The sequence below is a fragment of the Xiphias gladius genome, chromosome 15 (genome assembly GCF_016859285.1).
Source record: "Xiphias gladius isolate SHS-SW01 ecotype Sanya breed wild chromosome 15, ASM1685928v1, whole genome shotgun sequence".
NCBI classification, from domain to species: domain Eukaryota; kingdom Metazoa; phylum Chordata; class Actinopteri; order Istiophoriformes; family Xiphiidae; genus Xiphias; species Xiphias gladius.
This window is the reverse complement of record NC_053414.1, coordinates 6773626-6877315: the sequence shown is the minus strand read 5'-3', so window position 1 is coordinate 6877315 and position 103690 is coordinate 6773626. Positions and strand designations below refer to the sequence as shown.

Here is a 103690-nt window from a genome sequence, read left to right as displayed (position 1 = left end):
TAACAGTGTGTGAGTATCTAAAAGTGGATACCAGTGTTTGATTTTTATTGACACTGAGAACAAAAAGAAAGGCCATGCAGTTGGTATTTTATTTCAGGAAGAAGGATCAGTCCCATATATGGCCATCAAGTTAGAGGTGGCTGCTAAGCTGCTGTTTGTGGAAACTACTGTGACCCTCCTCGGGGGTTTTTGTGTGGACACTGGTCATAGCCGGACAGATCATTGTGGATTGGAGAGGATGAGCGGTCTTTACCTCCGGTCTTCGGGAAGTGTTGCTCATGGTGAGCGAGGAAAGTGCCGCGGCTTCTTCCTGTGCGGTTTACCCAGCTCAGAGGTGCTTAACTGGTGACCGGCCTAAAGCAGCATCCTAGAGACGGCATAACGAGATTTTACAAAAATCGATCGATGTGTTTCTCTATGTCATCCAAAGTTTCAGAGCCCCACAGACCTACATATATTTACATATCAGCATTTTCTAACCTTGAAAGCCACGTAGTTTTGAACTTACATAGATGATTTGAAAAGGCTCCTTTAGCACAACCAGTAAAGAAACATGTCATCCCTAAAATGAATGTGGAAATCATTAAAACTGTTACTAACTAACCAACAATGTCAACAAGCTGCACTGTTTCTCAGTTTATTGCCTCTGTTAATTGTCGGGGGAGTGTTTTCTTAGCTCAGAGGCCTTTTGGGGTTTTTTGTGTGTTTTTTTTTTTTTACAGCTGCTTAATATCGATATGAGGATGAAGTTTAAAAGGGGCTATAAACTCTCTCTTATAAGAGGTTTCTGTGTACTGGGAACAATAGCAACACTCAAAATGCCCACTTATCCAGAGACATTTCAGTCGGCAGTAAACTCATTAATCATTTTCAGAGCTTGTTGTCAGGTCGGATATAAATTTAATATCCAGTGACAAAAAGAGTCGGGTTGTTGTGGAAGCAAAGCAGGACACAAAAAAGAAGCAAAATATACCGTAAACAAGAGTAGAGCAAATAAAAACATAAAAACACATCAAACTAACATTTTTTACATTACCACATGCAGGGGTTAAAATGGGATTCGGCAGGCGGGGGAATTACATAAACCGGTAAAAACTTCATGGAATTTTTGACGTTCCACTGGCCAACTTTATTATGAATGAAAATGCCAATCAGATTTATTTACTTATTGATCGAAGGTGCCGGAATGGATCATTCCAGCCCACTATAACCCCTAGAGCATATGTGAAGTTGCGTGTATGAATTAAATGGTTTGGGTAGGTGAGAAATTAAAGGAAACACGTGAAGAAACAAGAAAAGTGCAGGATCATCAATTAATTATACAGTATTCCCCAAATTAACTGCGTTTACGTTCTTAAATTTCCTTTGTGTGTTGAGCAACACGGGGAAGGGCGGCCTTGTTTCATTACTGTATTTGAGACTATTTGGCGCAGTCCCCGTGTGGACCTACGCCCAGCGTCTGTTGTACAAATGGGTTGCTGACCTGTGAAGACTATGGAACTCCAAAACAACTTTTTATTGCCTAAGAAAAGCTCTGTTTTTAGCTTTGTGGAATCAAAATCACCAAATTTACATAGATACATGGTTTTCACTGGACAGCGATGTTTCCAGTCTCTTGAACTTGGATTAGATCTTACATTTGAAAAAGTGGAACTAGCTATTTTGTCCCTTATAGAGTTAGCACCCTTACATTTAAAACAAAGGCTATTTCTTTTGTATAAGGTGAACATAGTTGTTGAGGGCCTGCCTCTCAGTAGAAGCTGCATTTAAAAGTCTGTTTTCTTTTTTCTGCCAGGTGTTGATTTCTCTGTTTCCTTCACTTTCTTTCACTCTTGTTCTAACCAGTGATTTAATTTTTTGAACATGTTTTGGAATTACAAGAGCCCCCCTGTAAGCAACTTGTGTAGGCAGAAATAAATTATATCAACTTTATTGCAGTTCCAATTGGTGTTCAGTAGAGGTCAATAACACATGCCATAAAGACTGTGTTACAGGCATGGGTTTAACAAAATTCCCACAGATTTATACACAGGACCTCGAATGTCAGATGTTAAAGTTTTGCTGTAATTTGTTGCCTTGTCTGGATTTGAGCCATTATGAACAGAAGGACGAGACAAAAAAGCTTAATGGCTTTATCTGCATGACAAAATGGATGGTCTGTTCTGCAGCAAGAGCTCAGATCAAGTCTTGGATGTGGTGTTTACTCTGTAAGAGCTGCACTTTGCCAAATGGCAAGATGACCTTGGTACAGTGTGGTCTGAACCAGCCTTGACTGTTAATGGGTACCACGAGGACTAATTTCCATCTCAATGGACAAAACAATGATAGCTTTCCTATCTCAACGAGCAACATCGAAAAGTTCCCAGATGAAAAAAAGTATATTCATATACACATAAATCGAAAATGAGTGCAAATTAAGCTCCTGATGTTTCCTTCTGCACCGCTCATCTATGTTTCTTCTTGTCTCCCCAGGTGATAAAGGAGACAAAGGTGATAAAGGTACACCTGGAAAACCGGGTCTGGAGGGCCCTCCCGGCTACCAAGGACCCTTGGGCCCTAAAGGCAGTAAAGGCCAGGCGGGTGCCCCCGGAGACGCCTGCAAAATCCCTCAGTCTTCCTTCTCAGTGGGACGTCGAAAGTCCCTGCACAGCATCGACTACTATCAGGCACTGGTCTTTGACACGGTGTTCGTCAACCTCCACGACCACTTCAACATGTTCAAGGGCAAGTTCTACTGCTACGTGCCGGGGATCTACTTCTTCAACGTCAACATCCATACCTGGAACTTCAAGGAGACCTACCTTCACCTGATGCACAATGACAAGGAGCAGGTGATCCTGTACGCTCAGCCCAGCGAAAGGTCCATCATGCAGAGTCAGAGTGTTATGCTGGATCTGGCGCTGAATGACGAGGTGTGGGTCCGACTCTACAAGAGGGAGAGGGAGAACGCCATTTACAGTGACGACGTGGATGTTTACATCACCTTCAATGGGTACCTGGTGGCACCTAGCATCCAGTGAAAATATGGAAGAAGGAATAATGAGGCGACTGGCAGAATCTTTGGGTCGGATTATTTAGTTGGGTTTTTTTTTTTTGCCATGGATACTGCTTTTTGCCAAGAAAGAAGAACTAAATACAGGACATTAGAATTTTGGTGCTTTTTAAATATTCCTTTCAGCCTGGAAAGGAACATACTGTGCTTTCTCAAACGTGCACTGCCCAAAAAATATTAGAATCAAAGGGAACAATAAAAAAGGAAAAAGGTATAACAGCACACAATTAGGAAAGAATGTTGAATTATTTCCTTTGCACTAGAAACACACTTTTGTGCAAAGCCAAACATTTTTTTCTGCTTCTGTGCTGTGCTAGTTTTCCTCTTGGATTACTCCTTTCAGGGACTTACTGTAAAAAGTTGTATCACTTATCAGGAGTCGTAAATCTGTGCAATTGTTTATCTATTGGTGCTAGGATTCTTCTAAACACAGCAGTGTTATCTGTCAGATTCGTGTTTGGACAGGCTGCTGTCTTACCTTTAAACCAATGTTTCCATGTGCCTTTAAGAAGAACACTTTAAAGGGTCAGTTCACCCTGCTCAAGAAAAAAAAACAAAAAACACATAAACACACACACACACACACACACACACACACACACACACACACACACACACACACACAAACACATTCCGTATCATTTTGGCACGGCACACCTCAACATCTTGCTCTTGTGCTCTCTTGACGGCACCGTCCTTGATCCTGGCTCTCATGTTTCAACAGTTCTGATCTTTGAATCTCTTCCTACAAAAGCTCTATGAAACTAAATGACTTAACTTAAAGAGGGGTGGAATTTTGTTTGTGGAGCTCAAAGCTTTAAAATGACATTTGAAAAGCTCAGCAGCGATGCCTCTTTCCAGGAAAAGTGCAGTGGTAAATCGGGAAAAGCTGTAAACACCTTCTAAAAACTTCTAAAAATCCCGTTAAATAAAACTGAACGTATCTGCAAAGCTAGGGTTAAGTGGAAAAACAATATACTTTTGCAGTGTTTTCTAATGTAGGTTCTTGAACTGACCCTTTAAACATGAACATATGCCCACATATCAAAAATAAAAACTAAAACAAAGTAAGGTGCTTTATTACCAAATGCAGGACTGCATCAGGATTTTAATGATTAAATATCATGTATTCTTACAGAGACTTCAAACTGCAGAGCAGTTTATGTAAATAGCTGTATAACAACTGTCTTTATAGCTCTTATCTGTGCTACTACTCATGCTGTTGGGGCTGGACTGTGTATGTTTATGTTTTCATTTGTAAACAATACTTCCTCCTCTACTAACCAAGTCTCTCTTTGTTTTGTATCACTGAACAGCAAAAAGACACTTGATTATAAGAAATTAAAAGTTTTGACAATTTCCCATGAAATCGGGAGCCGTACTTTTTACCACAAAACACATTCACATTGTCACATTTATGCAGGGAAATCATCCTCACTTATCTAATTCTTTACAAATGACACCATCCAGCTTAGGACTTGGCTCACATTTAAGACACTCAATCCTATGATGGAAGTGGTATTTGAGATTTAACCCCCAAAAACTGGCCAGCGCTCTAAAATAAACAAACAAACTAGCAGACAAAAACCCATCTCAGACCTTCAGAGAGAGCGGATGGGTCTCTCTGCAGTGCGCCAGCTCCATCTGTTTGGCCGTATCTCTCCCATTAGCTGTAATGCCATCCTCAGGGAGGCTTTGCTAGAGGAAAAGCAGACTGCAGCATTATAAATACTTTAAACGCGGAGCGGAGATCTGAAAAAGCTCTATTGGGAAACAAAGCAGGCCATCTGAACAGTTTCCTGGACCGTCAGCCCAGACTAGTGGAGGTTGCTCCAACATGCACGGTAGACAAGCTGTTAGTTAAAATGAGCACTGGTTGATTTAGTTCACTTTAGCATTTCATTTGGCCTCGTTTAGGTTTGACATTGAAAACAGAATATTATATTATATTGTATTATATTATGTTATAAGTGACAACAAAAGATCATTGGGCTTTAAGAACCAGAACTTGCAACAATGGAGTCCAAAATTATTAAGTAGAGGTCTGTGTCCAAACCCTGTAAACATATTTACGCTCACTTTGTTGCCCATTAAAAAAAAAAACTGCACACAGCGCTTCAACTAAATACCTTCACAGTTGCACCAATCGGTATTTAACTCAACTTTTACAAGGCTGTTGAAAACACCCAGCCAGTTGAGCCTGTTTCACTTAATCCTATTAAACAATAAACAATCAAGAGGTGTAAATTCACTTCTAATTATCCCTGCTGAGCGTAAAGCACCGGCTAACAAAGCCAACGGTGGGATGTAGTCACAGTTATGGTTTCTAACAAGCATTTCTGTGCTTGCAAATTGATATTTGTATGTTCTGTACGCGCTGTAAAATACTTTACAAGGACAGAGTCAGCCAAAAGGACTACTACAAGAACTGCAAATTGCATTATGTATCCAACATTAACAAGTATGAGGCACTTTCTAGAACAAGCATCATGTGCAACCAGAAATCTGTCAACGGGGCAGGGCTTGTGGTATTGATTTTTCTGGTTTTAGACCAGTTTGAGCAATTTTGTTCATCCCTCTTTGTCATAGGCTGCATATGCACACCGTTCAACCAGTGAATTAGCTTCCCTTTTAGGGTTATTGCATTCAGCTTATTATTGACTGATTTGAATTTCCAGCGATGTTTATTTTTTCACAAGAGAAGCAGTTTTAAGTTTGACTGCCTAATCATTAGAGCGTTTGTTGTGCAGATAAATAAGAAATATATGGCTGTAGTTCCACTGAAGTGCAGCTAAAATAGATACATCAAGGTCCTGAGGTTTTTTTTTGTTTTTTGTTTTTTTAAAATTTGAATCAGAGAAGAGACAATGGGACTTATCTGAGACACAAGTATAAAAAGACACAGATAATAGACTCCATCACATAACTTTCTGCAGGAGTGTGCAGGACAGATTAGATTAAGCGGTGGTGTATTAAGATAAAAACCCGAGAGCAGTGATATATGGAAATGTTCCAAAAAGAAGAAATGCTCCATGAGGCTTTATGGACTGTTAAATATAACAAAAATAATAGAGATGAGAGATGATGATAATAGAGAAGATAATAGAGATGCTTTGATTTACTCCTTGCACCTGAAATTTTTATAGCACTGTTTCCATTTTTTAAAAAGCATTTGATAAGACTTTGGCCATTGCGATTGGCATTCTAAGCATTAACCGAGCTGAAAAGATCCGCTTTTTGACTGACAAGCCACATGCAAAGACTTGGGAGTTGACTTAGACTTAATCAAAAAGATCTCTGGATGAGACCTATGCAGACAGTATGTCACAAGAAAAACAAAAAACAAAAAAGACCCAAACATTAGATAACATAAAAAAGTACGAGACAATTTGTGTAGCAGGAGTAATTTCCCAACACTCAAATGAATCTGAGAATACCCGGGGATCCTGACCCCCAAAAAGTGCAGAAGCACATACAGTAGGTGGGCTCTTCTTCCCACATTCACCTGCGAGCAATTCTGAAGATGGATCTTTGTGTTTTGACAGGTTGTAGGCAATACTGGAGGGTTCACCTGCATCCGTGCAGCAGTCTTACTGTCATTTAAACAGATAACAACTTGACATCGCTGCTCTGTATTACATTGTTTTGATGAGCTAACACAGTGTAGCTCCCATAGCTAACAATGGCTAAGCAGGTATCACTGATGGAAAAACAACATAAAATTACCATTGTTCCCAACAAAGAAACAGGCACAGATCAGCTGCAAGATTAAAAGCGGCAACCGGTGTACAAACAGCTGCTACGATATTTTTGTAGCTGCTGAAAAGAAGTGGGTATTCCATAGATGGGATAAATTTCTCATCCATTTTGAATTTGTTTGTAATACAAAATGTTCCATTAATTGATTTCTGCTTCTGACTAAACCTGGGTAGCAAGAGCAACCAGTAAACCAAAGTAGGCTCAGGTTGAAAACAGACCAGAAGAGGCTGAATATAGTAGTAAACGGAAAAAGGCAGCATAACATCAGATCTTCTCTAATGATCCAAAACTAACAGACTAATACCATTTCTCTGTAAAAATAACGGATGAGATCAAAAGATTTACAATTCGGCAGAAGCTGGCGGCATCAGTACTTGAAATATCAATACTATGTAAACACTGCAAGGCCTTCTGCAGTCCCACTTCTCAGTAGTTCTGCAGTTATGTAACCGAGTCAGAAGGGAAATTGGAGGGTGGAGCTGGAGTGGCGGGGGGAAGGTTACGATAGATGTTATGAGACTACGAGGAAAGGTTAAAGACTGTTTTATTTAAGTTGGGGAGTTTGAAGGCTGAGCCTCGAGGCTAGCAGCTGTTTTCAGGGCTGACTGAACTGAAGCCCGTTTTCTCGTAGATCCGAAACAGGAAGCAGGGCCAAGCTCCGTGGCAGCGCTCTCCTAATTACAACCACATGACCTCTGACCACACTCATCTTTCAGAGGGAGACAGGGCTGAGGAGTAGATGGAGAAAGAAAAAAAAAAAAAGAGGAGCAGGGAGAAGGGAAAGGGAAACAGGTAGGAGCAAATGAGGGGAGGTTTATGGAAAGAAAACATGAATGAAAGTAAAAGTTGCGTAAAAATATGTATGGCATATCAAAGGCCACAACACAGTTCCCCACAGTTTATTGAAATCACTAAATTACAGCTCTCGAAAAGAGAAAATCCCAAGATATAAATCTCTAAAATCTACAGTATCTAGATCTAGACTCTACAAATGCTGCATAAACAGAGCAGACAGGAAGGCATGTTGAGAGAGAGCCAAGTAACCTTTCGTACACCTTCCAAAGTAAGCAACATAATTCCTAAGGCTGGAGAGTTATACTCCTTTTAGATGGTGTGTACATTCCAGTGAGCTACAGTGTGTGTGTGTGTGTGTGTGTGTGTGTGTGTGTGTGTGTGTGTTAGCTAGTGGGGACACAGTGAGGTCATTTACGTTGGCACCAGTCTGCGGCTGTTTTTTTTCTGTCTTTCTTAGCTTCACGATTGACAGGGAACCGGGCTTCAGCTCACCATCTTGCCGGGGACTTGCTGCTTGTACAGTCGTCCCTTGCCGGTGACATCGCATCTTTTGGGCTCAGTAGCCTACATGTTGTGTTCCCTTGGCAGTTCCAGTGAGCTACATGTGGCTGCATTGTTGTTGGCTATTTCCCGGGGTTGAGCCCCGTTGTGCTGTTGCTGTTCTGATCCATTCTGTGATGAGCATTAATTAATGGCACTAATGGCTTCTGGAGGCTTGCAGGTGTTGTGCTGCTGGCTGCTCAGTGTGCTATCATGCCACCGAATCTATGTATATTCATTGTCGTGCTGTATGCTCAGTGTATGTGTGTTTATTTGCAATATGTAATCAGTTTCATATTTCATATTCATTTGCATTGGTATTATTCAAAAAATTAAGTTGATGGAGCAGGTGAGAATTTTTTTCGTGTTGTTGTCTGGCAGGTGCTGGTGTTGTTGCTGATACCCAAAGCCATTATCAGAATACTTCTGTATGGGCAGAAGTGGTCTTGGGCGTGTTTTCCTCTTATGGGTTAAAGTTGTTTTGGGGGGTTTTCTAATAGCTTGTGCACGCTATTTAGCTGATCGCTAGTGATTCTTACTCAAACCTGGGTTTATCGTTGTTTTTGTCACATTGGAATCCTTATCTGAATTTCTGCTATTCTGATTTGAGGAGGGGAATCCCGGCTTGCATAAAAACATGTTTCTGTAGATGCAATTTAGTTGTAAAATATTTTCCTTGTATCAAGGTACTGTTATTATCTTGGCGTATGTTCTCCTAAGAGTAATCAATATTTTTGAGTTACATGTCAGATGAGAAGGGTTTGCTGGAATTGAGGGGGAATCGCAACATGCTGTTTCCTCACATATTTTGGGTGAATGTAGTTTAGAATAATTCCCTTGAATTGGAACGGTGTTTGAATCCTGCCACATGTTTATCTGAGGGCAGCCAGGATGGTGTCTGAGCTACTTCTCAGGTGAAAAGGGCTTTGTTAGCGTTCGAGGGAAATTGCAACATGCTTGTCGCGCTTGTTGCATATTCACAATGGTGGATCACACACTGGCTTTTTGTACCATAAATCACATATACATAACATTACAGCCATGCTAGAAGCTCTGTGAGTCTGCGCTAGGGCCCACTGGTGCTTTGAGTTAAATGCTAGTTAACGTCAGCATGTAAACTTGCTCAGAGTAGCTGACATGCTAACATGCAAGGTTTAGCGGGCATAATGTTCACCTGTATCTCCACTTTACCTAAGCGTGTTAACAAGCTAACATTTGCCAATTAGCAAAAAGAAAGTACAGCTAAGGCTGATGGGAAATGTCACAAGAACTGCTGTAAGCCACCATAGTGCATTATGGCTTAGTCACCCAAGAAGTATGATTCAAAATATTTGACAATGACAAGAATAACAAATGCTAATATTTGCTCTTATTCACTGTAACACCAGGTTGTTATCCACCACCATAATGCTTCAAAGCAAGAGTGTATTAAAGTGTGGGGCCCTAACAGAGGACAGATACAGCATTCGTGGCATTTGTTGATACTAACAGCAGAGTACACATTCATAGCCTTAAAAGATCATAACACTCAAACTGGAAGCTCAAGGACCACAATGCCTCAACCACCTCACAACCTCTTATGTAAAATGAATAGAGCCATTTTACTATACGATTATCATCAAGCTTAGAGTTTCACAGTTTTATGGTAATGGTTGATGATCATACTTGATAATTATCATAACCTTCCCAATGCATTTTGAGGGCTTACAGAAATTCTCACTGTGCATTACATTTATTTTACTGCATGAATAATGCATTCAAAGTATCTATAATACATTGCAGATTCATGCAAAGTTATACCAAGTTTTTAAATTCACCTCTAAATAATAAGTATAGAATAATTCTGGCTCTCAGTCTAAATCACAATTATGACAGGAACATAACTGAAAATTCAAATTCAAATGCTGTCTCACTGTCTCCTTTTGATATTTTCCATTGCAGTCCCTCTCTATCTTTACCTCATCAGTTACTCTTCTTTGTTTCCCTTGTAAAAGTCTAACTACCTAATAGTTGGGTAATGGCTCTTAGGAGAGCACTGCCTGAGTGCCGCTGGGTGAGTCAGATCCGAGGGAGGGGAGGAGGTACATAGCACAGCCAGACATTGCTCCACGCTCTGTTGGCTTTATTTTATCTTGTGGTGAAGGTCATGAGTTGAGCAAAGACAAGCAGATTCAGGTCCTGTGCAAACGACGTAAAATCTTATCTTGAGCCAGCAGAGCGGGCCGGTCAATGGAGGACAGAGGCAGCAAGAGTTCTTAAGAGTATGATGTAAACTTTTAACGACCGATTCTGCAGTCCGCTCACATTCAGTTCAACTGTTCAAAAGTTGGACCTTTTTGGTCCATGTGTTAGACGTGTTAGATATATTTCTGAGGAGCAGAATCATGACATTTCTAAGGGTAAATGGGTTCAATCAGTCCGTCAAGGATTTTCTGTTTTTGTTGTTGGGGTTTCTGTAAGTTCCTTACCCTAATGCTTTATATTTGTAAGTTACCAAGTCAGTTCCCTTTGAGTGGTTCGTGCTAATAATAAGGAATGCAGAGACCTAAAAGATTCAATAAGACATTTTTTTTAAAGCTGAGCTTAGCAAATCTTGACATTTTGCCAACCGGTAACCGGCTATCATCACCCAACCGGATCTACCAGATCACACAGTATCAGCCCAAAAATGTCACCTTCCCATAGATGTGAGGTGTCAATAATATTAATTTACTGTTTTGTCCTGCTTACCTTTTTTTTTCAATCATGCAGGTTATGAAAGTCCACAATCTAACTAGGTCAGGGTCACAGTGGGACCCAACAAATCTGGCATGGTCATGTTGTGTAGTCTGATCACAGCACTACTGGGCTGTAACATTTCTAATGAAATTAATGTACTTGTTTATCCCTGTTGCGTCTACTGTTCAGCAACACTGCACAATACTGCACTGCCTGTATATCTGTAAAATTTTATTTTTTAAATTGCAGTGAAAACAAGGCCAAGGTTTTCTGGAGGACATGAATTTCTCCTCGGGCACATGTACAGCTAGAAAAAAAAAGCCTCTTTAGTCAGACTTATCTTTCTATCAGAGGCTAATTTAGTCGTTTGGTTTTCTGAGCCAGAGAAGGCAGCTGACAGGGCAATCCTCGAAGAGATGGATAAGGTTTCTTCTCTGATCTAGGCCCTGATCTGTCCCAATTGTCTCTCTAGGCTAAAGAACAAAATGCAGACTCCCTAACCCACGCCCCAGGTCAGCGCTCTTATCTGCTTCCTGCACAGTGTGTGGTGTTGAGCTGGGAAAGAGTAAGCTGATTCTCTGGTCGATACTTGAAGACGTCTTCTGTGTTGGAGTCTGCGCATGTATATGTTTTTCTGCCACAGTGCTACAGTATATGTGGGTGATATGAGGGCATTTATGCCTAAACAAATTATCTCATTTATTGAACACCAAAAGATTATTTTGTACAGGATGGTCTTACCTGGTTTCCTATCCTTTGCATCAATTCAAAAGGCAATTTGTGTTCTTAATCCTGTGTGAACCTGTATGTCTGTACTCTGTTAAGTGAAAGCCCCACTAGAAATTACCTAATTGAGGTCATCTGATAGTCGTGTGTGCATCTGCAGTCCAGTTATTCAGGGCATTTTGCTTTTGTGCAAAGATTTTTTTTTTCTTCTTAATCTTTTGATTTTTAAAGATAATGGAAGCTGCAGTGGAAGTACTTCATCCAAGTCGTTGGTGTGGAAACATGTTCAGAGAAGGAACATTAAATCGGTCCATTAATTTTCCGTCCTCTATCCAGGTGTGGGCAATGAAGGCAATAGGCTAAGCTAGGTAGCCTAAAAGTCTTCTTCCTGGGGCCCCCCAAGCTGGATTGAATGTTTAGTTCCTTCAGAACGTTCTTGGTCTGCCCCAGGTCTCCTTCCAACTGGATGTGGCCTGGATACCTCCACAGGGAAGAGTCCAGGAGTTATCCTATATTTACTGATGTGCCATTGTAGAGTTACTCCTAGTAACCATTTACACATTGTGTGTAAAATGTAAAGATAAATATGTTTATAGGTATATGCATTGTTGATAATTCATAATTTCCTGATAAATTGCTAAGTAATAAAACGTTTATTTATAATAGTTAAACAGTTAGACTTGGCCGAAAAGAATCCAAGCAGCGACAAGTACATACATGAACATTAAGTCTTAGTTAAAACAACAATATGATGAATATAGTGCATTAGGAACGGGTTGGGTGGATGTTGATGGAGTGTTGGCAGCAAACAGTTTTGGCACGAGTATCAGCAAATAAGGTAGTAAAAATGAAAAAAGAAGAGAAGAGTCAAGTTATACTGTGCATGCTTTATACCTATGATGACTATGATTTGATATTACTCGTCAGCTGACGACAAAACAGCTGATGAGTCAGCCAGTGATTGTAAACTATGAATCAGCTAATGCAAGCATGATTTCAGTGATCTGCCTGAACTAACGCTATGCTCCATATGTAGGGGGGGGGGGTTCATTCCTTCATCACATGAGATCCCCAGGTAATTCTAGTACATCGTAGAAAGATTGTGAGAAAGTACTTTCTATGGACTCGATAGGTCCACATACTGTACATGAAAAGCTGCAAATGAAGATTCACATAAATCTAAAGCAAGCGACTTCTCTCCGTCAGGCAGCCCAGTGAGCTTCAGCTGGTAAAAAGCCATCTAGGTCTCGAGGCTACAAAGTTTGCAACAAGTCTGTCAAGGCTAGGTAATTTACAACCACGGCAGACAGACTAGCAAACAGCCACCCTGTGTTGTTGTTTGCTTTAGAGGTGAAAGGTGCTGACGAATATGGGGACACACAGCTGGAAATGGATATTTTATTTAGAAAACTGGGGCAAACTAATAATCTCTCAGAGGGCCTAGAGTTCTTGTTCATGCCAAGCAGAATTTGTGGTTTGACGCCTAGATGAATTTCTGCCATCTAATCGTCGCAAAAATGCTCACCTTGACAGGAGGTGTATGGTTATTCCCACCCTCGTTCCCTTCTTTCTCAATTCAACACTTGTCACTCATCTTGATGAGCTGTCTCTTTTGGAAGAAGCAGTGGTGGAATCTGATGTAACAGTAAAGCAACACTGATGTCAGTTGTGTGACCAAACCTTAAACCCGTACCGATGAGTAGATTTAGTGCTCATTCCTCTGCATAAACTATATCTAGGCACTCAGTCCTTGCTGTTTGCGGTTTATTCTGTGGGCAGCAAATCAAACTAAACTGATCTGATTTTTTTTTTCTCCATACTGCGAACGGCATGAGTCTGCGAACAACAGGGCAGAGTGAAATGAGTTGGTCACCTCTCTGAGAATTTGGAGGTGTGCAGCCTGTCGACTGCAGCTCTTCAACGAACACCTCGCTGCGGCTGCTCCCTCTTGTACCGTGACTTCCTGCTATATCTCAAACTGACCCGCTGTCCAGAAACGCTGAAAATGAGCATTGTCTTGTTTTTTGTAAACGCAGTTTTGATGAGCGATAGCAGCAAGGGCCAAGCTCTCTGACAAACACATTGCATTTCCTGTGGCTACTTAATAATAAAAGCCAACTCATGTTTCACCAGTCAATTGCTTTTAATGTGAAGCTGCAGCAGTAGGAAATGTTACCAATTTCTATTGGCAGTAACTTAATACAGCATTTTTTTTCCAGGAACGTTACCACAGAAGCCCAGTTGGTAATACTGCAAACATATAAATATTGCAATGCTTTCATCGGTGGGCCACGGGCTCAGTCACCATTGTGTCACCTCGTAGTGACTTAACAGTCAATTATTTAAATGAAAATCTTGACATGGCCACTTTAGAGTCTGTGTCACACAGTTTGCTGGTCAGGTGTTCCATGTAGATTCTGAAAGTGGGTCTAGTGTGCAGCTAGATTCCCAAGTATTTATAACACTCAACAGTTTCAAAATGGGAACCCTGAAGAGCATGGATAGGGACAGTAAGCTGCTCACTCTTAGGTGTCCTTGAGAATAGGCTACTTTTTTTTTTGTCAGAATAGAAAACAAGCTTATGTTTGATAAGAGATATCTGAAATGTATCAAAAGCGGACTGTAGATTGGCCAGATTAAGAGAGGAGACTTTAGTATATCAAATAGTATCGTCAGCATAAAAATTAACATTACAAAGGAATGGGAGAGATAATATTGTTTATGTATACAGACAGTAAGAGGGGACCAAGAATTGACCCTTGTGGGAAACCTACACAAATTATAACAGCATTTAATTTGAAACCATTTTAACCACTGCATAAGTTCCGTCAGTGATGCCATAAAACAATTTGATATTTCATGTAACAAGGATAGTTTTTATAGTAAAATATCATTATCTGCTGAATCAAATGCTATAGAACGTTCTATAAAAAGTGCAGCATAGCGTTGATTTTCTAGGGCATTACCAAGATCATCTAGTACACATAATGAAGCTGTTGTTGTGCTGTGGCAATCCTCACTGCTGAGGCTGTAATGTTTTTTGTTTTTTGTTGTTGTTTTTTTTGTCTCTAGAGCCAATCGCATTTGTGAGTTTACAAGGGACTGAAGGCTTTTTGCAGAGTGCGACAATTTTGAAATTGAACAACAGTTATTCAAGTAATTGGTATCAACACATTTATGCAACAGAATAACCAGTGCAATTTTCCAGATTTTGGGGATTTGGGGATGACAGATTGCAGCAAGTAAGTGAGCACTGAGGTGCAGAAGGGAAGGATCTAAACTATCCTCATTTCTTTTGGTTTAAACTGTAAACCTCACTTTGGCTTACACTACTTAGAGAAAATTTATTATGAAAAATCGACAGATGGAGTGGTGGCCTCTTGTTTTCCAGACATATGTCCAGAGGAAATAAAAATAATGATTAAATACTTAACACATATTTGATTTATTCAGAATTTGATTAAAACAGATTCTAGGGGGGAGGGAGGCAGGAGAAGTACTTAAAGAGATTTAGTGACTTTCCAAAACTCCAATTCCCTCCTGGAAGCATTTACAAGGGAGGATAAGTAATAATCAGATTTGACTTTTCTAGTAGAACTGATGCAGGATGATTCTGCTGGTGCCTAAAATTCTGCAGTCAGCCTGATGATAGCTTGGCTTTCTTCCATCCAGCATCTCAGGCAATAAGAGCTTTTGAAATGTTTGGGCAGAAACCAAGAATAGAATGATTTTTTTTTTGCTTAATAACCAAGTTATAGAAAATTTTATAAAAATGATTAAAAGCCACATTGGGGTCAGAGATGGCATACATTTTCTCCAAATCAGTGTGATTCAAAGCATTTAAAAAATGATTTGAATCATAATATTTTATTGGCAATGCTATTGCTATTTGTGCACAGAGGAGCAGTAGATACCTATGGCTGTAAAATGGTTATTGCCCCCAGGACAGACATCCAAAACAATACACTGCACGCCCCTTGGCATTACAACAGCGGTGACTCGACAGGCACTTAAAGTGACTTTTACATAAATACACCACCTTTTTGATTTCCCGTCATTACGAAAATGATTATACCCTTGAGAAAGCCAAGTTTAAGTGAGGACAAGAATGTCAGGGCCACATTTGTTAATTAAAAACAAAGTCCGGTGTAGGTAGAAGACTTATAATATTTAAATGTAATATCCCTGGGCCATGTTGTGATTTAAAACTTGCAGAGAGGCCAATTCAATTGGAGTGACTGGGTAGGAACACTTGGAATCTCAGGAGGCTGAGTATTGATCTTTATAAGGTTTTTCACGGCAGAGTCATTTGGTCTAAAATCCAGGCGAGGTAGGTGTGCAGGTGGTTGATTAATAATGGTAATGGTATCCGTATTGGAGTACTGATAACAGGGATTAAAATAATTAAAATAACTCAAACCATTAAGATCTGTATTGGAAAAACTGTTACCGTTTGTTAGAAATTTACTGTGTTCCTTGGCTATGGTAACAGTACTGCATGATGCAGGTCGTCCCGTCCTGTGGAGGGTGTCAGAACTCACGGAGGCTCTGAGCAACTGGAACCCAAAATCGCATCACATAACAATCACAGGAGCAGAACAAACACTAGAGGAGGAATAAAAGATCAAAGCCTTTATGGTTTCAAGTGTGTGGTATTGTACATGCTGGCTCACTGTCATGGCTCAAAGGGACGCTTGAGGTAAAGGTATTGTTGCAAATGTTGCATAATTCTATTAAATTCCCAACTTGCTTGTTAGTACATTTTTGAATTTTTGCTGTGATAGTTTCAAACAGCTGTGACTAAGAGTCTACAGCCATGCTCGTGGCTCTGGGAGGCCAAACTTAAGTGCAGTGGTGCTTTGAGCTAAATCCCAGTGACATATTGATGTTAAGCAGGTATAAAGTTTACCATCTTAGTTTAGCGTGCCAACAGTTACTAATCAGCACAAAACACAAAGTGCAGCCGAGGCTGATGGAAATGTCATTAGTTTTGGAGGCATTGGGTCTTTGAAAAGAAATTTTAACCTGATGGTAGCACTGGACTAAAGGTCAGGGGATCCAAGTTTTTACAGTTGATCCTCTGGGGATCATGGATGTCTGTACAAAATTTCATGGCAATCCATCCAATAGTCATTGAGATATTTAAATAAAAAACAAATGTCAACCTGCTGGTGGTGCTAGAAGAAAAGACAGGGGATCACCAAAGTCAGTGAGATATATTTTCTGGGAATCATGGATGTCTATACAAAATTCCATGGAACTACATCGCATAGTTATGGAAATATTATCTGTCTGGACCAAAGCTGGGGACCTACCAACCAACAATACCATCCCTGCAGAGCCTTGCCGCCAGCATGGCTAAAAACAGTGGGCATCAACAAAGTTTCAATTTTTTTGCATAATTAGAACATTTTGAAGTTTTCAGTTGCTGCTACAGAGGTCAACATCTTGCAGAGAGTTACAGATTTCGGTTTGAAATTACTGTGTGTGGATGTTAAGTGTTTACTAATAAGGACTGGCAGAGTTGAGGCCATAGCGTCCTCAGATGTACTTTAGCTTTTTACATTGAAATTTCGTTTGAAACTCTTTAGCTTATCCAGCTCAGCTTTTTGCCTCGACGTCCATTAGTCTTGTTTGGGAGTAGCTCAGTCGGCTCTGTCTGTGCCACGGCGTAGTGTGCCACAGACAGAGCCCTTATGTCCTGTTGATGTTGTTACAAAGCTTAACTACCCACATCAACGGCTGTGTCCGCAATAAACAAAGACACACACACACACAGACATACAGTATATACACACACACATAAGCCTGAAGGCACTCATTTACTCAGGCACACACTTACATGCACATCCACACACAAAATGATGGGCTATCCGGCTCCGTCATTTATTTTTTTGTTTTGTTTTTTGTTGCAAATTGCAGAGCGGTTTGCCCTAGTTAGCCTAAACCCACCCCGTGCTTTTCTGAGAAGCAGCTTGACTCAAACACACAACGCAACACACACACGCGCACACACACACACACACACACACACACGCACAGAGCACCATGCAATACAGTAGCAATACCCATCCATCCAGCCTGAGGCCCCTTTATAATCTCTGCCATTCACCTCTGCAGCAGTTACCCAGAGTTTTCCATCTGCAGGTCTATTTGAGTTATTGTGATTAGCGCTGACACACAGGCCATTTTCTTTCATTTATGTGGCATTTCTGCTGAATTTGATGGTAAACTGTGGAGATTTGCGGGACAGGTACTGGAGGAGAGAGGATATCACCAACTAAATCACTTTATTAGCAACATGCTGTACGGGAAATGAGCGCTGTGTGGAATATTAGAATTTCTGCCATAAATTGTCCAAGGGATGCGTGTCAGTTCCTTCTCAAGGCATCGTGTGATAGCAGGCAATGTGGGATTGACCAGCAGTGCGAGAAATGAGAGAAGCTGAAAAAAAAAAAACTGAAGTGAAAAAATTGCAATAGTGAGCCTGGAAATTTTTCTCTATTTCGGCTGTGAATAAAAGTCTATAGACAAGATCATTAGCACTGCACTGAAGCGATTTTCTGCCTTTTGTATGACCCTTGCCTTCAGGATTACAGATGCATACAAAGCTGCATGCCGCCTGGCACAAAATCACATAAACTATAGGGGGGAAGAGTAAGTTGCTTATTTACACAATGCTTGCTATCAAGCCAGCTGCTTACTATGATTGCGGTTGTTGACGTGCCCCCGGCAACGAGCAAGAATCAGCAGAGAGCTGATTTCAGATGCGCAATTTGTTCATTTCCAGTGCGTTTTTAGCATGAAAATTATAAAAAAAACAATTAGTCATGCATCATAAACATTCTGTTTTTACTTTTTACTGTTTTTACCCGCATTAAACGTGATATTCTTAAGTACCTATAGTAGGTTGTGTTCTCAAGAGACAGATACAGTAAGAGAGTCAACACACTAGTTGGCCACGTCAGCTGTGAAAAAACACCTTCAAGCACAAGACAGTTTCATCCTGTTCTTTCCCGCTGTATCGTCCCCTCGTTATGACTGTCCCAACTGACGCTCATGATAGGTGTTGCGTTAATAATTTTGGGTGACACTTTTCTTTTTTTTTTTAAATCGGTCAGCTTTACTGACCCTCAACAGTAAGTCCCAGTAATCAGACGCCGCACTCCCCAAGTCTCATCCTCACAGAAAGACTGCACGGTTCACGCACCGACTCTGGGCAAAAACCGTAACCGTCGGATGGTCACGTCCGGTTCCTGGGATTAAAAAGTGCGATGTAACCACCAGATTTCAAATTGTAATCCCGTACGTTACTCAGATGGAAAAGAAGTAATCAAGTCGCTCTCTAAGGTGTAAGTAATGCATTACAGTACTACACTTTACATAGTGTATGTAGAGTATAGTTTAGCCTTAAATGAAAACAAATGTAAAGCGATAAAGACAGCAATAAGTTCGTGATGACTTTATTTTAATTCTGTTGTTATTAAGGTAAATGACTTAAGGCAAAATTTTGGAGTCATGAAACTTTGCATTGTTCCTTGTATAATTACTTTAAACACTACACATACTCATGGCATCACTGCAAATTATCACTGTCCTCTCAGATACTGAATTGATGTATTATACCAAACAACAGATTTACACTGTATATTCTAACAAGAAAGTTACATGCTGTTCCTCCTTCCTTCCTATAGGGAACGTCATGTTTCAGTTTCTTTGCCACTTTGGAGCTATTTCCTCCTTCATAATTCAATTTACCACTACAGTACCATCAATTTTTCCATCTCTGTTCCCCATACATCACTTGGTTACTGTAATTTTGGAGAGAAGCTTTTTGTCTGAATGCTCGTTAGCTGCTGAGACGGCGGGGCAAGTCGGCAGCAATTAGGAAAAAAACACAAAGAGGACGTCACAAGGAGATGAGATTAACTTTACTGATGTGATGCTGACTGGAAACCGAGTCTTGGGGCCAGCAGAAATGTGCAGAATAAGTAAAAAAAGAGGACAAAGGTGATATGAAGTTAATACGGATCTACCTAAAACAAGGGTTAATCATGTTAACCCGTAGTGTCCATTGTTTTCTCTCTGTCGGCCAATTTTAGATTTTTCAGTCTCACAGATTGGCAAATTCATAACCCGTTGCAAAAAGCACAAGGATGTGCAAATGTGCACCAGTAAATATATACATTATCATATAATTTGACAGGGAAAAAAGTGATGGACAGAATGTGAAAAATGTGCCCTGACTTCTAGTCCTGTCCCCGCGGCAGCTGTAACTATCTCTGTTCATCATGACTCTAAAATCAATTTTAATAATGCCCTGGTGTTGCCTTCTACTACTTTCCCAATGCTACCTGCGAAGGAACTTGCTGTCAGTTATCACAGTTATTCCCTGAAAGGAAATGCTAAATCTAATCACACAAAGCAGCCCTGCTGAATGCGGCATGATGGGTTACAGCTCTGGGCTGATGAGGATGTCTGTCAGCGGACCGTTTGACAGGGCTCGGCTGGAGCCTTACAAACTAAACAGACAGTGCCGATGAGGGGTGTGAGCTTGAACCCAAACGGTAAAAGTACAGGACCGCAAAAAAACCAAAACAATGAGCTGAAAGACACTAAAATCCTTGGGCTGGGTGTTCATTCCCTGTGGGCTCACGACTATGAGTGACCGCTTTCGCATTACAGTCATTTGATCCATTGTTGTTATAAAAAATTATTCTAGCAGCTTTGAGGAGCACAAGTTCACTGTTTTATATCTTCCTATAATAATCCTATGAAGATTTATAAAGTATCTGGTATGCTTTTGTGACTTTGCACTGAAGTGCAGATACAAATGTAAATTCCTTTTGACTAATCTCTAATGTCACGATAAAATTTAAAATTTTGTAATTCGCGATGTTTCTCCGTCACTCGATATTGTATTACCATACCATACATGTCTTTTAAGCCAACTTTGGGTTAATCAAATGATAACAAACTCACCGTCATACAGCAAACCTGGGACCCCGTGGTATTCTTGCAAAGAAACACTGGTTTATTTATGGAGCGCTGGGCAAAAATGTGTGCGAGTGAGCAGGTCAGTAGGGCACACAGTGGGTAAATTCAGCCCTATTCATGGGGTCATTAAAAATGAAAAGGCTGGTTCTTCTCAAGAATATAAATGTGCATGATTTTTCTTTGATATCTTTTGTGTAAATTCAGTATTTTGGCCTGAGGATGGTACACAAGGAAAAGCTCACTGTATTGTATTTGTCCAGTGTTTGATTTAATTTACTGGGCAACAGGTGTCACTGTCTGCATACTTTATTTCTATTTCTTTTGGTTTTCCTCATCCGTGTACAGGGCCTCCTTGGGGCTCATTGTGGAACTGAAAAAAGTCTTAAAAGTCCAAAAGGATCAAGGACTAGCATGCACTATTCGTTTCATGGCCGTTAGATGTGGAAATTTCTTGTCGACGAGCTCAAGTTTTTGGCCTGATGGGGGCACTAGGGGGAAGGTCGGGGTAGTGACCAAACACATTAGGATTCGAACTTTGGTAACCAGGACTATCCGCACACAAAGATCCATGGAAATCCAGCAATTAGTTGTTGTTTTTTTTAAATTTCTGTTAGTTAAGGAGAAATCTTGGCTTTGTGGTTGTCTAAGTGGTCACCAGAATTATTAAAAAGCAACATCTGGCAATTATGAAAAATTCACCACAAATTTTCTGATAACCTGCTGAGAACTTGCTGAGACATTAACACAGCCTTTCTTAGTCCTCGCCTCTGGGCATACATACAACCAGTCTATCCATTTAAATGGGATTTGTTACGGTTTTTCATGGTCGCCATGCAGAACTAATATTCACATCTGTTTCTGTCAGGGTGCATATTCATGCATCTCACTGCCTGCCTGCATCTATGTATATTTTATATCCGTACAGCGCATGCAGCTGTCTGCATTTACTCGATGTGCGAGTGTCTTCAGATATTTAAGGACCTTTTGTTCGTGGCTCATTGTCTCGACTTCAGACTCCGAAAAACAAAAGCAGTGCATTCCTGGGTCTGCGTGGCTGGGCTGGGAGCTGTTACACCCTGGTCCGCTGTGGCTGATCTGGCACTTAAACTGGACATTAACTGGATGTTCAGACATGGTTGCTCTCCCCTCCCAGCTGGTTGTGTCCTAGTGGTGTCATGGCCTCAAATATCACTCTCCTTCTTTTGGTTTTCCGAAGATGGACTGCTGTGGATATTTGAGGGTAGTAAGTGTGGGACCCCAAAAAAGCCTGGCTCTTTCCAAAAGTACCGACAAAAACCTCTAAAGCTCACTTATTAAGATGCCATGTCTCATTTGGTTAACAGTTTATATTTTGCTCACACGGTGCAAATTCCTACATAAAGTTTTGTTCCGTCAAAATGATCTCAAATTAACTGACACACTATGAGGCTAATTAGTTCATTCCAACAAAGGCACACTGGTTGGTTTGATGGGAACTTGGAGGTAACGGGGCACTTACACAAAGCATCCAATGGTGGGAGGGTGGTTCAGCAGGGGTCCAACGACACACTTTAACTCGGGAGTCCCCCCCCGATACGTTAATCTGGCCATGATCAGGATTTGTGTTTCAGTGCTACTCACCTGGTCAAAGTTGCTGAAAGTGACAGCGCAAGCTTAATTCTACAACACTGCAGGCCTTGTAATAAGAGCATGGCTGTTTATTTTGAGTCTGTATTGAAGAGATATGCTGGTGTTTTGTGTGTGAGCACAGCAGCCAGTGTAATAAAAAATAATTCTCTTTCCACAAGGAGTTTGGAACATTAAAAGCCCGTTGTTCAAATTAATCCAGAGCAGTTTGAAGTGTGCAGAGTGATGCGTCCTAATGAGCTTTAATGATGTGTGCTGCAGTGCTGCCCTCTAGTGAGATGAAGGATGGATGATGCAAATCACCGCAATCTAGTAACATTTACACACACACACACACACACACACACACACACACACACACACCCCTCAACCCAGGCCGTGACGAGAGAAACAAACAGACAGCACTGTTAAAATTTTAAAATTAATTTATTATATGTCTTTGTCATAGAACTCAATACTTTTTGTTCATGGTTAACATACAGCCATTCATATAGAGAACAGATGAGTTGGTTTTTTTTATTCATCATTTTCAATTACCTTAGAAATTTACACTCTTCTTTGTGACCCCGAAGAGGAGAAAAATATCCTTTTTTTTTCGAAAGTATCTTTTCTCGTTTGTGTTTTTTCTTTTTTTCTTTTTCGTTCTTCCCCTTGAGGGTTTCAAAAGGCCCTCTGCCGCCGCCGCCTCCTCCTCCTCCTCGTCATCTCCTGTTCTCTCTCTCTCTTTCATTTGGATGAACGAATGTAGAGGCAAGGGAACACCTGAACACACTGGCACAATGATGAACACAAGCAGAGGGCTGATGTGCACTGGGAGCTGGACATCGAGCCACTAAACTACACACCCACTCTCTATCTCTTCTGTCGCACACACATTCAGTAGGCTACAGTGCGTACGCACAATCTCGCACACAGATTACAGAGACCCTTCAAAAAACCATTTCAAAATGACAGCACAAAATAATAAACAACCCCGGAAAACAAAATGAAGCCCCAATGATATAAAAAATAAAACTATGCGACCATATACAATCATTATCAGTGCATGTGGACAGAGGGAGGCAGGGGATACAGGTTGTGTTAATGAACAATGTCACAATATGTAATGGGCTATGCTCACATGTAGCTGATGTGCCAATAATAGAAGGGAAAAAATGCCATTTCCTTCCATCCTCTGCCAGCAGCGTTTGCAAACATATTTCAAATGCTTCAAGAAGAGCATCTGGTTTGGAGTTTATTGCAGGCTACGTGTGAATGTGGCACATTGCTAATCAGGTACAGTTGTTCGTGTGTCTTGGCTCTTTGTACTGGTAGACCAAGATGGACCAGTTTCTTGTGATCTCTCGATTCTCATATAGGTCAACTAAAAAAGTGCTGCGACCCACTCGCTTTCAAAAGGACTTAATGCAATAAAAAACAGGCCCAAACCAAGTCATCTAACCTACTTTCATTGTCCCTCTCACATTGTGAAGCTTATTTTATTTATTTATCTATTTTTTTAAACACAACAAAGTCTGTGTAAAGAGGCGAGCGCTAAATCTGGCAGCCCGGTGGGAGGGTAGAGAGGATTAGATGGATATGGACCTGGCTACCGGCCCTGTTGCTTAATTGGCTGCAGACAGCACTCTGCCCCCGGGGGACATGACACTGGGTGGCAGCACCATGGCTAGTGCCAGTCATCTGCCAAGGCCATATTGTTGGTGTGTGTGCGTGTGTGTGTGTGTGTGTGCCTGAGCAACATGGTGTCTTGTGTCAGTTAGTCATTTGTCCTTTTTCAAGGACAAAATGGACGGAAGGCGGAGGAATTGTTTGTTATGTACGATATGTCAGAGGACAGGCGGGACTCCCCTAGTGGTCAGTGTGTGAGGACGGGCCGGCATGTGTGTGTGTGCGTGTGCGTGTGCGTGCGTGCACACAAGGCTTCACTAAGCAGCAGCTATTAGCCAGGCAGTCACAGAGCTTTTCAGGCTGGACCAATGGGGGGGAAACATGTTTCTGCTACTCGTTTGTAGAGAAACAGCTTAATGTGAAACTGACGGTTAAGGTTTAGTTTTTCTGCATCATCATCTCCCTCAAAGGGAGAATATTGAAGCCAAAACCACAAATGCCTTGGATTAACACAGTGTTAAGTTTTTTTAGGTAATGGATGTCATTTTTTGTTTAAAAAAACAAAAGACTAAATGCGGACATTTGCTTTGAGATCTGTGCTCATAAAAATGAGCTTTCTGTTCTAGTTTTATGGAGTGAAGAGTCACATTATTTTTCAGTGTCACGATCCATTTTTGGAAATCTGTTCGACATGTTGCATGCTCACCAGTCTCTGGCCTATTTCCCGAGCTTGCTTGATGAAGCCGTTCCACAACAAACACCACTGACTGAAACAATTGTGATGAAACCTCGCGTTAAAAAGCGTAAAAAATAAAATCCTAACCCCCGTTTAAGACACATGCATTGCCTGACTAGCTAACGGTTGCATCTTTTATCAAAATGAAACATAAACAAAAATATTATACATCCCCCATTATATTTATGTATGTATAAAACAAAAACCACATCCCTCCAATAAGGTGCAATTCATAGTTTTACAGGCAGAAGTACTATCTGCATTTCAGCATGCAACTCAAACAAAAAGCCTTCTTCCAAAAGAGAAGAATCATCTTTCTTTTTTGTGTGCTCTTTGATGTATTTGTCTGTTGGGAGGGAAAACAGGATGTCAGTGATCAAAGGGGAAAGGAATTGGACACAAAAAGCATTAAACCAACACCACTTTGCTGTGTGACAGACACAGAACATTAAACAAAAGATGAGGGCAAAGATGGCAGTTTCTTTTTTTCCTCCGTTCCTCTCGGGATGGGGCTCTGGCCCAAACCGGTTCTGAGTGGCTGAGGGATGACAGAAATGGTTTTTGGTCACACAATGGCGAGCCTTCATAGCGATCGCATAACAGCGAGGGCACAAACAGAGCGGCTACAGTAGTCTGACTGTTTGACTGGTAGAGGACACGGCCACAATCGCCACAGTAAAACAAAAAACAAAACAAAACAAAACAAACAGTGGCTGTACTGTGTCTGCATCCTGTGTCTTGGTGTGCACGTGAGTGTGTGAGTGTGTGTGTGTGTGTGTGTGTGTGAGTGTGTGTGAGTGTGTGTGCTGTGGTTATCTGGGTGCGTCTGCCATGTGTGAAGGTAGGGAAATGAGACAAGAATAAAAAGAAGAACATCAAAAAACTATTCGAACAAAAAAAAAAAAAAAAAAAGCAACCCATGAATCCAGAGGTTATGTGATGCCGTAAAAGTCACGGGGAAAAGATGATGTCATCAGAACAACGAAACGGTCAGAAGGCGCAACCAGGGTTGCCGCCACGGTATGAAGTCCCCTTTACGGCATCAAAGGACGTAAAAGATCTTTGAGGTGGAGTGGAAGTCTATACTAGCAGTAGGCCAAGACGGTGCTTACGAGCTTATACACACACAAACACACACACACATAAACACATAAACACACGCGCGCGCACACACACCGCCTTAGAAAGACATTAAATATCAAGCTGCCAAGTGGATAAAGTTAAAAAAAAAAAAAAAAAGTACAAAAACAAAGTTAAATAGAAAAACAGAGAGTCGGAGATACTCATCGCCCCTCCCTCTCTGTTTCTCTGACTTCCACAAAAACAATATTAAAACTTTCAAAACAAAACCCCAGAAGGAAGGACACATTGATTGACTTCACATAAAAGCGTAAGTGCAAAACAAAACAAAAAGAAGGGCTAGAGACTACGAATGTGGGGAGTCTGTGATTGTGAGGATCAGTCACTCCCTTTCCATCTCTGTCTCCGTTTCTGATAGCAGGGAATTCAAACCCCTCCGGAGGCTCGCTCTCCTCCTCTTTCCCTCACTCTTCCCTCCCCCTCATTTGCCTCTTTTCTAACCCTGTCACCCTCTCTTTCCCCGGCCTCTCTCGCTCAGTTCAGGTCGGGCCGCTTAGGGAGAGCTGAGAGTCGCAGGTGGGCTCGAGTTGCAAAGTCGCTCACGCGCACGAAAAAAGGAATCAAACACGCGCTACACGGCCAAGGGAATGTGGATGGCCGGACGTCTCATTCAAGAACCACGGGCATCGATCTGCTGCTGCAACAGCCTCCCTCTTTCTAGGAAGGCTTTTCACAAGATTTCTGAGCCTGGCTGCAGGGACTTGCTCGCATTCAGCCACAAGAGAAATGGTGAGGTAGGGAACCGATGTTGTGCAACGGGGGCATTGTCATGTTGAAACAAGAGAAGCCTTCCCTTCCCCTGTTGCGTCAAAGCTGGAAAAACATTGTTACCTAAAATATTACTGTACGCAGCAGTAGTAAACAACCCTGAAAACCCACTTTCTCAATCACTTTATTAGTATAAGTAAAAGGATCCCGCTGGAACACACTGTTTGTATGAACAGTTGAGGTTATTCCATATTTGAGATTTTGCATTTCTCTCCGAGCTCTTCTTACTGTTCTGACAGGGGCGTTACATCATGAGAAAAAGGTGGTGTCCCGTACTTGTGTGCACTAATAAAGACTTGGCAGTATCTGAGTCAGAATTTGTTGACTGTGGGTTTTTTTGGGCCACTGTAAATCAAATCTAATCAGACCACAACGACACGGTCCCGAGGCAGGAGATTAAGATCGTTTGAGCATTAAAGGAAGTGTTTAACATCTTGGGCGGTGTGATTCATCGCTTTCTTGCTGAGGGTTAGATGAGAGGATTCATACCACTCTCATCTGTATATACTGAGTATGAAGCTACTGCCAGCAGCCCGCTAACTTAGCTTAGCACAAAGACTGGCAACAGGGGGTATCGGGTATCGGGAATCTGTCCAAATGGAACCACCTCCACCTCCTCCTACCAGGAACTTCCTGGAGGATTTCCCAAAATGCTGAACTATTCCTTTATATTCTTTTGGCCTGGCCCAAACCATGATAAAACAGCCACATAGCTAGAGAGGCACGCATCAAGAGAGACACACACTCAATGCTCGTCCCTTCCTTCCAATTTCTGGCGGCATTTTATCTGCAGCCAGGTGTCGGCCTGCCTGCTTGCCCGACTTTCTGCACATGTGTGTCACTGTGTCCATCTGTCTCTGCAGTGCTACACCGACTTTCATCTTTTTGATCCGCGGTGTTGCAACATATGGATCTCCTGGACCGGACTCATGCCGAGACCAACCCCAAAGCCAACAATCTGTCCCGGAACACTTACAGACGTGTTACGACTCCCGACGTACGAACACACACTGTACACTCCAACACCTCTCTCATTTCACTGTTATAAATACCAGACATGCTCATCAGACAAAATGTGCGCCTCGTTTACGGAGTAGGAATTTCCCCGTTATTATTACACATTTCCAGTATTTCATATTCTTAACTGCTATTTAATTTGATGTGGTCATTGGCAGAATTGAAACTCAGTTCAGTGTGTGATAGGGCAAATTATTTTTCACGCAACTTCTATATAAGTTGACTGCCCCATTGATGTACTCATTACAAGACCCATAAACGAAAGGACGGTTTTAGTTCTCAGGGGAAGAATCCAACATTGTGAGCACTCCTGTTAACCTCCCAACACTTTTAAATGCTTTAAAAGGTCGGTTCACCCAAATTGCAAAACAAAAAAATGGTTCATTCTCGACCATGGAAACAACAATTGAGAAAACTACTAGGTCCATTTAGTAGCTGCTCTGAACTTTTGATCATGTCACATGATCCTCATCAGTACATGCGGTTAGCCCGCTTGTCACGCAATTGCAGGGGTTAAATTAAAAAAAAAAAAAAAATTCTGAGCTCTTTAAGGTCTTTCAGGTCTTCTCATTCATGTTGGCTTACAAGCTGTAAAAACGTTTCTCATTTACTTCTAGTGATATTTGTCCATGCAGATTTGGGTTTTTTTTTGGGGGGGGGGGTTTAAAATCAAGTTTTCCAACACAATGTACATAATGTGAATGGAATTTTGGTTGTGGTGCTCAAAGCAGGACTACCTATATGGCTAAATACTGTTGCAATCAAGCGAACTGGGAAAATGTTTTGTTTTTGGGGGGTTGGGATTTGGGTGAATTTAATACTATTGGAACGCATGAGAAACTGAACACAAAAAAAAAGGAGGTTAAAAGACCTGCACTTGTTCGGGCGATTCTTCTGGTTAGTAACAACAAGTACTTTCCAGTCAGGGGTGACACATCGCTGCAGCTGTCGGAATTAATGTGATCGCTCAGCTCGCAGAATGTGGAGGCTTTCCGTGGCTTAAATGAAGGGCATAACATGTTTACGGCCAAGACGACAACAACAGCGGCTTTCTATTGCTGACAGGAGGCTTGCGCCGATTCCCTCCTCGGAACTTAATTTCTTGATTTGATATGAAGCTTAAAACATGCACTGTTCCATCCATAGAGACTGTTGTTTACAGCTACAAACTTGAGAATATATGAGATGGCGGGTCAAGACTAAGGAAAAAAGTAGCAGCAGCACAGTTCACGTTTCCGCACTTTCCAGACCCATGCAGGAGCCATCAGAAAGAAGGAAAAAGAAAGAAATGACTTCAACAACAGAGTCAAAAAAGGACCCCAGTAAAATGACCCCCTTTTGTCCGCACCCCCACGCCCTCCTCTCCTTGATTTCCTGCCTGCCGCTAATGTTTCTTGGAAAAGATCAATCGGTGGAATCCACAGCGCTGGCGGAGGGGGGGGGCAGAGTTGTGAAGGCATGTAAACTGTGCAGACAGGCAACCAGCCGGCCGCTATGCGAGCGCAACAGATGGGGGGTGATGGTGGTGGCGGGGAAACACAGCCCTGTAGAAACACATCTGTGCAGGATACACACGCACGCCGAACGCGATAATGTGTGTGTGTGTGTTTGTTTGGGGGTTGGACTGGTAATGGGAGATTTGAAGGCGATCCTTTCAGTGATCATTTCAGACTGATGTTTGTGTTTTTTTTCTTTTTTCTTTTGGACTATCTTCAAAGCTGTCTGGTTTCGGGATAAGTTAAAAGGTCATTTATGATTTTACGGATAAAGACCAGTTTACTAGTCATGGTTAGTTGTACACGGCCTTTGAAAATCGTTGTATAATGTCCTATGAGACAAGATGCTGTTACACGGCAATGCGGAAGTCACTGCAGTGCCCCTTTAAGCCTTTAGCAACATAAATCATGTGCAGGAATAATGCTAAGCAACTCAATAAATTGATAATTTTTGCAAAAGTCAGGGAAGAACTGCCCTCTTGGCCGACATCCAACAGTTAACTGGACACTGAGAGCCGCCTGAGTATGGAAAAAACCTTAACGACACTTTCAACCTCCCAAAGTTTGTTTCCTATTGCCAATATCAACAACTGAAAGGAAAACAGATGATGCCCACGAGATGTTTCCTAGCAACGCAACTCCAAACCACTGTCTGCAGCAGCATCACTCCCTCTCATTTATTTTTTACACTTAATTTATTCACTGTGTTCCAATCACCTGAAGCATGCGGCAGTGTTTATTTCAGTTTTTTTGTTGGCGGAGTGCCTGAGAGAACCTGATCGAATAAGGTTGGGCTATATGGCGGTTAGAGGCTTCAGCTCTTTCCTTTCCCATATGTTATTGCTTTAGTGATTTTATGATTGATCATGCACCAGGCCAGTGCTGCAATTACAAACTGTCCCCTAACATAAATGTTGCAGGTTTGTTAAAAGTGCTATGACATCTGCTTGCCTATCTGGATATCAAACCCTTCAAAGTCCATTCCAAGCCCAGCGAGGTGGCGCAAAGACCGGTTCAATCGTTCAACATCGCAACCTCGTTTTCACTTAAACTGTCATTGGTTTATAGATTTTCCTTTTTACAGGGATGATGAGCTGCTCCCGTCATTTGAACAATTTTCATTTCATCCCCGCGATGACTTTCGCTCATCAAAGTGAAAAATCAAAGCCGTTTGGTCAAGCTTATTACCTCCCTCCTATCCCCTGTGTCATGACCACACTTCATCCAATAAGACTGTCAGAGGAAGAATGGCAGTGGAAGGATTATTTCTGAAATGTCTCTTTTTGGATTCGAGTTTCCATTCATCGAGCCTTGGCTTCGTTTAAAACGGGACGCTGTCGTTTATCTTGTTTTCCTGTCTTTTCTCAATCCAAAAAATGTTTCCTATTCATGTTTTATTCCTGGCTTATGTTAATAAGTGTTTTTCCTGCTTTTCTGCTCCTCATGCAAATTGCCTGCTTACTGTGATGAGTCATTCAAATCAATGAAAAACACACACTGTACAAAAAAAATGAAATTGAAAGTAACTGAGCAATGACAGGTTTTGCATTTTTTTTTTTTTTTTTTATCATAGGTCATGTTGTGCAAGTAGAATTGAGTGGAAAAAGTTTTCATTTCTCTAATCATCCTCCCTCTGCTCTCCGTCACCTCTTATCCCATTGGTCGGCTATCTTGGTTAATGACCTCAGGCTGTTAGGGATCTCAGGAATTCATCAAGAGGATCGTTGCCATGGCGATAACGGGGCAACAGGCCGAGTGAAGTAACCCTGACTCTTCTATCAGCAGGCCAGACACCCTTATCTAGTGTAAACCCCCCCCCTCTCTCTTTCACGCAGGCACACACACACACACACCAATGATTTTAAAAGTTCACAGCATACATACTGATATGCAAAGTCACACACAGATGCTGCTCTCCAGATGTGCAGCATGACGGCAGCAGGCTGAGAGTCGGGAGTGAACTCTGGTTAAATGTCTCTTGGCAGAGCTTAAACACAAACACACACCAACCCTTGATGGGATTGAACCGACACCCCTGCGGTCGCATTTCTGAGATGACGTTTAGCTATAAAGAACCAGCTTTTTTTTTGCATATAGTAGTGTGTAAATGAGAGGAGGAACTTATTTTGGACTGTTTTTTCAGAGAGTCTGTGCATGGTTGGAGTCAGAGGGAAGGCAAGTTTTTTTTTAAAGTTTTGTAAATCAAACTAGATACTTTGGTCAGTTTTGTGTTAACTGCTGAGATCAGAAAACGCATCAGTAGCATATTTGTTAGGAAAGGTCAAAAATCAGTTTGGACAGTTGACAAAAAATATCAGGTAAGTGGTTTAATGCTAAATGGTCCACAACCATCATTTTGGGATAACTGATTGAATTCATGATTCAACATCTCTAAAGTATTCAAGATCTACTCTTTAAGTTTTCACCCAGGACTCAAGTTGCCTACCCGCTATTTTTGTTCCATCAGTCATTTGCCTTTTCAAAAGGCGGAAAATCTCAAATAGGTACAAAAAGTGTAACATCCAGCTGTGTTGTCGTCTCCCCTGTCGTCTCACGCCAAATGCTATTTAAAGCTCATTTCTCCGCAACCCCTCTAGGTTTGGATGGGAGTTTGGCCCTCAACACCCACACCAAACCCCTTAACAGCTGCCACCGCAGACCAAGCTGCCGTCGAGGCAGCAGTACAGACCCGGCACAACTGTCAGCGGCCTGTTGGCTAATCTGATTTTCCCACCACCAACTTACAGCCATGGAGAGCCAGCACGGTGATGGACTGAAGGACACAAACACCAATGCCAGCTTTGCAAATTCTCTGTACCACTGCTGACTTAGTCATCGCCCAGAAACTTTCATTATACATTTTAGAGTTTTAGCTAAATCCTGCAAAGGGACTATAGGATATGTGAGGGTCAGCATCTTTCTCAAAGATACTTTAAGCAAGGTGAAAGGCATTCTTTATCAGTGCCTTGTTTCCTAGAGACATTAAAGCTACAACATCAAACTTCTGCCTTTAGGTTTTAAAATATTTATCAAGTTTCCTCCCCAAAAGTTGTTATTCCTCTCAAGGAGTTGTTCACGTTGAACACAGTGTCTTGCCTGAATCTGAGTTAAACAGTAGCAGAAGCAGATGGTGGATGCAGTCAATCTGCAATTAAAAGAAAAATCATTTGTGTTTACTGTTTTTGATCAGTACTTGTCTGCCACATGCTGAGCTTCCATAACTGTTCCCTAGCACTGTAAATATTGTTGTAGTACTATTTCCTTGCCCTTGACAAGAATGTATCCCAGTTCCCCACTGGCCTCAGCCCACATGACACACACCCACAGAGAAAAGTATGCTCGCCAAATTGTTGACAATACGGGGTGGGGATTTAGGCATCCAGCCACATCGACAACCATCTGTGACAGGGAGAAGACAAGAGGCATGAGTGCTCATGCCTAAATGTTCAGATGATAGTGATCTGTGGGCAGAGGGAGGGCATAGCTGTGGTAATGGCTGCCCCGTCCTGTAGAGACAGGGGGAGAGGAATGAGGCAGAGCGAAGATAAATACACACCTATTGTCGAAATGGGGAATTCTTGTGAGGATTAAGAGGAAAAAGATACACACCCAAAATGGAATGCGAGGGCCAGTGTAGATTTGTGTGTGTAGAGGTGTACGGGTGAAGGAGAGTTAGAGGAAGAGTCACTTCAAAAACAGAAAGGGGAATGTGCGAAAGAGAAAATAACTGAATCGAAGACAGGAAAAAAATATGCTTGTCAGCGAGGATTGAGAGGAAACACACACACCAAAGGAAAAAAAAAAAAAAAAAAAAAAGAAGCATAAAGGAGAAAGACAGCAAAAGCTTGGAGTCATTTTCAGAGAGTGGGCGATTGACAGCTAAGGAGAAAAAAGAATATTTAACCTGGGGGACCTACAGTCAGCGTTGACCTTGTCTGAACGCTGCAGCTCCCTGCCTGATGTGAACCCACCCACTCATTTTAACAATTACCGTCCCGTTTCCCTTTTTCACTTACTTCGGTTTCCAAGGAAACAAAGTAACCTCGGCTGCTGGATAGACAATGAGATGAAACCGAAGGGTGATCTCTCCCTAACTAGTCTCGACTCTTCTCATTGGACAAACTGACGGCGACTTTCATTCCTGTCTTTGACGGGGCATGATTTATTCGGAACTATCTGTAAGCTCTGAGGGACACGCACATTCTGCACACTCATCCCTGCAACATCCCTCTTGCATCAGCAGGCGCTGTGGGCAAGGGAACGTCAGGAGACTCCTTTTCATCACCGCTCTCTTTCTCCCTAATTATCCTCCTTTCTTTCCTGCCTCCTGCCTCGCTTGCGCTGTTTTTCCCATCTCCCCCATGTTTCTTTTTCGCTTTCTATTTCCTCCCACTGATCTGCCCCCCCCCGGCCCCCTTCACAGCCCAAAACCTCACAATATGATACAAAGACAGACCACACACACTTTTTTACAAACACACAGACAGCTTGAAAGGTGCATGTGGATGTGTGAGTACACGAATGAGCTGAAACATCTCCCTGGAGTCACTCCTTTTCATTTGGCGATGGGCACTCCAGCAGGATTTAAATGCGATTTAGAATCTTCTACCGAGACCCGAGAAAAACATAACATCTGAACGTGTGTTTGTTTCTGGAAGGAGATCACCAAATATGACAGGAAGACATTTGAAGGCGGCGAGTGAAGTGGAAACGTCAACCGGTCCGTAACCTTTAGTAAACACAGACAGAAACGAAAAACAGTCCTTCACTTCCTCTCAACAGGTTTCACACGCCTGCAAAATATCCCTTGATTTTCTTCTGAGTAACCCTTTTCTCTCAGACAGCAGGCCTGTCGAATCAGATTGGATGAAGAAATGGAGGTAAGGGTTTAGGGTGACAAAAAGAGAGAAAGATTATTTCCTCCCCCAAAAAGGGAGGAATGAGGAAATTTACGATTTTCTTTATCCAGTGGCTGTATCCTCTCAATGATCTCTCCATAGATCCATGATGGATGTGATTCAGTGTTCCCTTTTTTGACCCCAAAATAATGATTTTTAAGAGATTTTAAATCCCTGCAACATCAGTGCTGCTTAGTGGAGATACATTTAGTATCACTCCAATGAGAGATGTAATTCATCAGTATGATTCCGCCCTCCAACTCAGTGCTGAGGCCTCGCTCGGGCCCTACTATTTATTTCACGTATTTTTGCCCAGCTGAACCCCTAGCCCTCACTCAGTCTGGACACTTTGTTGTAAGGGTTCTCCAGGAGGTAGCGGTATCTGTCATAGTGCTCCAGCATGTACTTGGGGGCATACATGTGCTCTTTGGGGTCCACTGGAGGATATTCCTGCAGGGAGCCATCGAACCAACCCCCCGTCCGGATCAGATCACGGATGTAGTTCAGGTCTCGCTTGTCCTCGTAGTCGCCCCAACGCGGGAAGTCTCCGTTCTGCGCTGACACCAGCTTGAAGTAGATCCCCTCCGGCGTGAAGCACCAGGAGCAGTGCCAACCAGCGAAGTGGAAGGGGCTGCCTACCGACCACTGCACCAGGATGTGGCCTGTGTCATTCTCGTACTTGCGGAAACCTGGCATGGTGTAGTATTCACGACGGCGCAGTTTGATACCGTCACCGTCGTAGACGTCCCGGAGCATCCCTACTGTGCAACCTGATACCACCTCTAGAGAGCCGAACTGCTTCCAGAAAAATCCATACAGTGACTGGATATGGAGAGAGGAAAGAGGAAAATAGAATTATAAAAAGATAGCATGAAGCATGGTTCATATGTTCCTGCTTTCATTATCTTAATGGCGAGCGAGAAAGCGGCTACAAAAAGAGATCATTTTCATACATCACACACTCAATCACAGTCGCCCTAGTAGAAAACGTAAGTACTCTATTCTCATCCACACACAAGCTGAAATATTGCTCTTACCTTGCGCATGTGGATGGCGAAAGGTTCTGTCCAGCCATCAAATAGCTTGAGGAAAAGGAGGCCCTCGTGTGCTGGGATTTCATCGGCGTCATTGATGACGAAGACATCGTCTGACGTGACGCCCACCACCCTGGACATGCCGTTGCGTGTCAAGAAGGTACGCAAGTAGTCATCAGCGATCCAGCCGTCCTGCCGACCACCCTCTGGGAAGTGGTCGAGGAACACATACAGGATCTTGTGACGTATGTAGTCGTACGTACCGTTGAGGAGAAGCCGCAGGAAACTGGGGATATTACAGACATTACACTTGCAGTTTAGTGAATTATCTCATAAGTGTCATTAGTTCAAGCAATGTTCACAGGGCGATACCAGTGGTTTTGCTTGTTTTAGCCTGTAAAGTACATGTACTTTATACCATAGCTATTCATTGTGTAAACCATGCTTTTGTGTGTTAGATTTTTGGATGTATTTTGCTACTATTCCGGGTAGCCATTGGATTCCATATTTCTCCATATAGTCAGTCAACAATCAGTTGATAAACTCTTAAAACCTGACCGAGTTATGTCATCCATCAAAGTTAGCATTTTTTAAAAATCAACTTTACATTATTGTTGCGTGATAACACAGTGCATACTTTTCATATCGATCTACACTTAAAGGTACTTCGGAGCACTGTTTTGATGAGTGGGTTCAACTTTGGTTTGTATCTTAGTGCGGCATTGGCTTGCACATGAGGATGCACTGATGGCAGCAACGTGCCATAGACATGCTGATGCACTTGCAAATGGCTGGACAGAAGAACACTCCAAGCCCTTGGAAACGACGCAGGGTTTAAAACATCCACAAAAAAATTGTGAGGTGGACTTGTGAGGTAAAATATTTGTTCAACACATTTGTTGGGCCTCAGTGATACACACAAAGCATTTTTGGTGTGAAAACATTGAATGTAAACACAGCTGTGTTTGTTCAAAAGGAATCTCCAGAGTATCTGTAAAATGGATTACCATAAAACCATAATGTGACTCTTTTCAAAAAAGATGATGTTGATGTCTTGATGTTTATTGTTATGGATTACACAACTCTGAAGGTTTTCAAAAGTTAATTGATTTCCCTACTGTGCAGAATAGAATGAAAACCAATGACTGTCTCGAACTGTTGGGAAAAATATGTCCAAACTGTAGCAGTATGCATTTTATATATATGGGCAAGAAGTTGAAGTACGTGATTAGGAACAACAGGTAACAACGGTCCTTGTTTGACAAATTATGCCTTTCAGTACAGAAATGCACTGTCCATAAACAAAAGTGACAAGAAGAACACTTCAGTTGACATGTTGACATGTATAGCTACTGAATGTCACTACTTCCATGTAGTCTCAATCCTATTATTTAACACACCAATCTCTCCCTTCAAACTGGACACAGAGTCAATCATGTCGCACTTGTCTTAATCTGCTTTAAAATCGCTCCTGAGTCTTTTCATGTTGTTGCCAAAGGAAATTCACTATAATTCTTATTCAGCACACTGATACTCAAGAAGCGTGAAGGCTGGCTATAAACAAAGACTGTGAGCTGTAAACAGTAACTACTCAATGAATCAGGAAGTTTCACAATTTGGTAGGATTTTTCTTAACTTTTGAATTTGGTGCTGATAAATATTTATGAAAAGAGTGGACAGATAACACATCTCAAGTGTACACTAGAACTTCAAGCGAACTATTATCTGTCTTAAAACATTGGTATGATGTGACCATGGTTTTATAATATCTATATTACTCTAATGATTGCACTGCGCTACAAGTCCTATCACCGTGTCATTCCAGTTTACACTTTGCTGAGCATGCATGCCACTTTACAATGCTGTCCTGTTAGGCACAAAGAGAGTCATCTGTTGATAGCCACAGAACAGCTCAGTTGAGGATTAGACAACTTGCTTAAATAAACCTTAACCTTAAGGGCATGGCTTGTATAATTTTCCACACATACAGAAGTCCAGAAATGTGGATCTTACCTCAGAGGCCGTTTCTCTCCATAGGCAGTAAAGTTAGATTCACATACGAGGAACAGATCAACGGCTTGGGCGAGCTCGTGAAAGCGTACGTGCAGCAGGTCAAACTCGTGGTTAACATTGATAGCGTTGATCACCCTCCGCGGGGTCTCTCTGGGTGTTAGCCTCTCCTTGGTAGGAAGATTGGAGTGGTAGACCATGGTGGGAACCCCACAGTAAGGTCCGTGCCATCCGGGCCGACAAACACACTTGACCAGCCGCTTCCCATTGCCCCTGGCCCTTGCCTTGGCTTTTGGCACAATGGAGGGCTGCTGCTGGACTTGCAGAGGTTTCCGTTGCCCAGCAGCCCCGGCCCGAGCACCTTCCCCAGCTCCATTGGCCACAGCTCCCCCTGATTTCCCAGAGTACTCCTTTGGGGTAGCCACCTCCGTCCCCTGCCGGAAGCAAAGAGCTCCAGCTTTGGTTCTAACAAAGTAAGGTGTTTTATCATCTTGAAGCTGGTGAGTGCGGGTGTGGAGGTCTCCCATGGATTCTAAGGGCTCCGGCAATTGATCCTTGAGGAGCACCGACCGGTGTTCTTTCCTAATCAATGGGACCTCTGAGAGGTTAGGCCCAGCAGGTTGAGCTTGGTGGCTGGGGTTCCGTGGCTTCAAATGTTCTTCAGCTATCTCCTGGAAAGGAAGAAAGAAATGGGAAACTGATGAGGCAACTTCCACTTTGAATTAAAACCTACCATCTGTATATTTCATTTTTAATTGATTAACCAAATTGTACAACAGGAAGTCCCTTGATATTTAGGGCTACAAGCTGCACATACATGGGCCATAACGAAGGAGGGAGGTGGTGACAATTTTTAAATTTAATTGCACTTGAAATGATAGTTGCGCTCCATGGTAAAACAAAGAATAGTTTGTGTTTCTGACCACTGTAATGACATCTTGAGGTTCACATAAAAAAGTAATCATGTAACAAAAGTTTATATGAGGCTGTCTTGTTTTGCACCAGTTGCTATGAAACTGAAAAGTACTCTTGGCATCTTGAGAGCAATGTGAAAGATAAGTAGATGATAGTAAATAAAGAATAAACAACAGTATCGTGCCGTTGTAGATTAATGGACCAAAGCTGGGGATACACAAGCTTTATCAGTCTGATTTACAGACGTTTTGGCCTTTCTGATAACCGAAGGATATCCACATTCCTGGTTTGTCACGAGTGATGTCAGTACCTATAATATACCCTCCCAAGCATCAAAGTAAACTGACCAATCCAAGTCTCCCTGCTCAAAACATTTTAATGTGTGCAATGCAGCATGTGTACACAGTCTCAGTACACAGTCACAGTCTTTAATGTGTGAAGAACACAGATTTATTCAAATGCTAAAAATCAGCCAACAGCCAAAAGAGAACAGAATTTCAAGTAACTGCGTAATTAAAGTGTGGTTACGGGAAGGAGAAATATCCCATCAAAACTTTATATTCAGGATGTACTTGTACTTACGGTCCATGAAATTAGAAACTTAGTAAACCCACAGCCTACCATCTAAGCGCAAACCAAACTTATGTGTTGCTGTAGTTCCTTCCGCAAAAGAAATTAAGCCTAGGCCTTTATACTCCCTAATGTCTAGAAGTGTACATAAATGCACAGTGACCCTCAAAACTGGTAAGATTGACTGTTATACTGTACCTCTAAAAGTGCAGTGACTACATTTGTGTTTGCCTCATTGTCAGGCATAAGCAGTTTACTATGTAACCTTGTCAGTAGCATGAAACGAGATCAAATGTTGGCGACAGAAATGAGGGCGAACAGTCTGCAGTTGATGTTGAGAAATAAAAGGGAAGCTGCTGCAATCACAGCACAACAGTGACACTTTATCATTTACAACTTCAGTATGAAAGCCATTATTCCTTGACAAACACAGTTGTAGTGTTGACAGGAAACTTTACTGCGTCTTACATTAGATCGCTGCATGACCATGTGACCTCTGACAAGTGATTACAGAGCAGTTTTATTTGTCTCAAAGGCTCCATGAAAATGAACCCGGGAACTATCTCAATGTTGGAGATTATTTGCACTGTGATAAAACAAAAACGCAACAGAGTAACAAAAACACGTATAAAATACAATGATAGCTGGGAAAGTTAAAAGAAGATGTGCAATCAATAATGTGTGAGGTATTGGTACATTGGAACTATCTCAAGAGGGGTGTGAAAATATCTTTCCACAAAGAGAACACCATTTATTACTTTCTATTTCTTGTTTACATTTTCTCCTGTCATTTTAAAATGCATACTATATGAATCTACTATATTGTTGTTTTTTTTGCACTTAAAGTCATCGAATTAAAGTGTTCAAAGTGTTAAGTTTAAATTTTTCCAAACAATCAAAGATCCCTTCAATAAAATGACAGACATCCCAAAGTTTGTGACGTGACATACAAGGAGAATTTCCCTCTTGCGGGCGGCAGGTGAGCGACAGTAAACAAGCTCAACGCGATCACCCAGGACCTGAGTGGCTGGAGATTCCCTGTAATTCCTGGACACAATATTGTCTTGTCCCATGAAAAAAGGAAATTTGTGTGCACTGATATAAACACTTTTAACTACAACAACAATGTATGACACAAGAAAATTAAGTCTCATGTTTACCGTGACTTATTTGACCTAGTCTTTCAACGCTGTATGCAGTGTAACGGAAAGGAGAGGAACAACTTGGATGATTGGCACGAAACCTAAAACAGGGCCAGTGGTTTATTGGACGATAAATGCTCTCTGTATAAATATCAGACTGTTTCAGTGTAAACACTGATCCCCCAGGGGATTCAGGCAGAATTTACGTAGGGACTCTGGCTCCTTTTTTCTTTTACAAGCATCACATATTTTGCCTCCACTAAATCACAGTATGTTGACATGAGCACCGAGCAGCTTGAACCCACCATTCACTTGCGCTAAATGGAGATCGAAAAAAAAAAAAAAGAAAAAAACTATATATTATCATATAATTAAATTGAAACTATAGAATTTTTTTCCAAGCAAGTTTAAAAAAAGAATTTTAAATCTGTTTTTTTTTTTTTACTCTACCATGTTTTATTTAGTAACTGGAAAAGCTCCCGTTTATCCAGTCCTGCTATAAGCTTTTGGTTCGGTTTGGTTTTTTAAGGGCTTTTATATCACCCTATACCACTGTGGCATGGTTTTAAAGACAGATACAACTTCATTCTAGTTGAAAAATTTCAACTAGATGCTGTTAATTACAGTATGTATAGATTGCATATGCTAAGTGACAAATAGAGAGCCTGCACGTGTTGCTATCCAATACAAAACAACAGTCCTGTATTAAATACTAACTTTATGAAATGTATAACTTTTAGGTGATAATGGCGCTGCGCTATTTGATTTATTGTATGTTAGTATTTTGTCAATCTCAGGTTTATCATATTAAGTTTATCATCAGTTTATGCGCAATGAAAAATACTTGAAACGCTTTTCATAAATTGCAGTTCAATGCAACCAACCAGTGAGCAAAATGCACGTAAATCTTTCTTGATCTATTTTATTACATTACAAATATTGCAATGTTTTTGGTCGAAATTGGCTCTTCATCAGGCACAGAGGAATCCTCGTTCAACAGTAAGGGAGCGTTCCCCAGTATTGCGATTCCTCTGCACCTAATAAAAAGACCAATTTGGGCTTGGAACTTTGTAATCTTCCTTATGTTACAAAAGAAATGTTAGAGTGTACAGTGTTTAATGGTGTTTTGAGTCCTTGGGAGGCAAAAGTCCAAAACGACAACTTTACAATTTACAGTTTTAAAATTGCACCATTGAATTAAGTCAACATACTAAGAACTAAAGCAGTAAGTCTCAATAAAAACTGGAGGGAAGGTCACAGTAAAACGTTACCAATCTTACCTCATTCGGAGAGTCTCCGTGCTGGTTCTCCTCTGGTTTCTCCCAGGGGTGAAGGGCTACCGGATCCTCCCTCAGCCTCATCTCCAGCCCTGCATTGCCAACAATCCCAGCACCTCCAACCATGACCCCCCCAATCCCCAGAGCCATCTCTCCTCCTCCTCCTCCTCCGCCCATAGCACCCGCCGCACCTCTAGCTTTGTTGTCCGACTGACGGAGAACAGGTAGGGGAGGGGCCTCTTCGGGGGAGGCGGGGCTGAGCGGGGTGGCGGCCACGCCCTTCTCCCTCCAGAAGAAGCCGGTGACCATGATGAAGGACTTGATGTTGGGGTATGGGGCGGAGAGCTCGCGCAGCAGGGAGACATAGTGGAGGGCCTTGTAGTAGTGGAGGAAGGAGATGACGCACAGGCCCACCGTGCACAGTAAGAACACCCTGTGCCGCCGCATTTTCATCCTGGGAATAGAGAAAGGATGTGGCAGATGGGGACGGAGAGAAATGAAGAAAAATTAGTCTGACTAATAAGATCAAAAAACAATTTCCGTTTAGGAATAGTCTCTTAATTCCCATCTGCACTATTTACAGCTGTGGGCAAACCACAATTAACTTTAAGGAAACGGCCTGCGGGATTGTTTAATTAAAAAAAAAAAAAAAAAAAAGGACCAAAGTCAAACACCACCTGTTGGCTTTGGTAAGAGCAACAGTCCAAACAACAGGAGGAAGTTGCAGTCTCAAATAAATAGAGGCATGAACCTGCATTTGCTCTTCAGTGCAACAATGTCCACTGTCTTTCCGCTCCATCTGTTCTCTTCTCTTCCAATTACAAGAAATAATAGTTAAAATCAAAAACAAAACAAAAACAAAAAAAAAACCCAAAGAAATTAGGATTAAGAAAATTTTAATTGATATTTAAATACAAAAGACCTCAGGGATACAGCCTGTTTGTTCTTGGTACACAGATAATTAAATCAGCTTGATTTGATTATGTATTATTTGACATGAGCTTTGATTTCCAATTCACCAAATTTTGAGTAAAATTGAGATGGAGTCATTGCAAGGCAGCAAAACCAGTCCTTAAACGCACAATATGTCATTTTCTGCCGCTGGGGGTCTCTCAATCAAAACAATAACAAATCTATTGTGAATTATTGTGACCTCGTGAAGCAACGTGGGATCACGGGAGTTGCTGTCTTGTCAGCTTCTCCGGGTCGGGGTTCCTTCACTGTTAATTGTTCAGAAGGTTTTTACTAGGAGCAAAATTATCCGCAGAGGTTTCCTCTTCTCCAAAACAAAACGGATCCGGTGATTAGATCCGGTAAAAACACTGAATAAAGCAGTTTCACCTTAAAAATCAGTGTTCGTCGACACGCCTCGACAAGTGTTTCTCCAAGCAGCGGAGGGCAGTGAGCCAAGCTGCCTCTAACGTTTGCTCGGCTTGTTTATCTGATAACTTAAGATCCAGACGTCTGTTGAATAAAATCCTTCATCCGATTAAACTATATAGTTAAAAATGACCAACATCTAAAAAGTGCATCGTGAAAATGTGGCTTAAAACTGGATAGAAAGTCACTTTTGACCGCTTCTGGCAGACAGCTACAATGCTGACACATGCGCAAAGAGGATATGACGTCATTGACATTCGACAAAATGAAATGAAACGGACCGTTACCTTGATTAAAATTACAGATTTCTCTAGGTTTTGAAATTGCTGGAAACATTTGGGACAATTAAGTACACAACTCAACAAAATATATCACAGAAGTATAGCTGTTTTTATACATTTTAATGTGTAAAAGTCACATATTATACCTTTATAGCAGCTATTATCAATATTTTTACATTAATGATGATATGAAATGAAGTGAAATGGCTGTGTGTAACATGAAAGGGGTCGCTCTTAGTGACCAAGAGATCACTGGACTCTGCAATACCCTAAACTCTACAGAGCTGTTTAGCATCTTTCAGCTCATTGTTTTGGTTTTATAGTCCTCAACTTCACCATTTTGGTTCACTGGTTCACAATTACCTCATTATACATTCAAATTACCAGTGAGGCGATTTAGGGCAAGGGACACTTAGGCACACGGACCGGAGGAGCTGGGGATCGAAACCGCCAACCCTGTGATCAGTGGACTACCCGCTCCACCACAGCCGCCCCCAGTTCTCAGTGTTGTTTCCAAACTCTTCAGCCATTGTCAGTGAAAAAGGTATGATAAGCCTACTGTATACTACCTGCCCAGCACCAAACGGCACCACAGACAAAGTCATCGGCTAACTGGTTAACATGGAGCCTTTGGCAGCTAAAGACCCATTGGTTGGTTGAGACCAAAACAGAGCTGAAATGAGATTCAATATTAGACTTACATTCATCAGGTGGCTAGAAACACGACTCAGAGTAAAAGTTAATTTTGCTCCATTTTTCCTGGATGTGTTAATAAGCAACTGTTTGCTAACAGGTCCACCGTGCCAACTTTATAGGGTGATAATATGTCCATGTCAGGTTTACAGTTTGTTGCATCTCTCCCATTTGGCCAGAAATCTGTTAGTGGGGGTTTAAACGCAGACCAGGAAAAGTACAGGTTTATTCACAATGCCGTTCAATCTTAAACGCTGAAAAAAATTGCTCCTACAAGCATAATTAGCCACACTGACAATCAAGGGCCTGTTTGAGGCAGAGCTATGGCCTGGCTCTGCCCAGTGAGCTGTACATAATTTATGATGATGATCATGCTGACTCAATGATTTGATTTAATTTCCACCCTGGAGCTTTTTATTAAGGAAGATACGGGAAAGAAGACAAGACTGAGGCATATACGGGAAAGGGTGAACTGGAAGAAGACAAACATCTACATTGTAACTGCATCATTATTCATGCTGACTTTTAGCTTCTCATTGAGGACTTGCTAAATGTGCAATGAGTTGAGAAAAATGCCATAAAGTGTAGTAATTATTGAGGAAAATTCATAATGTTCAAAAATATAAAATGACACTTACTAAATACAGATAATCCTAATCTGGTCCCGTTTGTACACATCTGCCGGAATCCATTTCATCTTCATTTTCTCCCATTTACAATTAAAAATGGACTGAAATAAAGCATAAAAGTGGACTCAAAGCATCTGAATGTGTTGGCTTTGGAGTGGGATTTTTCCTTTTTAGCTCTATACAGGCAGTATACAGTAAAGTAATGGGGGCACTCGGTACTTACGTGGCAAGAGTTATTCCTGCCATTCAGTTCAGTCTTCAGAAATGTTGGGACATCTGCACACATGCAGCATTCAATGTGAAGGGGAATGAAAAAAACTAAAACACTAAGGCTGGCGGGGGGGGGGGTAACTTTGCCAGTGACCTCCCAGTAATGCATCACATTAATCTGAAGTTGCTTGTTCAGCAAAGCCCCCCGCCGCCACCCACCCCACAGGGTTTTGATTACTGGATATGAAATGAAAAGCCAAGAGGAGTGTGAAGAAGGGCAGCGGCGGAGAGGTCCAGCTGACGATGGGGACGAGGAAGAGGAGGAGAGGTTCGGAGGAGGTGCTCGGAAGAAATGTGGGCCAGTGGAAGGAACAGAGGAATGAATGAGGCGTAAGTGGGAGCTGAGGAGCAAATATGAAAGCAGAGATGATAAGAGAGGAGGGAGAGTGAGAGTCCTCTGAGGGTGTGAAACATTTTACACTCATGCGCAGCTTCAATAGGGTGTTGTGAAACATGAACACAGGGTCAAAAGGGTGCATGTTAACATAGATAAGAACCTAAACCTGGTACAACAAACCTACTGCTTTGCTAGTCACAAGTAAGTCAACACCAAATCAAGTCTTAAACTTTGAGTCATGGTTTGTCTGCACTGCCAATCCCTGTTATTTGCACAGCCTGATTAGCTAACCCCTAATCTCTACATCAGGTAAACTAAACCTGAGGCCACATAGTCAGCTAAACAAGGAACAGCCACATGGCGTGACTATTTCACTGCGCTGTGAAATCATGTAAGTACAAACATTTTTACTGACACAACCACATCTCCCAATATACCATAGAAGGCTTACAGCATGTGTGGGTTGTTACTTTAATAATGCCGAATGTTTGGAAATGTTTTATCTGGATCTGTATTCAGATCTGCATCAAAATACACAAAAAAACCCCCCAAAAAAACCAATGATGGCTCACAAGCAGCAGACGTTTATAGCTCGTAACTGCACAAGTTGAACAAAAATATTCCAAAATCTGCTGCAGGACCTTATTCTTCACCAAAAAGGATTCACTTGTTCCTTTGCCCAAGTGGCCTAAACTTTCATCAAATTTGAGTGACATGATAACATGTTGTAGAGGTAACCTGACAACTCACAGACGCACAGACAAACACGGCCATAAACAGAGAAGTAATAAGTCATATCTGTCAAATCTCATCAAGTGGAGCTGTATCAAAATTGTCATCAGAGGTGCCTGGACCTTGACATTAAAGGGTTGGGAAGCTTAGGTCGGAATCTATCACTGTAACACGTTACTCCATCAACCAGAGACCAAAGTTTTCTTCCATATTTACCCCCTTTTCCCCCCAAATCTCATTTCAGAAAAACAGAAGCAGATAATTGAAAGGATTGAAAAAACGAAGACAGAAGCAATCCAAAATGGGGCGTTGGTAGTCTTTTAAGGCGCCGTAACCCGTCCCACACTCTCCTTGTCTACAGTCAAGAGCCACCACCACTGCAGTTATGGCAGGAATAAATGACCATCTACGGATTGAGAGGTGTTATGTTGTGTTACGACTCCGTCTCCTTACTGAGATGCCCCGCTGCTTTTTCAAAATTTAATGAAGCATACACAATACCTCAGTTGACATGAAAACAATCATATTCGAAAGAGAAGATAGGAGAAATGAGCGAGAGGAGGTCAGAGGAAAAGAGGAGATGAGGTGGAAGCTGGTGGTGTATTGCTGAGGCACTGCGCCACCTCATCTCCCACTGTCACATCCTCTCTGCAACTCTCTCAATTCTCCACGATCATCTGTCATCTCTAATTCCCCTTCACGTTCACTCCTTCACTCCGCTCTTCGTCTCCCACACAGCTCGCCATAAAAGACAGAGAGGAGGAAGCGAGGGGTGAATAAAAGTCCCATTTCTCTTTCTACGCCAATACAGAGGGGAATGGAAAGAAATAGCGACAGAGAGGAGAAGCAAAAGGGGTTTACACTTTTCTTCATCCAAAAATCTTTAAATAAATTTCACCCAAGCGTGTTCAGGAGATACTTCATGTCAGATTTGGGATGCTACAGTCTTTGAACAACCACCTCCGGAAGGCTACCATTGTGACGCAAAGATTTAGGACAGTGGTTCTCAAATTCCTGGAAAAGCACATAGTAACCACAGGCATTGTTTGAGCCAGAAAATCCCAAGTGAAATTAAAGTTAAATCAGTCTTTTTTTGTAGGCGGGGGGGTAAACAATATTTTCATTGCCAGCAACTCTATCAAGTTGTTGAAATAACAAAATAAATTTTATTTTGAAACTTGAGAAAGGAAAACACAAAGTTGGGAGGAATAGTTTGGCATTTTAGAAAACAAGCTTGAAAATTTTTTAATTCAGTAGCAATTATGTTTCCTACAAAACATATGTGCTGCTGCAGTTTCGTTGTATATTGTTTAGGAGACAGGGTTGGTTTAAAAGTGGTTCGGGCATCATTGGTTGTGATAATGCCATCAGCTACTGCATGACTGAGAATCTCCACAGACATTTTGCTACGCATTGCGAGTTTTATAGTTTAAGAACCTGGAACTTTTAAAGAGGAAGAAGAATAGCAAAACAAAAAGTCACTGAGTAACTATTCATTTACTACCTTTAAACGTACATAAATACGTAAAAGGTTAGAAGTTTTGAAGGAAATTTTATTTACTACTGAAAATGTTATGAATATAAAAATGCAGAAATCACATAATGGCTAAAAGGTGGAAAATTTACCAGCAAATTTTACCAAACTGATTCAGCCCATCTCCAGTCCAGTCATCCCACCACTAATCCATATAAAAAAAGCAATTACGAACACAGTAACTGAAGGCATCCTTTGGGTGTTTTTCTGTGGATTCAGGGATGCTCAGGTACCTCCAAACCCAGAGACGGTTGTAAGAATTATTCCGTTACGCTCATGTCACCGGTCGTTGCCAGACTATGGTTGCAACCTTCCGCTCTTCCCTTCGATGCAGAAGGGGGAGTTTCAGAAGTCAAATAGCTAACCGTGTCCGCATACTTGTGACTAAAGATGACACAGGTGGAGGGAAGTATGATCTTCCTGTTCTGCAAAATTCGTGTGGCTTTTACATGGGTAAACATATGCAAAGAGAGGGTCTTGTTCAGTTTAAGATTACATTTGCTACACGCCAATGTCAACTAGATGCTCCTTTAAAAAGTACTGTCATTGTTTGGGATCTCACCCGCCTGGATCCAGGCCTCATGGGATGTTTGTTTTAAGAAAGGTGAAACCTTTTTTTTTTTTTTAAAAAAAACAGGCAACATAAAGAGAAAACAAGACAAGTCTGACAGACCTGGTTGGAATGTTGACTGGGCTGTTGATACACTCCAGGCAGAAAACCAGACAAAACCTGAATGAAAATGTTATGACTTCACTGACTGACAAAGAGCTCAAAGGTAATCCAGCAATTTAGTATTGTGCTTCCAAAAATTGGTAGATTTGCAAGTGACAAAAGAACGGTCTAAATTGATGCAGTAGAGGCCGAGATATTCTGACACCTAGTCCCCAGTATGGGTCAAGTTTTCAAACCATCCGATCCTACGTTTCCCATATTGAAACTCAATAGCATCTTTTGTTGGACTTTTCCTGTCTGGTAAACACTGACGTCTTCGAAACGTGTGGCCCAGTTTCTAACGGAGGCTGTCTGTTGTCCCAAGCCCGAGCTGAGACAACCCTATCACCGTGAAAGAATCAGGGTCACTTTGGCAGAGTTTCGAAAGCTCCTCCAGAGCCGCAGGAGACATTATACGACTGTTTTTACAGGCCGAGCAGTACTCCCCATGACAAGTCATTTATGTGGATTATTTGTTGAAACAAATAGCTACCTAATGAATATCTGATGGAGGCGCCGCATCAAACCCCATTAATGTCTAAATAAAAGGTTCTGCCTATAGTCAGTCTGATCTACCTATATAATCACTGTTGATCCATAAAATGTCAAAAAAAAAAAATGCCTGTCACGATTTCCCAAAGCCCAAGGTAACTTATTCGTATTGCTTGTTTTAATCAACCACCAGTCCAGAACCCACGGATATTCAGTTGTTTTATCACAGGAGGAAAACTAGGAAAACCAATAAATATTCACATCTGAGAAGCTGGAACCAGGGAAATTTTGCTTTAAAACTGCTTAAATGATTAATTCATTGTAAAGGTGGTTATTCAATTTTCTGCTGATCAGCTAATCGATTACTCGTCTAATGGTTTCAGCTTTATTCCTATGTACGCTCGCATATACTTCTATTCTCTAAATCTGTATAATTCTTAATTTTATGGTTTGCTGAGCACGGTTATGATTTACTTTACTGTAATACATCACAATGTGTTTTTGTTAAGAAGTTAATTTAATTGTGATTTTGACTGGTTCTACACTATGATTACTATTAGTGTAATTGGAGAAGCTAATTCTTAGTTGTAGTTTTCAACTACGAATACTGAAGGCATAAAAAAGTTACAGGCCAGCAGTGAACTGTCTACACACACCAGAGCCACAGCCACATATCTTAGCACCTTTGTACCCTTTTTCTTTCTATCTTAATATTCATCTAAATTTACATTCCTTTCTGCTGTTAAAAACAAAGCAAAAAAACAAACAAACAAAAAAACAAAAAAACGCTGGGATAAACCTGTCTAGCGAAAGCTCTTTAACAGGACGCCAACCAGTGGGGAGGGCAACAGCCGCCTCTACAGTGATAAGCCACACAATGTATTCAGGACTGGAATGCATTGAATTGAGGGAAGAGGAAATTTTCTGAAATCTACCTTTTGTGTGGTTAAATTCAGGCCGATTTCCGCTGTTTATACAACTGAAAGCTCTTTATTTATGGGAAGTCTGATATCGGAGGAGGTGGAAATCGAAAAAAATGGCTGCTCTCACCCACAACACAGTTTCTTTCTCTCATCAGACCGTTGTTACTTGTAGATTTCACTCCTCCAAAATAAAACTTGCCCTTCTCTCTCTCTCTCCCTCTCTCTCTCTCTCTTTCACTCTTCACCACCCAACTCTGTCTCTGGGGGATTTTTTTAAAATAAAAGTTTGGGGACTACACATGCACCTCTGGAAAGTTCAGAAAAGCCCCGGCCCTGGTTTTAAAATGCAGCCCAAACATTTGGTTTGGAGACACGGAGGCCGATCCAAGTGATAAACAACCACAGACAGAGACTACGTGCCAGGGGGAGGGGTTTTCCCAGTTAACTGCTCCTAATTTCATCAGTCTGGCTGTGTGTGTGTGTCTGTGTCTGTGATTCAACAGGTCAGCACTGGAAGCACACACAATTTTACACTGAACTTAGTCAGTCTTAGTATTTGGGGCTAATAGGCGGGGGGGGGTCTATCTGTTTTCATGGTTGCAGTGGGAGGACACGGCAGAGGGCCGTTGCTGAATGAGGGGCTAATAATGCACGTATCTTTTTCTTGTGTTTGTTTGTTTGTTTTTTGTTGATTATTAAAAGAAAAGACTAAAATCTTAAAAAGTACAAATACAAAACATATGTAGTACAAACACTTTGTACAGTTACTTTGTTGTGTTCTGTATTTTATTTCAAGTGCTTAGGAGGCACTGTGTTATATAATCAGCATATTATTTGCATCATCTACCCATTTTTTTCCATCCCTTTCAGTAACTAAAAGAATGTTTTGAGGTCGCAACGCCACAAGATGGCCTCCTTTAATGTAAGTAAATGTACCAGTCGCCCCTTGCAACAAGAAACCTTCGGCTGTACGGGCGCAAGACCTGGGTGAAAATCATCTAGGACCAAAGAGCTCCTTTAAAAACAAAACAAAAAAAAAAAACAGTGTGATATTTTTGGTCAAAATTGGTAAAACCAGATAACTGCGCCTAAATCTACAATCAACACAACGATTTGGCATCCTCCTGAGGTCACTTCCCATAAAGTGAGTACAGATTTACACACACACACACACAAAGTCTCAGCTTATTTCATTCAATTTGAAAAGGTATAAAACCTTTATCTAAATAGAATAACCGATACATTTACAAAATCATTCTATACATTTGTAAAATTTGGTGTTAGAGATGTAAGTTGATGTAACTGAGCTTAGCCAGACACCAATGACGTGAGCGCAATGGCTAGCTAGCTTGGTTTCCAAGTGCACTATTTCGTTTTATATGACCAATGTAAAGTATGTTACATCCACCCATCAAGCTATCTAGTAGCATTTCAATAAGTCACAATGCTCACTTGTTCACACACAGGACACATTAAGACGAATTCCCTACGGTTTTTTTTGTGGAGCACTGAACTCATCAACCTACCTTGGGCCTTTCATTCATGCACTGGCACTGCAACACATCTAACCAGCTGGTTTACCTGCGGAGGGGGCACCAGTGAGCCTCTATATACACACTTCTATATACTGTATGTGGCAGGTGGAATCACACACTATACAGACCCTGTTACACAGACTCAAATAGAGGTAAGGTTCAGGATTCAGCCCTGGAATAGGTTACCAAAAAAAAAAAAAAAAAGTGTGCAACCCTAACAAGTGCAAATATACAAACATTTACTGACACAAACATGGGCAGACACACCCAAGCACACACAATCTCACACTTCGCGGTTTGTGGCTTTAAAAATGTTGCCACATCAGCTAAACGGTTTCATAGGTGGAATGATAAATGATGCACAGCCTCTCCAAAGGGCTTGAAAGGCCTTTGTTTTATAAGAACTCAAAGCAGTGAAGCTCTGCACGTTGTGTGTTTGTGTGTGTGTGTGTGTGTGCGCACGACGATGCTCTATTAGAGGCAAGCCACCTCATCTAAATCCCCTTTTTTTCTCTTTCATCACAACAAAAACTCGCAAACATATTTCCACATGGGAGAGGCTTTGGTATCATCTCATTTGAACCACAAAGCCTCTCTGAGCTTTTCCAGCACCGCCCGCAGTCTCTGACCAGTCTGTTGATCTCACCTAACAAGCAACCAGAGGGGGCATCGGAAACAAAACAAAGCACCTTGGGCGCAGCAGTTAGTGAGACCGACTTCAGACCTAACGATCACAAGCTCAGCCCAAATCCCTGAGCTTTCAGCTGGAGAAGGGGTTTCTCTCACGGACAAAAGAAATAAACTCTTAATGGCAACGTCTGTAACAAGGCAACTGAAATATTCAAACTTAAAATCAGTCACAAACTCCAAAACCTTGTCCTCGAACTCCCCCAGTTTGTCTTTGCCAGGCCACCCTTCATTTGTGAGCAGAGAAAGACATGAACCTACTCTAAAATACAGAAAGTTAGGGGTATTCTTGGGGGATATTTGAAATACAAAAGAAAAAAAAAATCGATTGTATTAATGAGTTTTACTGTAAAAAACAAAAGAGGGTAGTATCGGCATCATATGGGAGGGTCAGGGATGATGCATGGGTCGACATGGGCACAAAAGGGGAGTATGCATTCAAATCCACAGCCCGTAATCTCATATCCCTTAACATGCTGAAGGTCAGACACAGAATAGCACGCTCTGTAATCGAAAACCAACACTATATAAGGTGTCGGGTTGGGGGGGGGGTTGAGGCCACAATTTAACACACTTTAATGTCCATCTCCTTCACCTGATCTCAGCACAACACAGATAAAGTTCAGAAAATGAAATATTGTGTTGTCAAGCAAAGCGCTGGCAAGTTTGGAAAGATCTAATCTTGTATTTATTCTACAATAATTACTTTTGTTCGTAATGAAAGGGTTATTTGATTATTGGTCAGTCAAAATAATCCATTTAGGGGCATTTGTCAGTATTTATCTTAAAGACAAAATGACTATTCAGTTAATGGACTAATCCATAATCAGAATGATCAGCAGCTGCAGCCACAGGCATTTCATTAAAAATAGGCTAGAACCTAAAATCCTATTAACATGTTGACTTTGTTTTCCTGATGGGTTTCGTTCCAAAATCAATTTGGAGAGTGCAACTCTGATAAACAAGCACTGGCATGAAATTGAAGCTTACTGAATATGAAAAAAAAAAAAAACCAAACAAACTTATATATTAAATCTTGAGCAGGAGGCTGCAACTTCCTCCCGAGATGGATGAGGTTCAAAATGAAACGCTTTAGCCATAAAGTTTTATTGGCCTGCCCGTTCCACTGGCAGAGCATAAGAGTACATCTCTTACCGAGCACCGCTGACCGCAGTTTCCCCTCGTTTCTCTGACTTGAGCTCATTAAAGCTGACTTGCTTATAGGTGTTTCCCCTTCATTAGCAGACACACGCTTTGAGAGCGGCGGCTCACCACTTACTCTGACTAAATTTACTACTTCCTCATTCACATCTCTCCCTTTTTTCCCCCAAATGTGCCAAACGCCAAATGAGTTATTTAGGAAACACACCTAAAGTTTGCAGTCATGCCTTGTGTGTCGTTTTAAGGTTACACTGACATCAATCAACCAAAAACACTGTCGAGCCTGCACAGTACACTTGCTGGCTTTTCTGCTTTTCATTTCATCCCTGATCATCATTTCTTTCTTTGGTCCCCTTCACACTTTTCCAACAGTTCTCTGTTACTGCCTCTACCAGAACCTTTCCCGTGTTTTCCACTCGAGAAAAGAAAAGAAAAGAAGAGAAAATAGCCCTTTGACACACTGCAAACAGGAAATGATTCAAGGCGTATGCGGGGACAAACTCTGGATAATTATAGGTAATTTCATAGTTGATAAATTAACAGACATCTAGCAAAACAAGATCCGGTTATTTACTTTTTAGAAGGTGGGACCGGCTCCAGTGGATGTATTTAACACTGGATAAGGTATCCAAACATGGCTGCCCATCCGTGCCAGCGAAAGCTGTTCAATCAGTGCGTCGGCTGGAAGACTTTGTTTGGCCTCCGTGGCCATAATATATGTGCATGACGGTTTTTCTGGATTCACTTGGCTGACTGCCACGCTTGATTGGTGGCTTTACCCACTATATCGGTTCAAATCGGGGTAAGCTGTTTTTGAATATAAGTGATGCCGTGAAATGCGGTTTTTGGATGGATGCCACATAGCCTTTCTAGGTCTGAGTGCGTCATATGACCCAGAGCTTACACTCAGGCCACCTCACAAACTAGAGGCTTTTTGGCTCCTTTTCGGTTGTGATTGATTTGTAGGATAAAAGCATTCATAAGTATCACACTCATAACTGGATATCAGTATGCATGTTGACGTTTTCCAGTGTATTTTATCATGAAGCTTTTTCTGTTGCTTGCTTCTTAAATGCCCCTGATGCCAGTGCACTTGTGTCTTTCTCTAGATATACTTGGCCCACTGCCATTCTTGACTGGCAGCCGTTAAATCATATTGCACCTGCTATATCAGTTCAAACTGTCATAAGTTCTTCCTGGATTAATGCCGCATAGCCTTGCTGGTCTACGGTTTCCACCGGGGATGAAGAAATGCAGCACTTCTCCTCTTGTCTCTTTTGTGGCAGAGTCAGGGAATTCAGCTCTTCTGCTCTGGGCTCATGGGTCACTGGTTTGGTGAGTCAGATGTCAGGAGAAAGCCGGCGCGCTAAGAGGGTTTCAATAATGCAGACACGGTGAGGGGCTTAAGGAAGTGTGCGTGTGTTTGCCAAGTGTGAAACTGTTTGTATGTTAGGATAGAACCAGGGTTTAGGTGTACACGAATGCTGGGAAGTGGAAAGCCGGAGCTGCAGTGAGAATGCGCACTGCCTCTGAGAGAATTGGTGCGTGCGAGGAATATTGTTTGGGTGTCGTAGGCGTGATTTAGTGTGTGTGAGTGAGAGAGAGAGAGAGCATGGATTGAGGTGGGAGGATGGGAAAAGCCGGTGGAGTGCCTCCATTCCACGGGCCTCATCTATAATTCAGGTCTGTAGCGGTCCGTGAGGTCTTTCTCTTCCCCCCCTCCCTTGTTAGCTCTCCGCACTGACGGTGGAGACGAGTGTTCCACTGTACATTTCATTGTCTCTCCCCATCCATCCATCCCCATCTACCGCTGCCTCTCCAGGGGCAGAGCAGCTGTGAGCAGCAGCTCGGTGAATTTCACTGAATGAGGATGTGAACATACAGAATGTGTTGAATTGGGTGATAAATGGTAAGACTTCTCCCAGCTTCAAAACCAGGTCAAAAGCATAGCTTCTCCGTTGCCTTTGACTTAAGCATTAATGTTGCTTCAATCCTGAGCTGCAGTGTATTTATTTCTGTTTATCTTTTTCATTCCTTTTGACATCGCGCCTATCATTTTAAATCTTTTGATGTCTTGTGTTGTATTTCTCATGTTAATGTGTTATGTAAAGCACTATGTGAATAAAAATCCGTTATATAATTAAGCTTGACGTGGCTTGCCATGAGGCCTAAGCTTTGATTCTTGCCCATTAGCTTTTCATCCATTTATTCCTCCGTCACAAAAACCAATGATTGGATTTTTTTATTTTATTTTTTTTTTTTATTGAAAGCAAATAATGCATATCCCCACTTTATACTAACCATTGGGAGTTTTATCATTACAGGCCAGAAGGTGAAACCTCCGCTCTTGCCTGGAGGGGACTATTGCCGCCTATTGACTTTTTCAGTGCTTAGTGTTTATTTGGATCCTCAGCAACACGGTAGTGGTCCCGGGGTCCATATTAAAAAAATACACCTAGTATAAGTAAAACATGCACTTACAGCACATGCAGTATATACAGCTTCTGCACGGCTGAGGAATTTGATAGAGACAGATTTAGGAGGAGGAGGTCAAAACTGAAACAGCAAATAGCCGAGATATCCTGATTTTGGTCCCTAATATTGTGGGCCGAGCTCCAACAACGCTGGATCCCACACTTCCCATAATGCAACTTGACGGCATCCTTGGCTAAGACTCTTGTCTCCTGACGAAGCCCCAAATCTTTGAAGCTCCTTGCCCGTAGTTTTTAATGCCCGTTCTCTGTTAAAAATGTAGCCTCCATTCCCAAGTCGAGATACCGTAAGCGTTGTCACTTGAGTAACGCTCTCAGACTTGACAAAGCTCCTCCACAAAATACTTTATACTCCTGTTTTTACAGGCTGAGTTCTCCTCTTGACTAGTACAATGACTTTAATGTAAAGTTGGTGGAGTACAGCCTTACCAGAAATAATCTCCATATATACAGACAATATTGCCAGCGCAGCAAACAATATAATCACCGCAAATCAAACATATTATCATTAAAAGTAAATATATTTATAAATGTGTCAGCAGCAAAAGCTGACTAGTAGCTTTAATAGTACTGGGACATGAATTTCACGTAGTATTTCAGCAGTAGCCCTAATGGTGTGTGTCTTGATTCTTTGTACTTGTATATTCTTGTAACTGTAAATACTGTACAGTCAGTGTACCTCAGGGACAATAAAGCCTCGCTCAGCTGAACTGTCCTTTCCTCTATCGAGGCTGATTCAGCTGTTCTCTTCATTCACATCCTTCCTTCTTTTCTTTCATTCCAACTTTCCCTTGCTGAAAGGTTCTGACACCGGCAGTTCACAGGGGCGGTGAAGACACGATCAAGATCCTGAGACAAGATCGTGATCTTGCTACTGTAAAAAAAAAAAAAAAAAACTTGAACTAAAAGCTGCATGGTACTATTTCCTCTGTTATTAGTTTAATTTTTGCTTCATTTCTTCAGTGTCTTCTTCTAGTAGAGAAGCTGGCTCTTACTGTAATGGCGCACACTGTCCTCCCCCTTTCCTCCTCTCATTCACTCTGCTCCCATTTAAATGTCACATGCTCCTGTAGACTGCAATGATTTGAACCCTGAATGTGCAGGTCAAAAATCTGTCAAGTTATTACATGATTTATTTTTAAGCCTGTTATTTTTAGCAGCGGTAACAGTAGTTGCCAACGTGGCAGAATTTCAGTCAGTGTGGATGTTTTGCTGTCCAGGTGATGACGCCGCTGCTTTCGGGAGGTGGGTCCGACCCGTGCATGGGCAGCGATTTGTGAGTATTTGTGTGATTTAGTCTTGTTGTTGCTGTCCTGCTGTAATCTTCTTGTTCTCCTGCTGTGAAACATATTATTCTAGTAGGGTCATTTCCAACAAAATAGCATGTATCCTTCAAAATTACAAAAGGTCGCCATGAATGCAAAGCTGAAGAAAAACGTGAGACGAGAACGTCTTCGTGAAACTTGTAGATCCAAAGAAAACAAAAACAAAAAAAACAAGCATTCTAGGAAATCAACCTTGAGTTATGATTATTTTGTCAAACTACTATTTCCAAAGTCAGTAAGTTTAATACTGAAACATTTCATTATGTTCAAACATGAATGACCTACGGAGGAAAATCAGGCGTCATTCCTGCGTTTTGAATTTGAAATATAGTGTAACACTGAACAAAGACTCGCCATAATTCACTCGTGCAGCCGTGTCGGCTAATGTTAGATGTCTTACATAAGATATATTACAGACTTGATGAAGCCGGCCGTGATTAAAATGCCAAACACTGAAATGTTATTTTTCAGGGGTAAAACATGTCAGCAAAAGAGCTCATGAAGAAAACAGCTAATGAAGCCTGCAAAAAATTCATTATTACTGTCCTACACACAGAGAACAAGTTGCACTATATAATGACATTAGTTTAGTTTGGCGTTCTCTCATCATCATCATCCTCCTCCTCCTCCTCTCGTCTTCTCCTCAGCTCTTTCCAACCCTGCGCGGTCTTCACTTCCTCTCCCTCAGTCTCCAGAATATTCTCCGTCCTGAAAAGCCAGTAAGAGTCCCTGCAGCGCCCTGATCTCGGTTCGGCTGCCACACTCTCCATCCATGTTGACTGAACACCAAATTAAAAAGATAAGCCAATTATACATCTGTGGCCTGCGGGAAAATGTCCCTCCACTACAAAGGCTTTAACGTTGATCTTCCCAATTTCCTACAATCCCCCGCACAGTCACAGTCCAGCTCAGCTAATGAACACAGCTCGCCTAAAAAAGCAAAACTTCACTGCAGTAATTCACTCCTTTAGTCATTTGCAGCATCCGTCTCGCTGTTTTTGCCACGCCCACTCACTTCTACTCTATTAGAAGCTAAAAGACCAATTGCCACATCTCTTCTACGGTTTGCTCGTTGCCGCTCCGCCTTGCGATTGTACGGTACGGTGGTTTCTAGCTGACTCATGCTGGCGTTTGTATAACATCAGTGGTAATGACATGGATCCGCAGATCATCTTGACAGTAAACAAAGATGCTCTCCTTTTGCAGTGCTTTCCTCAGGTGTGTCGTTATTTTCGAGGCAGGATGAAAACGCCAATTCTCAGTTTTTGGTTTTTTTTCCCACCTTCCCGTCCTCCCTCTCTTCCTCTCGGATGTCTGCTGAACTGACAATTGTTTGCCGCAAGGACTACCTCCTCTGTTTGTGCCCGACGTATCGAAGTCATTAGTTTTGTTTGTGCGTGAGAGAGCGTGAGAGCCAGTTAGAGGGGCTACAGCGGTCTCTGCAGTGGAACTGTGGGGGTAGGAGCTCTACCTAAGGAGCGTGCAGGCCTGACTGTGTCTATCCGTGTGAGAGAAAATGACATGGCAGCAGACAGTGGGTTTACTGCTGCTTCTCTGTGTCCATTTGTTTACCCATGTGAGCACGCGTTCCCAGCGCGAGCCAGCCTTTGTGACAAGCGCATCTGCTTGTACTCGCCGCATCCTTTCATCTATTTTTTGCTGCCCCCCCCCTCCCCCACCACAACCCACTGCATCATCTCAAGTTGAAAGCAGTCAGCGTTGCATTTCACAAAGTCGCCCAGCCCGCTAATGATCTGGTCAGTCGGCAAGGTCGGGCCACCAGTCTACTCCATGTCACAATTACAATAGGTTATTTGTAAACTGAGCTACGTACAAAATACAGGCATAGACACAGGCCCGGAATTGGCTAAAGTAGGCCAACACCCAAAAAAAACAGAAAGATTTGCTGACACACCCCTATTGTCTGTGTGGCTACCATTGTTATTACGTTAACAGGAAGATGGAAGCCATTAGAAAGGTTCCATTTTGGCTCTGGTTAAGCCTGATGGTTTTTGCATTAGTCTACGCTGCTAGCGGTAATAGCTGAATGCACAGAATCAGGCCTGATGGACCCAGAGAACGGTGCCATTGTTTCCAGTAGAGTTATGCATAACAGGACATTCAGTGCTGAGAAGTGGCCACGTTGGTTTAAAAACACATGCAGACCAACAGTCATGAAATTGACAACCATACCTTCAATTCTATCACTTGTTGCTCAGTTTAACTCCCCTCTGTCATGCGACAAGGCAAATATTAATGTGTTCTGCAGCAGCAACTCGGCTCCGCTCTGAGGAAGAGGAGGACAGCAGGAGTCAGGCATTACACCTGAATGCACCTGAAAACAGTTGCCCCAGTACATGGCCTCGGCATCTGTTTTTATTTACAGGTCGACGGAGGCACTCGAGGAGAAAGTGTGACCAGAGAGGGAGAAGAGAGTGGAAAGACAGTGATTAGAGAGAGGAATGTAGAGAAAAACAGGGGGAAGAAGGGCAAAAAGAGCAGTTTTAAAGGGGAAGCACAAGCGTGAGAAAAGACGAGGAGTGTTAGTACGAATGGTGGCGCGGCAGAAGGATGTGTGACTGTATATGTGAGTGAGACAAGGAAAGAGGGAGGAAGAGAAAGAAATAGAAATAGAGAAATGTGTGGGAGAGATGCAGTGGAAGCGCTGAATAAAACAAGAGCCGGAAGGTGCGTGCGTGCGTGCGTGCGTGCGTGCGTGCGTGTGTGTGTGTGTGTGTGTGTGTGGGTGATTAAGTCTGTAGATGAGATCACAGAGAGGAGGAGAGCTGGATGGGAGGGGATGTACGACAGCAAGTTCAACGGGAACGGGAGATGAGACATTCGGTACGTTTACATGCGAACAAACAACTTCACAACTGTGGAGACGCAGATTAAGGGTAATTGTTTGATTAAAGAGACAACGGGATTCACGGTAACCCGACGACCCCAGGAAGAGAAACTGACCGATACTGGATTTTTGAGACCGATACCAACATTCATATTTTAGAGTTTTTAGTTTTTAGGTACACCTGTATTATAACAGTCAAAACTGCCCATAACTGGTTAGTTGATTAACCAAAGAGAAAAGTAACTGGCGACTATTTTAATAATCAAATAATCACTAAGTTCAAGCAAAGATGTCAAACATTTGATGATTCCAGCTTCTCAAATGTCTTTGAGGATTTTGCTGCTTATATTCCTCTTTTGTGATGGGGCACTTTTGGGGGTATTTTGGGGTTGTGGCATGTTGGTCGTCCAAACACAGACATCTGAAGACATTTTTCTGACATTTTATTGACAAAACAATAAAGCAATAATGAAAATAATGGTTCCAGCCCCACCTGTCACCAAAGATGGTATTAATTCTTCCTTCTACGGGTACCTTTTTTTTTTTTTTTTTGTCTTTCTGCGATGCAAACTACAGGAAAGTTCCTCCAACCAATATTGATGTCAACAAATTGAAGTCCAATCAAAAAAAAAAAAAAAAAAAAAAAAAGCCCTTTATGAACCTCACTGGAATTTCTACTGGAATTTCGTGTTACGCATTAGCTGACGTATTGCATTGACAATGAGGTCCATGATTAACTAAAATGAGTTAATAATATGGACTCAATCCAATAACATTCAGTGTTTGGCAATCAGGTTACTGCCGGTTTCACGTGTGGGAAAGTACAAGGTACCGGAAGTAGGAATAAAACAGAATGGACAAACATTTTTGCTGCTTCTCTTGCAAGATGATCAAATAGCACCTTAGCACAAGCTGAGTTATTTACAGTGTTAAAAAATTAAAGCCGTTTTGCTGTCACCCCTAAAAAAAAAAACCGCTAGCTGCTAGCAATGACATTTTTTTTCCAGGGAAAGAAATCACTAAGCTGTATAGGTGCCAAGAGGAATCTGAGTAATCCAGCTGGGTTAATCGAGTTCTGCTTCTGCGATTACAACCTTAATGCGAGTAAGATAACTCTAAAGGGGTTTATCTGACAGTTGCAATATTACCCTGCTGGCTCTAATCAAATTATAAGAGTGCATGTAAACACAGAGAAGTGACAGAGAAAAAGATGGAGGGTGAGGGGAAGGATGGAGGCAGAGTGGCGCATTAGAGAAGTGAAGTTGGAGAGAGACGCAGAAACAGGCGCCCCCACAGAGCGAGATGAAAGGAGGAATCAGGTGATTCCTCTCAGCTGTGTGATCCTGCAAAAGCAGGGAGCCGGGGTAAAACTGCTATCAGCCCTGCTCTTTCTGGCTCTGCTGTCATCTGCTCTTCCCTTAGTTGGGAAGACAACCAGCGAAAGGGCCCGAAAGCACTCGGCACGCACTACTACTAAAGTTCAACAGATCTGTGCTTTCTTCAAAGGGGGACACAGGGAGTCTGAAAATGGTGAGATACATGGAATGTAGGGTGATAATCCGCAACGTCTTCAAACGTCTCCGAATAAATGTCTGATTCGCTCCTTTCGATCAGATAACTCCTAATAACAGTCCGATAATTCACCGTTTCTTCATTTTAGGGATTTAGTGGGCTTCCACTTTATGTTCCTGGGAAAAGATTTGATATGTTTGGAACAAACAGAAGCAGCGTGTGCGCCAACAGCAGCTATCACGGAATGAACATCTCAGCATTCATCAACTGGAAAGCCAAACACACTGAAGGCTTAGCGTCAAAGGTTAAAAATGTTAATGAAAATGTCACAGATTTCCAGAGTCAGTTTTAAGCTTTAAGCCTCAGTTTGGAAATGATGTCACAACAAATTACCTCTGGGTATATAGATACAAGACAGCAAAAATAGCCCCATATTTACAGAATGAGCCTCGGCAAACATGCACAGTTAACACTTCACCAACTGTATCTACTGTACCTAGACCCAATCACCATATTTTACTTTTCTGTCTTTCTTAAGGCCGATTTCCTTTGTGGTTCGTCAACAGCATATAAACACCGAAGCACATTTGATCCTTCGAGCTCTGCAAAGGGGAAGGTGTGTGAGACAAGCGCGGCTGTGGGTGAATCGAGGGAGAAAGCGATGGGAGGTTTCTGATGAAAGTAGAAGTGAGTTGGAGGTTGCCATTTCAGTGTTTCTCGACTTGACTGGCAGGTATTTGTTTACATGTGCGTACACGCTGAGTGTATTTTTTGGCTATTAGCTCCGTCCTTATTTATAACTTCCAAGAAAAACTGCGAGGGAGGAAAAAGCTTAAGCTTAAGCAACCGTGGAGGCCAAGGGTAATTGGACTGCACTTATATAGCACTTTTCTAGTCTTAATCGACCAGTCACAGCGCTTCCCACTACTGCCACATTCATACAGGGCTCTTTTCTATGCATACTGCGCTTTCCACACACACGCACACACTAGCAGTGTGATGATGCATCAGGGGCAGTTCGGGGTACAGTATCTTGCCCGAGGACACTTCGACATGCGGACCGGAGGAGCCGGGGATCCAACCACCGACCTTCAGGTTAGTGGACGACCCGCTCTACCTGCTCGGCCACAGCCGCCCACGGGGTGAGAGTTACGATAAGTGCAGAGTTTTAAAAAAGCTCCCCTCCAGCTCGACTTGTGGTCAAGTCTAAAATGTGAGTATAGAGATACTGGGCCTCCAGTTCATTGTGCGATAAAGGAAGAGGGAAACTGTACTGTGCGCTCGAAAACTTTGGATAACTGTGATAAAACCACTGGTGGCTCCAATTAAGGGCTGGAAGCCTGAACTCGTTAAAGTGTTTTGTTTTTAACGGGAGCATTATCAGGGCTTACAGGAACAACCATTCCTGGAACACTGCTTGATTGTTGACCATGCAGAGCAATAATCAGAGTTAATGTGGCCCTAAGATAGCTGCGAAAAACCAATACAGATCTATTAGTGTTGAACAGTTGGCGGCAGCTGAAGAATCTTCGGCTTTCCTCAGTAGATATGGGAAAAAAAAGGGTGAGATCCAGACTCTTTTTTTTTTTTTTTTTAAATAGTTTTGTTCAGGTTCAGGCTTTAGCTGTTTTTAATTTGAAAAGGAAGAAGCTTGTCATTTCAGCCAAGTTTTCTTCTGATTTTCATCTCATTTTCCCCTTCTGGCTCATCTATGAACCTGTAAATTTAGTCACAGATTTCTTTGAACTTTTCGGTTCCTGTGTGCAGCTTTGAAAATTCACATAAAAGTATTTATTAAAGAATCCTTTTCAGTAAGTTGACACATGCTGCTAATTAGGATTCATCTACATAATCTTTATAGTTTTACCGCAAAACAGCCTTTGTGATTGTGATTTAATTACTTTGAAGTCCAGTGCTTTTTTTTCTTGAAGTTATTATTGGTTGTCAACTAACGTATGAGATACGAGTACCTTTAAACTGAAATATGAGCAAACACATTCCACTGTGAATCTACAATCATACTGACTCCAAGACCTGTTTGTTGGCTCATACCACAACCCCGTACCTCAATTTACATAACCCCGAAAAACAAGTTCAGGCACGTGCAGACAAAAACCCTCGCACACACTTCCTCTTTTTCCTGACTCTCATGCAGCCCACAGCTCTTTTCCTGTCTGAGGGAGAGCTTTCAAGCCATGTGACAGATTGATCAGCAGTTGCTGTTTGCTCGTGTGACAGCGACGGTGTCCGATCGAGTTTGGCACATTTCTGCGGCCGCGGCTCTGTCCAGACTTGTAACGCGTCCGGTGCCAACTGCGATCACAAGGCCTGTCTCTGCACTCCACAGCTCACTTCTCTGTTACAGGCGCAGTTCAGGAGGCACCGTGTGTGCTGGGAATTCAGAGTTGTTGGCCCTGGCTGTGTGTATTTGTAAAGTAGAAAGTATGTGTGTGCATGAGAAAAAATGTCTTGTGTGCACCTTCTTGCTGCACGAATGAATACGTGTTTGTTAAAAGAGACAGTGGCTCTTTGTCCGTGTTTCTGTTATCACCATAATACCGTGAGCCTGCCCACCACACCCCTCTCTCACGTTCAGACTTGACATTTAGGAAGTCAATTTTAACAACAGAACAGGGAAGTGAAGAAGTAAAAACTTATATATATAAATCATTAAATAAGGCAGTGTGTGATGTGGGCACACCTGTATTATAACAGTCATAACTGCCCATAACTGGAACAGAAACAGTTAGTTGATTAACCAAAGAGAAGTAACTGGCGACATATATATATACACATATATATATACACATATTTATATATATATATATATATATTTACATATATATATACATATATATAATATATATATATATATATATATATATATATATATAGACATATATATATATATATATATATATATATATATATATATATATATATATATATATATATATATATATATATATATATATTTACATATAATATACTTATATATATATATATTTACATATAAATATATGTATATATAATATATATATATTATATAAATATATGTATATATAATATACACACACACTCCGTTTTAAAAATTGAAGTTTGATTCACTTCCCTGTTCTGTTGCTAAAATTATCTTCCTAAATGTCAAGTCTGAACGTGAGAGAGGGTGTGGTGGGCAGGCTCACGGTGTTATGGTGATAACAGAAACACAGACAAAGAGCCACTGTCTCATTCATTCATATATAGATAGATATATATCTAAATCTCTATATATCTATAGCTCGATCTATCTATATAGATATATAACCATATGTATACTAAACATGTGGAGCAGTTAACATCCATTAATACTAGTACTATTACTTGTACTAAACTGAATAATTTATATGTAACAAATGCAACTCAATTAAAAAAATTGGTCTTAGAAAAGTAAACAAATTACATAAATTCTGTAAATTATACATTGATGATGTGTTTAACAACAAAAACCTAGAATGCATGCCTCTGCCAACCAGTGAACTTTAAATTCATGTCTATCCAGACTCATATAATATGTGGTGAAGACTTTGAAGGACTTTAATAAGAGGCATTAAGTGTATTTTATCATAATTAGCGTATTAATTCTTGAGTTTTGGCCAAAAACGTGTTCCGTGAGGTCACAGTGACCTTTGACCTTTGACCATTACCTCCTTGAGTCCAACTGAACCTTTTGTGCGGAGGCATAAAAAGGGTGAAGAGGAGTTTGAAAAAGATCTTGCGCCATCATCCACTGCAGTGGTGTAATTCAAGTGCCACTTAAGATGATGGCTCGGAGCTGCTCCCTGCAGTGTTGCCATACAAGCCTCGCATTCAAAGCAGCCAGTGACGTACAGCGGTTTTTCTATTTTAGCAAAATTCGGGATCTGCAGCTGTCACTTGATTTCACCTGGTGGAGAACGGGCTGCCTTGGTGTAGAGAGCTTTGCAGCTCTAACTGACCTGAGCACAGTTCAGTATTTTACAGTTACTGCTGGATGGGACTACTGCTGGGTATAGACCTAGTTATTTGCAAAACTGTGCTGAAAAATAAATAAATAAATAATGCTGCTATCCTTGACCTCAGTGCTGTCTCTGAAGCAAAGGGCTGCAGGCAGAGGCGGTGTGACAGAGACAGGCAGATAATTACTGTAACTGAATGGTACATGTATAATTTCCAGAGTAAATTATCAGTAGTCAATGCATTTTCTTTAACTAAAAAGTACATTTCGTGCACCGGTTTGGTCCAGTAAAGGAGAAGATAAATGGGCAAGAGACACAAAAATCGGTGAGAGAGAGGACAAGACAGGAGGATAAAGAATGTAAAGAACATAAAAAATGCAAAAGAAATGTAGACTGACACAGATATAGAAAGATGTGGAGATGAAAAGATAAAACACAGCGTACTGCAGGCGGAGTACAAGACACCTTAAGACCAGAGAAACTATTACTCCCTTGGCCAATAGAGAGGTCACGGTGGCTGCAGTCCGTCTCGTCGCCACCAGTCACTGTCAGAACCAGAGTTTAACTCAGTCCGAGATAGTGGCATTACAGCGATAAGACCACTGAAGGAGAGCGGAAGAGACAGATTGATTAAAGCAGTTTTTAAGGTTTTCAGCTGCTAGATCAGAGACTGCCGTCTGGAAAGGATTCGCTTAAGAGTATCAGGGAGACTTCCTTCTTAACTGACCCTCGGCCATTTCTCGTGTCAGAAAGTTAGTTCTCTCAAATAACAAAAAAACAAAAACAAAAAACTTTTTTTTTTTTTCCCCATTTCCTTTTAGTTGTATCTAGCCATGCAAACACTGTAGTTTTGGTCTTATTTGCCCATGTTTTCAGACATGTGTCCCTGAGATTCCTGCTGCCACCGCAATACAACAGGCGGTGAACAGACTTTTCAGCTGCACAAAAAAAATGTGTTTTTCTTCTGTGGCCACTTTGGAGCAGTGGAATAACCTGTACACACAATATTACAACATTACCACCTTAAAAAGTTGTTGTGGCGTTACCTATGTATACATCCAGCAAACACATAGCAGCACTAGCATTTATTTCAAGTTGTGTTTCTGGCAAACTTAAGTCCCATATTCCTCCGTCTTTTAGCTCAAGATGCTAAAATGCTTCGTAGAACCGAGGGGAACTGCAGAGTCAGGCGATACTTCTGTCTCGGTTTGACCCCCTTTCACATACCACGTAGTCTTTGATCCATTGTTAATATACAAAACATCCACTGGTGCTGCCTCAAAAAAAAAAAAAAAAAAATATTGAAAAGCAACATGCCTTTCCAGAAACAAAACCCCCCCTAACTGGATAATCCACTAACCTTGCCGTAAGCAGTTCTCACTGGAACTAATTTCTGCCAAAGAAAAAAAAAAAAAAAAAAGAGGCACTATGAAAACTGTTCAAAGCCTGTGCTGGTATTATGTGAGTTCTACAAATGTATTTCATGTCACCAATTTTTTCCATCTCCATTGTTTCGGGCCGGAAGCAGGAATCTCACAGAGATATTGCAAAACCTGTGTGAATAAAACCAAAACTAACTGGACAGATAGATACCACTAAAGATAATGAAAATATCCTCTTGTTTTAGAGGTGGAGAGACCCTTTAAAAGTCAAACTGTATACAACATGAATGCGTGATGAAACCACCCACAAAGGCACAGCGAACATTCATTCAGTCACTGTAGCCCTTCTTCCAGCTTGTGTTTTCCTTGCCAGTGGAGTCAACCTTGACCGTTTGGCAGCCCGGCTAACCGAGTAGCATCTCGAGTGCTCTTATCTCCGCCCGACCCCCTTCTCCTCTTTCGACAGCACAAGTCCCACCTGCGCTCTGAGCGCTAACTGGAAAGGTCAAGAATGCAGAGGAAAAAGAAAACCGAAAAAAGAAAGGAAAGGGGAAAATGTCAGGCACCCTGAGCTACTTGTCAGCAGGACGTGTGTTAGAGAGAGGAGGCGGTATGCTAGCATGTCCAATCCCTCTGAGAGCTGCGTAAATAACCCTGGGCTGTTTGCTGTACTCCCTCTCCTGCTGGCACTCATGCTAATCTTCTCACAGACGTGCACACACAGATGCACACACACGCACACAAAACAGCCATTGTCACCGTTTTCAACCTTCCCCCAGATGACACCTCATTGTCATTCTCTTTTTCTCCTCCTGTCTCTCTTTTTTCCCCCAGTCTCCATATTCCTCTCTGCTCCGGGCCTCTAAGAAACAGAAAATAAGACCAATTTCTGCCTCCTTTGTCATCTTTGGCCTACAAAGACAGAGAGAGAGAGAGAGTTTGCTGACACTTTAAAGCTCCCAGTGCTGCATGGCTTCAGGTTGTACTCAGCGCTGAGCTACTTGCTTTTCTGCATAGGCAAATGCTCAGAGCTCCTCGCAAAAGGATGACAGCACATCAACATAATGCATTATTCATTATTATTATTATGAAAAATCACTGGAGGTGACAACATGGTGAGAAACTACAAATGGCCTCAGACAGTGAAGCGAAATAGGTATTCACTGAGGCAGGTTGGGGTAGCTCAAAGGCATGGCTAACAGTGGAGCACACGGTATTAATGTGATGAAGTAAAAAAAAAAAAAAAAGATCAAATGAGGGAAGAAAAGTCGATTCTTTGACTTCAGTAATGAATCTGACGCCAAACAAGATCATTTTGTCGGGTCAAATGAGCATGTAGCTACAGAGTCATAAATTAGCCCCTGCAGAAGTCCATTTGTTACATTTCAGTCCAATTTTACAAGACCTCTAAATGAGAGGACCAACTCAACAGAGACTGGTGACGAGCGGCAGACGTACACTCTGGTCAAGTGGCAATGTGAAATGCGGCGGTGTAAAAAGTGGTAAAACGTTTCTGTCAAATGGCAATCGAAGATTCTGCATCAACTGTTGAGTTCAGCCCGTGTGTAAACAACTAGCCAAACAGCCTCAGGGCACCGGCTCAATCTATTCCTGGTGTGAGTTTACAATCCAGTCTATAAAAAGTGCTATGACATGCTGAAGTGACTCCGCTGTGCTCTTTGTAATCAGCCCCGGCTTAAAAAGCGGTGGCTCGGTGTGAATCAGCCTTACACCCCGGTCCATTTAGCAGCTGTTCAGGAGGCTTCCATCATACCATACGATCTAGCACTCCTTAAAACGCCCAGGAAAAAAAAAAAAAAAAAAAAACTGAAATTCCATGGCAAGTGGGCAAACTCCACCTGCTGATAAAGATTGTGTGATTAAATGGAAAACTCCCTACATGGACTTTGAGTCGAGATTGATGTGGACAGTCTCTGAGAGATGGTAGAATAAAATAAAAGAAAATAAAAAGTAAAAAAAAAAAACTGACAAAGCATTTGTGGATTCATTCTTTTTTGCATTATTAATTCACTTTTCGTCATTGTGACGTGGCTTAACAGAGCCTCATTTTTTTTCCACAACAGTCACCATGTTAAAATATGCAGAATGATACACCTACTCTGACGCTACTTTTTTACGTTGATTCTCAGAAATCCGACTAGAGCAGATGGGTCACGGCGGCTTGATGAGCCACTTGATGCTCCTTGTGTGCTTTGGTTGATTGGAGACAAATGGAAAATTTAAAAAATATGTGAATAATCTGACTTCATTTCCAGTTAATTTTGCTGCTTTAACGGAGGAGGAGGAGGAAGAGCAGAGGAGGTTAGTGGGGTTCATCTAAACAAACATGATGCATCCCTCAAGCACTTAATGTCGTCTCTAAACTCTTCCCCATACTGAAACACAGGAAGTAGCTGTATCATCATCACATACTTTCAGGGAAAATGTAAATGTTAGTCCTGAGGAAGACAAATTAACATCCACAAATCAAATCTTGCTATTAATGGACACTGTATGCAACTGTTTTTTGTAAGACTGTAACTGGCTTTAATCTTGTGACACTGACAAATAATGAAAGAACGCACAAGTCACAACATACAGCAGCTGAATTCACCCATGGGCACATCCTCATTCAGAGAGACCAAGCTTTTCAGCTGCTGGAAATGAAACCCTGCACTTTTAGGTCACCGCATGATTTCAAAGCACTGTGGTTTCGGTCACTTTTAGGGACTACAGATGCGCTTCAACTGTCATTTGTTTCCCGTTAAGAGTTTATAAGTTCATATTCACCTGCACCCTCAAACTTCAACTTTGCGTAAGGCACATGGTGAAACGGATACCACAGGCGCAGGCAGCTATCACGGCTCCAGCACAGAATGGAAAGGCTTCACTGTCTGTTGGTCGTTTCGTTCCCTAATTGTGCAGCACCACAGCAGACAAATATCCATCCAGCCCTAGTCACAATGGGATGCCATGAAGAATATTACAACCCAAATTTCCTGCAAAATGCAGAGAGCGGGCCAGCGTTCGCTATCGGAGTCTTGGTCAGGAGTTACTGAGCGGCATTTTAATCCTCTCCAGGACTACAAAACAAGTAGGACCGCAGTGAATTGGATAGCTACATATACAAACATTATGTACAATTTAATAAAAGACCTACTACTGGGCTGCAACTATTATTTAGATTTTTATTATTTGATATCAATCACGACTGTGAAGAACTATCCATCGCCAATTCCTGGAGGTCTGATGTGTTGTCTTCTTGTTTTATCCTGGAAGAACAGAACAGTACAAAACCTCAAGATATTTAACTGACTAGCATATAAGGTCAACTAAAGCAGGAAACCTTCGTATTTGAGAAGCTGGGACCAGCAAATGTTGCTTAAACATTTTTCGCATAAAACAGAACTTAAACCTTTGATCAATTGTCAAAACTGTTTTTTGCCTTTTAATTGGACAACGACCAATTGATTAATCGACTTGTTCAGCCGCAGAATATTAACAACCTTAGTGACACCAAAATGTTTGATCTAATTCGATTTTTTTTTTTGTTTTTTAAATCTTTTTAGAAATGAGTCTACAATTATTTTGATAAGCATGCATCCCAATAACGGTGTTAGTAGCCAATGCCCAAACCTGTTAAAGTAGTTTCTTAGCAGCACACAGTATACTGTACCTGTCATCACGGCATTTAAAACCGTGAAATTTTGCACAAAAAAAAAAATCAATTGACTGCTAGCAATCTCACCAGCTCTGTCGCTAACGGGACAATACGTCCACTTGTCACCTGACACTCAGCGAGCTCTCTAGCTTGGACAGCATTTTATTCTTTCCTCAATAAGTACAATCCTGAGAACAAAACGCCGGGGTCGGAATAAACGGTGTAATGCAGAGAAAATGAACGGAAGCTCAGACACATACTTTGATTGGTACCACTAATGTCAGTGGTTGTTTTGCCAGCTACTGTAGTTTACGACCAAAAATTTGAGGAAAAAACAAAAAACAAAAACAAAACAAAAAACAACCAGATTTGGTGGTAAAAACAGGACATATCACCTCAAGTCAAACAACCACCCTGCACTGTTCAACATAAAAAAACAAAAGAAAGTGTGGTTCACTGTTGTGTGAGGTCGTGTGGGATTCAATCAAGAATCAAATCAACAGTAACAGTTAGATACTATATACGGCTACAACTGCTAAGTTCCCCATACATGAAGTTTTTCTATATATCTTTATACTTCAGGTCTTCACAGAACAGACACTGGCCACTGCAGACCTGCCAGAAGAAATAATGGCCTGTCTCTAATGACTACCTGCAACCTTTCGTTGTCGTAAATAAGCCCCTGCTTGATACATGCAGGATGTCCCACGGACACTGACCTGACTGACACCGAGGCAAATTAAGATTTTTTTTTTTTTTTTCTTTCTTTCCTCCACAAAAATTCAAAACTTAGCAAATGAGCATTTGTTCCACCAGGCCAATCTGGCTGTCTCTGGAGGAGGGAGGGCGACTGGCAGCTCATTAAACCCTGGAAGACAACCTGTTAATGATGCAAGCGGTGGGCGAGCGCGACACTCGGGACCTTCCCCCGCTATTAGATGGTATACACAAACGCAGACAGGGAGAAGATATATACAATTTACTAATACGGCTCCTTATGGAAAACTCATAATCCCTTTACAGCTGCACATACGTTCAAGTATGCATATGCAACGCTGTATAATTCCCATCAAGCCACGAGGTCTGATTGAGGTCCTGGCAGATTCGGCAGCATCTGTCTGCTGCTCCTCATCTCGTCTCGTCAGCATTCAATCAGCCACACATACTAACATGAATAACGCAATTACAGAGGGCCTATTAGTTAGTCAAGCTTTCCTCCTCGTGATGGCAGGATGAGAGTGTTGACGACTAATGGCTGCTGTGGACTCCCATGGAGGGCTGTTTTGCATTCGGGCTTACAGCTGGAACCGGACCCCATCGAGGAATCACGTTGTGCTCAATGAACGGAGAATTTCCGCACGAGTTCTAGTTAATGCTTTTCTAACGTATAACTAAGTGAAAAGGTCATGTAAACCTGTAATCTCCTCTGCTATAGAACAGGTTCAAAAAGGTAAACCTGCATTTTAAAAGCGACTAACGCTGAAACAGGTACTAGGTTTTAGTGGATTTCGAAGGACACGTTTTCATGGTGCTCTAAATGCTGCTTTAAATGCTGTTCCATCCTGACACGAAGAGATATCTCAGACCAGTTTTAATATTTAGCCATGAAGTTAGTAAACTCAGAGGTATTGGGAGAAAAAATTGCCACTGGGAACTTCAGTCTACAAAGATCACACATCTATTTGAAAATGAAGAGTTGACATTTTGGAGAAATGGGGTTTCTGTCTGACCGCAATGACATGCAGTTTGGACAGAGGGAACAGTAAAATCGCAGTCAGCTGCAATTCAGAATTTATGTTACAACAAACACTACAGAGAAGGAATTTTTCAACTTTTTCTCCCAGTCCAGACGTTTAAAAAATCGTATTACATGGTTTTAATCGATGCCGCGACTAAATTGTCTCTGCACCAACACCAACAAAATAATCTGAAATGCATTTGTTGTACTGGGCTAGGAGAGAAATTCTGATTAAAAATTAACAAAAATCAATATTTCGGCTGATTTTTACTGACTTTCTGCCAGGATTTGATTTTTTTTATTCTGCAAAAAATACTGAAAAACAATGCATCAGTTCGAGCTCCCTTTTCCCCCAAACCCAACACCTGCCTCTGACTCCCAAACTCTTCTTAGACATCTTAATATTAAGATTAGTGTCTCCCTCTTTTCTTCTGCCATCTGTTTCAAAGTTACTTTCTACGCCCACAACTTTGTCTCATGGAGAGAGGCTTTTTGCAGCATCTTGAGTCCAAAAACTGGAATTTGGAGCCGTGTGGATATTTTAACACCTAAGAAAAAACCCTGGAAAACTGCAGCCAGGACTTTGTGAAGGGTTTTGAGATGAAAGGAAGTAAAAAAAATCTGCTACACAAAAAAATTAGGTTTCTGAAAATCATTCAAATGAAATCGTGAGGAGAGGAAATGCCTTCTTTCACTGATGTGCACCCAATTTAATGACCGTACTGTCCGACAAGGAGTCACAAACCGCAATTGGCTGTGAACCATGGTTACAAACCACAGCAACTCTCCTCACCGACACCAAGCTTGCTGCAAAGTTTCACCTCTGCAATGCTCCAGCAGCCGTTCACTTCACCGCTCATTCAATTTCCTGCTCTTTGCGTTGCTTACATTTTACATTTTTTTGGCATCAGAGAAGAATAAGCCTCATTTCCCGGATCATTTCTGTTTAAATCAACCAACTGCGAGAAGAGCGGGAGGGGAAGCCTCGGCTTCTGCTCCCCAGCAACAGACAGCAAAAACAAAATTCCTGTGACCTTAAAAGGACCATGTGAGAGAGGACTTTGTAAAGACAAGTGACGAGACAGGAAGAAAGGTGGATTTCTTTAATGAGAATAAATTAGTACGAGCAGAGGAGGACAATGTAGGAGACAGGATGCGATTCAGTGGGTTGACATGAGGTTATCCTTAACGCACAGCGACTCGCGCTCTGAAAAGGGTGAGAAGGTCTCCCCACCCCCATTAATAATTTCACTGTGTCCCATACGTGTATATGTTGTTGTGCAAGTGTGTACCGAATTCTATGATCCGCTGCAAATGAAGTTTCCCGTTTAGGAAAGAAAGAAAGTCTTGAACCGAGACTCTCTAAAATTAAGCTGACAATGGTGAAGCGGTTCATCCGGTTAAATTGTGGTACAATTTGAACACAGCTATATGCTCAAATAGATAAAGTGGATAATTGAGGCGCACAGACGGCCTCTCCCTCTTCTGATAAAATGCTGCATTATGTGCCTGAAACGGTGGCGGGTACCGAAGAGTCGGAGGGCTTTTCTCCAACTTCATGTCATTAAGAGACGTTCAAATGTTCGCCCACGTCAGTATGAACACACGCACACCTCCTGCTTCGTACCAAGTCTTATTTCTCGAGACTAAACTCTTCATACAATCTGCACCAATGTGCAGATCAGCACAACTGTTCATTTCAAGCCCAAAAAAAAAAAAAAGTCTACATCTTTCTAGCAAAGCAACATCAGTTTTTAACCAAACAAAAACACTGTCACTCAAAACACAACGAAATAAAGACCAATAAATTCTGGAAGCAGAGGTGGTTGACCACCCAGATCCCGATCACATCTTGTCCTGCGATTCTTTTAGTTTGTGGATGATGGCCTGAACAGTGACCTGCCTCCACTACAACACGCTGCTGGAAACCTCGTTCGGCCAAATAAGAACGGCACAGACTGCCTCATTTTTAATAGACCTCTGAGGCTGACAACGGAAAGTCACAGGTCTACTGTACCACAGTATTCGCAGCAGGAAGTGAGGGTTGTGCTGCATGTAGCAAAATGACAGAGGAAAAGATATTCAACCACTGAAATAGAGCAAATTTGTTGTAGTTGATAACAATATGCAACAAACGACACACCAGTTATCTTGCTTTTCTCAACAGCCTTGGAGCTAACGACGTGAAGTTTGTGCTGAGGGTTTGTACAGAGGAAAGGGGCCACGCGATCATTTAACTCGGTGACTGTACAACGTCGGACCCGAGGGACGCACCAGAGACAAGCGAGTGTCCAAACTGAGCAGAATTCATCTGGCGCGGAGCAACATCGTATTCAGGAAGACATTCTATTGGACAGTCTACTAGATATGATCGTGGAATTGGGGCAAACGTGAGCAAAACATTTTTTAATTATCATTAGTTTGTTTGACAGTTCACAAAACACAATAAAAGCACTATAATCTGTTTCATTTACATTTTTATTACCCGGGGTCGTCTAAAGTCTGGATGGACCCTGTTTCTCACTTACTTAAATTACAGCTACTTGATTCTTTGAAATCCTCCAAGTTCGTATTAAAGCAAAAATCAACTTGTGTATTAATAGAGCTTTTCTGTCAACAAGCCCTTATTTCACAATCCAACACTGCGATGAAAAACGCTGTGACGGCAGATTGGCAGTAATGGCAGGAGACCTGCGGAGAGGCAGCATGACACCGTACAAGAGTCGGTCGGAGGAGGAGGAGACGAAAATAGTTGGAGAGAGGTAGAGGGTGACATGAAATGAGAAAATGAGAAGGAACTGTGTGTGACTGTGTTACAATGAGCCGAGAGATGATTAGACAAGTGACCTTGTGATGATAAGCAACAACCTTGGAAACGTAGGAGGGGAAAAATGGTTTAGCAGCTGGAGTCAGCCTGCCCTTGAGCAAGGCACTTAACACCACACAAAGCCCCGCTGAATCAGCTCAGCGCCCACCGGCTGATGACTGTGGTCATCCCGGTAAGCTTTCTTGTGTAAAGCTGCATAAAAATGGAATATATTCGATTTTTGCACGTTAGGTGCCTCAAATGAGAAGGAGACATTTAAAGTTTTTATGGGCTCCTCTGTGATCTCCTTTTAAGGTCTCTCATGCTAAGTGCTGGGTTCTGTGGCGCTTTTGCAACACAATTTCTAGTTGTTGCCTGTCCATCATACAATGTGGGCAGTGCTGGGAAAAAAAAAAAAAAACATCCTTCAGACTTTGTTTGTCGGCCAGAAAAGCAAAAGTATCTGGCTCAAGGTTGAATCTCGTAATTCCACAGTTGAGGATTGTAAGGCAGATTTTTATATGACAATAACGCAAAATGCCTGAAATAAGTGCCAATTATGCACTGCCAATAAACAGCACACACACACACACACACACACACTTTGCCATCCCGGATAATTTGAGTCCAAGGACACTGAAGACTGTTACTAAATTTTCGATTAGTCTCTCCCCGCGAGGAGGTGATTCCCCAACGGCGTCTACAACCTGACAGGGAAATTAAACCTGGGCATCCTGAGAAAATCTACATTTTCCATTGCAGCTCCGTGTCGTACTCTAACCCGGACAGACAAGTTTATTTGTGCACATACAGCACAATCCTGCTTGTTCGGGATGTAAGTGAAGTTTATGTAAAGGTTGGTGAGCAAGGACATGAAAAAAAATGTTAGTGGTAAAGGGAGAAACCGTAAATGTTTAAGTGTAGTATCCATCTACTTTAAAACACCAACACCATGCGAGTGTTTCCCATGTGAACCTTGTGAGGGATGATTATGTGTGTCATTAATTTGTGTTGTGATACAGTCAGCATGAACACTTCCACCCTGTCTGGTGGCTTTTATCTCCTGCTGGCTGATTTATATTCAAATCTGCGTTTTGCTGTGAGTCATATGACCACTACATCGTACTGTACAGTACGAGAGAGGAACGAGAGCAAAGAGGGAGCTCGTGTTTCTGTGTGGCACAGATCTGGAAGTGTCAGTGCATCCGTGTTTGTGTGTGTGTGTGACAGAAGAAAGATCTAACAGAATGTGTGCGCGTGTACCAGCCCTCGGTGCAATTTTATAACATCTAAACTTCCCCTTTTGCTGTCGGCGCAGCTCTGAAAAACTCTAAAGCCGCACTTGTTAGGTCTTAGAACTGAGATCAGCTGTGCTCCGCTGAATTAAACGGAACAAACTGAGTTTTGGGTTAGTTTGTCTGCAACGGTACAAGAAGTTCAGTTTGAGATCAGTTTTGGGGTCAGAGCTTTTTATGTTTTTAGCACATTAAAAGGAAAACAATGTTCTTTTTCGCTTAATTTGAAAAAATACATCTCAAAAACACAATCAGTGGTCATTTGTGCAGTAAAAATGAAGGCACCGAAGGCACATAAAAAGGCACTAAGTAGTATTGCTCAAACATAAACTTTCACACACTCAAAAGGAACTTTATAGGATGGCTAAAACATGATTTGATCCGTATCACCGAGTATGGTGGCAAATCTGCATTGACACCCCTGTGGCTTTTGCTTTCTGAATCTGCAGGAAGAAGGAGTTTCAGCGTAACTGTTTTTTTGGTTTTTTTGTGTTTTTTTAAAAAACATTGTCAGCACAATCAACAAACCATGACGCACCCAAACAGGAGATTTCAGCGATACAGAAGGGCGTTTCGGTGCCGGCAAGCGAGGCAAAAGTGACAAGCAACTGTCACACTGCCAAAGCCTTCTGGGTGGCCCTTATACCTTTGACACTATGTTTTACATGTGCAATACTAAATAATGACTACACCATGACTTGCACCGAATAATTTGTGACTAAGACATGTACTACAGTTACACCCCTACCTAACAAGCATCTGGGAAACATGACGTACGGCTGCAGGTTAAAACTCTGCAAACAGAGCTGACTCAACTAGCAGAGATAAAAGTAAAGCTAGTTACTGATAACAACAAGTTTGTTGACCATTAATCAGCTATACAATAATATCACAAACAAAATCTGTATGAATAAAAAGAACACTTTTTTCTTTTATGAGCATGTTAAGGCAGGAGTTCCTCAGCCTTGTTTTCAGGGCCCCTGGCTAGGTCGCTTGATAAGCAGCCAGGGCTGTGTAAGATAATTTAAACGGATATATGCATATTTGACAATGGTAACATGCCGATGTTAACAAGATCATTTTTTTAACCACATTCACTGTCTCAGTTCAGTGGTTTAACATGTTAACATTTGCTAATTAGCGCTGTAAACACTAAGTTCAGCTGAGGCTGATGATAATGTCATTAGTTTTGCAGGTAGTTTGTCCTAAACTAAAGTATTGGACGAATTGAAATTCTGAGCTAATGATGGTAATAGAGGAAAAGTCATGGGATCACCCAAGTCATTAGGATTTGATGTCTGGGTACCATGATTGCCTGTACAAAATGTCATGGCCATCCATCCCATAGTTCTTGAGATTTTTTGAGAGATTCTCAGTCTGGACCAAAGTGGTCTACCAACCCATAGACCAACATTGCAGGCATGGTAAAATAATAGAATCGAAATCTCTCATCTTTTCTATACAACCAATCAAGAAAAATCAAAAATCAATCAATCAATTTAAAACTCGGCATGTTCTTAAAAATAGAAAATAAAAAAAAAAGTATGCTACACTCAAAAAGCATGACAACCCCATGACATGTGGGTGGCCCAAATTTGAACCTGCAATCTGCCGTCACATCACAGGAGTCATTATATACCTCTGTTAGCTGCCATTCCATGCAGGCCTAAAGGCTAACTGCACCACATAAAATATCAGTGTTTATAATTGCTGGTCACCGCCATTTTCCCCTGAGGTCATAAGGATTGTAGGGCCTAAAAACTGGGTATTGGGCCATAAAGAGATAAAAGAACCTGCTAACGTTATACTGGTAACAGTGTCAGAGTTGCTCTGACCATTGTAACGCTTGCCGCTCTTGTGCTGTTGTTTGCCGGTGAATGAAGGAAGCAAAAGTCCATTCTTCTCTTGCCTGATTTGGAATTTACTCTGGAAACAGTGCAGGCAAATTTTTTAAAACATAGAAGAGCCACCTTCAATATTTAGCGATAATGAAATATGCAATGCAAATGCGATATGGCTGAAACAGAAGACATACCGCCTGGATTTGACTACAACGTGTGTAGAAGCGTCGGATGTATAACGAGTTTTAGGTCCAAGCAGAAGCTAACGTGGACAGATAGTGTTCGTATGCAGCGCTTATTAGAGAACAAGACTGCTGTTGATTCTAGTACAGTGCCTCATTATGTATGTGTGTGTGTGCTTGTGTGTGAATCTGTGTGAATGTGTGTGTGTGTGTCAGAGAGAGAGAGAGAAAATGAGAGACAGCATTGTGGGGTCAAGCATCGGCCTGGGCACAGAATACTGTGTGTGTGTCTCTGTCTGTCATAGGCTACTTTTGGGGACAAATTTCAGACTAAAGACCAGTTAACTGGGGACGGCTTGTCCAACTGGGAACAATAGCCGTGTTCCCAGTTGGGGAAAAGCTGATTTTTGGGTCAGTGTGTTTTGGGGCAAGTGTAGTGGTTGTGGTTAGGGTTTTTTGTAGGCCTCCAGGAAATGAATGCAAGTCTATGTGATGTCCCCAAAAGTAACCTAGGTCGACCAAAGTCAACGTGTGTGTGTGTGTGTGTGTGTGTGTGTGTACTGGCTCACCAGTCTGTCTCCAAGACAGTGCTGTTGGAACACAATGAAGCCCATTCAACTCTGAACCCCCTCCTTTCTCTGGAATAGTGCTGTATCACAGCTCCTGATGAGATGGGGACATGTGTGTGTGTGGGGGGTTGTGTGGTTGTGTGTGCGCCCGTTTGTGGTTATCCATGAGTCCGACACACACACACACACACACACACACTCACATAATCCTCAATAAAGCCATCTTTTGAATTGTCATTACGTTGATATAATACCACCATGAGCAAATGTGATGACAGGATGCCGTGTCAGCCTGTGAATTATAATAACTCAAGGCCTTTATCATGTAATGTCAGTGCACTGGGATGTGCTTTATGAAAGCTATTCATCATCTCACATGTTCAACTCACACAGGGAAACCTAATGGCCCTTAAAGCTCATCAGTGATGGATAATAATACATAAATACCAATTTTCATATCTTAAAAAACACAATATACTTATGAAAACACGTCTATCTTTACTGTTAGTGCCGTAATACCCTGTGACAACATGATATATGGTTACATTATTTTCTCTGAGTTTAATATTACATGATGCAGGTCCTGTAAGATGAGGGACAGAGCCAGACATTTCATATAAAAGACTTCCGTGAGGAAAAGGTATGAAATCAATACAAAGTTCGACACTTGACCGGTGAGAGTATGAGAGGACAAACATTTACCAGAGTTTGAAACCCAAAGGTTAATATAGCTTCTTCAAGACTGAGCTGTTATCGTCTGTAGATCTCCACAACAAGAGAAAGATTTATCTAACCTCGGAGGTGTGTTCTCAAATATCTTCATGATTCATAGCAAAAGTAGGAAGCGATAAAGTACTGCGTGTGAGAGTAAGCAGCGTTTCTCATATATGGAATTCGTTTTTGGCCGCCCACACAAACAGATCTGCTCATACACACTTAGATTTGTTTGCATTATTGTGTTTATCTCTGCTTTTCAAAACTGCGCGCGGAAAAGCAGATTAAAGTGCAGGCTGATTGAGAAGATCAGTGGCAGTGGTGCAGAAATGTGCAATTATACTAGAGAGAGAAAAATAAAACGTGTCTGGGCTTTGGAGGTTAGACTACTGCAAACAGTGGTGAAAGTAACTAGTACATTTACTAAAGCACTGCAGTAATGTACGGTTTTAAAAGGTACTAGTAGTTCACTCGAATATTTCCATTTTATGTTACTTTTCTGGCCTCCTTCTAGTCCACTACTTTTCAGAGGGAAATATCACTTCGGCTTGTTAGCCACGCTAGCAGAATGGCTTTAGGGTTGGTTGACAACTTTCATCCAGACTGAAAAATCTCAGCAACTACTAGGATGGACTGTCATGAAATTCGGTACAGACATCCATGTTCTCCAGAGGTTGAAGCCAACTAAAATTACCCTACTCAATTTTAATTTGTCCAATTTTAATTCGGTTTAATGACCATTACCTGCAAACCTAATGGCATTCCAATGCGCCTCAGCTGTGCCGCGTTCAGGGCTTATTAGAAAATGTTGTCGTGGTAACACGGTAAAATAAGATGGTGACAACTGTAAACATTATACCCGCTAAACATCAGCATTGTCACTGTGAGCATGTTAGCATCCAGCTCAACCTACTGCTGTACCTAAATACAGCCTCACAGAACCGCTAGCATGGCTAACATTTTGTTGCTATACTATTTATTCCACTGTATTTATTTGAAAGATCTGTTTACTGGTACTTTCCATAGTGAAATGTTCACCCATAGCGTAAGAAGATCCAATAATTCGGATAAATTTTTCAAGACTAAACTACCCAACAGTATGTAAAATGTTAAATCAACTCCATCTCAACCAACAACATCATTACCATCTTTAAAATGCTGCTTACATGTGAATACAGCAGCAACATCATAATCCAATGTTAAACCATAAAATATTTTTTTTTTTTTAAATTGTGAATGCTTCATTTTACATTTCCTCAAAAATGATAAGGAACTACAGACTGTTCCATTGGTGCGTTCCCAGACAATTAACTCTAATTAAGCGCTAGTCATTTGGTTGGTCCAGAGCAGGTCAGGTGAACATGCAAAAAATGCAAAATTTGTCTACAGGGAGACATACAAGACATGCAAGAGCCGTCTGCCTGTACGGACAGGAAGACAGCAGCGCTGATAAATGTGAGCTGGCTGGTGCTTGCAGAGAGTGACCTAGATGCTACAAGAACACAAAAGGTCCAAAACACACCTGATCTCTCGCATGACCTTTCTTTACAGTCCATCCTCGCTTAGCGCCTGCCAGACAATAGCTGCGGCCCAGTCGCATCTATTCATCTCTCCCTTGTCTTCCAGGTTATCTGCGACAGAGAAACAGTAACCAGTGGGATCGGCGTCTGCTTATACAACCTTTACAGAACAATGAACCGGCAGTGGAGTGAAACGTGGAGCGGATACACCGCGTGCAGTATTTGACTACGGGGCAGGGAGGGCAGTGAGGCGCGCAGCGCTTAAACGGCGCGGGGCTTCTCGTTATGCCGGCAACACACAGGGTGGCTTAAACTCCAAAACAAGGGAGAGAAGATTCGGTACGCGGTGACTGACAATCACGCGTTAACCAGCTGCAAAATCTACAGAATTTGCAAAACAACAATTAGAGGTAGCACCAACCCAGATCTGACTATTTCAACCTCTATTTTTACACTGACATTTGGGAATTTGTTTTTCTGTACATCACTCTGAGATACCGATGTGCAGGTTTTAGAGGTCAGAGGTCAGGGACGGGCAGCAGCACTGGCTTAGCGCTTATCTCATCATCATCAAACTGTGGTGGGAACTGAACCTGTGATCTTGTGAGACGCTGCGTTGGACCACCAGTCCACCCGGCTGCTCTACGCCAGGATCTGCGCAGGTGCGCGTTATTCATTTTAAAACAAAAAGGACCATGACGGCTCTGTCACGCGCGCCCCCACTGACACAGAAGCCAATAATGATACGCGACTGACTATGTTGGCGACTCGATGATGCCGTGGGTACGCGGCGAGGTGTGATATGATGAATATTCCCACATCTCACCGTCCTTATTAAAATGCATCATTCATTCACTCCTCTTTCAAACACACACACACACACACACACACAAGCTCCTTCATTCTTGGTTTATAGACTAAAAATTTTAATATGCAACTCAAATTCTTATAAAAAGCATCAGAGTCTTTCATCTACTGGAGGATTTCAAGTACATTTAAGAGTTATTATTGACCATGTGGTGGAAAACGGACAACCCTGATGATGATAAGATGATGGTGATGGTGATGATCTAGAGCATTTCCTCACATAATTACTACAAATTAAAAATCTCTTACACAGCAAGTATTAATAATGTCTAACTAAATATCGATCCTCCAGTCTGATCCTGATCCCCTGCAGCCAAGCGGACAACGCTCAGTCCCTTCCCAGCATGCCACAAAGGAGAAGTGTTAATGCGTTAACAAAGCTACCAGTCTCCCTCTTCAGTCCCAGCATTTTTAAGTGGAGACAGCTGAATGTGACATTGAAACTGAACCCAACCCTGGCAAACACGCAGAAAAGACTTTTAAATTTGGTTCTATGTCAACTGACTCTTGTTATGCAGAGCATCGTGTCGCCCTCGGCGACTCATCTACCGTCGGCTGTGAGAAAAACCGCGGCCTCGGTACGGTTTAACATCCGGTGCCGTCTGCGTGTACGTCTGCTGATGAAAGAATTCAAGATGAACCCACTATTGTACAGACATAGGTCACTTGAAATAAGAGCATTAGTGCGTGCGAAACAGTGCGGAATCCCTCCAGCAGTGGGTTTTGTCATTTATTTCAGCTCGGCCCTGCATAGCACTGAGAGTAAAGCCAAGAATGAAAACTTGTGGTGCGTGTTTGTCGACGTGTATGTCCCGCCACTCTCCTGCTAGCTCACTACAGTGTGTTCCAATCATATACCTGCTTTAAGCCATCCCAACACCCCCCCCCACGGAAAGATATGTGGGGGACCGCCGTCTAACATGCTGCCTGAAATCTTTGCATTGCATTACGTGTTTTGTGGAACTAGGTGATTTAATTTAATCACACTTTAAATCATTAAAAAAGTAAAAGTATTGTATCCTAACCAGAGCTGAATCTATTCATATCAAACCAGCTTTGAATCATAGCGTACTGTATTTCATTGTATTGATAAATCTAAATGTATTATTTTTATAATCAGAACATGGACTGTATATAGATACATAGAGACTTGTGTTAGTGGGAGAATACACACCTCTACTGTTTACCTTCGTGTCTAATGATGGATGGTTTACAGCTGCATGCGTGTTGACGTAATGACACTATGGGCCCTTTAAGTAGGGGCTGTTGATAATGTCCAAGTGTTGAATGAATGGTGGAGCTGATAGAGGTATTCATGTGCATACAGTTGATCAAGGGTGTGTCTATGTACCTTTATGGCCGACTGTGGGAGTGGAGATGAAAAATGCATGCATGAGTTATGACAGAACCGCGCCTGTATGTGGCCTTTTAAATATGGAGCTGATCTGATTAAAAAAAAAAAAAAAAAGCTAAAAAGTGTCATAACAGTGAAAAAACAAAATGTCTCTTCTGTCCTAGAGCCCAGGGAGACATCATCAAAATGTCTGGCCTGTTTGTTTTATCCAACCAACAGTCCAAAGGTATTCAATTGACTAGACTAATATAAAAAAAAAAAGAGAAGAGCAACAATTCTTCGCATTGGAGAAGCTGGAACTGGCCAGTGTATCAGAATCAATTACCCGAGGAATCGACTAAACGTTTTGGCAACTCATTATTCCCACTTTTGTCCGTACGCATTGTTTTAGTCGTGAATCTGCGCAGGGTTTTATGCATCTTGGCTAATGTGTCCGTGCGTAACTACAGCCGTGGAATACAAAGCACCGCACTGCTATCAAGGCCCCCCCCCCCCCGCCCGCCCGGCTGCTGCCTGGTGGACAGGAGTTTGGGGACGCACAGCCAATAAACAGTGTAATCAAGTGGGAGGGAATCCACTGAGATTCAACAAGGAGAACAGGAGGATACAACACACAAATAGACACAGTCAAATTCTCAGCATTATATAATTAGATCCAGGAGCAGGGTCTTTCGGGAGAGAACACAGTGTAGCAACCAGCCTAAAAGAGGGGCTTTCCTGGGCAACCTGAGGTGAAGCAGAGCTCTTTCAGTTTTTCTAGCCTCCAAAGGCAGTGTGTGTGTGTGTGTGTGTGTGTGTGTGTGTGTGTGTGTGTGTGTGTGTGTGTGTGTGTGTGCGTGCGTGTGCGTGCGCGCACACATTCAGCAGGCACTGGGCCACTTTCCCAGATGAGATTCTCTGCTGGAGGATAATCCTGATGAAAATGTCTTTCCTCTCCCTCTCTCGTTCTCCCCATCCATTCCATCCATCCACAGACTAACAGTTAGCCGGCCACCCTCGCTCGCTCTCTCTCCCACCTTTGTTCACATCTCACCTCCCTCGCACTTCCAATGACAGACTCCTCATTGACGTAAGTATCTCTCGACAGCTAACGGGGAAAAATAACGCGATGACTGTGCATCACTGTCGTCCTTATAAAACATGCCAAACAGCTGAGCTGCTTTTGTTGTTTAAAATGAATCATATTCATGCCCCCGACCTCCTCCTCCTCCTCCTCCTCTCTCCTGTCTGTAGCTCTTGCCTTGGCCTCCACTGATCTTTCCAGATTATTAGTCTCTCTTTTTTCTGTTCACCCTTCCTTCCTTCTTTAGCACATACTCGAGCGCATGTTGTCAAAGAGATAATCCTGGTAAAATGACAATCTCAAATAAACAGTGCGAGCGTCGCCTGCTATTTGAAGGCAGTCTTTTCAGAGTCATTTCCGGGATGAAGCGAAGGCTCGCGGGAGGCAGAAGTGCCTCAAAAGTTTGTGTGTTTGATGAAGACAAACTTTAAGTCAACAGCAGTTGCACATAAAAAAAAACCCAAAAAACAAACAAACAAAGGGAAATAATCCGCTCAGTGTTTTCTAGTATCTTCTGCAGTGTCAAACTGACCTCTCTCCCGCTGCTTCCTCTTTCTAGTTTTCACAATATCAAAATAGATAAATAAGAGGAAAAGTATCTCCGGATTTGGCACTGAACAGCATTTGCAAATAACTGTTTGCTCAAGCCAACTTTGAGCATTAGATTTACGGCATGACATTTACAAACACCGTTTCAAAATCATTTTCTGACGTTTCAGCGTGAAGTGGGGTCTAACAACACTAACTATGAACCCTTGGCGTTTTTGCTGTTTTTACTTCCCTTTATTTACAGACTTATGGCATAGAAATGTTGGAATTTGAGGGCACTCTTGATGTTATGAGTCAAAAAAAAAATAAAAATAAATAAATAAGGTACAATTTCGTGCCATCTGCACTTGTGTTTTTATCCTGTATATCCAAAGTTCACACGGTGGAAATATATATCCAAATGTGAATAGGTAGAGAAGCATGTCAGTGTTGACGTTCTATAAGGTGTAGGCAAAGCAAATATCAGCCGTAGCGTGACCGCATGTAAAAGCAATGGAAACACGCAAATGGGCACCCATTTTCCAAGGGCGGTGCAAACTGAAGTGAAGAAGGGGTGTGAGCGGAAAATGTTTCAACTTGAGCAACACACTTAGCCCGGGGAGCTTTATGAACATATTTCAGAAATGTACAGAGATGAGAGGAAAAAGTTGAGAAACTGGAAGGAAATAAAAAACAGAAAGAACCGGTGTTTCTGTGAGTTCTGAGATGAGTCAGAATTTATAGTTGCATAATATAGATCCTGTAAAATAAAAAAAAGGAAGTTTTCATTTTTCACCCTTATAGTTTTGCTTTTTGGGACCAATAATTCACACTGAGGTTCCCATCATGTTTTGGTCGATGTAAACAAGTTACTGGGGAGTCAGCGAGTGAGCTTTGGATTGAACTCGAGCCCCATTTTGTGAACCTATATTCCTCTATTTTGTGGCAAATCTGCCAAATTGAACGTCATGCTGAAAGCTCCGTTCGCTTCTCGCGGTTCCTTTTTGCGCCACTGTAACCACGCAGACAGAAAAATCAACTCAAATAATGTTGACACTGAAGAACACTTTAAGCACCTTAAAACACAGCACTTTAAATTTGGATATTATGAGGCAATCTCTGAACCTATACAGTATGTGCACACTGGGGATTAAAAAGAACCTGTTATCCCTGGATGTCAGTGGTAAAAATATGACATCTGCACATTTCTATTTTTTATGTTCTGGGTTGGAAGGAATGAAATAACTTTGCTAAAATGCTCTTTAAAACAATGGCTCTATGTAAAAAGGACGTCTAAAAAGTTTACCTTTCAGCAAAACTGAATCCAGTTTTAACCTAGATGAATACATGACCAGCAAATGAGCAAAACTGTACTTCGCAGGCACTCGATATTTATTTATGAATTGTTGTCTTCTGCATAGCACAAACAAAAACCATCTGGTACTCCAAACCAACTGAAACGGCCAGAGAAATATCTGCATATTCATCTTTGGCCAAGACCTGACTCACGGTACATTTCCGACTGTCATAAGGCACCCGCTATAAATTAGGCAAAGGTGGTACGTTCCAGCACTCGATAAACACACGTGCTTGGTATAGCACAGGGCAGCCCCGCTTTCTCTCCTTGCTAGGTGGGCCCCCCGAGGTCCCCACGGCGGGACATGACTGTAAGGTGACACTGAGGTGACCAAGAGAGGAAAGGAAAGGAAAGAGAGTGGGCGAGAGAGGAACAAGGGTACTCAGAGAAAGGGAGCTAGAGCGAGAGAGAGAGAGAGAGAGAGAGACATCCTCAAGGACAGACAACTTCTATTTTGGCCCGGTGGTGAACTCAACTTGGCTGTCAGACAGGGGGGGGGGCATGGAGTGAGAAACAGCCTTATTTAGAAAACGGGAGCACCCTCCAAAACAGCGAGAGGGGAAGGACAGAAAGGAGGGAGAAAAGCAGAAGTAAAGAACAAGTGAGGGAAGGACAAGGTTGCGATGACGGTCCTTGGAAGAGTCGGTCCTGTCCGTGGAAAACAGCACCAGCGTGGGGAGTCCTTTTCGCCCCCCACCCCACCCCAGCCCACCCCACATAACATAAAGCCCAGCCACACTCTTTGACCCGCCGGAAAACAAATCCATACTTCATCATCACGACGACTGTCCCCTCAAGACCCTGCCTGAGAGACGGACTGTGTTTGTATATGCGATGTGTCTGAGAGGCTACGGAGTGGTTATTGAGTGGGACTAACACTGCATTGGAAGTCCGTGCTTTATGTAGACTACAATAGGGCCAATCTCTCACAGTGAGCCCTCTGGGATCTTGGGATGAGAAGGTTTTTTGTCAAACATTATTTAAATAGTTCATAAAATATAAATATAATATTTTTCAGACACTTCAACTTCTGTGTTGACAAAATAAATAAATAAAATAAAAACTTAAAATCGGTATCAACATATCAAAGGAGGACTGCGAGATGTGGTTGAAAGCTGGGGAAAGATAGTAAACGGCACTGAGTAAAGCCTGTTTTGCAAAAGTATATTTAATCAGTTTAGAAAATGTATTTTCAAAAAACCTCCAATACTAAATGTAAACAAATCTCCCTAAAGTCCTACTTTAGTAACTGGGACCATGAGTTGAGGTTCAGTAGTTTAGGACTATAATCTAAATTTTTCTTTTTAAATCTTCCAATATTGGATGTACTATACATTATAATCAGAAATTATACTGTGGGGGGGGGGGGATCTGGCTTTCAGATGGATTTAAAAATAACAGAAAAAACAAATTTAAAAAAAAACTACTAAAAATGTATCGGTACATTGATAAGATGAAAACCTAGAAATATAAATGCACTGCCCAGCTCTAACGCAGCTGCACAGGCTCACTGTGTCATCAGGCATTAAAATGTCTTTCATCAGCTCAGCCTGTCGTCAACCGAAAGCAGAATTAATGACCCAAGTTTCCTGCTTAGAAATCCGGTTTGTATAAAGAGGCACTGCTGCCAAGTGACTAGAGGCCAACGTCACTGTACCTGGCTGTCAAGAAACACTTCTGACACCTGTTACGTTTTCTTTGCATTAGATCCCTTGCTCGGGGCCACGTCTCGCGCAGCAAAAATGTGATGCCGTATGATTGTGCACCCAAAAAAAACAAAAAACAAAACACCAGCTTCACAGTCTGCAGTAAAACATGTGAGCTTTCAGAGTCAAAGTAGAACACCAGAGCGCTACCTTTCATCTGCCGAGCTCAGGGACGATATTTTTATCTCTGCAGCTAGTCAGGCGACAGCAGGTTAGTGACGGGGAAAATTCTGAGCTGCTCGTGCATCGAGCCATCAAACGCCTCCGACCGACTAATGAGGGCTCTGAACACTGAACCCCAAGGCAACGGGTGGGGGGGGGGGCTAGAAAATGTGGGTTTTCTGAGACCCCTTTCCTTCTTTTTCCCCGCCTCCATCCAGCTGTGTGTTGTCTTTAAACGCAACACAGGATCTGCAGCATGCGTGGGCAGAGGGGTGCTCTTGATGCAGATATGTGCTGGGTATTTTAATGCACGTATACGAGATGTGTAGGCAGAGAAAAACAAATGGAAAACTTTACTGGAAGACCCAGAAGTCAAGTGAAATTATAAACACGCACTGCACGAAATAGATATCAAAAAAAGAAAGATGTACGGGTATGTCTGACTCTCTCTCTCCAGGAACAGCATGAGCACAGCCAGGAGCCTAGCAGTGTGTGTGTGTGTGTGTGTGTGTGTGTGTGTATCTACAGATGCCAGATCAGAGGCGGAACACAGCTTAATTCCCCAGCAGCAGCAGCAGCAGCAGGCTGTGCTCGGCCGTACGTAACCTGTTGGTGGGGTTAGCATGGCGCTGTTTGGACATCCTGGGATCCTGGGACGACCCTGCCTGCGCTGCAGAGACCGACCACACACACACACTCACACACGCAGACACACACAAACACAGCGGTAATGATGCACGTAGAGACTGGCTCTACTGTATGATCCAGGTCAACAGCAAAACAACAGACAATGAGGCACACAGGAGTAAAAAGAGGAAATCAGGAGGGAAAATGCTTAAAAACGGATTATTGTCAAGTGTCTCTTATGTTGCTTCTGTTTTTCTCTCCTTTCACTCTCTGCTGAGCTATGTCTTGTAATTACTTTAGCGCTCACCAGGGTTTTGCCTGTGTGTCTCGGCAGTGAAAACATCCCTTTGTCCCACTGACTTCCAGTGGAATAAAGAGCATATTAATTCCAAAGACCGCCGCAGGCAGGAAGTAACACTAGCTGCCGGGACAAATACAGGCTCCCACATCATTCAGCGTCGCTAAGCCTTTGCTCTAATTTCTCCATTCGGCACCTCACAGTGTGGAGATGCAGGTGATGTACAGTTGCTGTAACTGTGAGCCATCTGTCCTTTGCATTTACCTAAAGATTATTCTGCCGCTGCTCCATTTTAAGCTCGCTCAGCAGCTAGAGCTGAACAAGTAAATGTAACCAGGATCCATTTGTGTTCTTGCACAGCTGCTGCTTCAGTCCACAATCTTTCTGCAGGAAGCCAGATATTAGGAAAATCTGTTTCCTGAGAGCAAACTAGTTTCAGTTCACTGTTAGATTACAGTTTAATAAAATGTTAAGAAGAAGCAGAGACAACAACCACACCCCTGCAACGGTTTACACTGAAATCTTTGGTTGATTTCAGTTATTAAAAATCCTTGTTTTGTCATCTTTGTTCTTTTCCAAGTAGCAGTCTGCAAAAATAATTCAACGGAGGTTGTAAAAGACACCTAAATATATCTTTTCTAGCCTTTTCATGGAGGACAGGTTTACTTTGTTGCGTTTTTGCATTTTTCTTTTTACATCCTCTCTGGCCCCCTTTCCAACAAACCACAGTTTATAAACAAATGTGAACGATCCCCTGGTGGCCTCCGTAATTTGACTGGGAAATGACTTTGACTACGCAGAAAACCGTCTTTTCTGCCCCTTGCTGTCCTTCACTGGTGTTCACACACTGCAGCATATCAGATGTCTGTATCCATCTGCTTATAACAACAAGGCTGGTTTGTTGCAATTTCCTGCAGACTTGCATTCTCACTTCATACAAAATGCAATACGTTTGACTTGGAAAAGACCGAGGCCTCCATTTGTTAAATGGCGCTTTTTTTGGCTACCCAAATCAAAGTAAAAGGAATACATTCTCCAGGCTACAAAACAAGACATTCTTGATCTGATCGCCACCTGTGAGTTTGAAATCAGTCGGCTACGATTACAACAAGTTGGACCATTGGGTGGCTCACAGCTAACATCTGATTTCCTAAAAAAAAGGACAATATTTTAGTGGGAAAGTCTACAAAACAGGATGCCGTGGAAGGGGAAGAGGCTGCCGAACTCTGCGTACCGATATCACCTTTGGCAATATTAACCGCCAGCCACTCTGCGCCGCCAGCAAAGCCATTTGTTTTGGCCTTGCAACTTGAGTCGCAGGCAGTGAAATGAGGCAGCACCATAATGACAGAGCTGACTGAGAGGAAGAAAGGAAAAAGAACGGATGAGTGGAAAAGGCTGTGCATCGATGAAACACCTAGACAGGTGTAGATCTGACAGTTTGACAGTTTAATTGATATAAAAAGTGGTATGGGGAAATGTATTGATCGTTTTACTAGCAATCATTTCCTTTTTTCCACATGAATTCTTCTTATTATCATCTTATTATTAGATATGTTGACAGGGTATTTGCCAACTTCCCGTGCTTGAAAAGTTGAGTGAGAAACTGCATCCACTGCTAACTAGACACCAAAATTTACTCTGCGCCTGTTAAAAATACAAAAATATTAGAACTAAATATGATCAAAGTTTTAAAAAAGCTTTAGAGTTCTAGACATTATGACCCTGCCTGGTGATGAAAACTTCTTTTTCTCTCATTATTAGGGAAAGACAGAAACCGTGCAGGACGAGCAGCTGAGTTCGTCGTCTGCCGCCACAAGGAAAGACAGACAGGTGCCATACAATGCGTGAGGTTGTATCTACCGTTCTTAAAAGGAATACTTTGACATTTTGGGAACTAAACTTATTTGCTTTCCTGTCGAGAGTTACAGTACAAAACTGAAATGTAAAAAAACGACAACTAACTATCCAACATGGGGGGGGGGTTTCCAGACCATTCCTTGGTAGGGACTCCAAAAAAAAGTTACTGGTCCCAGCCAAGATGCAGTCTGGTACCTAACTCTCCATAAAATGGCAAATTGTAGCTTTACACTTTGTTTTTGGACAGATTAAAGCAAACAAAATGTGTTAATGAGCTTCAGAGGTGCTGGTAGGTGACATTTGTGTTGCCTTCGGACAGAACAAGGCTAGCAGTGCCCCACTTGTTTTTTTTGCTAAGCTAAGCGGCTGCTGATTGCGGCTACATATTTAGCAGACATAAAAGTGGTATCAAGCTTCTCGTCTAACACTCAGCAAGAAAGCAAATAAGCATGTGGGACAGACACATCCTCACCCGTTTGCATTATACTTTGCAGCACGTACGTATTTACATGTCACGCCGATAAAGCAAAGTGAAGTGATACTGAGAGTTGGAGAGAGGTGAAGAAATCACGGGACTGTGTTCTTAATCAAATCTGGCAAAAGAGGTGAGCTTCAGCTGTGGGGCTCTGGTGGATCTCCGTCCGAGCACTCTCAGACAGATGACTGGATAACACCCTGCCATCCCTCCATCCCTCCCTCCAGCCTAAACAGTCCCCGTTCCCTCTATTCTCCTTCCTTGGTTTTTTTTAGTTCCCGCCTCTGTATCCATCTATTCCCCGTCTGTACATTTCACTCCTTCCAGTCTGAGCCGTGGTGCAGCTATACATTCACCTCACTTACTGTTGATCCTGCTGCTATCTGATTAACACACACAATGTGCACGTTAAGGTGTGACGGCTGTGTCAACTCCGCATGTGGAATCCGAAACCCATAAAATCCCTTGGAAACATTTTCTGTTTCTTGCTCTCCTACACAGATCTCCCTTGGAGCAACCTCAGATTCTCAAATAATTACCTCTACCTGACGTGCATCCTTAAAAACCTGCATTCATCCTGAGGGGAAGGAGACTGAGCGACGCTCGTCCGCGAATCCCCGCTTCACACTTTCACACCTGGGAACTGCCAGGTACGGCTACAGTCTGCTACTGTTGCACCGCTGAGCCACTCTAACGGAGTTATTGCTGATGAATTGCCTTGCTCAAGGGCAACGTGTCGAGGGAAAGAGAGGCGCTCATGTTTACTGTCCGCGGACAGATTTTTCCAGTGCGTTTCTCCACAGTCACAATCTTCATCTGTCTCTCTTCAGCCTCCAGCCTCCTTCCACTGCCCCCTCGTTCATTTGCACTTAACTGTCTATAAGGGCTCAGCTTACTCAGGCCCCTATACATACACTCAAACCCATATGGGGCCCTGGATCAATACCTGACCCCCAAGCAGCGGACCCACCAGGCCCACTCTCCTGGGAAATTAGAAATGGATTCAGTGGGCGATTGTGTTGGGGCTTGGTTTGACTAGACGGGAGATGAAAATGGGTTTTGTCAGCGAGGCCGGCGGCCCTATGCATACAGAAGACAGTCGCCTCGGGCAGGGTGATTCAGACGCAGCGAGGTGACGTGTAGCTGGGCTTTCCTCTGAGCCGCAAGATGTAGCAGTGACAGGGCTGAACGCTGCCATCAGTTCAGGTGTCGAGGGTGTTGGGGGGCCGCGGGGGTGCGAAAATGAAGCCTGGAGAACATGTCTACACTAGTGGACACTTAAAAGTCATTTATAATACCGTACATTCACTCGAGGGCTGGCAGCCAAAATGGGACACGAGCCCAAAATCCACTGTCCACAATTTGGAAACATGAAGACGAAATTGTTTTGAATGTGGGGTATAAGCTTGGCCTAAAGTCCTTTACTGTTCCAGGTCATGAACATATGACGACACAGTGGGTTAGTTATTTATGTCGTCATCTTGAGGGGTAATTGTGTCTCTCTGTGGTCATTTTGACCTGCCTTGTGGTTACCTCTGTCTCTCTTTGTAGCCGTTTTACATCTTCGTGGAGTCATTGTGTGTTGTGCCCGTTTTGCCTCTCTTTGGCCACTCTGCGCCTCGTCCTGTGACATTTTGCCCCAGACCCCTTGAGCCCCCGGGCCCGTGCGCCCAACATGCCTGTTCAGTAATCCACCCGTGGTCCAGGAAGACACACTCTGTTATTAAAACCAAATCTCACATGTCCAGGACCCAAAAACCACAACGGAGCAGAATCTGACTCGTATGAGAAGACGTAAGCTACACTCCTCAATATATCTCCCTTCTGACCAGTAGCAAAGGGCCATCTGCTCATTTCAACCATCTGCTTTGAAAAGCAACTTCATCAACATCACACGCACACACACACACACGCACGCACCCCCTTACATTGCAGCTTTATACTGTAAGTGCAATGGCAAGGGTCTTCACGTCACAAGCCTTCCTGCGCCCCCTCCGCTCCCCCTCCCTAACCTCCATATCAAGGAATTAAAAAAAGAAAACACACACACACACACACACCAGAGCATCTCCTCTTACCCATCTGTGCCTGTGTCGGATATTTCAGAGGTTCATGGTGGATGACAGCCCTGCTGATCTGAGTCTAGTCTGGTAGTTTTGGTGCAGAAGCCGCGATGCCGTCGCATTGGTGATGCTGGAGACTCGGTGATAACCGGGGGGCCGGGGTCTCTCTCTCCGTTTCTGCCTCGGCGGGGTTACTCTACAGTCATCTCCCAGCGCTCCCCCCACTCCCTCCCTCCCTCCCCCCCGCTTCTATCCGCCGGATCAGATGCGCTGGTGATCGTCCCGAGCGGGACCTACGGTGGATCCTGTCGGTCGTGGTGACGGGGCTCAGCCTCCTCTCCTGCCGCGGATGTTTATTCTCCGAAAGACCGAGCAGCAGCAGCAGCAGCAGCAGCAGCAGCTTTGTCCAGAGGAATATTCAAATAAGACCAAAAAAAAACAAAACAAAAAAACAGATGAGACGCCAAACACCGGGCTGCTCTGGAGCCGCGAATGAATGAGCCAAACGGTGCGGAAAGAGGATGGAGATGGAGAGATGGGGAGGGACACGGGGGTTGGCTGCGGGGGGCGATCGCCGCTGCTGTCCTATTCGCCGTTTTCTGTCGTGTTTACGAACCGCTGTCGTCTCCTCCCTCAGTCTCTCCTCTCTCTCTCTCCCAGCGATGCGTCTCCCTCTCTTCCGTCCTCCGCGCTGAGCTCTGCGCCCGGCGTGACGCCTTTTCCGCTCCTAAGAAAATAAGACCCCCCCCAAGCTCGCCTCTCTTTTACTTCCTTCTCATCATCATCTTCCCTCTCTCCCTCTCTAACGGGCAGGCTGCGAGGAGGCGGAGGTGGAGCCGTGTGTGGTTGTGTGTGTGGGTCTGAGGTTGGTGGGGGGGGGGGGCGCAAGTGAAAACCAAGGGGTTAGGAGGAGGAACCCCGCGAGAAGAGGGCTCCTCCCCGTTATGGTGCTTATCAGCGGCGGACGAGGGGCCGCCCATCATGTAGGAGGGAAATATAAAGCAGGAAATGTGTGTGTGTGTGTGTGGGGGGGGGTCGAACTTGTGCAGAGTCTCATGCAGAGAAGAATAATATTATTACTCCTAGCCTACTTCTCCTGTGATACTTCGAGAAGTCTCGGCCTTACCCCGAAATTTATGCAGCCCCAAACCAATTCTGCAGAACTGAAAGACATGACTGAGTCTGTGAGCAGAACCAGAGCCCCCATAAGGTTCTTCTGCTCACTGCACAACACCAAAAAAAAAAAGGTGCATTTAAAAATATAAAGAAATAACTACTTTTAGACATTTCCCATAGTGTTTATAAGAATGTGAAGAATGGCCTGAGGGTGGCGCCAGAGGACACCATGTTGTAACTTAAAGGAACAGTTAGAGATAGTTTGGGAACTACGCTCGGGCCCACCGTGTTCACTTCCTTACCGAGAGTTGGATGGGAAAAATCTGTTCGTTTTCAAGCCGGAGCCAGAGGGTGGTTAGTTTAGCTTGATTAGCGTAGCTAATAACAACGCTACATCTCGTCTATTGAATTAATGAAAAAGCCAAGGTGTAAAAGCGACAATTTTTGGTTTTAACGGGAGGGGATGGGCTAAACCACAAATTGCCATTTTTACACTTCGGTTATCGTACTGATTAAACAAACCAGATACAATGTGTTAGTGAGCTAACGGCTGGCGGGCAGATCTTCCCACCTGTTTCCCCCCCGTTTCCAGTCATTATACTAATCTAATCTAAACTGGCCGTTTACGCCAACTTCATATTTTTTATTCAATGCACCATTTAGCACATCTCACAACCGGTAACTGTAACAGACCCACGGATCTTCTCATTTAACTCTCTGCAAGAAAGCGAATCAGCGTATTTTCCAAATGGTCGACCTATTCCTTTAAACCAAAAGGGTTTCCAGATGTTCGCACCTTGTGATTCGTGTCACAGGACAACTCGATGGCACCTACGACGATGGCAGAGTAGGTCAAAAGAGGGTTAAAAATATTGTGCATGGTCCATATAGCACTACATACAGTATATCCATTAAATTTGGGTGTAAATACTTTGAAATACTTTGGCTGATGTGAGGCATCCATATTTGCCTTTTCAGGCACTAATAAGCACCAAGTCAGTATATCGGAGCTGTTTGGGGGGGGGGGGTTCAATCACAGTTGTAGTTACGACTTGGACATTGACATTAACGTGAACCATTTACAAGTCGGAAACTAGTCATCGCAGTAACTCTCATATGACAACTGCGGCACTGAACCCCGTACAGTGTACATTATAGGAAACCTATGACCCAACCTGTCCGGCTCAGCTCTACACTGAGTATTTACATGCAGAGTAGTACGTCAATTATGATCAGGTTAGTGGAGGTTCCTCAGATACTGTGTGTGTTTGTGCATGTAAAGACCATCAGAATCCTGGATAAAGCCTGACTTTGGTTTTAAAGGGACTCAAATTTACTATGTATAGTATTCTGATATGGTATATTCTGGCATATAAACACCTTATTCAGGCCTCTGATTACTATCTGAAAAATGTGCTGGTGCATCCATTTATGTAGCAGTTAGTCAGCAAAACAAAAATTCTGATGATAAATGATGTAAGGATGGTCTACATGGTGAAATGACAAGGAGAGTCTGACACTACTGATGTGGAGAATACATTATTTCGTTGCTCCCATCTTCCATTACAGATGATTAGAGGGAGAAGCCAAATCCATCGACGTGGTAAATACAGAATCCAGGCAGAAGCCAGCCTTGGCTCACCCTCAGTTGCTGAGTTTACTCAGTCGATCCAGAAATGACAAAATTCCTGGATGTGGAGAGTAAAAGACAGACCTACACCAGCACCACAGACAAATCGTGAGCCAGAATGTTACAGCCACGTTCACCAAGATATGAATAACCCTGTTGCTCTATGGTCCATGTAAACATCATCAAATCTGCTCAGATGCAGAATAACGCACAACACTGGGACACTGGATACATTGTCAGATTCCCTCGGCCTGTACTTAGTCAACACGATGACATAAAACAACCGCGTGAGCAAGATTTATAGCCTGGCTTAAACCTGTTAAACAAGGAGGAAGTACCAGACTGTTAGGTGACCGAAACGTATGTACCGTTAAGACGTACACAATGAAATCTGAGCATGGCCACATGACCTTGACACAAAGGGGAAAAACAATAACAAAACAAAACAAAAAAAAAAAAAAAAACAGGAAAAACCAGAATCAATGCTGACCTAAATTTTTAAAACAAAGATGTCAGATGTGTGCTATGTTCATCCTCTGGGCACCAATGATATCTGTATCCGAATTTCAAGGTAATCCATCTAATAATTAGAGACATTTCAAATCAAAACCAAAAATGTCAACATCAAAAAAGGAGAGGCGGGCGGGCGTACCGACTGCCTGCAATAACTAGGAGTTGTACTGCTAGAAAGACTCTCCCACTTGGTTTGATCAGCTAACCAATAGAACACTCAGAATGACATTATTTTGCATTTTTAATCTGAAATGATGCTTAATTCATGCTCAAATGTTCAGCCAATGGTAGAATTACTGAGGTAAAAAAGTACTGCGTGGAGAGAAATTGGCAGAGAATGTAAAAGTATGAAAAGTAAACTCATGATGAGAATTTCCTTTCAGTTGTAGTCAAAGATACAGTAATCTGTCATAACTTTTAAATTGTTGTTACATGTCTAACAATTCAAGACAAAGCTGTGCCCTACGGGACACTGCCTGTCGAGCCATGACCATAACTAGGGATCAAGCACAGATAATGTACTGTGCAGGAACAAACCGCATTTACTGTGAGGGAAAACTTCTTTGGAAGCCAAAAACATTCCTATTCGTCATGTTGGTTTATTTGTTCTCTAATGACACATTGTTTCTGTTGAAGTCGCAGCTCAAACCTGCGACATAGATTTTCTGATATAAAAACTAACACACAGTACACACTTGGAATGAGCTGTATGTGTGCGTAGACAAGCATGGGTATACGCATCAACACCCTTAAATATACGCTTGAGCACTCGACAGCCTGTTTCTCTTCCTTTCAATCTCATTACTTTTTTTTTTTTGTTTGTTAAGGCTGACTGAACTAGGGCACCTGTCTGATTTCCATCATATTTGAATGTACTGTATGTGGGACTTTATGTACATGTTACAACTAAGGCAAGGTATCAAACCTTAATAGCTTTTGCTACCAACCAACATGTTTCCATATATCAAAAATTGTAGCAAAGTACTAAAAGCTGGCTTTGACTGTCTCGTCAAATCTGTAATTTTACGTTACCTCTTTGTTTAGACAACTAAATAACCGAAGGTCTAATAAGACTACAAGCCTACAGCCAAGCTAGTGGCTCTCTGAGGCAGCAATGCTTTGAGCTAAACGCTAACAGGGAAAGCTAACATGCTGATGTTTAGCATGTATACAGTTTATCACGGTCACCATCTTAGTTTAGAACTTTCGCATGCTAACATTTGCTAATTACCACTGAACACAAAGCAAAGCTGAGGCTGACAGGTATGTCATTAGTTTTTGCAGGTAGTTTGTCAAAAACCAAAGTATTGGACATGTCAATCCATCCAATAGTTGTTGAGTTATTTAGATCTATACCAAAATGATGGAGTGATTTACCGACATTGCCATCCATAGAGCCTTATGACTACCATGGCCAACAAAAAAAAACAAAAAAACACGGACCAATAGAAACTTAAAATCAGGCAACAAATCAACACGTTTATTTCAATATGTTCAGTTTTCGCCTAGAGCCTCATCCACCAGCTGGATCATTTCAGAAAGCCTTCAGAACTCAGATGCTATGTCCTGGGAAGTTTCCCAGCTTTTGACAAGTTTATGGAAACTAACTTGTGTTTGCTAATGTTCCAGTGTGATGTTTGTCATAATTTGTACAGCACTGATGCTGTTACATCTACCACTGATTTGTTTTACAATGTGGCCCTTGCGTTAGGCTGTAAGCACTAACCCTATAAATAGATTGTACCTTTTTCATATTTACACATTTAACTCTTATCCGCTTTCATTGGACTAATAGGTGACGAATTATGAGGCATTTGACCTGTTGACTTTTTGTGGCACACAATTCGGTTGTCTTTTAGGCAAATGTATGTCCGATGAAATGCGCTCTGTAACTAACTCTTATATGACTGCGTTTGTGTCTGCAAATTGCTCTAACTGTTTCAGTCGAGTAACAGGTCACAGTTGGGTCACTTTTTCTCAGGTTCAGGGCCTGGATGGAGCTGTTCACTCATGTGAACAACAAGCCCAGGTGCTCATTATTTGGCAGCTGTGATACTGTTCAGACTTAAAACCACCTATGACCTACTTACTTTAAAAACGACTGTGTTCATGCAGTCACTCAGTGAAATTGAACGCCTCGGCTTGTTAGTTATCCAATAACTCCAGCAGGATGCTAGGCCTCCAGGAGTGTAACATCCTCCATATCTCATATCAGCCCGAGATCTTCAACCTCCATTTGTTCTCCCCCCTGAGAAGTCAGCAGCCATTGGAGGGAGGCTTAGAGACCCACATCTCACGCCACTTCTGCCTTTTATCAAATATTGATATCGGCCCCCTCAGCATCATCAAATGTGGCAGAAGTTTATATCCTTGACCGTAGGAGACTGTCTCATAAAGCAGGGTTATGAAGTTAGTTTTCGAAATATCTTCGGCCCCATCAAATCTGGAACATGGTTTGAAGTAAAAAGACTCCTCTAGGTTTTGCTCTCTCCCTCCCCCTGTATTTTTTTTTTCTGGGCATTTGAATATTCACACACCTCTGGTCAGCCACAGAAACAAAATTCTGAAGTAGATATGGAAGACCCTCCTTCAAAAATTATTTTGCACTATGACAGTTGTGAATTAACAGGCTAACATTTCAAACGGAGTGGTGTGCGTTACTTTTTTAACACATTTGGTATCGGACAGTCATAGCTATAGGGATACGTGATGTTGGTAGTCATATAGTAATTTTTCCACTTACTTCATAAAAGAATTTATTTCCATCAACGACTGATACTTGAATTCTGACTAACAGAGAAATACCAAAAAGCCAATTCTTCATCTATGATTACAATCTGACCATCCCACCGTCTGAATTGCTGATTTGCTCATTTAACTTCGTTTTTGAAAGCCATATCTGCAGGATTTTGTGGTTACTTCTTCCTGAAGGTCCTTGCCAGGAACCAAAGTAAGTAGAGGTTTAATTAACATCATAATTTTTTGTAAACATTGGGGATAAAATCAGCCGATGTTTTGATTTCCGATGAACAAAGAAACGCCACAATGCCGATTTTCGATCTGTAACTCAGATTCTTCAATAAAAAAAAAAAAATTAGCGTCCAGAAACAACTGATTGGACCTTTCATGGGCTGGAGCAAATTTAGAAGAAACAGAACACCATTGTACTATGTAAGAGATCAAATTTAAAACAATCATTGGACACTATCACAAAACAGCCAACTTCTGTCTCGACATATCAAATTCTACATGCTCAAAAGCCATAGTTCAAGAGAAAATGGAAAATTCTGCACTTTCAACATGGTTCTCATTTTCCTAGATGCATTAGTGTACACACACACACACACAGAATGTAAAATATTCAGGAAAAGAGCCTTCTCAGATGACACTGGTGATATGAGGGTTATGCAGGACTTTGATCCGAGTCCAGACAAACCGAACCATTACTGCTGGCTACAGATTTCACCTCTGCGACTACCAAGCTTCCCTCAGATAACATTCCACACTGATGGGCAGAAATTTGGAGCTGGAGACAGATCATCAGACTGAACTCAAGGCAAGGTTAGAGGGACATTGACATGTATGTGTGTGGATCAAGGGGCATCATATCTATGGTTTGGTTCTTACCTTTGAGAGAAAAAGGCAAAGGGAGCCAATATATGGCAATGTACTGTTAAGTCTAATCTAAACAAAACAAAACAAAATGTGGTGGGAAAAAGTAGTCTTGATCTGTAAATTTTATCTTAGTCAAAGTGTTTATGATTGAAAGGAAAGAAAAGATGCTCAGTGGCTTTTTTTTTTGCAGTTAGACGAGAAGAATGATATCACTGTTGTTTGTGTGCACAAAATATAAGGCTGGAGCAAGGAGACAGTTAGCTTAGCTTAGCATAAAGACTGAAAACAGGGAGACAGCTAGCCTGGCTCTAATCAAGGTAAAGAACCAAAAATCCATCAAACAGCATCTCAAGACTGCGACCTGAGGTGGTTTTATCACTTTTTGATAGACTCAGGATAGCCGTTTCTGGTGTTTGTGCTAAGCTAAGCGCGAAGTGACTCCAGCGTCATATTGAACAGACAAACATGAGCGTGATATCGATCTTCTCATCTAACTCTCTGAAAGAAAGCTTGAAAAGCCTGTTTCCTTAATTGTCAAACTATTCTGTAAACAAAATCTCAGAACAAGTTTTAAGAACTTTTTTCTAGGGAAATTCTTTATTTCTAAAACAGTTCTCATGACATGAAATTTCATTAACATACATTGTGGTGTATTCAAAGGTTTGAGATTCTTGCTGATTTGCACTTATAGCTTCCCGTTTTTACAAATTGTAACTGTCAAACATCAGTATATCTTGTGGATATTTCTCTCCAAGAAGTGCATGTCTGGAGTGAATGCTGCTCACAAACAAATGAATTAACAAAAAGAAAAAATAAGAATTGTGGGACATTTTCCTACTTTTATACATACTTCTGCCAATCTCTTCCTTTAAAAGCAAGTCACAAATTCCATAACAGTTCGTATTATGCAAGGTGCATGTAAAAAAAAAAAAAAAACTTCAGCAGTGGTGTTTAATCTCAGAGTTCATTACACTCAAAGCAAGAATTTACAGAAACTTGACATAATAAAAAAAAAAAAAAAAAAAAACCCCAGCAATTTCTCCTTTGCTACCAGAATAGTGGCGTACATGCTGTCACGCCTGCATCTGTATACAAACAAACACACCCACCCGCACTGCGCTCTCCTCCTCCACACAGATATTTCAGTTTGTGAGTTTAAATGATAGTCTTTTGTATTTACCTCTCACATATCCCTCTGCCCATCGTTTTCCTTTGCAGTCCGAGCAGTACACCCAGCGGCAACAGTCCGGCTCCAGGTAAATCACATCCTGTCTGCGGTGTCCCCGGTGGACTACTGCCCCCAGGTGACACTAACGAGCTCTGCCATTAACGCTGAGGGGAATCAGGTGAGTGTGGGCTGTGCAAACGTAGCAGTCCACACGCTTCCTTGATGACAAACTAAAGCGGATATGCCATTTCATCATTTGTGTTTACACCCTAAACACACTCAGCCAGTGCCAGGTCCATCCTGTAGCTGGCAACCTTTTAACTCCACTCCAGGGAATAATATTAAAAAAATATGAATCAGGGACATTAACTGCTTGTCTTCCTCCTTTTTTTCCCCAAATATATGTATCTGTTGACTCTGCAGAAAGAAAAAGTATCATGAATGCAAAGGTGTCTCACACAACATTAAATGTTGCCTGGGTGCTGCCAGCTTCAGGTTACAGCACGTTTGGTTTTTTTTTTTCAACCATTCGGGCACGCCGCTGCCAAAATCAAATTCAGTCTGAACCTGAAGGCACAGCCTGCTACTCGAGGAACCCCCTCTCGATGTGGTCTGTGAAGTATCTGGAAATCTAGCTCCACATTGCCATCTGATGGACTGGCTGAAAGGAATAGCCAAACACGTCAGAAGAGTGGCAATGGCACAGCGACCTCGTCACTGTATGAGATTTTCATTGGAGTTTTTCCTTCAGCGATGTTAAAACACGGCCACATGAGGCTCTCTGAGGATATAACTGATGATAATGGCTGATGCAAATACATGTCATCTTATTTAGTCTTTTAGTCTTCCAAAATACAGTGGTGGAAAGTGCATTGTCTCAAGGACTGTGTTTAAGTACTATTTCGAAGTATTCGTACTTTACATTACATATATATACGTGCCATACATTTTTTTTCTCCACCACATTTATTTGAGAGCAACAATTAACAGAGATCAAGCTTTCACATATGAAACGTGATCAGTTTCTAAATTATTGTGCACTTGCAGATTAAAGTCTCCAATGGTATATGAAGTACTTAAAATTAGCTTTACTTTGACCGGCGACTAGAAATAAATGCCACGTGTACAGTAATCCATCAGTAAGAACAATCCCATAACATAAAACCAACAGGGGGCCTTCTGTTGCCTAATGAGTGCCTTTATCTTTGATCATTAAAGGTACATTTGGCTGCTGATACTTCTGTACCTCCACTTAAGCAAATTGAATGCAGGACTTCTGTACTAGAGTATTTTCTACTTTGAGGTATTGCTACTTTTATCTAATTATTTAAGAGATCTGAATACTTCCTCCACCGCTGACCTGACCTGTCCTGTAACGCTGACTGGCCAGAACATGTTTTCAGTAAGTAAACTAGACCTGCTTTTTTGACAGAAAATCAGTAAGTTTCCTTTTGGTGAGGTGTGAGCCGACAATGTTACCACAGGATTTGAAGATAGAAACATCACTGCAGTGTTTCCATGTCCTCTTTCTTTTCTGTTTTACAATTTCATAACTTTTAACACAGTCTTGAACCGGATCTGTGCACCACAGTGACAGTTTGTTTGTTTTAAAACTTATACTGTTACAAAGACAAGTTCAATAAGATCACCCTGGTCCACACCTAGAGTGTAAATTCTCGCAGAAAGAAACAATGATTTCTAGAGCTGGTAGAGGTGAAAACTTTTACCAACTTCAGTCCTGTTTTGGGAGAAATTCTGAGGTAGATAGTTGTACAAGCAACATTTTACAACTTCAGAATTCTTTTTGGAATTTAGGATTTTTAAAACGAATCTTGTTTTAAGTCATATCCATCCATTATCTATGCCACGTATAACACATATATACAGATGCCAATTATTACTCACAGTTTAGAGGAAACTAGAGCTTCATGCTAAAGCTAATCTTATGATAAGCTATGACAAGCTTCTCCCCTCACTCTTGGAAAGAAAGCGAATAAGCTTAACTCAATTTAGGCCCTGATTGCCTCTTAACTAAATGTGAACTCGAGTCAGTTGGCAGACAAATCATCTTTTCAGAGCTAAAGAACTCAATCTAATGTTGACTTGTGGAGTTTTGTAATATCCATTCAACCTACATAATGTGAAAAAAAATGCATAATCTAAATTCACTTTGCCTGTGTTTGGCTGATTGAGACTGAAGCCTTGTGATTTGAATAAAAAAAAAGTAAATGTGTTAAATCTTCAGCCCTGGAACACAGCCCGGAGTTGTCAACATCCAAGGCCACGCCGCTTACGTTAAGCCCACCCTGGGACCATCTATCACAACACAGAAGGTCACGTTCTACAGTACACAGTATGTTTCTAGAATACAATTTACTTCAGCAAGGCACTACTGTTTATCTCCAGGCATGCAGCAAATTCATATCATACATTAAAATCAAACATAACGTACACACAGAATACACAGTGACTGATAAATCATTCGCATCACAGCCAGAGGACTTACAAGCGTGTATAAAGATACTTACTGACAGGGAGGAGCAAGAGGCTACAAGCAAAGTGCAGTGATGGTGGCAGCTGGGTTCAACCTCTCATTTACCTTGGAATTTTCATTTCCATCCATTTTCTACAAGGAGCAATAAAGTTAATTGAACCCACTTTTCAAGAATTAGGTCATGGCCTAAGCAGGATGAAAACACCCATTACCCCTAAAATGAGCAATTAGCAACATGACCCGTGTCTGCTTTGATACTAAACAACACTCTGTTACAGTATAGCTCCAACTGGTGATTTGAGGGCTCAATGTGAAATGATTTTTCATCCAGTCGATTTGGGGAATGAAATTGACTCTAGAATTCCATGAGAAAGGGATTATGGAAAGAAAACTGGATGGTGACTGGCTGCAATAGGATTCATTTATAAAAAAAAAAAAATCTTTCTATTCCCACAGATGAACACACGGGCAAAAAGCAGACAACGCAATATCATATTGAGATATCTGCAAGTCTAACAGCTGGAAAATGTTCAGCTATTTTTATCACAAAGGAGAGACACTGGTATCTCAACCTCCTTTCAGTGGTGTAGGAGGCTAAGATACTGCACTACAGAGCGCCATGCAGTTACAGACTGCGTATTTGCATGTCTGTCATTGGTTAGTTTGAGTGAAAGCGTCTGAAACGTTCCTCAAATGGAAAATCCCCGTCTTCTTTCTTGAAAGTAATTCCGGAAAACAGGAA

The 103690-nt window shown here is 42.0% G+C and overlaps 2 protein-coding genes across 2 annotated transcripts in view; one reads left to right on the top strand and one right to left on the bottom strand.

The window, feature by feature from the left end:
• Positions 1 to 4411, top strand: part of c1qtnf6b (C1q and TNF related 6b) — a 12597-nt gene extending 8186 nt beyond the window's left edge. The window contains exon 3 of the mRNA XM_040147430.1: positions 2473 to 4411. Within this exon, the coding sequence (XP_040003364.1) occupies positions 2473 to 3020 (548 nt within the window). The 3' untranslated portion in view covers positions 3021 to 4411. The remainder of the gene's footprint in view (positions 1 to 2472) is intronic.
• A 29015-nt stretch (positions 4412 to 33426) lies between these two features.
• Positions 33427 to 92603, bottom strand: mgat3b (beta-1,4-mannosyl-glycoprotein 4-beta-N-acetylglucosaminyltransferase b). The gene is made up of 5 exons (XM_040144775.1): positions 92428 to 92603; positions 40828 to 41278; positions 36924 to 37591; positions 34914 to 35196; positions 33427 to 34698 (listed from the first exon to the last, which is right to left on the bottom strand). The coding sequence occupies exons 2-5, from the start codon at positions 41275 to 41277 to the stop codon at positions 34201 to 34203; spliced, it is 1899 nt and encodes a 632-aa protein (XP_040000709.1). The 5' UTR covers position 41278; positions 92428 to 92603; the 3' UTR covers positions 33427 to 34200.
• Between the last annotated feature and the right edge of the window lie 11087 nt (positions 92604 to 103690).

Excerpts from the sequence above, each read along its gene's own strand:
- mgat3b (XM_040144775.1), bottom strand. The coding sequence starts at position 41,277 with ATGAAAATGCGGCGGCACAGGGTGTTCTTACTGTGCACGGTGGGCCTG. Across the intron at positions 37,592-40,827 it reads ACGGAGACTCTCCGAATGAG|GAGATAGCTGAAGAACATTT; the intron begins GTAAGATTGGTA and ends CTTCCTTTCCAG. Across the intron at positions 34,699-34,913 it reads TCGCCATCCACATGCGCAAG|TCACTGTATGGATTTTTCTG; the intron begins GTAAGAGCAATA and ends CTCCATATCCAG.